The sequence below is a fragment of the Anolis carolinensis genome, chromosome 2, assembly GCF_035594765.1.
Source record: "Anolis carolinensis isolate JA03-04 chromosome 2, rAnoCar3.1.pri, whole genome shotgun sequence".
Lineage (NCBI taxonomy): Eukaryota > Metazoa > Chordata > Lepidosauria > Squamata > Dactyloidae > Anolis > Anolis carolinensis.
In genome coordinates, this window is record NC_085842.1 from 147,225,414 (window position 1) to 147,340,334 (window position 114,921).

The window sequence follows — 114,921 nt, forward strand, 5'->3', positions numbered from 1 at the left end:
ATACTTTTGCAGGTTTGTGATCCCACCAGTTCTTTGCTGCTGGGAGGTGGTACTTGAGGCATAAGTTCCAATGGATCATTTGGGCCACATGGTTGTGCCTCTGTTTGTAGTCTGTCTGTGCGATTTTCTTACAGCAGCTGAGGATGTGATCAATGGTTTCGTCAGTTTCCTTGCAGAGTCTGCATTTTGGGTCATCAGCTGATTTTTCGATCTTGGCCTTAATTGCATTTGTTCTGATGGCTTGATCCTGGGCTGCAAGGATCAGGCCTTCTGTCTCCTTCTTCAGTGTCCCATTTGTGAGCCAGAGCCAGGTCTTCTCCTTATCAGCTTTCCTTCAATTTTGTCAAGGAACTTTCCATGCAATGTTTTGTCGGTTTCCTTGCGGAGTCTGCATTTTGGGGCATCAGCTGATTTTTCGATCTTGGCCTTAATTGCATTTGTCCTGATATTATTATTATTATTATTATTATTATTATTATTATTATTATTATTATTATTACTACTCACACTTGCCTCCCAACAGACAGGAGTTCTTTCTCCCACCCTGGACTTTCCAGAGATATATAAACCTCCCTTGCTTAGTTTCCAATAAACCTCACAACTTCTGAGGATGCCTGCCATAGATGTGGGCGAAACGTTCAGAGGAACATGGCCATACAGCCCGGAAAACTAACAGCAACCCATTTGAGAAGTGCCTAAGTATCTGAAAGAAACAATTGTCATTTGGCTTGTATTTCCTTCCAGCCTTATGTATTAGCCTTAATAGATAGGGGAAAGGGAGCTGTACTCCAAATATTATTCAAGAGCAGCTTCATACAAAGTGTATTTCTGTAGTTTAATTGGGAGGTAATCAAGGCATGAACCTACCTGACAGGGCACAGTTGACTTACCAATTCAAACTAAACAAGGTTCTCCTGCTCACAGGAGCTACCTGGCCTTCAGGAGCTGGTCAGAACAGGTTATGTTGTCAATCTCAAGTCAGCTTTCTTGCTCATTGCCTTGTCTTGGTAAATTCATTCAAATACAATCCTTCTCTGTATCCACTGTGATTTGGGACTTCCACGGCCTCCTTAGCATCAGTAATAAAAGAGTTGGGTATCCCTAACACACTGGTGATTCACAACCATGGATGACCTCCCTCAGCAGCATTATGTCATTGTTGAAAAGCATAGGAGAAAGCATTGAGTGCTTTGGGACCCCACAGGTCAAATAGTCGGAAGAATTACCATCCTCCTCTTCTGGTCACATTCAGTCAAGAAGGGCCAGAACTAGAGCAGCCCAAAAGACTCACATTAGTCAAATAGCTCTGAATGAAGCACATCATGATTCATACTATGCTTCAGCAGGACAAACAGGTACAGGCTCCTCCTGTCCATTTCCCAGTATGGGTGATCAAGGCTTTCTCTGCCACAAAGCCAGGTTTCAACTTGTGAATGGAAAAGATCCAAGCAATCTGTTTCATCCAAGAAATCCTGGAATTGCCACCAGTCACTTTGTGACCTTATTTGAAAAAGGGATCAGTGAAGCTCTTTCACAAATGGTCTTACAATTGATTATTTCAGAGGGGTTAGAACTTAGCTGACTTCCCCAGAAGCACTGAAAACCTTCAGGATCCAATTAGTTAGCTCTCCTTTGGCAGCTGTCATAAACTAAGATGAACATGAAAGAAGCTGGTCTCACTTCTCCAAGCAAGCTGTCCACATCACCATATTGAATGTGCTGAAATCCATCAAAATCTGACAAGTATGTGCCCAGTGATCTCCTCAGACTACCTACAATGCCCAGGGCTGAATGAATCCAAATAATTTTCTCTGCAAAATACCCAACAAATTTGTCACATTATGTTTCTGACGGCTCCTCCTTGGCAGTTTGAAGTCTAGAATGCAATAGCCCATTTACTACACAAAACAACTGCACTACTCTATTAGGTAGTGATCTATCCATGAAAACAGAATTCTTCAGATTTCCCTATGCACTGATCACCCTAATCCTAAATGTAAAAACAGATCAAGAATGTGGCCTCCTAATTGGATGGTCAGATACTTAATTTCAGAGCATAGACTAATAGCCATGGCTTCACACTGATTGATGTCTGTCTTCAACTCATTTCTGACCCTACGGTGAACCTATCATGGGGGTTTCTGGACTAAGAGTGTGGGACGCGCCCATAGTCACCCAGTGGGTTTCCATGTCTGAGTGGGGAATCAAACCCTGGTCTTCAAAATCATAGTTCAATTGTCAAACCACTACCCCATACTGGTCTAAAATTACATCCCATTCTATTTCTGCAAGATGTTCCACACTGACTCATCCCAAACCAATGTACTCTGTCAGTCCATAAACCATCTTATGTCAGAGATGACTATTTGCAGCCCATCCTGCTATGCAATGGGTCAACTGCTGTCCTCACTTAACCCTCCCTGTCCCATTTCAGCATACAGAAATTGAGCTTTTTTCCCACCCTGCTTACTGAGCTCCACAGATAGAACTACTAGGGGAGAAATAATACAAGTCAGAAAACAATTATGACTGAGCTCAAGAGGAATTTTGTAGTAGTAGTAGTAGTAGTAGTAGTAGTAGTAGTATCTGGCAGTGAGGAAGCAAGGAAGCTTACCTTGCATCCTCTATTGCATCTTTGAAAACATTTTTGGCAGAGTTGTTTTAGGTGGTGAAGACCTCATTGTGGTTGAATGTGGCATGGAACCTACAGCCACAGATGAATCTTTGGGGGATTAAAGTCTCTCCCATCCACAACAAATGTGACTAAAATTGCTATTTCCACACCATTATCACCAGCGGAGAAATGAAGAATCTCAGATGCATCAAGATCAAATGTGCTCGAGTGGTCCCAAGCTTTCAGCTTAGTTACAGGTTAAACGGACATGCTTAGAACCTAAAGTTGTGCTTTCTTAATGAATATCAGACTAAAGTGCCCTCCCAGTCCCTATCACCAACATAGATGTCAAACTAACACTCTTCTAAATTTTCTACATGTCACTGCTAAGAGCAGTAGGGAGTAACCATACATACTAAAGCATATTTTGCAAAACTTTTGGATAGTAGTATTGAGTTTGTGTGCTTTCAAGTTGTTTCCAACTTATGACAACCCTAATGAGAACCTAGTATTGGGTTTTCTTGCCAAGATTTGTTCAAAGTGGTTAGCTTTTGATTTCCTCTGAGGCTGAGAGAGTGTGACTCATATAAGGTCACCAAGTGGGTTTCCATGACCAAGCAGGGATTTGAACCACAGGATTCAAAAGAAAAAGAGTTTGGCAAATCAGACTGATAATTACTTATAGACAAGATATCACTTTGTTAAAATTAGTTTTACTAAACCAAAGCTGTCACACTGCTACCATCTGCTGGCCATTAGTCAGGGCAGTACTGAAATTTAAAAGTTGGACCACATTTCTGAAGGAGTACCTCTTAAAGCAAAGTACAGCTCTCCAGATGTTTTTGGACTGCAACTCCCATAAACTCTAGCAAGCACAGCCAATGGTGAGAAATATTAAAAGTAGCAACACAATCCTGCTTTATGGTCCAATATTTAAACACCTAAGATTTCTAAAAAAAACTTACTTTTAGCTAACAGAATCCATTTATGCAGCAACAAAACTAGTTTAAAAGTTAGCTAGCAGCAAAGTTAGCCAACATCTCCCACCTCACCTGGCTGATGATTTTAATCAATAACTCAGATGTCCCTCTTCAATTTTGCTAATAGGCAATATACAATGAATGCAAGTCTCCTACATAGAGAATTAATTTCTGTAGAATAAGCAGGTAATTGTTTTGAGAAGACAATGCTAGTAGTTAATACTTACCTCCATCTAATGGTTTTCTTACTTTCTTTAAAACGAAACAAAGTTTCATTAAATTTGTTTTTAAGCAACCGGGGGTGGGGGAGGTGAAGGAAGATAATGAATGCGCCATAGCTTTTGTACCAGATCTTGAAACTCTAATATTTCACTTACAGACTTTAAAAAGGCACATTGTATTTTCAGCTTTTGCAGAGTGTAGGTAAATTTGGCAACTGATGTCATTAAAACAAACAAGCAAAGGTTTTTTGAAGACTGAACTGCCACAGTTTTCTCTTAAACCCTGCCACAAGAGTTAGAGCTTCCCAAATCAACATTCACATGATTTATTCTTCTCTGTGCATGTATGAGTTCAATAGAGAATTTTGACCTCCTCTACTCCTGATTCTCAACACAGGCTTTGGCTATCCAGGCTATTCCATCCTGTGCACATCTGAACTACATCTGGACTATATCAGACACATGGGAAATCTTCAGGCATAAACATTCTAACCAGACTCAACTCTGAATCCTTCTAAAAAGAGGCACATTTCTTGCTTTGACTTCTCAGTCTACAACACTATGGTGTGTACAGCTGGAAATTTAGAATAAAATGGTTGCCCATAAGCAGAACTAGTAATATTCTTATTTTGCTCAACTGGGCATTTATCTTACAATTATGTTTTCCCTTTTTTACTGAATGCCCATGCCATTTAGTTGTTGTAAAGCCTTAATAATTGCACTACTACTGATATAGGACAACAATGATGCCTATTTTTCAGTATTGGTCCAGAAAAAATGCTGAACAAAGAACAAGAGTATTGCAGCTGTCCCTTTGAAAATGAACAAAAAATGTGAGCTTTACAGGGAAAGGCCAGATAGAGGTAGAAAATGACTGGAATTCTGTTGGTGACAACAGGAATTATGAGTTTCATATATACTTACAGAAGGAGGGATCGAACTCCTTGGTGCTCTAAAAGCAGCCACATTGATTCTAGGCTCATTCCTATAGAGAGATTAAGCTGTCCCCAGTAGTTATTGTGGGCACTATAGGAAGCAGCTGGGCACAATGCCTACTGTTAAGTATACTGGCAGAAATTTGTACTTCATTAGCAGGAGGCTAGATTTCAACCACCAATTAATTAGATGATACACAACATCATGGCTAATAGTGAGAAGATATGAAGCAGTGTAAAGATGTTGACAGGTTACCATTTTTAAGGAAGATACATTATTTGCACTACAGAAAATCGATTTACTAAGTAATTATGGAGATATGCAAACCACTAAATGTGGACTCTAATCTATATCCCTCCTAATTTACCCTAAATCTAGCAACATTTTCTCCAAAGCTCAACCTAGATTTGCATTTGCTTTGCATCTAGTAACCACAATAGCTAATTATTTAATCCTCTAAATCTGGCTCAGTTTAGCTACAATAATAGGGTCCCTGCATCATGCCCCCAACTTGCAGATCCAAAGAACATGCCCAGGTTAAGTTGATATTAGCTAGTCACCAACCAGCAAGGTCACAAATGCACAATTCTTTGTTATTTCCAAACAGGTAATCTAAACATCGACAGTTTCTTCTAAAAAGTAATTAACTGAAATTCCAAGAACTCTGCACTCTGCATTGTTACTTAACATAACAGTTGCAATTTTAAAAGACAACTTTTAAAAATCAATTTCTTGAAACTAAGTAATTTTTTTTACCTTTTAGTTACTTTAAATACTGTACATACATCTGAATGCTACAAGTGTGATATAAAACACATACCTTTCTCCTGTCTATCTTATTGTCACCTCAGTTTCTACAAAAGGGTATGAAGCTGTCAGATGAGACTCCGGGATAAGTTAAGACATGTCTCAGGTGAAAGTCTTCCTCCATGGTTTAGTGAAGCCACAGAATAATGTAACAAAAATTTGTGCCAAAAATGGAGTGAAGCTATCCCCCAGCAAGTTATAGTCATAATCCTTAAATCTCTTTTATGTGGGTATATAGGGGGGGGGGGGCTGATTATAACTAAAAAAAATGTTTCTATCCAGCTTCTTCCATGTAGAAAATGCACAAATAACAGTAAACTAGAAGAAATGAGACAGTCAGAGGTGAGTTTCAAGCCAACCGTAAGATCAACTTTTATTTACTGCAATTGCTCTGTGCTAGAACACAAGGTTGTGGTGAAACAAAACAAAACAAAACCCAAAAAGGAAGAAGAAAGGATTCAAAACAAATTGTAACCCAACTGTCTGACCTGAAGAAACTTCTCCCCTCTTCCCACATGCCCCTTGTGTCTCAGCAATGTCTGAGAATCCTGTTAAGTTTCACAAAAACAATCTTCATATTTAAAACAAATACAAAATAATCTATGAGGAGAAAATATATACAGAGAGTATGTACACCTCAGATAAATAGGCTAATACTGAGATGGAGAATTGGAACTTGCCAAAAAGGTGCACAATGAGCTAACACGCCACAGGCTTTTACAAGGGAAGGAAGCTATCTTATGGTTCACCTCCCCATCCCCATTGCCTCCATGTTTCAAATAAAGGCCCACGTCTTCACCCGCCAAAACCTCTCTCCCTACCCCACCCCAGGTCTTTCAATAGTTCCCCAGCCAACAACCACCTGCTTGTGCTTCAGGACTATGATCTACTGACTCCCACTGTGGTCCAGGGCAGCCTCCATCTTAAGCCACCAAACCCATCCCTACTGAAAGTGCAACTGGAAGCAAATGCTATTAGAAAAACTAGAATCAGGCTTCTAACACTGCTTTCTGTAGTACATAGCATGTGATGCTATAGGTCTCTTCTTTACTGACTGTTCCTGCATCCACAGTTCCTCATGAGTTCAAGCACAAACAGGGCTGCAGTATGAGCTATTGCAGGAATAATATCACACCAAACTGCTGAGTGGGATGGGGAACCAGAAATTGTTGGCCAAAGCAACCTATAAAACACCAACAAGGGTATGTCACCAGCCCCACCCCAAACTGCATGCATGCCCACTGGCTCACACCAGCATGACCTTCTCGTGGCTTAAGTGAGCCCCCTGCTGACTTCACCCTGCTAAAGCAACAGAGGCAGACTAAACAGATGCCCTCTAGAACGAAGGCAGTGCAAATATGGGAGACTGGCAGCCTCACACTATTCACCCATGCCAGCTGTTTGGGGCTGACATTCCTGCTTGTGCATTACCCAATATGATTAATTTAAAAAATGTTAAAGAGAGTCGCCCTCCATAAAATGTGCATGACTCAATTGGTCTAGAGGAGGAAACCATCCAGCCTGCCTGACCAAAGAACAAAGAATCATAGCAGGACCAAGTGCCATAAGAAACTCTATGCTTTGAAGGCAGAGTCTTATCCTCCACTGGGCTGCAAACTAATCTATGCCTTTGGCAGTTCATGGTCCATTTCAGGTTCTGGTCTCAAAGAGTATCATCCTAAAGCCTGGCACAACTCACACTTCCCAATGGTAAATCAAAGAGGTTTGTGCCCCTTTGGGGTACACACAGCTTGAAGCTCTCTCTCTCCATCGGTTTGGGCAAATTAACTGCAGTGGGTAGGGAAGACCTCAACAACCTTCTCCTTCAGCCACTTGGGCTACCAAGGATGTAATTGGTACAAACTGCCCAGTTGAAGTTAGAGAGATTGTATTCTCAAAACTAAAGAAGTCCTTTAGGGTTGGTGGCTGCCATACCTCCCAACTCTTCCTGTGCCCAAACCAGAAAAGAATAGCAAAAGCTGAAGCTAGTCCCCCCTCAGGGTATCAATGCAGAGCAGGCAATTCAGTGTAGATCCTCACGTCCCTCAGTCAGGGGTCTGGGAGGCCTCCCTGTCAATGCTGCAGCTGATGGAGCAAGCCAGGGAACTAATGTCTCTTGGTGGAGGAGACCTTCTTCTTTCGTGCAGCCAACATCTCATAGAATGGGTCCCGGCTAATGGCGGCTCTGGAGGGAGCGGGGAGGAAGAAAGCAAGCAAACAAACAACATTAGAAAAAATCCCAAACTGAACAGAAATGCTCTGAAATTAATGCAGAGCAGGGAGTGATTTCACTAAAGGGAGCAGAGGAATTGGTTGGTTGTGTCATGTATTACACTAAAGTGCTGCCCCCCCCCCGCCCCATATTTTCCCTCTCAGTTCAAGCATATCTCCTAATCCCTCAACGTAACTGACAAAGATTAATTAGGGAGTTAGAAGTCGCTCCATTTTCTACTGTCATCTCTCCTTTTTCATTCAGCCAGGAGGCAGAGGAATACATTCTTTTCCTGCTTCCGCCAGCCATTTTTTCACTTTTTGTTATACTAAGCTCTTGCAAACTCCTCAGATTCCTTCATTTCATCCCTGAACCTAATTTTTCCCCTTTCTTGCCTCTCCCATACTCACTTGATGCACTTGATCCATTCTTCCTTCTCCTCTGGAGTGGGTGCTGAGATGCGGTACACAGTGTGGTTCCCTTCCACTACACGGCCATCTGCTTCAGTCTTACAGGCCTTGATCACCTGGTCTTTGTTATCAGGTATATACAGCTCAAAACAGTTCTGCAAAAAGTGAAGAGGATTGGTGAATACACTGCTTCAAAATGATGTGAATTACAGGGATTTCAAAGACATTGCTAGTGGTGGTCACAGGGATTCTGCTGCAATAATGCAATTCCTCATGACCCCCACATACATGCAGGTAAAACAAGTAAATGTCCAATTAATAATTGTTTCCTGTCTCATCCAAAATGGCGAAACCATTGTTAAACGGTCCCAAACAAGCCAAGATATCAAAATAAAGTTTGACGTTTTAATATCCTGGTTTGTTCTGGATTAGTAACTATAGTTCCTATTTTCATTCAAACCAGGAAACTATGTTTGTTTAGCAGCTTTGTAATTTGATCGTGCATAAACAAAAGGGTTGTTCATATGAGCAAAAAGCTCATTCATCTGCTGGCTTAATATTCCAAGATACAATCATCCAAATACGGTAACTGACAATGTGGCACTGCCACTTCTGTTCTGCATTTGCTCTGTGTAAACATAAACAATAGGTAAAGGTAAAGGTTTCCCCTGACGTTTAGTCCAGTCATGACCGACTCTGGGGGTTGGTGCTCATCTCCATTTCTAAGCCGAAGAGCCGGCGTTGTCCATAGACATCTCCAGGTCATGTGGCCAGCATAACTGCATGGAGCACCGCTACCTTCCTGCCAGAGCGGTACCTATTGATCTACTCACATTTGCATGTTTTCGAACTGCTAGGTTGGCAGGAGCTGGAGCTAACAGCGGGTGCTCATTTTGCTCCCGGGATTTGAACCTGGGACCTTTTGTGCAAAATGCATTGCTACCTATAGAAATCTAGCATCTATTTTGCAGTTCCAGGGGGTTGCCCATGCCTTTTGCTAAACTTAGGAAACTGCATTTCTCAAATATCCATTCTGTTTTTTTAAAAGAAAACATTAAAAATATAAAATGCTGTGGGGCATTTTGTCATGTTTTATGGATCCACCTTTTTTCTACATAGGAATTGTCATGAAGTCCAGAAATATCATCTCCAATTTTGGAAAAAGGTTACCCAAATAACAGGCAAAATTCCTCCACTACATCTAGGATGTATGACAATGAAGGCACTACATGCACTACATTATTTTTTAAATGGTAAGCAACAATTTGCCCTCTCCTACTTTTCACTAATTATATTGCCTTTAAGGTAATAAACATAAGAGAGAACGAAAGCATGGTAACTAAGAAAAGCTGAGTTGTGCAAATATGCTCATTTTATATGACTTCTGTCTATCATGGGAAAGAGGTATCTGAATGTTCCGAGCTTTGGCTAGTTTTCCCACACATGTTCCAAGTTTTACAAGCAAAAAGCACACAAAACAATGGTTTTTACTCAGCCCACCCACAAAGAATCCTCTGACCTTTATATTTACTCACCGGCTTCTTAGAATCCTCCACCTCGCGGATACTCAGATTTTCTAGTGGGATGATGCCTCTTGGTTCCTTGTCCTAAAAGACGATCACCCATAGATTCAGCAATAGCTTATCATATTAGTTCTAATAAATATCACTTACTTCTCCAACTCAAAGCTGAACAGTGAGAAGATATTCCCTTTCAGAAAGATTAATCACAGAAGTTTATTCTAGCAGGGTGGCCACATCAGTCTATTATGGTGAACACATCAAAGAAACTAGAGGCACCTTAAAAAGATTAACAGATTTATTATAGCATCCTTTGGCTCTGCAAAAAAAGCCCCATAGCAATCAATCACCTAAATCTGTTGTTTCATCCAGAGCCTCCCATTCCAGATATAAGAAGCCTTTCCAAATCATTCGACTGAGATTTCAAAAAAGTCAAAGTAGATTGAAAGCAACTTTGTTAAATTATTTGGGACACGAGCACAATTGCTAGAGCACCCTGTATCACTCACCGTGGTGTATTCAAAGTAGTAAAGGCAGTTGTCTGTCAAGATGAACCAGCGTCGTTTCCATGTCTTCACCCGGCCACCTACACAATGAAGAAGCGAGCTTGACAACACTTGCCCAGATCTAAACATTGGCCCTGGGTGCAAGAACAGCTAAGGCAAAGGCAGCGCTAGAGGCTATGGGCACAAACAGGCAGCATCAGAGTGAGTAGTGTCAAGAGCGCAAGCAGTGCCAGCCCCATACCACAGTAGCAGGTGGCTATATAGTAAGAACAACAGCTGGTGAGGGGTGCTAAGGCTGGCGGTCGTTGGGAAGGAGTGCCCTACTGCGTACCACTAAGGAATGGTCACTGCTTTCCTCACAGGCTTTGCAATATGCTTAGGCTCACCATGAGCAAAGCTGTCATCCTTGCCAGCACTGCAAAGAAATCAGACACCATCCCACCCCCACCCATAGAATTGTGCTTGGTTCTAAATTAGCTCAAAGATGATCTCTGCTGTTTCCTGCTTCTTGGCAGGGGGTTGGACTGGATGGCCCACGAGGTCTCTTCCAACTCTTTGATTCTATGATTCTAAGAGATATAAGAGAAAAAGGGATGTATTTCTCCAACAGATTGGCAGAAGATTTCAAACAGGTCCCTTTTTTCTCCCACTGACTTTTTGGTACTTGTTTGTGGTCACCGAGAGTGGCCTTTCCCAATGTGTGCTGTCCTAGGCCACAAAGACAGCTAACCAATATGCCAAGGATGAAAAGGTATTAATATTGTTCCCATCCTGTTTCAGTGTAGTTTTCAAGAAATGTGGCCTTCAGAAATGAGAAGAATTTGCTACATCCCAGGAAATGGGAGATAAGATATCAAGCAGGTATGCAGTTACAATCTGCAAGTTGGCCTCTTTCACACAACACAATTGTAGCACTTTGATAATACTTTGATTTGTATGGCTGCATCTTACCAAATCCTGGAATTAGTGGTTGGAGGATGCACTAGAACGATATTGTCTGAAAATTTAGAATTGCCCTTCATAAATAGCAAACTCCAGGATTTCCCATCATATTGTTAAAATGGAATTGTAGTGTTATAACTATGTCATGTGAAAGAGTCTATGTCCCATGCTTACTCCAACTTTGTGCCATCTGAATGTACTGGACTGTAGTTGAGAAAGGCTGCTGTGTCTAAACAAGATGGTTTCAGGCTAGCTTTCTCTAATCCAGCTCTTTTCTCTGTGGAAGGGGAAGCTGACTTGAAAGTGCCATCCATTAAGAAGAGATGCCTTTATCCTCTCATGTGTAGAAATGTAGGGTCTCTTGTCCCTTCCTGATGTGGACCCTGCTCTCGCTGCCCAGGGTCAACTAAGAATTTTAAGAAGACAGTCAAGAGACAGGCAAATGCAAATTTTGAGTATAAGAAAAAGGTAGAGTATGAGCTTCTGCAAAAAAAATGACAAACACAACATGATAGTCCAGATCTCAGGTACTGTCAGGTAAGAGATTCTGTGACTGCCAAGTCAATGCAGTGTGCTTTGTGTATATGTGTGTGAACAGCTAGTCTATAGAAAGTGTACCAGGTAACCAAAGCTGTCTAACCCATTAAAGTACAAAATATTGTGGTCCAAACAATTTGGCCTATAATGGTCTGAGGCTGTGCATTCTACAATCTACATCCAAAAAGCAAGGTGATAATTGGTGATAAAAGCAAAACCAGGAAGCAGTGGGGATAGGGGGACAGTTTTCAGTGCCCTCTATCAAGAATAGTTACTCTCTTAGTTCAGGGGAGTGGAAATGAACCAAGAAAATATTAAAAATGTAGAGGTCTGTAGACCCACCCTGGGAAACGTTGACAGCCAACATACAACCACAGGCAACACAAGAATGGAAATAAAGAAGCAAAAACCCAAGAACGAAAAAGAAAAAGCCAATGGCTCCAGAGCGCATGCCACAGTCCACAGGGAACATAGAAACCCGCACTTGTTCAAGGACCTGATGTCATGGAATGGCCCAATTTATGGCCGCTCAGCCAATCAAAAAGAGCCTTCTCTGAAGAGTCACTGCTGGGAACAGGAAATGTTACTGCTCAGCAGGAGAGCACAAGGCCCTCAAGCTTGATTCCTATGATGTCCAGCTAGAATGATCATGTAAGGAAGGGATGTAACAAGCCGTTGGAAAGCTGATGCTTCTCAGAGTAGACACAATACTAGTCTTGATGAACAGGCATTCTGATCTGGTCAGTGTGCCTGCTAGGATGCCACACAGTAGAATGGCTCCTGGGAACCATTTAGCTACCCTTCTTTTAATCCAAGGTTTATATAGACTATGTGAACCAAAAATATGATTCTGAAACCCAAATGGAATTTTACTCATTGAGCAGCTTTAACTGTAAAAACCATCAAATGACCCAGGATTCTTAATTTGTGTGTACAAGACAATTTTTGGTGGCCAAGAGACTCCTGGCAGAAGAAGAACACACAAGAACTTCTGTAAATCACACAGTATTTCTTTTAAGCTTTTCCAATTATTGAGATGTTTTTGAAAATACATAGCTCGAGTTTGTGCTTATACAACACAGAAGTAAGCAACTACCTTTAGGACACTGGAAGGTCATGGTCTCCAGGAAATTATTACAGAAAACTAGAACCTTGCCAATCATGGATTTACTGGATGACATTGGCAAGAACTTTATCTGCAAATTGGAAAGAGTGACCTACTTCACAGGGTTGGTGCAAAGATCATGGGGATAAGAAGTATAAGAGGATTTGCAGTGTTACATAAATGGACTGATAGGAACCATGACTGTAACACAATTGAGATTTTATCAGCTCACAACTGGTCCAGTTTTTTGACCTGATGATGTCACCTGTAGGATCTACCTCCTACATAAGCAGGGCCCTTCCCTTCACCAACCAGAACCAGAGCATTCAATGACAATTAGCATGGATCGCTTTAAACAGGATCAATATTGTATTAGTCTCTGATAAACATGCAGCACCTTTGACCAGGGCTTCTTCAGCTGAAGACTTTAGTTAATTACTGGGCTTCTCTATTTAATCTTGCACTTTTTGCATGTGACTTTGGCGTTTCATTATTTTAATTAAAAGTGGCACACAATACTATAATTATACAATAATTTACACTATATTTGATTCAATTATTTTAAAATTTAAAGAGCTTGTCTATCTGGTTTTAATGCTACATAAATCCACATATTTGATCACAGAATCTAGCAGCATCTATCTTAAACACAATAACTCTCTGGACCCAAACCCAAAAGTGCTAATGCAAGCTGAAAGCCAATCGGCAAACTTCGACTTTGATGGGGGAAGATTTTCTGAATTAGATCCATTTTATTTGATATGTTTTTATTTGATTTTGTTGTACCCCGTCTTGAGCTGTCAGGCGAGGCAGGTAATAAATACAAGTTGTTGTTGTTATTGTTTTTATTATTATTATTATTATTATTATTATTATTATTATTATTATTACTACTACTACAACGGAGTGGACAAAATTTAAGGATTGTAGGTACTATCAATCAAACATCAGTTTCATTTAAATCTTGACCAAAATCATCAGTATCAACAAAGAGAACACTGCTTCCTCTCTGCCTAGCTTTGCTTTTCTGCTATAATGATAGTGCAAGAGATAATTGCTACTGAAGGTGGGCACCTGAGTTTTTAAGCATTTTCTTAGAAACTAATCATCATTGCTACTTACAGTAGCAAGGTTAGTCTTTTGCAACCTCACTTTGTGTAAAGCACAAGGAACACAGCAGTACATAGCCTCTGAAGACACTATGTGCTGCTGAAAAATCTGGGGGAAAGTACTTGAAAACTGAAGGGGCATTCAAAATTCTGTATGCGCATTGCAAAGTGACGGGGGTAAGCCTAGAAAAGTTACCTTTTTGGAGCACCATTACCTAACATGATTACTGGCCATGCCAGCTAGGAGAATTTGGGAGCTATGTTCCCACAATGTAACTCTGGTCTCAAGCTCTGGAGACTAGAGGGTACCATGATTTGCCTAACAGTGATATAGTGAGCATTATTTGATCGTTACTGCTTCTCCTCCTAGCACAATTGCATGGTCTTTTGATAGCTGATAGTTTGCTGGGGAAGAGGATTGCTGTTAACTTAGGCCCTTTTTTCACACAGCCGTATAAAATCCCACATTATCTGCTTTGAACTGGGTTATATGGCAGCGTGGACTCATAACCCAGTTCAAAGCAGATATTGTGGATTATCTGCCTTGATATTCTGGGTTATATGGCTATGTGGAAGGGCTCTTAGTTGCTGGCTGCAGTGCTGGTGTAGGGCTGTTCTGTCTGAGAAAGAAAAAGCCACATCTTCTGGCTGGATCTGTGACAGCTGTGCAGTCACTGTGGCGAAAATACAGCATGGAAAAAGGGCCCTTTGGAGTAACAAAAAAAGACAATTAAAGCCTCAGCAGGAGCCTAAAGTAAGCGTTTTGTGGAGGCATTAAGAACAAAAATCCACAAATGTAGATGCTTTCTCTCCATTGGAACTTTATCAAATTATGCATTTACAAAAAAGGGGCAACATACCAATAGCAAGCTGTTTTGAGAGTAATCACCTAATTGTAATGGTGTTGCAGTCTACTTAACTCCTACTTCTCTAGCACAAATCACGATACAGATCTTGTTCTGGGAATATTCTAGTTCTAGAGCATGGATATTTCAATGAATAGTAAGTAAATGGCTAATTCCGTCACCAAGGGAAATGCTTTGGGTGGAACTGGGGAACTGTTTGCACCCTGCACAATATTTTGGCTGGAAACTCTTACAACCCATCACTATCAGCTATGCTGGTTGGGTTGATGGGAACTCCCACCACAAAAAATCTGGGGGTCCACTGCTTCTTGCTTTCGTTGGTTGTTGGTTGGTTCTTATGCCACACAGGCTACAGCTTATCCTATGTTGCCCCATCCCACAATCCACCAAACTACCCCACATCTTTCCCCGTTCCCCAGGGACTGTGCAGCCAAATAGCAACAGTAGCAAGAGCAGCAATGACTAATGTATCACCAGCAATTCAAAATAAAGAGAGAACGGAAACATAAAGAAGCACTGCAGCACGCCCCTGGCCCCCGGCAAAGCTAGCAAGGGGATATGGGGAGTACGTACCTCCTGAAGTTTGGGGGGCAGGGAAAGGCAGAGCCAAAATCATGGAAACATACAAAATGAGGGAGAAAAGAAAATTAAAAACAAAGGACTTCAAAATTTGCTCACAGCGCACATCTCCAGTTGCTTTCAACAGGGGGTGCTGCCCAAGCTAAAAAGTTATTGAGCAATGGTAGAAGGGTTGGAGGGTGGCCACAACTTGAGAGGAGGCCAACATCTCTCCTGTTACTAATGCAGGCCATTCTTTCCACCAGAATACTAAAAAGAACCGGTTTGCCCTACAGCTTTTGGGGTTACCAGCGTGCCATGGTCAAGAATGGAGCAACCTCTGGCATAAAGGTTCACCACCAGCACCACCCCCATTTCTAACTACGAGGAATTTTTGGCAGCACCATGAATTTGCTGGCCACAGAAAACTCTGTCTCAATAGTTAGTCATTTCTCTGTCTCAACAGTTAGCCATTACAGTGGAAAGGAAAGTGATGGGTGTTAAAATGGCCTGCAACCAGGATACCTCCATGGGGGTTGAGTCAGGGGGGCATGCATCATCAAGTACAAAAGGATTCAGCCAGGGGTCAGCCAAGAACCATGTCTCCAAGATCCTGACCACAAAAGGAATTACCTCTGGTGGTTACCACCTCATTTGGGTGCATTCATAAACACAGTGAACTTAATGTCTTAGCTATGCCTTTACTTATTTGACACTTTCTCAATTACGACTACTCAGAATTACATACTGGGAGATCCCAGACACTGAGAGAGCAGGTAAAGTTACAGAAAGCTGTCTAAGCAATTGGCCTTTTCACAAATCATTAAGCCAGCAATGTTGGAAAATATCTTATATAGTGATCAAATAAATTTTTTGCAAGTGGTGTCCATTATGATCTTGGCCAGAGGACACCCCTGCAAACCAAGGGACCAAGTTTACACAAAGTTCCAGTCTAAAAGGATCCCAGTCTAAAACAACTTCAGTCAGATAGCAGGGTCCTAGACATTTCCCGAGGGATATGTCTTGGAGCTCTTTGTGTCACTCCCAACTGCCCTCAAGAAATGGTAGCCACAAGAGGAATGCCCAAGTGGGAGGTCATGTGGGAATGGATTTCCAATGCAATGTTTCAACTCTTTGCATTAATACATCTGAAGGATCCGAGTCACATTTTTTAAAAATCACTTCAAAATCTGAAATCCAAACAACCACATTTTGATGCAAGATACACACACACTGAGATTCTCCAGAGGAATGTTTTCTGAACTGGGACACAAAGGTGTTGAAAGTCTGAATCTCACTGAGAAATGCTCATTCCTATTTGTTATAGTCAAGGCTTGTTTTACTAAAAGTCAAGGATCTACACCGGGGCCCCTTCCTCTATCAAGAATTTAAAAAATACTGCCAACTTTGATATATATTATCCTATGAATCTATTCTGATAACCATCTTGGCTATAGATCAGTCATGTTCTCTCCATTATCTCTCTTTGGTTAGCCAGATATAAATACTATGTGTTTTGAAGGACTAAGCTAACCACAGAATTTAAATATGTGTCACTCTAAGGTTAAGTCTGAATGTAAGCAGCATGTTGGATCAACCGGATTAGCCACCTCTGGTTTTATGGTATTACCCAATAAGGTTTAAATACACATCAAGATTACAGATTGTACAAATCAGTTCATATAATTGACATTTGCATTTGTTCTATAATTCCTGAAGATGCTTGCTGGGGAAATATACGTACTAAAAAGAGCCCAGAGAGCCAGTATGGTGTAGAGCAGTGGTTCTCAACCTGTGGGTCACCAGTTGTTTTGGCCATTAACTCCCAGAAATCCTAACAGCTGGTAAACTGGCTGGGATTTCTGGGAGTTGTAGGCCAAGACACAACAGGCTGAGAACCACTAGCGCAGTGCTTTGAGTGTTAGGCTATGTCTCTTGAGTCCAGGGTTCAAATCCCACCACAGCCATGACCTTGGGCAAGTTACTCTGTCTCAACCTCAGAGGAAGGCAAAAGGACCCCCTCCCCCCAAACAAATCTTGCCAAGAAAACCGTGTGGCAGATTTTCCTTAGCCATCATAAGTCAAAACACGACTTGAAGGTCCTGAATCTCTTAATTGTCTGTTTTAACCAAAAGGGGATTTTAAAGGGGAAAGAAGAGGAAGAAATTGGACTCATTTTTTTCTCATGCCTTGGCTGAAAACAACAGAAAGCAAGCAGTATAAAATGTGAGGATTCAAACTCAGTCTTAGCTCAGACAGCATTTGTCAAACTGCACAGGGTGTGCATCTTTCTGCTTAGAATTGTAACTTCTGCTTTGATTTTTGTTCATAATAGTCTCGAAGCAAAATCAGAAAGGTTACATTCACAGATGAATAATTCAATTAACTACATTTGATTAGAGATTCAGACACAGCAAATTTGAATATTCAGAGGATTTGGGTTTTCAGTTTTGATTTACAGATTCTAAGAGATTTGAGAACCCTAAAGGGGGGAAACACAAACCAACCAGCCAGGGAACTCACTCATGCCAAATCCTGGGAAAATGCCTAAAAACATCTTGAGTGAAAGGGAAAAGGGTGGCCAAGTGCTGCACAAGGAGGGCCGGTGAAAGCCTCGCAGGTACCATGCATGCACTGCCAGTGTGTGGGATGCGTGAGGTGATGCCAGAGGCTAGCCTGCAATGTGAAGGTGAAAAGCATGGCACCATAGCCAAAATCAAGCTTCTGCTCAGTTGTGACTCATGATCTTGGAGCCAATGGAAAGCTGATGCTGCTTCTTGTTCCTAGAGCACATACAACCAAGGTATCTTTCCCATTCCACCCACTCCCACAAAAGACTGGTTTGACCATACACAGGTTAAAGAGAGCCACAGGATACTAGCCAGAACCACAACCAAGATCATTCTTGCTGGATAAGCTTTCCAAACCAGAAGTTTCCTGGTTCTGTAACAGGTACTTCGTTCTGGACTGTATGTGACCACAAAACCCATGCAATGAAAAATCACCAGACTCCTACAGAGCTCCATGCTTCCCTGCAGCCCATGCCACAGCAACAGCAGCCCTGCTCCCTGTGGCCCAGGCTTTGCTTTGTGCAGATGTACCCACCGAGCTTCAGAAGCCAGCCCTCACGGTCCGGATTGAAGAAGGTGTGAGTCAAGTCATTACCATCATCCTCGGGAATTTTGAAGGGCTCATTTTTTATGCTCTCATAGAGATTCTGGCAGGAGCAAGAAAAACACAGGTGGGTTTATTCCCACAGCACAGATTATTTCCACTTGCATAGGTTCCTATGTTTCTGCAAGCCCAGCTCCTAATTCTAGGTTAGGATGAGAAGAGACTATGGTTGCATATAGTAGGAACAGATGGCCAACATACAGAAGGTTCAGTTCCTGACTTCTCCAGTTAGATGGAGCCTGAAGGAGCAGCAGGCAGAGCTCTTTCCTTGATACTCTGGCAGTTAGACAGACAAACAGCTGGCTTGGCAGACAAACAGTCTATCCTGTAATAAACTAGCATCCTATGAGCTCATCCCCACTTTCCCCCAGCCAGCATCCAAGCTCTGTTTTCAGAATGTATTCCCAGTCCCTTTCCACAAAGCTTACCCTGAGCAGCTCCTCAGGCAAGTCACCACCATCATTGATGCCACGGTTCATGGCAATGAAGCGCTCCACGCCTGGCTTGTCCTTGACATTGGGGTTATGCAGGCTGGTGTTCAACATAATGATGGCAAAGGAGAGCACATAACAGGTATCTGGGGGGTAAAAAGGTAAGGTAAGAGGGATTAAATATGGTATAGGATATCATTTCAATTCCATTATAAAGCAGTAAGTCCAAACACATGGCCTTTTTCAGATATAATTAAAAGTGATGAATTGAAGCTTGAATCTCACAAAAGGCTTGGAAATAAGCTATTAGAAATACTGTTTTCTCCTACATATGCATGCTCACACTTTATTATCTGGTCTAAGTTCCCCTGCCAAATAAAGTGAGGCAGGGAAATCATTAGGAAGAAAGCTTTTTTCCGTTAGCAGTAAACTCCTAGTAGAAAAGGCTGCATGGGCTCTCCATCTCAGTGGCTTCTTTGGTTCTAAGTTGCATTGTTTTTATACTTATCTACTCAAAGCTGCTTTAAATCATAAGGAAGCACAATAATCATATAAATAAGAAATATTTAATAACAATATAATAAGAATATATGGAAGCTCTGGCGTGGGCTGGTACATAAGGTCACAAAGAGTCAGAAGTGACTGAATGAATAAAAAACAACAAAGAAATATTCTAAATAGCATAACCAAACCAGTATTTCTTGGGTTTTTCCTTACTTTTTAAGGACAAGGTAGGCTCCCCAGCTATCCTACTTGGGACAGAAAGGGAATCTTGCAAAAGAAGCCAACAAAAAGCTCCCCACTCAGATGTTCTCTACTCCTCAGCAACAAGCCTGTGTATTTGGTAGTTAAGGCCAAAAGACAACTCTTCTATAAACCCTATAGAAAAGCCTGCACCTTAAGGAAAATTGTGTCTGATATTACCATAGCCTGCACAATGTCAGATGCCAAGTCACAAACCTGTTGACTGGAAAACACCAGGATTACATTGACAGTATCGTTGTGCAAATGCTTCCATCATCCGGTCAATCTTCTGCGCTTCACCAGGCAACCGGAAGCTCCAAAGGAACTGCCTATAAAAGCCACCAAAAAACAAAAACATGTCTTGGTAAGGCTGTGAACAAGGATGTCACAGAAATAAACCCCTTAGTATTCAGGCTATAAGAAACAGTAGAACCCCCTGCTCTACGCCCAAAACACAATTGGTCATCTTTTCAGAGCAGCCTCATTGCCAGAGTTCTACTCCACTCATTGCCACCACTCACCGCAATGCCTGTACAAGGTTGAGGTCCGTAAACTCATGCAGCTCTACAAATGAATGCAGCACCTGGATATTGAAGTCATCTCTACAGGAAAGGAAAAGAACAGAGTGAAATACAGAAGTAAGCAATTCACCCATTACATATAGTTACTTAATATGTAAGGCTCTTGGACATTGTCTATTTATTTATTTATTTATTTATTCATGACACTTCTACCTCGCCTTTCTCAACCCCGAAGGAGACTCAAGGCAGCTTTACAACATAGGCAACTATTCAATGCCTTTTAAAACAGTGTACAATAAAATAAACATTTAAAATGGCAATATAAAATACAATTAAAACAATTAAAAAACATTTAGGACAATACCATCACAATTAATCACGTGATCCACAAACGTAAACGTCTACCGCAACCAAGTGCTATTCTCTCTTTCCTTGATCACAGGAAGCTGCTTATACCATACTGGACTATGAATATGCTTAGATCAGTACTACTACAGTGACCACAGGGCTGTGCATAGTTGCAGCTCTTAATTGGTCCAATCTCCTGTTCCTTTCAGTTAGAATGACAAGGGAGTGAAGAAAGGACTTTCTGTGAACAAAACTTGTGGCTCACCACTAAGCTACAATCTCTTCCCTTTATGCTATGAGCATTACAAGAATAAGAACTAAGGTTCAGACTCAATATATATATTTAAAAGTGCCCTAGAACCCAAAAAGCTTCCAGGAGTACATTACATGGCTAAGAGCATAGGTTGGCTGGTGCAAAGCTCTAGATGTTAAACAGTGCCAAGGCAGCTTCAAAAGAGCATTGCCAAACACTGCCCAGCTGCAGAAAGAACAAAACAGCAGCCACAAACAGTAAAGAAAAATTAGTCAGATTTGCCATTTTTCATAGTCCTTCTCCCAACCAGAATGAGCAAGAAATAAGTCAGCCACAGAAAATCTCTAGGTTCACTCAGGATACTAGAAGCTCCAGCTGATCTAAATGCCTGCAGTCACAAAGCAGAGCAAGTGAAACTTGTATGTCTTCTCTAGATATGCCTCATGTGGTGATCTCTTGTTGAATGTTTTTGAGGCACAGGAATCAAGATGCAGCGACACAGCTGCTGTGAGAGAAGGCTGAGTGCCTCATATCAAACACAGTGTTCCCATTCAATTACCTTTCACCTAGGTAGTCACCGATGGCAGTCTTGTTGAGTCCTTCACCCTTGTAGAGGAACTGGGCAATGTCATCACGTGTGTTCTTCAAGAGGTCATTCTCTATTAGGAATTGGATCCCCTGTAGCACATCAGAAAAAAGAGGATATCCCTTTAGATTCCCCTGACACTTGGCTACAGGTATGGGATTAAAGACTTTTGTAATACTATGTAACACAATAGAAGGGAATTCAAACAGTTGGGTATGTTATATACATTATTTTAGCAGTCCCTAAAATAACACTGAAGGAAAGTCATATTACAAACAATGCGAGGAAGGTGATCTGGGGTCAAAAGAGTAATGACCAGCCTCTGATCACTGGAGGAGTATTTTGATTGAGAGAAGATTTGAACCAGAGACTTTCTAGTTCACAGATCAAATCAGAGCCACTATGCTACTCTTGCTGTAGGAGTATATCTGCCATCTTGGCATGTTTGCTTCCCCTGAGTCAGGAAGAAAATGCTGGAATAGGGAAGAAGACGGCAAACACTTTGAGGAAAGAGGGAGGGGGCATACTAAAAATGCCAGTTTTGATCAGACCCTTTAACCTTGTCTGCAGTGGAGGGCCTTGCAGTGATTCCTAGGACTTAATTGCTGCCAACAGCTCAGCAAAGCCCATATGAATTACCTTCTTGGGATCCATGTTGAACTTCTTTCTTCCCATTGCCACTTGCTTGTTTCTCTGCATGGTTTTCCTAGATGACATAAAATTTTGGTTAAATTTCTCACCAATTTCATCACTAAGAACAGTTTGTAGAGCAGTGGCTTTCAACCTGTGGGTTCACAGATATTTTGGCCTTCAACTCCCAGAAATCCTAACAGCTGGTAAACTGGCTGGGATTTCTGGGAGTTGTAGGCCAAAATATCTGAGGACCCACAGGTTGAGAACCACTGTTGTAGAATAAGATGAGCAACTGTAGGAGACCAAGTGTGTGTGTGCGCGCGCGCACACGCATTACCCACCCAGGAGACCTTGGAGAACTACACCATCACTACATATACCATAGACTCAACAAAAATATATAAAAATGTTTTACCCCAAAATTCCTTCTATTGGATATTGGGAGAGGACATTTCAGTATTTTCTTTGGCCTCCCATTCAGTTATAGGCCCTCCGGGTTTAAAATGGTACAAGGGCCAAAACTGTGCCTGCAATCCCTAGAAGACATTTTGAAGCAAAAGAGCACCTGAGAAGGCACACTTTGCCCATACCTACTGTAGACTCTACTTAAGCATGTTTCAGAGTACTATAATTTATGATTATCCTATCTCATTCACAGAAATGTTCATTGGGGCCTAGATTTTTTTTAAAAAACTTCATAAATCCCCCTTTATTCCCTTGCTTCCTTCTGTCTTTCTTATTTCTAAAAATCCGAGAAGGTAAAGATGGAAGAATTGCACAATACTTCTTGACTGATAGGATTAGCAACCCTCTGGTTGGGACAAGCAAGGAGTTCAACCACTTGCGTTTCCATCTCTGACTGAATACACCATCCCTACTGCTCTCACACACATATGCATCTTCCATTCTTACTTTCAAGCTTAAATTCTGAAACACAAATAATTATATTCCCTATCCCAAAATATACATTCTCTTAGCTCCAACTGAATGGTTTGATACTTGAATGCCTCCTATCACTAACATGGAGACTGGGACAGGGAACTGGCACAATTTAGCAGGTAGGTCTCTAAGTAATACTGCAGGTGCCTTGACTAAGTAAGATATAGGAAGAAGGAAAAGCCCTTTAGGTTGCCCTACATTGCAAAGACTGGTCTCGATGGGAAGGAGCAAGAGAAACTATACTGAGTAATTGAAAGAGACGTCACAGTTCAGATTCCATTGACAATTTAGGCCACCTAATCTGCTGGTGATTCCATCTGTCCTCATTCAGCATAACCGCTCAAGACTGAGAATCTGGTGCCAGATGGGAAACAAGACCAGAATCAGAAGAATTGGGGAGAGAGGATAAAGTGGGGGAGAGGTATGCCCTAGAGTCATTTGGGGAACAGATCAGAATCTAATAATCTTTGATGATATTAAGGTTAATGAGAAGTCTGAGAGCTTTTGGGTCCATGTTGCTACATACACCATCAAGCACTACAGCTAACCAGCACTCAGACATATGGTCACACCATTCATCTTAACACTTTACATTTTTGTTAACTTCTTAATAGGTCAAAGGCACAATCTATCAATACTAAACATAAGATTAACATTTCAATTCTGAACACAACTGAAAGAAATCCTGATCAAAGGTGTCCAATTCCATAAGATAAATAAGAGTAAACTGAAGAGGTCAAAATATTTTACTGTGTAACTGCATGACAGCACTTGTTTTTTATGGTATAAATGCTTATGCATTTTTGAGCATTGCTTCAGGCACAGTGCGGGCTAAGTGCAATCTGCAATTGGCACAAAGGTTTGGTACTGACCTCCTTGAAGAAGTGGACACTTCCATTTCAGTGAATATATTTGACCCTCAATATCTATTCATGCCACTGTTTTTTCCAGTTCTTTTGTAAAGGTTTTGGCAGCCTGTATGCTTTATTCTTTCCAGTATCCAATCTCATAAAACAGTCAAAACAGGAACCCCGATTTTCACTCTCCCCATCTGTTCCAAAGAAGGAAATCTCACCTCTCTTCTGTGGAACCCAGGTTCTCGATTTCATTAGTCACCTCTGCTATCTCATCTTTCAGGCGCTGGATGAGAAGGGAGAGAAAAATAAACAAAACAAAACAACATGAATGATAAAGTTAGCCGGAAGGAAGGAAGGAATATGTTTTTTAATTTAAAAAAAATAGGTTCTCAATTACCCCCAGCCTCATCTAACCCCTGCGCCTTTCCCCAACCTCATTAATCCAGTCTGGATAGTAATAAGTGATTGGAGGAGACAGAAAAGGAGAGATGAGAGAAAACACATATTTCTCTCACTGCCATCTACAGATCACAAGACAGTCTTGCCAGGACAGCACTGCTAAGGCCCAAAGTCCGACTGAAGGGATGCATGGAAAAGGGAGTGCAGGGTTGCATCCACACTCTAACAAACATATCTCCCCATCCTACTTAAGTGGCTAAAGCCTGTCCCATAGGCCAGGTGCTTTACTAGTAGTCATCAGTGACAGCCTAAGCCTGCTGCAGGCACCCACTGCCCTGGGACAGTAATAGATCTAAGACAAACTGGGCTGTAGATGCAAGTTTGAGGCATACTGAGCTCCTCTAGAACGGAAGGAATGCAGAAGGAAGAGTGAGCCCCTGGGGCTAACACAATTACTGGGTTAATCTCATTAGGAAGCGGCCAGCATATGGCAATGATTAGCTGCTGCTCCTGCCTTACTTATTGTTGATAGGATTGAAGACCATCCCTGTCAAGCACAGGACCCGTAAGAAAACCAATGCAAGGAAAAAGAAGCCATACCCACGTGCAGTGGTTCTCAACCTGGGGTCCCCAGATGTTTTTGGCCTACAACTTCCAGAAATCCCAGCCAGTTTACCAGCTGTTGGGATTTCTGGGAGTTGAAGGCCAAAAACATTTGGGGACCCTAGGTTGAAAACCACTGCCCTAGTGCATGGATATCACTGGCCAATGAAGAATGCAATGAGTGGGATACAAATAGGAGGCATTATTCAGCATTATTCTGGAAGGCACACCCTTCATGAAGAACACACACTTTTAGTGGTTACCTGGTACCTTAAAGGGATGGAAGAGGTAGATGGCAGGTGCTGAGTTGCACTGCAAGAGCAGCTGTATTGTCATATCCTCTACTGTGTCAGGTCCATACAGTGCACCAATCTGACAGGTTAAGGCTAGAAGTGCAAAAGGGGGGTCCCTCCCCACCAGCTTAATGTTTAGACCCAGGCATCCCATTGGCTAATCAGTGCCTCTGGCCATTTTGTCACCCCTCCTTTCCCTTGCCGGAATGGCCTGAATCATGGATCCTTATTGATCTGTAGTGACATGTGCCCAAGACCCTGCTGTGTCAACCCTCCAGGCTGTCATACACAGAATCTTTTAGGAGAAGTGCTTCTTTTCCAAATAGAGGAACACAGAGAATAATTGTTTGCTGATAATTCAAGATGCTGAGGAGCTGATTGCTATCACTTGGGGCAAGAAAAAGGAATTTTACTCAAGCTCAAAAACATTCCTGTATTTTTATTTCACTTTTTTTAGGCAATGTAAATTGTTACACCTCAAAATCAAATACTTTGGAGCAACCATAATGAACTGGTGCTAGGTCGCCTAGAAGTAGCAGAGAAGCCATTACCCTTTCTTTGACCAGAGGAATTAAGAAAGACTCAAAGATGGCACAAAGTATTTGCCATGCCAATAAGACACACAAAAATCCCAGTAATGTGGTCATTACATGGTTTCTTGTGCAAGCAGCTGCCTTATAGCTTTATACTGAATCTAGCGCCTTATCCACATTGACTGGCAATAACTCTTCAGGGATTTGGGAGAAGATGCTTTTCACTTTTCCCAATACTACCTGGAGATGTCAGGGAATGGAGAGGCTGGGACCTTCTATATGTACATATAACATGTGCTCTGTCACCATGCTCCAACCTTTTCTGCTGCCAGTTATCTCTACCTTGACCCTACTCACCTGTATGTCTGCCAGCAGTTCCTGCTTTCGTCGACGGATGTTCTCAAGTTCCTGGCACTCCTCAGGAGTCAGGTCGCTGGGCACTGTGAGGGAATGAAAGAAAAGAGAAAGAGAGAGGATTACTTACAATGAGTGCCTCTGTATGATTACACAGTCTGCCATTTGCAGGAAAAGGACCATTACAGACAATATCATTTTAATGTACAGTATTTTTTAGCATATAACTACCTAGAGAACACATTTGATACACCTCTCTTTTATTTCACTCTTGAGTTTTCATACGTCCATATAGAATGCATTGTGGTAATACATGAAATATCACCACAATGCAATGTTTCTGAGAAACACTCAGTTCTCTACTGCCAATGGAGACTGGAACAAAGGGAATTTGAACAACACAACAACAAAATGGTCTCTTGATACCTGAATGGCCATTATACAGGCATGATCAATCTAGATTTAAAAATCAAGCAGGACGCAAAGTTTAAAAATTTTATTTTTATTAAATTGTATTAGAACTCCTAGAATCTCCCAGATGGCATGGCTATCTGCTCCATATAAGAACAGAAATGCTATACTGACGTTTTTACGATGAGACTACAGGGGTCTGCATTAGATTACAAACCATGGGAAGCATCACTGTCTCTTGCTGGACAGTTGCTTGCTTTTGTATCAGACCATGAGCCTAAACTTAGGAACATGTTTTTGAAAATATCACACCAGGAGAGATGAGGAAGCAATGGCAAATTCAGACAAGTTTGTTGGAAGTGGGCTATCCACTGGAAAAAGTCTACTTTTTAAAGCATCAGAAATATTACCATATGATCAACTTCTGTAGGACCTCATCAACGAAGTCACTCCAAGAATTTTTAATATAGTATTGCTTTTTTATCACTGTTTTTATTAACACTGCTGTATTTTATGGGTTTGACCACTGCAATATTGTGAAATGATTTAGGAGAGAAAAAACAGCAATAAATGAATACCTAAATAAGGTAAAGGTAAAGGTTTTCCCTTGACGTTAAGTCCAGTCGTGACCGACTCTGGGGGTTGGTGCTCATCTCCATTTCTGAGCTGAAGAGCCGGCGTTGTCCGTAGACACCTCCAAGGTCATGTGGCTAGAATGACTGCATGGAGCGCTGCTACCTTCCCACCGACCTATTGATCTACTCACATTTGCATGTTTTCGAACTGCTAGGTTGGCAGGAACTGGAGCTAAACAGCGAGTGCTCATTCCACTCCCGGGATTTGAACCTGGTCCGCGAGTTCAGCAGCTCAGCGCTTTAACACACTGTGCCACCAAGGGCCCCTTAATACCTAAATAAGACTCCTAAAACAGTTCCCTAGTATTAGGTTTTAAAAACTATAGGCCTGTGCACACATTTTCAGAAGGTAAATGTGTGGGGCTGAATGTAGGCTATGCTGCCCTATGAAAGGCATTCAAAGCCCTTTTGAAAATAGAAACACAAGCAAAATTGAATTACTTACAGCAGAAGTGAACAATCCTATATGCTAGCTAGCAGAGCCAATGAGGAATCATGATGGGAATGTAAGTTCAGCAACACTGAGAGGGCCTCATTTTGCTCCCACCTATCCTAGAGAGACCAAAGCAGCCAGAACTTTTTAGGAAGAAGCAAAATGCATAATGAGTGACTAGCAGGTCCACATAGCACATCGATATGGCTACCAGGGAATAGACAGCAGTAGTGAATCCAGAATGCTAGCCTATACCTGCATGATTGCTTAGTGTTCAGCAGGTAGCAGCCTGAGATAGACATTTTCCAAATGGCAATGGAGGAATCTAAGCAACGCTGCCTTCCATCACATACTGGTCCTTGCATAGAGACAGGATTTTTACTGATTCAGTTGGCTTCAGATGGGACAGAATCTAGAGGCCAGTATAGAATAGGGACAGATACACAGTTCTCATATATACATACAACTGAAGCCATAATGGGAGAACCATCATCCTGACCAGCCAGTTGATCGGAATTGGAAGTAGGCACCTTTGCCCTTTAAAAGTTTTCCTGACATGTGAATGGAGAGGGGAAAGTGGCCCTTAATGGAAATGCATAACCAGAGTTGGGGTGTGAAGCTTAGCCCCAGCCTTGAGCCTACTCAAGAGAGATCAGATCTCCTGACACAACAAGGCTCCATTGTGTGGTTGCTGGAACAGAGAAACCAAACAAGGGAAGCGCCTTTTCGTTTGCTTTCCAGTTGGACACGAGGGCAGGAGCCCAGAGCCAAGCTTACTGCAGCTACAGCATACAAAGGAGGCTGCTCTTAAAGAGGCAGAAAGATACCCTGCTCCCAACAGGCAGGGCAAGTGGGCCAACACAGAGCCCTTTAAGGCATACCTCCATTTGGCATTTGACCTGACAATTACAAGGCTTTATTTAACCTGTATAGTTTTTGTGCAAGTCCTAATTTTGGCTAATGCTGTCTTTTATCAGACACATAGTGTCCAATTACAGGAAGGGCTCTTTTCCACACAGCAAACTCTTTGGCAGAACTAACTCTGGACCACTTCTGATAGAATCATAGAGTTGGAAGAGACCACAAGGGCCATCCAGTTATTCTTCTTCAAAAATAAAATAAAAATGTGAGCATCTTTACATAAGTGCAGAATTCCTTTTCCAATGGAAAACATCTTTCCTGGGAAGTCATGTTACCCCTTCCATTCTGCCTTGGTAAGGCCACAACTGGAATACTGTGTCCAATTCTGGGCACCGTAGTTGAAGGGAGATGTTGACAAGCTGGAAAGTGTCCAGAGGAGGGCGACTAAAATGATCAAGAGTCTGGAGAACAAACCCTATGAGGAATGGCTTAAAGAGCTAGGCATATTTAGCCTGCAGAAGAGAAGGCTGAGAGGAGACATGATAGCCACATATAAGTATGTGAGGGAAAGTCATAGGGGGAGTGAGCAAGCTTGTTTTCTGCTGCCCTGGAGGCTAGGACACGGAACAATGGCTTCAAATTACAGGAAAGAAGATTCCACCTGAACATCAGGAAAAACTTCCTCACTGTGAGAGCTGTTCGGTAGTGGAACTCTCTGCCCCGGACTGTGGCGGAGGCTCCTTCTTTGGAGGCTTTTAAGCAGAGGCTGGATGGCTATCTGTTGGGGGTGCTTTGAATGCGATTTCCTGCTTCTTGGCAGGGGATTGGACTGGATGGCCCACGAGGTCTCTTCCAACTCTATGATTCTATGATTCATCCTACATAAAAGAGGATGAAGTGTCTCCTGAGCATGGTACAAGTGAAGCTATCAAGATGGAGCTGTACAATTTCTGTCATGTTTCTTACACATATATCTGCTGAAAGATGACAGCAGTTAAACAAGTGGGACAAGCTTTGCCTTTTGGCTTACACAGATAACAATAAGCCAGAAGGTGCCTTCCATCCTGTTATCAGACTACAATAAAACAATAGCCCATCACATATAGTAGATTGCTTTGCTATGCCCAAGGGGCAGCTGAGCTGCCAATATTTGATTGGCCAATTGACCAACATCCCTGACTCTTGCAATGCCAGTACTACAGATAAGTGTTTGGTTCTATGAGACAACATTGTGCAGGAGAAGGATGTTTGTATATCTAATTCCATATGTTTAGAGAAACAATAAATTTGACAAGGCACAATGGATAGTTTGGATCCAATATATTTCAGGCAACACCTTCTAATCATTTGGGACTGGGGTGTGGCATTCTCCAGCACAAAATCCCACTCTTCTAGTGATGGAAAGTCTGTGGTCCTCCAAAACCCTTTTGCTTTAACCAGGCTATCCAATAATGAAGAAGAATGGAAGGGGTGATCACCTTCTGAAGAGCCCTGCTCTAAATGTCACTCTCTTCTCACAAGATCAAGCAAACACTGATCCAGTATCTTCTGCTATTAAAATTCAGGAAGTGGGATGGACAAGGCTTCTGATATTAACATTTTCTGCTTCCTTCACAGGCCAGTAGATTTTGCTGAATGGGTACTAGCCCCCTTCTCAAGCCTGTCTGCCTGAGCTTCTATGTGAGGAAAATGCAGTTTGAAACAATGAATTTTCCTATCAGAGAAAAGCTATATCAGCTGAAACAGGAATCCTATCTCACTCCCAAAGGAGGTTTGGTCTTCTGCACTTGTCTTCATTAAGGGAGAGAATAATGTTTTTAGACTACAATTCCAGTCAGAACCAGTTAGTATGGTCAGTTAGATATGATAGGAGTTATAGTCCAACACAGCTACACAGTGCAAGGATAGTGAATGCAGGCATACGGGAAGACTTGTAGAAACAGGAAAAAACAAAATAAATCAATTATCTGTCATTCCATTTACTGTTAATCAAAATGTTCTCCAGCCCTCCTGGAGATTGATCTAATAGACAAGATTAAATTATACTCAGGCATCCTAGAAAGAAGTAAAATTAAAAAGGCCCTAAGACTTTAATTATTTGTTCACTTCAAATCCCTGTAGTTTTTGCTCAGATACTTGTAACTCTGCTTTTTTTCCCTTGAAACTCATCTGTTGGCCCCAACCTTTGAACCACAAGATAAGTTCCCTTGCTCATATTGTTTTTATATCCCTGCTATTCAAAAACTCACATTTTCAGCAAGCTACAGAAAACCATTGATGGGAGGTGTAATGAGGGTAACAGTCTCTGGTCCCAATACCTATATTTACCTAGAGTACATTCCAGGAAGCACTAGTTCTGTCTTAATTTGGGAACGTTACACATCCACACAGAAGAACATTATAAGCCTCATAAGTCTGTTATTTCTGTCACAACCATGCTTGGTGCCACTGTTGTCCACCCTGTTTAGAAGGATGTTGTCTCTTCCTCTGATGGGGGGGGGGGGGGGGTAGTTCCATAGTAGATTTGACAGCAGGGGGAAGGGGAATTTCTGGGATGAGCTGAACAGAGATTTCTGTACAAAAGCCAGCCAATTCCTAAAATCATACTAATATTCACTGCATCTGCCCTTTACCTCTTCATCCTTTTCTTTGGGGAAGCTCTATGCCACACATCTACCAAAGATGGGCTTAAAGGAGAGCAGCATCCACACAGCACCCTCCATCTCTTTAGTAAGCAATGGGGGGAACATGAAATAGGTAAGCAGGCAAAGGAAAGAATAGCAATGACAGAACTGAAAGGCGTGTGGAACCAAGCATGGCTATGACAGCAATGACAGACTTATGCAGCTTTGCATGAAGAAGGCACAGGCACACGCTGCTCAGAAATGCAGTTGTGCAAGGTGACCAACAGCACAGAGAGGGGTCAAATAAAAGTGCTTCAGATCCATGAAGCAAAAACAGAATCCTCATTTGCAGCACACACAACACACAGACACAGTGCCTTACCAAAGGCTGCCGCCCTGCTTTTTCCGCCCGCTGCCAATGCAAACCCTGTGATGCACCATCAGTGCGCCAGGAGCCCATGTGCTGGGGAGCTCAGCCCTGTCAGGGAAAGGGGCTGTGTCTTGGCCTTCCTCTCCTTCTCCTCAGCGGAGCTTCTCTGCTGCCTTCCACAGAGGAGGCTGGTCGCCTTAGAACCGCCCACCTGCCACGGCACAGAGCCCAGGCATTAACCCCCACCTGGCCAGGCTGCTGCTCAGAGAGGGGACTGAACATGTGCACACACATAACCGAAACAGAAGTGAATGAAACTGTTCACTCAGCAGCAGGCAGCTCTTGTTCTTTCAGGAGCAGCCTCAGTCCTCCCCCCCCCCCGCCCGCAAAACAGAGCCTGACATCTGGGCTTCCTAGTAGAACTATGTGCCCAAGTAGCAAATTCTTTTCTGCTGCTTAAGAGGATGCCTCTTCCTCCACTACAAGGAATCCTGCATTAAATGTGGAAACATCAGTTTGATTCCCTACTTAGTTCACTACTTAGCATCAAGTACTTATTTCTCTCTGTGTGAAAACTTTAGCACAGTTCTGAGATAGATTTATTTCCCATGACATTATAATGCAGGCCAGACTTCCCCAATCCAGCATCCTTCATATATGATAAGCTATAACTCCCATCATCCACATTTAGCATGTCTGTTGCCTGAGGTCATTCTTCTAGAGGAATGGGCAACATGCCATCTTGTACCATAACAACTAGCATATCATAGCAGGTCAAGATGCATTACTTGTTCCCCCTGCTGAGAGTGGAGACAAACCCCTTCTTGCCCTTTTACCTGGGCTAGAAGGAGACAAATGGGGCACCCAAGACTCAGAACTGCTGCTCTATGCACATCTAGGATGTAACAGGTTCTTTCTTGATCAGTCATGGACAGGAGGATGGGAGAATCACTTTTTGCACCCTATGGAACACGAGGTCACTTTGGGATGATAGTCACATCCAGACAGAGCACTATAGAGCTGGGCCTGATAATGCCTTGTGTTTCTAGAGCGCCAATTCTAACACCCTTCATGCTGATATGATGGTGAAGTTTCTGGGCAGGTGTCTCAGAGAGGCTCAAATGAGAGTAGCATGCCTTTAGTCTTTAGCAAGCATAACTATTGACTGGAGGATCTATGATAAAAAAAAATGGTGCAGTGTGAGCACGGTGAGTAATGAGAGCTCTTTCAGGAATCTGTGTGTGAAGGTGAGCTTTGTGTGACATGATGGCAGCAATCGGTTTTCACTATGTTGGGCTTCAGACATTGGACTATGCCTTCCTACAGAACAATGAACAGGTTGGATATGTAGAACTTCAAGAGGTCCATGTTCTTACATGTGCGCAGTCTCCAAAATGTTCTGAAAGTGCTTCCATCGTTTGCGTTGGTCAATGGCCTTCTGGATGCCAGAATGGTCTTGATCACCTTGCTGGGGTATCTGTAATCTGTCAGGATGCTCTGCTTAATCACCAAGCATGAAGCTGTAGTGATTCTGCATTGGGATGACAAATGTGACCCCACATGAGCAGAAGGATGGAGTCCTTCGATGTGTGTCAGTACAGAAAACTAGGCCTTCCTATTCATATCACCTCACCCTTCTCCCTGCAGATCTTTGCTATCACTCAAGATAGCAGTGTGACTGGTGGAAAGGCCTTCTGGCCACAGCTATTATTCCTATATTCCCATCCCTTTCTGCTTGATATCTTATGATGACTCTCTTCAGTTTGAAGCTGGCTAGCAATGTGAACAAGTCTACTTCTAGCTAGCAGTATGAACATTTCAGCTCAGGTAGAATAGCCAGTGATTTGCTCATCTGACCTTGTGATCCTTGTCTTACTTGCACTGGCTCTGATCATTCAATAATCCTGGGGAAGGGTGGGAGGGGGGAAGAAGTAGCAGTGAAAGAGATCAGGAAAAGACCTTTTGGGCAGCAGCCAGTTAGGAATAAGATAAAATATCAGTAGGTAGGTAGGAGTGATGGCTGAAGTAATGAGAAAAACCAAACATATTCTAATGGGGTGTGAAGAGGACTGAGGTGACAGGGATGGAATCCTTTTCTATCCCACCGCTGCCACCACTTGAAGAGGACTGAGGTGACAGGGATGGAATCCTTTTTTATCCCACCGCTGCCACCAATTGAGGAGAGCTGTGCACGTGTGAGAGGGAGGGATGGAGGATGTGTGAATGTATGACAGGGATGATTTAGTGGATAAGGAAGGATAACGGAACTGATTGGGTTTAAATGAGTAAAGATGGTAACTTATATAGGAAAGTACGGTAACTTATATAGATAGGTACGGTAACTGCCACCAACGTGAGGTAACAGGCTTACAGAGAGGCAAGGAGACTTATCTTTATGAACAATAACAAAATTCAAGTTTATTTTTGGTACATAAGCGTATGGTTTCAATCAGTAAACGTTCCGGATCTTAAGTTACAATGTAGTCTTTCTTGAATGGATATTTCTTAAATAACTTCTCTTCAACACAGTATACTAAACTCCCCTGGTCAGCTTATATTCCCAGCCTTTCCCCTGAGTGACCATAAGCTGCCGTCCTTAGCTGATTTCCCCAGCTCCTAATCTTTCCAAAACCTAACCGCAACTCTTCTTCTCAAACCCCTAACAGCCACTCCTTTTTAAAACCCTCACAGCAACTCAACTTTTAAAAGGGAATATGCTCCAACTGTCATCTTAGCCACGCCCCCTTTTTCCTCCAGAGAGAGGTTACGTTGCCATGGCAACCCGCTGAACACAGCTGGCTTCCATGTGAGACCTGTCTTCATCAATACATAACTCCCCTTTTTCCTTTTAATAAACAAATAAAATCATATCAATAATTCCCATTAACTCATAACATCCTTACACCTCCCCCTAAGAAAGATTATTTTTGCCTTTTCTATGCCTAGAATGGGCAAAAATAATTAATAAATACATATATACATACACAACAGTATTCCTGAAATAAAACACAAAGTTAGATACAATACATAAATCATAAAATACAAACCTTCACTGTTGCATATACACATAACATGTCCATATCTTACCATACAGTCATGGCATTGTCACCATTCAACATACAAACCATAAACGTATTGGTCATCTTTCCCATTGTTAAGATTCACAACCTCAAATCAAAAGACATTTTAAAAATACATTTTCCATAAATCATATTTGTAACAGTTTAATTTTCATTCAGGGTTATTCCCCAAGTCTTTATTTATACACTGGACTAAACATCTTCCGATACTCAGTACATTTCATAGGGATCTTCTTCATGCCACCTGGCACAGTTCATCGATGTTTCCTTCTGCGGAGCATTCCAGAGGTTAACATGTTGTTGGGGATAATTACACTCGTCCTTCCCAGCAACACAATGAACTCTCTCTGTCCCAAAATGTTTTTTTGCGAAACTTCCAAGAGTCATTTAAGAAGTCCTGCGAAACATTGTCCAAACATTTTTGTAGAATCTTGAAAGTAAACTGCTGATAGTTAAAACTACCAATCCCCATCACGTCAGGGTCTTTACCACTCTCTCCATCGAAAAATAACCTCCGCTTGCTTCTTGGTTTGGCTGACCTGTCATAGTAGCTCTTCTGTCTCTGCTGGGCTACAGCTAGATGTTCTTGTGCGATGTCTCTTGCCACTCTCATTGTTGACTGAAGATCGGTCAAATATTCAGCCACTGGAACTGTATCAGCTTCCCGTCCAAAGAACATATCAGATGAGATGACTTTGGCCCCTGCAAACTTCTGCTGAGCTTCATTGGACTCCACTACTGATATCTTGCTCTCTGTCTCTCTTCTGTTAATGGGTCTGTCACCAATAGGCCGGATGCTGGAGATGGCAATGTCTGCCTCCTCTTCCCCTTTGTCCATTTCCCAAGAGGAGTTGTCTGTCTCCCACTGTGAGCTGAAGGCATCGCCTAATGAAAAAGGATTATCTTTGTACTTTGGTGGTCCAGATGTGAAGCTTCCGATGTCTTCAAAGAGATCTAGCTGGGACCGTGTGGACTTTGTAGTCACTGGCGTTTCTTGTTCTATCACTTGCATCTCAGAGAGGACAGAGTGAGAAATAGAGCTCCTGGACACCAAGCCCATGCCCAGCCGCTCTGCCTGTTCCCACTTCTTCCCTTCCAGGTTTTGAAGTTTTTTCTCCTCCTTTTTCCGATCAACGTGTAGCTCTTGATACGTCAGTCTCATGGAGGCCACTAAGGCTTCATCTGCTTGCTTCTTGTACTCCGCAGCCTGTTGCTCCTTCAGTTTCTCAGCCACCTGCGCTTGCCTTTCAATTTCAGTGAAACTCTGACTATGTATTTCTGACCTTTCTTCTGATTCCACACTTTTGCTTTCTCTGTAAAACACACCATCTTTTGTGACAAATTTATTGGGTAGTTCTCCTGCTGATTCTAGTAAACTTTCAGCTTGCTTAAACAAAGGCTTCAGGGATTCATCTTCCTCCTGAGCTTGTTTAATTTCTTGCACTCCCCCTGTTTTACTAACAATTTCAATAATGGCGGAACTGGATTCTGGACCCTGTTCAGATTCTGGCTGAATAGGTAAGCACACTGCTTCCTGAATAGGGCTTCTGTTGTAATTTTCCTTCTCCTCACACAACTTTTTCCAGTTCTTAACTTGTCTAGCTAGGTCATTGCCGATTAAACATTCATGAGGGATATCTGAGCTAATTGCAAAGTCCCAGATCCCTTTCCATCCACTGTATTCAATTGGGAGAGATACTACCTCAGCTGGTACAGCTGGTCCCAAACCCTTTAGATTTATCTCAGAGGTGGGCTTTTGATATTTCTGAGGTACCGATTTTGGGTGGATAACACACACCTGGGATCCTGTATCCCTCCAACCTTGTTTTTGTTGGTTCACAATAGTGATAGGCTCAAAATAATCTTCAGAAAAATCATCGGATAAAATAAATAAACATTGTTTCTCCCTAGGAACTGTTTCAGTACTGCTTAGCAACTTAATATCCCTATTAAGAGTATTTTCTTTGGGCTCTTTATTCATAAAGAAGGATGTTTTATCTCTTCTTAAAAGAGGACATTGGTATTTTAGATGATCAGACTTCCCACACTGATAGCACCTTGCTTTTACCTCAGGTTTGGTCTGATTAATTACCTCAGGCCTCCTGTAGGCGGTGTTTTCTACTGCAGGCGTCTTTTTGTATTGTGTGTGTGTTTGATAATTGTAAAATGGCGGTTTATTCTGCCTTCTCTCACTTACTCCCTCATCCTTCCTAAATCCTTCCCTCAGAGTGATTAATTGGTCTGTCATTGAAGCCGCTTCATTGGCAGTTGATGGCTTTCTGTCTTGAACTAACCACCGATAATCTGAGGGCACTAATTGAAACAGTTGTTCCAACTTAATTAATTCCCTCAGCTGTTGAAAATTTTCCACTTCTGAGGTTCTGAGCCAACTATCAAATAATTGGGCTTGTTTTGAGGCTACTTCTGAGAAGCTCTGGGCCTTTTCTTTCCTCAGGGATCTGAATTTTAAACGATAAAATTCAGGTGTGAGTTGCAATTTCTGTTGTACCTGTTTTTTAAAGAAGTTATAATCTCGGTGTAACTCTTCAGGTACATCACCATATATTTCTAACAATTTACCACAAATCTGGGGTCTTAAATAAAGCATCCATTTTCCCTCATCAATTTCAAAATCTCTGCAGCACCTCTCAAAAGAAATCAAAAACTTTTCCACATCATCATCTTTATTAAACTTTGGGAATCTCTTCAGAAGTAGATCAGACGCTTCAGTCCTACCATTCCCTTCTTGGTTAATAATGTGTGGTTGAGACAGTGCCAATTTCTCTTTTTCCAATTCCAATCGTCTCAGTTCTATTTCCTTATCCTTCTCTAGCTGCATTATTTTCAATTCCTTCTCTTGTTCCCATCGTTTTTCCTCCCATTCTCTCTCTCTTTGCTTATCCTCCCTTTCTCTTTGCTTATCCTCCCTTTCTATTTCTCTTTGCTTATCCTCCCTTTCTCTTTCTCTTTGCTTATCCTCCAATTCTAATTTTCTCAATTCAATTTTATATTTAAGGGTTTCCCTTGTCTCAGGGGTTTGCTCAGAGTCCGAACTATCTCCTTGGTATTCACTAGCCTCTCCTGCTAATTTCTTTTGTAGTCTAGTAGCCATTTTCCTTAAATTTTACCTCACGATTTCTTACTATGCGGTCTCAAGGCACTTAGTTTGAGATGTTAAACGTATCCCGCCGCTTGGCACCAATTGAAGAGAACTGAGGTGACAGGGATGGAATCCTTTTCTATCCCACCGCTGCCACCACTTGAAGAGGACTGAGGTGACAGGGATGGAATCCTTTTTTATCCCACCGCTGCCACCAATTGAGGAGAGCTGTGCACGTGTGAGAGGGAGGGATGGAGGATGTGTGAATGTATGACAGGGATGATTTAGTGGATAAGGAAGGATAACGGAACTGATTGGGTTTAAATGAGTAAAGATGGTAACTTATATAGGAAAGTACGGTAACTTATATAGATAGGTACGGTAACTGCCACCAACGTGAGGTAACAGGCTTACAGAGAGGCAAGGAGACTTATCTTTATGAACAATAACAAAATTCAAGTTTATTTTTGGTACATAAGCGTATGGTTTCAATCAGTAAACGTTCCGGATCTTAAGTTACAATGTAGTCTTTCTTGAATGGATATTTCTTAAATAACTTCTCTTCAACACAGTATACTAAACTCCCCTGGTCAGCTTATATTCCCAGCCTTTCCCCTGAGTGACCATAAGCTGCCGTCCTTAGCTGATTTCCCCAGCTCCTAATCTTTCCAAAACCTAACCGCAACTCTTCTTCTCAAACCCCTAACAGCCACTCCTTTTTAAAACCCTCACAGCAACTCAACTTTTAAAAGGGAATATGCTCCAACTGTCATCTTAGCCACGCCCCCTTTTTCCTCCAGAGAGAGGTTACGTTGCCATGGCAACCCGCTGAACACAGCTGGCTTCCATGTGAGACCTGTCTTCATCAATACATAACTCCCCTTTTTCCTTTTAATAAACAAATAAAATCATATCAATAATTCCCATTAACTCATAACATCCTTACAGGGTGGTAGTCAGGAAAAGACTGACCCCTATGCATTCATTGCTCCCCCGTGTGGGGATACCATTTTATCTTCCTATAGAAACAAGTGAGAAGAACAATCCAATAAAAGGATGTTTTGCTCTTTTCTGCTGGGGAAGCCAGCTTTCACTCACAGAGTATAGTGACATTTGATCATGGTTACAAAACACAGGAATCCACTTTTTTAAAAAACAACATTTCTGTCTTGTGATTCTTGCTGGCATAAATTCCATTTGCATCACTTTCCATTTTGGTATGTGCATAAATGCCCCAATGTTAACCCCTACCCCACCCTGTGTGTCATTAATATACACCCTCTTTATTCCTGTGGTTTGCTTTCAAACTGTTTATTTTCATAAAAGCAACAGATTGTCCTGCACACCCTCTCTTGAGAAATGGTCCTCTGTTAGGTTTTGGGGGTGTTTTCTATTGATCTGATTTAAAAGGAGTCACACTGAGCAGAAACACTATGGCCTACTAAAATTTGCTACACAAGTTGGGCACTTGATCAGTCCCATATTTCAATAATTGAGTCAATCATGTAATGAGCATGTGTGTTTGTGTGTAGATATGCTTTTCTTGTTTGCAGTGTGTGTGTGTGCGTGCGTGCGCGCGTGCATGCACATGTGTGATGGGCCCGACTTGAAATCACTATATCTCTGCAACCACAAACTGCCTATGAATGAGACTCTAATAAACTTGATAACTCATTAACTGTAAAATTGTGTGTATTTGTAACACATTGCTATTGTGAAATATACTGCTTTGAAATTGGGTCCGTCATTTTGAAACACCCTATATATCTGCAAGATACTTAAGAGTTTGTTATTTAATAAGGGGGAAAGCATCCAGGAAACAGAAATCACATTTTTTCCTCCTGGGAAGGAAATATATTCCTGCACAATACATTTCTCTCCCCAAATTCCTACCAGGCCACTGAAATTTCAAATTTCTCTTTAATCCACCTTACTTCTGATAATGATTGCATAGAGGTATAGATATTGTTTGTCCAGCAGTGGAAAACGCAGTCTCGAGTATGGTGAAGTCTCCTTTGCTGGAGGTTTTTTCAGCAGAGGCTGGATGGCCATCTTTTGGGGGTGCTTTAATTGTGTATTTCTCCTTAACAGAACAGGGTTGGACCGGATGGCCCTTGTGGTCTCTTCCAACTCTATGATTCTATAACCCTAGGGACTTCAGAAGGGGTGTATTCAACTCTTGTTTATCTCCCCAAACTGTACAGAATTCCCTGCAAAGACCTAAAAGTACTACCTTGTGATTTTCATGCCCTTTGATACATGCCCACATGTTTTCAGATTTGGTACTGCTACCCTGCAGCATTATGCTTTAAAAAGCTCTTCCAGCTCTTGTTTACAGTCCTCACTAGCAATGGATACCTATTATGGGAAAATACATTAGAATTCAACATCCTATAGTCAACAGGCTGTCACTTTAGCACTGATTGATGTGTCCACTTCCTCTTCTGTTTCAGAACATTTCTCTCTATAGTTATGTTACTTCAAGTCAATCCGGACTCATGGGGACACTTGTCACAAGGTTTTCTTGCCAGGATTTATTTTGAGAAGTTCTGCCATTGCTCTCTTAGGCTGAGAGAATGTGACTTGTCACAAAAAATCCTCATGGTTGTTTGGGAAGTTTGGGAGAGAGTCCTTGCTCTCTCTGCATATAAACTACAGCATGAGAATGAAATATGGAGAAACAGAATGGTTTCTATGTGTTGTTGAAGGCTTTAATGGCCAGAATCACAGGGTTGCTGTGAGTTTTCTGGGCTGCATGGCCATGTTCCAGAAGTATTCTCTCCTGACGCTTCGCCCACATCTATGGCAGGCATCCTCAGAGATTGTGAGAATTGTTTCTAATTAGCAAGGAAGTCAGGCATGGCTGCATTTTATCATCCTATCTGTTTAACTTGCATGCTGAAAATATTATGTACAGCAAGATTAGACTTGGAGGAAGGAGGTGTGAAAACTGGAGGAAGTAACATCAACAATCTAAGATATAAGGATGTTACCATACTTCCAGCAGGAAATAGAACAGACTTGGAACCATAATTGAAGGAAGTCAAGGAAGAAAGTGCAAAGGCCGGTTTACAGTTGAACATTAAGGAAACAAAAATAATGACCACAGATGATTTACATAATTTCAAGATAGACGACGAAGACATTGAAACAGTCCAAAATTTACCATATTGTGGTTCAATCATTAATTGGAATGGAGACTGCAGTCAAAAATCAGAAGAAGGGCAGCTCTGAAGGAACTAGACAAGATCCTGAACTGTAAAAATGTGAATACTAAAGTTAGGATGGTGTATGCCACTGCATTTCTCATTTCCATGTGTGGTTGTGAAAGCGGAACAAGTAAGAAAATTGATAGGAAGAAAATCATGTGGTGCTGACCAAGAGTTCTGAAGATACCATGGACTACTACAAAGTCAAATAAATGGGTCCTAGAGAAAATCAGACCTGAACTTCCCTAAAATCCAAGATGGCTCAACTGAGAATGTCATGCTTTGGCCATACCATGAGATAACTCACTAGAAACGACAATAATGCTAAGTAAGGTTGAGGGTAGTTGGAGGAAAAAGGAAGATTGCATTTCACATTGATATTAAATCTAGGAAGTCACAACCCTACATTTCCAAGGCCTAGGACGGCTGGTGAGCATAAGGTGACTTGGAGATCTCTCATTCATAGGGATGCCATAAGTCAAAACTGATTTGAAGGCAGCTAATAACCAAGTAATATTCACACATAGCTTATGATTTTTCCACATCTTCTTGTGTAATAACATAGAAGTTACATCCATTTCAGTTCCATGTTATTACACCTTCAGATTGTTAAGTAACTTATGCATATCAAGTAGAAACAATATCAAATCTATTTAAATTCCAGATGAATATATAACAAAATGTGGAAGGCTAACAGCAGAGGAGTGAATATTTCTGCAAAACACTGCAGATTTATTTCACAAATGTCTTTCCTGTTTGTTCCATTAACTAGGAAGCACTCTTAAATGTTGGTGAATTACATGATTGGCTGGCATGCCTCGGATAATGCGTATTAGAGTTCAAAAATATCCAGAGGAACAAAGGATCCTATCCCTGCCCTAATTACAATGTCTCGAAATGCAATACATTCATCACTACACTCCTCTAAGGCCAGTTTCAATTTACCTGATGACATTCATTTCTCACTTCCATCATACTAGAAGAGAAGCGAAAGAACAGAATCCTACTGGTCAAACCGCTTATTCTTGTGTGCATTCAAGTCCTTTCTAACTTATGGCAACTCTATTATGCGGTTTTCTTGGCAGTATTTGTTTGATAGAGGGAGGGGTTGCCTTGGTCTTCTGAGATTGAGAGAAAGTGACTTGCCCAGTAGGTCTCCATGGCCAAGAAGCCATTTGAACCCTAGTCTCCACAGTCTGCTCAAACTGCTCTACCATGCTGGTTGCCTAATTAGTTAAGCTACTTAAAGAACTAGTATCCTTGTCAGTGACACTACCACTGCTCCACTAACACACATCCATACATAAGGCAACCAAAGTGGTAGCAATAGTGAAGAAAAAACAGGAAAAATCCAAAAGTTCAAGATACTGAACTTTGACTCCTTCCATGGGTTACAGAGTAAGATACCTTAAATACATTCCATTTATTGGTGTTTACAACATGTCAACATATGCTGTGACTCTCCACATAGGAGGAGTTTGCTTTTTAACTCAGGCAACATAAAAAAGCTTACAAAAGATGTAACTCTGTTGTTGAACTACGTTGAACTGCTGCATACAAACAATTCATCAAAAGGAAGAGCTGCCACTGGAGAGCTATTTAATGTAGCCTCCAGGTGGCAGAAATACAACATGCAAGCCAGTGTTTCAGACAGAAGGAAGGGAAAGACATTTACTAGATTGTAATTTATGTACAGAAATATCAATTTTGCCCTTCTCAAGGTAGCATGTGAAAAACTTGCAATATATGGGGTGGGGAAAGTATGTGCACACAACCCATATCTCAAAAATGCTCAAAACTTTAAAAGTACACAGTTTAAAAAAGAAATGCGAATATGCTTTTTTGTCAATGCAAAAAAATGATACAAATACATTAAAAGTGTGTACAGAAAATATATATTTTAAAAATGCATACAATATACAAACATTTGATACGAAGAGGAAATTGTGTTATTGCATCAATGATTTCTCTTGTTGTCTATAGGAAATTGAGAAACTCAGTGAGTGACAAATTTTCACATCCCTAGATGTAAGTAAAGGATCATTAATTACTTGCTAAATATTCTGCCCTTCACTGTGATAAATTCCCACATGCATTTTTGATCTCTTAAACTCCTCAGGAGGTAGTATTCATCATCTTCTCTTCTTCCATTAATATGCTGGCATACTCACTTGGAATATTTTCATTTTATATCTTTCTTTCTTTTTCATGACATGCAATTTTACCATTTGGGGGAATAATCAGTGTGAAAATTCATCATACAAGAAAATTCATGAGATGTTTATGCAGACAAAATTTAACATGAGCATTGTCCTTGGCATCTGAACAGTTAGTGAGGGAAATAATTATTTTTCACCCTAAGTAGATTCACTCTTCTTGGAACAGATAGGGACTGTCAGAAAAACGGTGTAAGAAAAGGGTTGGGTGTATTTATAGTTAGCTAAAATACTTCTTAGGAAGTGCCATTTAGCACAAGCAAATGCCTTTAAAATTTCCTAGAGACACAACTTTTATATATTTCTTTGCATGAATCCAATAATAACCAGGAATACTGGAAGCTATAGTCTAAAACCTATAAAGAAGAAATCCTACTGCAATTAAACCTTGTATCCATGTCTACATATGTTCAACTAAATCCACTGCATATTTTTTCCACCTCTCATTTTTTCTCTCCTTCCTTTATTTTCTTTTATTTTAAGCTCATTAGGGCAGAAACTGGTCTTCTTGCACTTTTTTAAAGCATTATGTAGATTGACAGAACCAACAACAGCAGCAGCAGCAGGAGCAATTGAATTGCATGATTACCTTTCCCAACCAATGCATTCAATCTGGTGTTGAAAAGATTGAGTTACTCTTTTGATTCAGGGCTGGGGCAGCTATAAAACTGTAGTTCTACAAAACTTATAAATATATGTTGTTATAGAACATGATGTATGAATATCAACCATGAAACACCAAGCATCCTACAGTGTATTAAAAGAACCAAACTAATGCAAACATTAAGAGTAAAGAGAGAACAAAATTCCAAATAGGTTCAGCTTCTTGGGTACACAGTTTACTCAACTTCACAACATCTTGCTCCCAGTATGCAAAGAAACTATCTCTAGCTCTCAAGACTGAAATCTCCCTAAAAGCCAAGGTGACACAACTGAATCTAGAACTTTTCAAGAAAAGACATTAGTCACTAGAAAAAACCATGATGCTTTTAAAAGTAGAAGGTGGTAGGTAAATAGGAAGAACCTGTTCCAAATTGATACAGTCAGTCAAGGGAGCCATGGCCCTAGGTTTGCAAGACCTGAGCAGGGCTGTTGATAACAAGTTGACTTAGAGCAGTGGTTCTCAATTTGTGGATCCCCAGGTGTTTTAGCCTACAACTCCCAGAAATCCCAGCCAGTTTACCAACTATTAGAATGTCTGGGAGTTGAAGACCAAAACATCTGGGGACCCACAGGAGAACCACTGACTTAGAAGTTTATCATTCATAGGATCACCATAATTCAAAACTGACATTACAGGAGTTAGCAACAACTGATAAGAGGGGTCCTCGTGACAGATGGCAATGTGGACAGAAATGAGAAACAGGCCATTTGCTAGATGGACACAAAGGGTGTTCCAGCACCTCAGGAAACAGAACCATGTTTTGACAGAGGAGGACCATACCCTTTGTTGCATATGGCCAGTCTGTAGTCTACATGTGGTCCTTGGAGGCCACACAAGTTCCTAAGATGGCACCAAATTCACCTGCAAAATATCATTTCCAATATCCTATTGCTCTGATGGAGGGAGAAGAAAGCATTCTTTTCTTGGAAAAACCTGTAAGAGTGTAGCCCATTGATCAATCACTGCATACAGCCCTTGGGGCGAAAAGGTTACTCACCCCTGCCCTATGTGGATGGTCAACAAAGCAACAATAACCCCCGAAATTACCAAATGTGCCCCCTAGGAGTGGCAACAGGAACCACTACCATATCAATTTTACCCAGGTGGAAATACAAGCTCAGAGAAGGCAAGAGACAGGTGCAACAGAAAGAGCTCACTTCTAAAATTACATACCATAGAAACTTTGCACATTGTTTTGTAATGAGGATTGTACAAGAGCTGGGAAAGAGTATGCAGCTGGCATCTCTCAATACATTCCAGGTTGCATTAAATACCTTTACAAATCTCTCTCCTACACATACCCATGTGGCTTTAAAATGTGCCACACCTGTGGGTTTAAAGTAAGAACTTTAGCAACACTAAGCCATAGATAGCTGTAGCATCCCGCCAAGACTGGCTCAATAAAAAGAATATACAGGATTAACTGAACCAGAACTACTACAGAATATTTGTAAAACAAATGAAATGCAAATATTTTTTTCTGAATTAACACCCCATAAACACACTTTGTTATTGATAGCAAGAGTTAGAATTACCAAATGTAAAAGGCTGAGATTAGAGAGTTACATCAGGATCTTAGTTGGGCATATTGTGGTTCTTTTCAAGTGCCTTAAATGAACAGAATCACAATTCCCAATGCATCTTGGGTATATTCTCCAGCAACTAGGGATCAAAGTGCACCCTTTCTGATATGTGAAAACAATAGTAGTAACGTAAGACCTGCTATGTTTTACACAATTAGGCCTTGAATATACCAGTTTCAGGGGAATAGGTGCTCACAGTACAGAGAGGGAGAATAGCTACAATATGCGATGGTTTGCTCAGTACATCATTCAGGACAAAACCCATACTGTGCATGCAGACAGAAACAGAGCTCATGTTCATTAGCAAGCCAATACACAAGAAGATGATAATGTAAGCAGATGCTATGGATTCATCACTTTGGCACAGTAAGACAGAATCCTGGTTTTCCCAATTACATCTCCAAACTAGGTGGCAGTTGAAACAACATGGATAAATAGCCATGTACTTAGATCCCAGCAGAATGAGCCATGACTACATTATATGCTACCTTTGTCAAAATGGTCCTCCCTTCGAGAAATCAAAGGCTGTCTTTTCAAATTAACTTAGATCCTTCACAGAAAAACCCTTACATGGGTGATGTCAAGATTCAGAGTAAATTATTCAAGGCTGGAACAGGAAGGAAATCACAAGACCAAGGCTGCAGAACACTGATAGTGTTGCAATAATAGCCATGAAAAACACTTAAGACAAGGCTAGCAAGGAGTCAGGTCCTTTTTAAAAAAAATCAGAAGTGGATAGGACAGCATGTGATGGACTCGCAAAGAGATGAGAATTGGAGTCCAGGCTCTGTGAAGTTGTCTACCTCCTACTTTAGGTTTAACATGCTGGTCATCTGGCCAGGCAAATGCTCTGAAGTGATCCATCAATTTGAAAGGTTAACTCTTGATGGGTTTAGCACATTGGGTGGCTTTTTTTCAAGTCCAGACTGAAATGTACAATGTGTTCATTTTCCCAGTGACACAGATACCATCAGCCACTACTTCTTAGTGGAGGTCAGAACACTAGTTCAGCATTGCATAAGTCACAGAATGCAGAAAAATCTTTGAAATCGCCTAGTGGAACATGGGAGTTATTTGCAATAGATTAGCAAAGCTCTGTGTTCTTAGATATGTGCAGGCCAAGAAAAGAAATGGAATTCAGAGGAAATCCTTCTCCCCCACCCCCGCCCTTCCAGTTTTTCTGCCAAAAAAATTAGAATTTTTTAAGAAAAAGGTGTGGGGGGATGGGGGGAATGAACTCCTATTAAATATTTATACTTTTGGAATTAGTGAAGTGCCTCACAACATGGTTTTAATCTTCAATCTATACAGATGTAAGGCACTTCTGCTTTTGACACTGCAATCCTATGCACACTAAAAAAATAGTTGCCTGCATTAAAAAAGTAGGTCCTCAGTAAAAATATGCTTATGTTGTACAAAAAATTATAATTTTATCTGCTAAGTAATGAATGGTAAATTTATATTTTTCAAACATTAATATAAATTCATATTTGACAAGACATCCAGTACTGCATATATTTCCAGTTTTACCAAAATGTTTGGTACTTTTCCCAGGGTAGAAAACTGTTTTTTTCCCCTATGGCTTCAAAATTTCCAAAACCTGATTCCTCCTAACAAAGCAAGTGTTCTTCCATCATAGAGCAGACAGATATGATGAAACAAACAAACAAAAAAGGTCCTGGCTCAAATATTACAACCAGAAAACTTCAAAAATCAGGAAAATATCAGAAAAAGGAAAAGCATAAAAGAGAACAAAAGCAAGACATACGTGCACAATGTAAGGAAAGAAACAACCAGTTCACAAATAGGTCATACATGACTCAGTATAATGAAGCAGCATCGACACACTGCCAGTAAGTGAAAGGTTTGCTTCAGAAGCTGTTTTTCCTGCTTTTAGAAGAGAATTTTTTTCTGTTAGAATGAACATAGATCTTCAGCTAGATTTTAATTTTTCATGAAAGTGGGAAGACTTCATGTAGCAAAGAGATTTATCCTGGTCATTGAATAAATAGAAGAAACAGAAATTTGCCTTGACTCGTTTATAGTTAATGATTCTTGGTTTCTGCTATCGCTATGATTTATGTCTAGCTACCTTTCATGTACAAATATCTATATGCTTCTTTGTCATTTATTCAGTCATGTATTTGTGGTAAATTATATGAAGTCTCTTTTTGCGTTGTTGTTTCCTTATGTGTCACTGGGTAAAATCACTGCGGAAAAGGAGTTAAAAAGGACATAGCTACATGACATTTTTTAAATTTTGTACCTGTGGTTGCCATTTAATTACACCCTGAATAAAATCATTATATTTAGCCACATAGTATTATTTTAAACAATATAATTCATTGGTTTTTTTTAATGAACAGTTATGAAACATAAACATTAATCGCATTGGATTAATTGATATTGTTAAAAGTTTATGGATATTGTTAAAGTTAATACTTTTTTCAAAATCTTGACCATTGTCAAGCAACATGCGTAATCTGTAAAGGGAGATTTTGACTAATCAAACATCTGGCACGCCCCATGTTTCTCCCCACCTGCTATTAGGACTGAGAAATACTGACTGTTGTGCTACCTTCCTGCAGTGTCTGTTCCAGCTCACGTGGATAGCCACGTGCTCAGGGGAAGTAACATCAAAACCTTTTGCACTCACAACTTCAGGCAGATATACCAGAACTCCTGCCCCAAATGCACATTGCCTAACCAAATCCCTACGGTCTCTTCCAAAAAGCCCTGCGGCTGTCTGAGGGCGGCTGTGGACGAGACCAGGCAGGAGGTATCTTGCACCACAGACACGCCAAAGCATGTAGCTTGAAAGCTGCCAACAGAAACTCCTGCTTTACGAGCCCAGTGAGTCTCCCTCTGTCCTTCAAGAGACAATAAGAGCAAGGGACTTCCATCCATGGAATATCCTTTCAAAGCTCTAAACTACAACAATTTCACAGGAAACCATCTATTTCCCCATAATCTCATGTACTTTCCAAGGACAGGATATGTTTGAAAGACATGCCTCTCTTGGGCTAGTCTCAAATTCCTTTTCTGAGCAACAGTAATGATAACATCACAGCTGTGGAAGCTCACAATATCCATCCTCCAAAGGACTTGTCTGTTATCCCCCAGTACAGTACCAGATTCAACCCATCTTATCCACGCCCCCCCCCCACAAACAAAACCATCCTGCTGATCAGCTTAACCAGCCACCCAGTGAGGAAAATGGGGGGCTGCCCCCTGACTCATGCTCACCACTCTCCATTCTGAGCACCATCCTGCCAGCCGCAGGGAGATGCAGCAGACCACTGTTGGTGTCTGTTCCCAGGTGGATGTGCCTCGACTGGGCAGACACCTGACTCTGACTTGCTGTCTGGCTGCTGCTTCCTGGAATGAGTCAGGTCTTGTCCCAGCCAATGGGCGGTTCTTGCCTGGGATGGATGAGCGTCATTCATTACAGTCCTGGCTGGCTGCAAGTGAGATAACCAGTGACGCCCTGTTCCTGTACCGTGCCTCAAGCTTTGGAAGGCTATTAACACTGCTTAAGAGGAAAATGTGGTATAGCATTTGGAGGGTCAGAGCAAAGTTTCTAGGGCCATATACTTACTTAGGCCAGTCACTATCTCTCAGTATATTCCCACAATGACGCAGTGAGGTAGATTAATCAGGAGGATAAAATCTATACATGCTGGCCAATTGCACTGAACCAGCAACTGCTGAACACGGCATTTGATAAACTCAAGGAGTGATACATTCTTGATCTGCAAATGACAACTTGGGAAGGAAAGTGACTCTGAAATGTTGCAATTTTAGCAAGTGAGGTTGGCATTGTTTTTACAGATGGCTCTGGCAGTGGAAAGCACCAACCGGATGTCTGAGTCAGTCCAACCAATGGCCATCCAGCTGCTCCCAGTCATGGGCCGGGAGTGCTACAAAGTGATAGTAAACAGCCATGCTGACAATCTCAGTACCTACCCAGGTTTTCATACTTTATAGCCTTTCCCTGAGGTTCAGGAAAGCAAGAAAACAGTCCCACTTTCATATCACTAGTCAGTCTCCTTTTCTATGCCCTTCCTATTAGGCTGGGGGCAGGTAACGTTTAGCAGATGGGGCATAATACCCTTCCCTGAATCCATTCAGGGCTGCATTCAACTTTCAGTAGTAGAGCAGCAAGAGGGAACCATTCTTGTTTTGTAACCAAACACACAGGGAGCATGCACTTTGTTTTAACCATGGCTAAGTTAAAATCAAGGACTATTTTCAGTTTCTTTGAGACTCTGGAGGGCTACACAACACTGCCTCAGCTGTCATTCTGGATAACTGGAAAATACATTTGGATCACTCCACAATACTTTCAGAAACTTTTTGGGGTGATCTTTTTTTTGGGGGGGGGGGAGATCTGTAACAGTAGAGTTATCTATTTGTAACTGGTAGTTTAGCAAACAAAAAAAGAGGAGTTGTAGAGTTCAAAGTCCCCAGATAAGTCTCCTCCATTAGCTTAACAATTTCCACCCCATTTTAAATAGACAAATTTCACCAAGAACAGTTGAATGCAACCTGCTGACCATACACTGCTCTAGATACTTGCTTGGATTTCAGGGACTGCCCTAGGACACCCTCTCAACAATCATGGGACTACAGAGGGAACTCACTGTACATGCACCTCATTCAACTGCCATCAAAGGTCTGGCTGGAGCTATCTTTCCAACTCTGCCAGCTATTCAGTTTGCTTTATCCATTTCAGGCCAGCATGGCAAATCATCACATTGTCGCTTGTGCCCTGCTTTGCCCTTTCCACCCAAATGAATATTGGCCACCCTTGTTTCATCAAATCACTTGTTTGTCCCAGACAAGAATGGGAGAGTGATGACAATTCAACCTGTAGAACTCCTTGCCATGTTTCTAGATCTGCTAGGAGGGGGCGGGGGGGGGGGGGGCGGCGAGACAGATTCTAAGGTATCAGGGATAAAGGAGGGCAAAGTTCCTCTGTAGTTCACCAGAGAGAATATCAACATGCACCTTTTTCCTGGCCAGTCCCAGCTGTTGCAATAATACTTTCCCCCAGCAAACCTGTAACACCATGTCACCACAAGCAAAAGTGGGGGCTGTTCCATCACTACACAAGTGCAAATATACTCATAGCAGAAAGAGAAGAATAAACTCAACCCAAGTCACAAAGGAGCACTGCGGAGCCTAGGGTTCAAATTCCCACTCGGTCATAGAAACCCACTGGGTGACCTTGGGTGAGTCACACTCTCTCAGTTTCTGAACAATCTTGCCAATAAACCCACATTATAGGTTTACTTTAGGGTCACCATAAAATGGAAATGATTGGAAGGCATACAACAACCCCCCACTGACTGGAAGGCACAAAACAACCCCCCACTGTTGTGTGCATTCCAGTCATTTCTAACTTATAGTGAGCTTAAAGCAAACTTGTAATGATAGTAGAGTATTTTGATGTATGCAGAAAATGCTACATCACATACTTTGGTATTTGTTCACCTTTGAGCACTGATTTCTTTACCAGATGGATAGAAAGAAACCTGCAATCACAACCAAAACATACCTAAAGTTATACAGGTAAATTGAACCAGCACTGTCCTCTACTGGTTATAGAAAGAAACTGAACAAAGATAGTCCCTTTTTTGTTTATGACCCATCAAGCCAGTAGAGGACACCACAGAGAAGAAACAACATTTCTAGATGTATTCAAGGAAAAAGCCCAATTTGATTCAACATAAGAAGAGGATATACGTGAAGGAGGAGGGGTCTTCTACTATCAAAGGTGCTTTTACATTCCCTCACCTTACTTCATAGGATACTGGAACAGACCTAAACTGGTATGAATAACCACCCTACCACCTCCACTACTGAGGTTGAACATGCACAAAGTGGGAAAATAGACTGCACAACTGCACATCTGCCAGCTGTATAAACCTTCCCCAACTTAGTTTATTTATTTCATGTCAAAAGCATTGCATAATAAATAAGTTTAAAAATGATGAAATAAAGGAATCACAAGCAGCTAAATAGTTTTAGACCAAAAGCGGGCAACAGCGACAGCATTGTCTGTAGCTTTCAAAGCTAAAGCCCAACTTAGTGACCTCTAGTCACATATGATCCCCCAGTCAACATGATCAACGTCTATGTTGGCTAAAACTGACATGGGTTGTGGGTAATTTGGAGGACACTAGTCTGGAAGATGTGTGTTATAGGACATTATCATTACAAGTTTTCTTTTGTCCTGTAGGACTTCTGGAAATGATACCTCAGCACATATCAATTACTCTACAGACACCCTACAATACCGCCTCACCCCTTACAAACCCCAGAGATCCCTCCGTTCTGAGGACCAAGACCTGCTGGAAGTCCCCAGTTTTAAGACCTTGCGTCTAACTGCAACTAGACGCAGAGCCTTTTCAGTAGTGGCGCCATCTCTGTGGAACACCTTGCCACCTGAAGTTCGTGCCTTGCGGGACTTGTTGGCCTTCCGCAGGGCATGTAAGACACACCTGTTTCGGCAGGCTTTTGAGTTCTGTTGCTGATGTTTTAAAAGGTGCTTTTAGGATGTTTTAAAGATTTTTTTTTTAATGATGTTTTTAAAATGTTTTTAAATTGTTGATTTTAGCCGGTTCTTGTAAGCCGCTCCGAGCCCTAGGGGAGTGGCGGCATATAAGTTTGAAAAATAAATAAATAAATAAATAAATATTCAGACATCTAGCACTGGATCCCACCTTCCCTATAAGCATGATAACCAGTTTGAGAGAAGTGTGCTATAGGGCATTACGATTACAAGTTTCCCTTTGCCCTTTAGGACTTTTGGAGGTGAGATCAGAGAACATAAACATTACTTTAGAGCCGTATTGTAATTTTGAACGTCTAGCTCTGGATCCTACTTTCCCTATAAATGTGACAGTTTGGCAAAAGGGAAAAGCAGTGGAACAACAGCATGGAACAGTTTAAAAATGAGCAAAGGCAGCTCTGTTATCATCCTGGCACAGCAGCATAACCCTTCCTCTTGTGGGTATTAGAAAGGAAGGAACACTGCGAGAGCATTTCTGCTCCTTCCCCGTCACTGCTCATTTACTGGCTGGCATCAGTTAGCACACAATTGCTTCTTTTCTGCACATAGGTCTATCCAATTCCTTTGAGGGAAGGTTTGTAGGAAATTACCCCTCCAGAACTCAGACACAAAACCAGTAGTTATTGGAGTGTTTTTGTCTACTGAACCAATAAAATATCTGCTCCCAGGCAGCTGAGGAAACAAAAAAAGTTAATGAATAAACCTTTTAACACAACTACATGCTAGAACTACCCCTAAATTCTGCATTTTCTAAGCAAGACTGCAGCTGAAGGAAAACAGGTGGAAAAGAAAATCAATGCACTCTAGAACAGTGCTTTGTATGCTATCTGATATGGAAGACCAGCAGGGTTGTTTTTTTCACCCATGTGCCAGAAACTGGCACCATATTTGTCACTGACTACAACTATTTCTTTTTTCCATAGACACCTGTTGCTGAGTAGGACTGCTCTAGAAAGGCTCTTAGGTGAGAGAAGCTTGAGGACCACGATCTAAAAACTGCAGGAACCTCTAACAAAGAAGAGAGGTAAATTAGAGAAGGAACTGCTTTGGAAACCTGCTCTAAAAACAATGAATCCGGTTCAGACGCCTGCTGGGGACATAGCTGTAAACAGGCATGTGTGTGCCCCACAAAATTGCCAGGAAGCACAGGGTTCGAGGCAACTCAAGAACTTCCTGCTCTTAGCTGCAGTTGCTACCACATCCTGTTTTCTTGATGGCAGCTGCCTATCACACTGCAGCATGAGACAGCAGCACGCTTTAATACTCCCAAAGAAAAGGCCACCGATTCCAAGTCTGCTCAGCCTATCATTTCAGCAGCAGTGCCATCCGCTTCCTATAGAGCAGTGGTTCTCAACCTGTGGGTCCAGATGTTTTGGCCTTCAACTGCCAGAAATCCTAACATCTGGTAAACTGGCTGGGATTTCTGGGAGATGTGGGCCAAAACACCTGAGGACCCACAAGTTGAGAACCACTGCTATAGAAACACACACAAACAGAAAGGACATATGTGTGTGTGCCTGCATTCCTTTTCACTCACACTTAAGATAACACAAACCTAATAGTGATTTGTCTGGTGTTTCCTGGCTGTGGAGAGCAGGAGGCCCAGTTTTCATGGAAACCATCTGGCTTCCACCCTTCTTCAAAAGTCTGAATCCTCTGTCTGACTGCTGGGATGGGCTGGCCATCTGGGACATGTCTGCCCTGCACATAACCAGGCTTGTTCATGAATTCCCCTTCAACTCTTCATGACAAACTCCAGTTGTGCCATCTTTATGAAAGTCATGTTGGTGAAGGAAGTCCTTTCTTAATCTGGCTCAAAACTACTCTTGTGTCATAGTGCAAGACTGTAAGATGCACTCAGGCACTTGTTGCTCATGCTACAGAAGAAAATGTATGCTATGCATTCTTTTAGGTTGCCAGTCCCAATCTATAGAACACTGATCTACCTCTACTATCACTAGAATTACACTTTTCCATTTTATATTTCAAGATATTGTTAATTATATAATCAGTTCCCGTTCTGTACACCAAACAAGGGTCCCTTTTATTCAGAAGACCTGAACTTGGAGGTTCTTAAAAGTCAACCACAAATCTTTTGAACAGAGAACCTAAATTCTAAGACCAGAAAAAAAAGTTTTGAGCCCTTGGCATGTGCTGAGACTTGGCACCAGTGACCCTCTGGGGATTCCAAACTCTGTGCTCAAGTCTCATTATACAGTGGCATAATATAATAGTGCCTCTTATATAAAATTGCAGAATCACGGTTTTCTTTTTCAGACTCTATTAAAAATATTTCATGTCATGGATGCTGGACTCATAGATACAGATGGCTGACTGCATTTTCATTCTTCACTTAGGAGGCAGCATTTCTGTGTGATTACACTGAGAATTTAAGATTGTCAGAACAGGGATCAGCATTTGACTTGACCCACACACAGAGACAACAAACTGAGTTACCCAATTTATTAAATGATTAACATTATTAGAAAAATCTGGGTATTTTATATTAAAACATGTTATCTAACTTTTACAGTGAAAGTAAAGACTTGCTTATATTATAGCAAACAAACTACATTAGGAAAGGTTTCTGTAAAAGTGAATGATTCATTGAACAGTTATTCTTTTACTATTTAACTATGAAATATGTGGATCATACTACATTAAGTACTTTTTAAAAAGAAAAATTAAGGTAAATATGAAACTTATTTCTCTAAAGATCGTTTGTGCCCTTTTTTTAGATATACAGTAACTACAGTTGTGGCAGGTGGCCAGCAGTGTGGTCTTTACTATGCTGATTGGGTTCCCCTGAAATTAGAAAAATGCAACTGACTAAAAGATAAAATCAAAATAAAAATGAAAGATAAGCTGGCATTTTTGGTTTCAATGAATACCTCTATACATTTTACTGAAGTTGAATAGACAATCATTAACTAGCATATCAGCTCTTTGACGGTTGATTAAGAGAAGTGGAAACATTGTTTTGTTGACATGGAGTAATAGGGAATGTTCCTTCTACATTCCTTGGAGACTCAGGACCCTTCCACACAACCATATAACCCAGAATATCAAGGCAGAAACTCCCACAATATCTGCTTTGAACGCCGTTTTGAGTTCCATTCATGGGAGAAAGGTGGGATAAAATTAAATAATAATAATAATAATCATCATCATCATCTGAGTCCACACTGCCATATATTCCAGTTCAAAGCAGATAATGTGGGATTTTATTCAGCTGTGTGAAAGGGGCCTCTGACAAATTCTGATTCCTCAAATTCATGCAGAAATAATCTATACATTTGCTCCACAATGATTTGGAGCCACAAACTTGGGAGGGTGAGAGAAGAGGGAAATCAGGTCCTGGAGATTTTGGGAGAAACTACCAGCTTCTTTATTAGTTGCCCTATTCAATTGTAATGATTCTGGTCCACAGAAATCAATGTCTCTCTCAAATGATGATAAAGACAAACAAGTCAGCCAGACCTCCTGGACTGCATTAGCAGGCAGAACACAACGGAACCTGCAGCTTTGCCCCTGAACCAGGAAGCACAAATTTACAAGATCAGCTTTAGCACGCAAGACTGCACCTGCACTTGAAATGACAGCCTCTAATTTTTAAGTAGCTATAAGAGTAGATCAGTCTATCTCCGCTATGAACGCTCTTTGTTCAAAAAGCCACAAACTTATCAGAGCAAGCAGTATCTCCGCCCATCTGTTTTTCATACAGCAAAGGAGCAGACGCAGAAAACAAGCTAGTCAGAAAGCCGTATCAGGATTGCCATCTTTTCTTCCCCTCCAGTAGTGGTTCTGTTAAACAGGCAGACATTAAGCAGGTTAAGTTTTACCTTTTCCCCAAGCTGGGGAAAATCCAGGACCAATTCAGATGTCATGAACAAATACCTGGCGGGCCTTTCTGAAATAGATAGAGTTACCTTGTTTTCTGTTTTGTCAAACCTTTTTTTTTTTGGTGCTTTACAATTTCCCATGTTTGTCACAGGATATCTTAGCCACAATATTCCAACATGACAGGAAATAAAAATAAATGAAAAATGAAAACATTGAGTTCAGAATGGAGAAGACCCCAAAGCCTCAGGAGCAAGTTTTGTTTAAACACAACCTGCATTCATATCCCCCCAAGGTAAAATCCCAAACTGGTCCACAGAAGTTTAAGATCCATTATATTACAAACTCATAATACTCTGGGGAAGTCAGGAAAGTGGCCACAGTCGCAATTCCACTGCTATGCAGCCAGCCTTCTGAGTGAGAAGATGATCTTTTGTAAGGGCTATTTCAAATACATTTCCTTTCTTTCATGTGGAGATGCAAACCCACCATCATCCACATGTATAACATCTGTCAAGACAAAGCATAAACAACTCTTTTACAAAAGGTAAGATACTGCAAGGTAAGGCAACTTGTCATGTATAATGTGACATACATCCGATCTGAATTTATGTGTGTGAAGAAATGTATTCAGAGATCAAAAACAGAGATGTCCTCTCCTCTCTTCTAAACCAACACAAGGCCATGAACTCAGTTGTGCTTTTACCAGCAGCCTAAAGGCTAGGGGGCACATGACTAATATCAGTCCTTTTTACCAAAATATTGTTCTATTTCCAGTTTGCCAATTAAGGTTTAGCTTTGGTAATAGCTTTGTACCAGTAACGGCGCTCCATGCAGTCATGCCGGCCACATGACCTTGGAGGTGTCTACGGACAACGCCAGCTCTTCGGCTTAGAAATGGAGATGAGCACCAACCCCCAGAGTCAGTCACGACTGGACTTAACATCAGGGGAAAACATTTACCTTTTACCTTGTACCAGTGATAAAAGTTTGACAGCCAACTTGTCATTTCTCCAGTGAAATCATTTGGTGAATGGGTGGGTTGATGAAATCAAAGCCTAAGCACTTTGGCGGGAAGCTATGGGTGGGTGAATTGCAAACTAACTAAGTGATCTTTGAATTCTACAAGCTGAAGCAGACAAGGTCATAGTTAGGTCAAACACTAGTGCATGAACATTGCCTTTTGGAAGAGAGAAGTCACAGTGCAGGTAAAGGTATTGAAGGCATGCCTCAGATCCCATCTAACTAGCAGCCTGTAGCCAGAAGATGATAGCCTATATGCCTGTCATGACTCATCTTGCACGAGAGGGCATAGGAGTGCACGAGTAACGCAGACACGTACACAATCCTCATATACCTCACTTCTATCACTGGCTACATACTTCTGGAGACAAAACAGGGAGTGAGGGTATGTTACTTACCTGATTTGTTTGCTGCCAAAGCGGAAGGGAAAAGGAAGGCTTGGAAACTGGAGGCACAGAGCTCACTCACAGTGCCCATGATGATACTTTAACAAGGTGCCCTCAAGCCCGAGTGGGGTTGGGAAGAACAATCTTGCAAGGCAGAGGCAGCCAAAAGGAAGGCAAGGAAGAGTGCCTGGAGTCCAAGCACCAAATGGTTCTCTCCAGCAGAAGCAGCAGCAGCTGCTGCCACCACCTCCTCCTCCAGACTTTTTTTTTTGGGGGGGGGGGGGGGGAGAGAGAGAGAGAGAGAGAGAGAGAGAGAGAGACTGAGCGAGGGATCCCTGGTCCAGCTGAAGCAGAAGGAACAGCAGAGGCTCCCACGCACTGAGGCCAGCCAATCCCAGCTACCTGCCAGGAAAGTCTTACTGTAACCGTATGGTACAGTCAACAAGATGGGACACACACAAAGCCACTTAGAGGGCAGTCCAGTTTGGGAACTTTTCCCTCTGTGCCCGCCCCAGCCACTCCTCCCAGTTTCCCAGGAGGAGGTTTGGGCAAAGGGTATTTTTAGGTCAGTTTTATCCGGCTTCATTCTTAGGGCTTTAAGCATCTAGTGAGCTGGGCTGTTGCATGGCAACAATGGCTGTGTAAAGAGAAGGTGAACAAAATATAGTGTGTACAGGCGCCAAGGAGTGTGATGTGTGTGTGTACATGTTTATGAGTATGGACGAGTCTAATAACATGGCACAATGAGAGAGGTGGAACCAGCAGTAGAAAAAGAAGAACCCGGAGCAGCAGCGTGCGGCTCTTTCTGGCAGGTACAGTTCAAAGGAAGAACATTTCTCTAGCTCAGGGGTCCTCAAACTTTTTAAACAGGGGGCCAGTTCACGATCCTTCGGACCATTGGAGGGCCGGACTATAGTTGGCCACCAAGCAATAATAATAATAAAGAGGGTTGGAAGAGACCCTTTGGGCCATTGAGTCCAACCCCCTTCTGCCTTTGTGCACCAAAAGCACAAGCAAAGCACCCCTGACAGATGGTCTCCCCGCCTCAATGTTAATACAGTAACAACAACAACAACAAAGAGGGTTGGAAGAGACCCCATGGGCCATTTAGTCCAACCCTCTTCTGCCTTTGTGCATCAAAAGCACAAGCAAAGCACCCCTGACAGAAGGCCTCCCAGCCTCAATGTTAATAATAATAATAACAACAACAGTAATAAAGAGGTTTGGAAGAGACCCCTTGGGCTATTTAGTCCAACCCTCTTCTGCCTTTGTGCATCAAAAGCACAAGCAAAGCACCCCTGACAGATGGCCTCCCAGCCTCAATGTTAATAATAATAGAAGAGGAGAACCCTTGGGTCATTTAGCCCAACCCCCTTTTGTCTTTGTGCCGTGGGGGCCGGATAAATGGCTTCGATGGGTTGCATGTGGCCCCCGGGCCTTAGTTTGGGGACCCCTGCTCTAGCTAGACAAAGAGCTCATACTTCAGGAAGCTGCTTCTATCTAAGCAACCTGAGATAAAGATGACTGACCAAATATGTAAAAGGTTCAAAAATTAAAAGTGCTACAATTGTATAGTGTGTGGCAAATATGGTAACTACTGGACGAGTCTCAAGGGTTTAAAAAGAGATTTGGGATATTTTAGTTCTCATGAAAACAGAAAGCTCATGTAAGTATTTGGACAAGGAAAGGAGTCTGGGTATTTCACAACTTGCTGGGGATCTTTCAAAACATGGTTGGCAGATCATGAGTTTCTTCTACCAGCTAATGTCTGCTTTAAAAACAATCAGTGTTACAAAACCAATACCATACAGACTAACTGTACAATGTCATGAATTTCTCTATTCAGCATATCAGCCCCAACCACCTCAATGAGATTGGATTTCCAGGCAAATGCATATAGGATTGTCACCTATATAATATGTCTAGTCTAACTGGAAAGAATTAATTACCATATGAAAAGTTGGACTGAGACTCAGAATACCATGTTCAAATTCCTACTTGACCTTGGGAAAGGTGTGTCTTATAGTCAACTAAGGCACACAACAAAAACAACTATCACAAATTCTGGCATTTGTTAGCTAAGAAAGGATGAGCAAAGAAACAAAGAATTGGAGAACATTTCCTGCTTTTCACCAAACCCTATAGGCAACCTACTAACTCAGATGAGCAAAAGGCACTGACTGAATTGCTGTGATACACACAAAGATGCCCCCCACCCCTTGATGATTCCACACCTGCTCAACTTTCAAGCCTATTTGAATGTCTCCACACATTTTTGTTGCCTATGTCTCAGGAAGGCAAAAGCCTTACAGACAAACACAACACTAAGAAATGTGTGCTTCCAATCCAGTATACTGTAGGGGCAACTGAACTCCCAATGGCCAAATTGGTACTGTTACTGCATTAACAAAGAAGCAAAGAAGCAACCTTTGTTAGAGCATGTAAAATCAGTTGGTGAATGTGTTAACTGAAAATGCAAAGCATGAAGCTAATTGGTTGGGCTACACCCAGGGAGCTAACTGAGCCTGGGAGTTTTGGCAACAGTTACATATAGTTTTCTGTGCAAGAGCTCACCAAGAGAAGTTTTCTTCTGGGCTGCTGGAAGAAGACCTTTTACATGGACATCTAAGGACTATTTGAATCTCTCTCAAAGGACATTGTGTGAGTCAATACAACTAGAGTAGAGTCTCACTTATCCAACACTCGGATTATCCAACGCATTTTTGTAGTCAATGTTTTCAATATATCATGATATTTTGGTGCTAAAATCGTAAATACAGTAATTGCTACATAGCGTTGCTGCATATTGAACTACTTTTTCTGTCAAATTGCTGTATAGCATGATGTTTTGGTGCTTAATTTGTAAAATCATAACCTAATTTGATGTTTAATAGGCTTTTCCTTAATCCCTCCTTATTATCCAACATATTCGCTTATCCAAGGTTCTGCCGGCCCGTTTATGTTGGATAAGTGAGACTGTATTCGTATGATTGTATATATGTTGCTCTGCATTTTAAAGAGTAAACTTCTTGTCCTTTACTGATCATATGCATCGTATATCTTTTCTCTGGCAAGACAGTGTGTGGACTGTCATTCCACCACAACCTTTGCCTGAGTCATGAGCACCATAGGAAGAGCTCCACTTAAAACATGCCAACTGTGACCTTACTCCTGGAAGATTTATACGGGATAGACTAATATGGGTATTGCTGTATTCTGAGGTTAAAGAGACAAGAAGAAGAGTGTGAAGAAACCGACAAGTAAATATTTTTACTGGGTAAAAAGAAGTGGCCCAATAGTAGACAGTAGCATGGGGTTGCTACTGCGGAGAATTCTTAAAGAATAACTTGCTTTCAGGATAGAAGCCCCAATAAACAGGACTCATGTCTTCTTTTTAGTCTGCACTTGACTTCTTCCCATGAGGCTTGTAAATAGCTGTTACCTTCACTATAGCACATGTTAGAATAGCAACTGCAAAAGACACAAGGGGAAACAAGGGAGTGTTTATCTACAGTCACAGGTGCACAGCTCAGCTGCAGAAAATGCAGGGCAGGAGAGAGGGAAAAGAAGGTTCACGGCTGTTGGGGTGTCTGCCAAATGCTTGAAGGCTGCATGGGGCAGGCATCAATATGCGACCCTTGCCATAAAGGCAGCCCTACAAACACTCCTGTGGCCTTCGAAGGATTGTGTACAATTGGATTGCTATTAGGATAAAAGGGAATGAAACAAAAACTCTCTCACATACACCACCTTGCACAAAGATTATATATTATATATCTTCTGGGGTTTGGTTCCATGACACACACACACATACACAATACAAAAAATCTAGAGATTCCCGAGTCCCTTTATATACAATAGCGTAGTAAAATGGCACCCTGTACACCAAATGACAAAACCAAGGTGGGGTTTTTTTTTGGGGGGGGGGATATTTTAAAGCAATGGATAGTTTAATCTCATGGCTGCAGAATTCATGGATACAATTGGCCAACTGTATTGATCTCTTCTTCTTCAGCTTCAGTAAGGATCCTGTCCAAATATGATTCAGTTTCACTATTCACTCTGTTTGGCTAATGGAACTGCTGGTCTAAAAATTAGATGAAGTCTCTGGGCTAATTCTATTCTGATGAAGTACTTTTAATACAACTTCTGGAAGCTCCATGAATCGAAAGGGTGAAAAAAAATCTTAATTTCATAATCATTTTATATGCTTTGAGATGTGTTAATCATGGAGACAATACTTCCTAAATAAGATTATCCCAGGAGCAAGCCAAATCAAATAATTTCCACTTAACTTCAATCTCCTTGCTCTTCAGACAGAGAACAAAACAATTGTTTCCATAAATTTGTTCAGACCCCATCTATGAATATCCCCAATAAATAAGCACTTGGCCTCTTTCCCCCTTCAACATGAAACGGGCAATAATTTCTCATTAGCAGAAGGAGCATCAACTATAATTGTGTGTTCTTTTATAGTATACAATTTATATGCCATTGAGTAGAAATAAAATGGTTTAAGAAATTGGCAAAAAAAACTGTGTCGTTCAATGAAATGTTGTGGAAAATAAAGCACTGTGTCCAGACAAGATGTTTCTTTTTAGGGTGGAGAACAGGATAGACAGGAATGAGGAAGATATGTTTGGAACAGTATAAGCAAGAAAAACCAGAGAGCTGGAAAAAATAACAAGAAGATAGGAGCCTTTCTCCCCTAAAGGCTTGCACTCTGTTATAGTTTCTTTAATTTTTCTGTAAATTTGGCAAGACAATATTAATACATACATTTAACGAAGAATCTATGGCTTAGTAACACTAACAGAAAGAGACACACATATGCTGACTACATAGATGCCCAGAGAAAACAGATAGTGGAACCCCAGATCATCCTTATACAAGGATCAATAGATTTATCAGCATAGGTCACATTGAAAAGAAATTCTAGCCCTAAGAGTCAAGGCCAGGGGACATATTTTCCATCCTAAATATAAAAAGGAAATGAAGCTATTTAAAAAACTATCCTTAATGCACAGCATAGAAACCTGGACAAGACAGTGTAACTGACTGATGTCAGAATTTGGAAATCTAGACGTTTGAGAAGAGTTTAGCCAAAATCAGTTGAAGTACTGCTGACATGGCATCTTTATTACTCAAAACACAGTTAAAACCACATTAGCATTAGGGCTAAACGTTGGTATGGTTGCAACACGCCCATATATGGTCAGAAGATGTAAGTAGAAAACAAATTCAGAATTAGGTCTTTACACTGTTATGGACACCTTTCTTATAGCAGCAGGCAGGAGGATCACAGCTAAATAGAGAAGAGGACAAGGAACTAAACATTAAAAGCTAATGTTTCAAAATTTGGCAATCTGCATTAATGGACTGAGTGATGCGGTCAATAATGTACACAAGGTAAGTGCAATAGGATAATTTCTAAGAAACTTACTAGTTTGGTTTTCTCACTAATGTCAAGAGTCAGAATCACTGATCTCTACGAATGTCACATATTGATCTATACCAGAACACCTCATCTTCCCTGAAATAGATATGAATAGAAAATATTCCTTAATTGTATTTAGTTATTTATTGTTATTCTGTCTTTCTCTTAGGGTAAATTCTGAGGTGGCCATTTTCTCTACCTTGCATTTTCTCTGAAATATCATGTCTAATTTTTTACATTTTGCTTATTTGAACTAGTATTGTAATCTTTTAAAACAAGGAAACCAATGGTAAAGCTCCTTATGGATTAACTGTGAATGCAAGTTTCACCATATTATAAAAGCAACGCGTTGAGCTTTCAACAGAAACAAATATGTATTGTAGCTAATGTTCCAAGCAATCACATTTGCAAAGCAGGGCACTGCAGCCTCAGAAATGCCTTGGGAAAAACAGAACCACAACTGGTTCCAAAACACTTCTGTGATTTGTTTCACACAACTCCACTATGAAGAGCCTGTTCCTTAACATCAGGTACAAGCAACCTGGTGCCATTCAGATGTCTTTGTTCTGCAACTTTAAAGGTAAAATGCCGTGGTTGAACTGATCCCGGTTCTCTAGCTGGTGTTCTATGTACTCTAAAATTGGTACTGATTGGAGACAATACAGAAGGCTCCAAAACATGGTTCAGTTGGTTATTTTTTATGAAAGAAGGAATTGATGAAGAATTTTGAGTGTTTTTGGCAGCATCTGATGAACATCTGTAACACATCTATTTCCAGGTAAATTTTGCTTTCTTCAACAGCATTTTGTTTTTTCTGTTAAAATGCTGACATATTTTAAAATAAATGCCCAAACTATTTGCAAGTTCAAAATTTAATAATGTTTGTTCCAACACTGTACGTAAGCATTTGATAATATGGATTTGCATGAATTTAGTTGTCTAATATTCTCCAGGAATTGTATATCTACAATTTTTGTAACAGAAAGGTGATTTTGCAATACAGTGTTTTGTATACCTAACAGAATCCTGTGGTTGAATCATATCAGTTATGTGCCATTTACTGCCTTTAAAACCTTTTGCTTAGAATAATTGTCCTCCTCCTGTTTTACCAGACAACAGACTCTGCCATCACAACCAATGCTCTTGGATTTTAATAGTCAAATACTTAAAATTGCTCAGAACAAACCGACAATCACCCAATATTTTAAACAGCTGAAGCGAAAGAAATGTACAGACAAGGTAATACCCAACAGGAGAATATTTTAGAAATTTCTATAGCAAATTCTTAAGAGGGTGCTGGAACCTAAGAATTCTAGCAGCCTCCTTTAAGAGGGAGGTTTGAGAGACTACAGATTAAAAAGGTGATAGCTATTTGCCTTTAAAAAAAACCACATGGCAGACTAAACGAACAGGAAAGTCTGCTTATGAACAATAAGTCAAAGGGTTAGATTTTATCATAGACCCAGTCTAGGCCAATTTAGTCACACACCTGAGCAGAAGTTACAAACTCAGATTTTTCGGCAGTTCAAAAAACTCAAATTAGATACCTGAGCCCAGCTGAAAGTAACACAGTCCCTTGAGGAGGATGTATTCTCCATATATATTCTCCTCCCCTATTTATTGGTTTTCTCCTCACATAAAGATCTTTCAGCAGGAACTCAAGGGCAATAAAAGTTACTTCCTTGATGATGTGGAAGAAAGGCATTCAAATTCAATTAGCAGCAGCTAGGGTGGGATGGGAAATTGCAGAGGGGAGGAAGAGAGGACTACGTTCTGCCTGCCATATGCATGGGTTCTGCATCCACAGATTCAACCACCATGGCTTAAAAATATTCCAGAGGGGGGAATCCAAAGAGCAAACCTTGTTTTCCTCATAAGAGATGGCATTTAACTCCAACACTGAACACTTGAACATCCATAAATGTTGGTATCCAAGGAGGTCCTAGAACAAAACCACAGCAGATATCAAGGGCCTGCTGCACATAAGTAAGATAGTTTTGCCGCACAACCAGACCCCTGCTTTTTCTCCCAGAATGGGACCCAAGGTGAACCCCAGTGATGAAATGGAAGCCTTTGTACAGTTCAGTAACAGAAAAGATGACTCGACTTTTCAAGCAACCAAACAATTGTACATGTACAATGTATGTTTAAAATATAATTAAAACGACTATGAGGCCTCAACGCCAGCAGGAATGTGACAATTATGCTGCTCACTGGACATTGCTGGTTGGGCAGAGGTTATGACTATGTGCTAAAATGAGCTCTTGGCCCTAAAGGAGCTAGTTGACCTAGAACAGCGGAGAGAAGCAGCACAATTAATGGGCAAGGCCTTGAGGGATGCTGCAGTGCCATCCCACTCCATGTGATGGTTATTCTGTAATTACAAAAGAGGAGGTGACCATGTGTCCCCAAAAAGAAAGGATTCTTTGGTTGAAGTAGATAGCTCAATGAAATGGCTAGTCAGTGGATACTGTGAAAAGTGCAGTTAAACTGTGAAACTCATTGCCACTAGATATAGTTAGTGTCAGCATGGATGGCTTTAAAAGGAGTTTGAACACTCACGGAGGATGTAGCTACTAGTGCCCACTAGCTGGGATGACAACGCGTCACTGGGTTTTTGGTGGCCAAGAAATGTGGGGTGAGGGTGTAGATGTACTCATGTCTTGCAGGCAGGCTGGCTGACTAGCCATTTTGTAAGCAGAAAGTTGGCCCAGACAGATCTCTTATGTAAGTTGAACACTAGCCACCTAGTTGCTTATTACTGCTTTGTACATCTGCACTCCAAGGTCAGATCTCCATGACATTGTGCTGCAATAACAAGACGGTTCCTTATGCTAGCGTCCTTCATGTTTTGCAGGTGTTTAGAAGACCAGGACAGGTGACTTACCTGGTTCAGAACTGAGGTCTGAAATGACAGCAACTTCTCTATCTTAATGTACATAAACTAGATGGGAAACAGGAAACATTCCATTATCCCACTAACATATATGTAATGCACTGGATTACTTTGGATAATACCTCCTCAGTGCAAGTGACTGCCTTCAGTGGCCAAGGTTCACGACTTCCAGATGTTACAAAGTTATGTTCAGCAGCATACAGAAGTGCTAGTTCTGTAATGACAAAGACTTACTGGCAAAGATTTGGACATGGCAGCTGCATGATGGAAGCTAATATCAGTCGTTGTAGCCCAAATGCTTTCTAGTTTTGCCTGCCTGCCTGCGTGCGAATATGAGGAGTAAGTTATTATCATTTCATTGGTTCAGATCAGGAGCTAAAGATCAACAGGCTTCTCTGATCAACTGTATACACACATCTAAGGCTATACCATCAATCCCACAGGCAAAAGACTTGACTCAAACTTTCTAGTGCCAAAAACTTTGTTACCAAAACACAACAATGTAACAAATGTAAAGTATGAGTTGATGACTTATTAGTTTACTAGCCAAAGGACACTGAGAATGTGCAAGCAATGATATATTGAAAAACCAACCCATATAACAGAGCTACAATTCCAAGAGCTGCCTGAGGGAATGGGGTGGGGTCCATAATTTCCTGGAGTACAGTATTATCTTTGTCCATTCCCAAAGCTACATTTGGTAAGATAGCGTGAATGCAAGGGTGGGGACCTGCCAGAGAGAACTGGCAAGGGCAGGATGGTATTTAAACCCCACTCCACCCTTCAAATCTAGCTGGGTAGAAAACATTTAAGAACGGCTTCAGTTAAGTATCTGCAGGAGAGAACTGGGGGACAGCTGAAACAATGGTCCTCAAGCTATCCAATGTTGAACAGACAATTCCCCCCTTGCACCTGGGGGTAGCATGATGTTTGTGCCACATTATCAGCTTGGAAACTCATAGGGACTGGCAGCCAGTGACTAACAAGCCAATGTCAGCCCATTTTGAGTAGTGGGGAGACAAAACACCCTTCCATTAATTTATTCTCTCCGGTGATTCTTTTCTCAGTCCCTCAAACAAACATACAAGTGTGCTTGTATATCTAAATATGCTATGATGAAAGTATTAAGCTGTTTTGTTCTGTGTAAGGGATAGTGTCCTACCGACTGTAAAGGTTACTCTTGATTAAAGTGGGCCTTAGCTCTGTTGCTTTACTGCCTCCAGAAAGGAAGAGCACTGTGTTTCCTATGGCCAACAAGAACCTCTTCCCATGATCAGAGGGGGTTAGAAGCCCCTCTGGCTTCTCTCGGTCATGCATGCACCCTCCCCAGCTCCAATGCCAGCCCATCCCCCTTTCTCTCCTCAGCACTTTTTACAAAAATCCTTTAATCCTGGTGGTTGATAATCCTCCGGGCAGCCGGATTAGTGCCACGGCCAATCTGCTCCAGGCAGGGACAGGAAGCGAATGTCCCCAAACTGATATACCTGGGGCGCAGACAAAGAGCCATATTATAGGAATCCAGACAGTAAAATTGAAATAAGAAACACTCCAAGCATCAGGGTCTTGTCCTATGCCAGGTAAGATCCAAAAATCTATTCTGGCTTCTAATATACTGAGTTTTAAGAGAGTGCAGATGGGGGAAAAGATCAAATCCTTATTTTTGTCTGGCTTAAGTAGTAGAAAGGACTTCTTAAATACAGGTCAATGTCTGAGCACAAACAGAATGGGCTGAATGCAGAACCCATACAAAAAGCAAGAAATGTGATGTAAAAATCTCACTTCAGCCTCTTCCAAACTTGTATACTCCAGATGTCTTGGACTATAACTCTGGCACTAACCAGCCTGATTAATCATTAGGCATTGAACAACATAGTTCAAAACACTTGGAGGGCTCTAGCTTGGGTGAGGCTGCCCTACTCTCTATATAAGAACACCCTTCACTACTTCTCACCTACCTACCTACCTACCTACCTAGTAGTAAAGCAACATGGATTCTACCAAATATCAGTCCATTAAATTATTCATATTTTTCCCACAACCATGAGATCTAGAGACTTTTTTCAAAAAACAACCTTTGCTATGTCATGCTTTTTCTGGTAAAGGAGACTAGACATTATCTATGATGCTTTAAGAGATTTCTTATCTTTGCCTTTGGTATCTTTCCCAATATCACTGCTGTGCAATTAAGATATGGCTAAAAGGCTTATGGAATGTTGGCACCTCAAAAGCAAGCAACACAGGAGATGAAGAAAACTGTAGTGGTACAGCAGGCATTATCAAGACGTTAATGAAACCTTGCCGATTCCTAAAGTATTTTCAGGCGAAAGTAAGAGAGAAAAGACTGCAGCCATCCAAGTTGAGCTGTAGTCTGAAACTCTCTCTCCCACCTCCATCTTACACATTTTTGGCGAAACTGCAGCTTGTTGCACAGATAACTCAAGTCATTTCAGCTTTTACCCACAGTGATCAGAACCAAGAGATAGAAGTTGCATCCTCAGCAACATTCCACCCCTTTCTGTTTTCCCACATCAGAGCATCCGCACATCTAGGGAGGGCCCTTTGAATGTGCTGACCAAGCAACCCATAATGATTGTGAAGAGACTTCTACTCATAAGCCATCACTTCAGTGTAACTAACTCCAAATAAAACAGGGTTTCTATATGCTTGCTAAAGAATCCATAGCAAGCCTTTTCTACAAACCAAGGAAGATGAGGATAGAATATACCAAAACATCTGTCTGAAGGATGGAAATTTAACACAAAATCCTGAAATCCTCAACCATTTCTTTCTCTTTTTCTATCCCTTGGTAGCATCAGAGTTATTTGGTATCCACAATAAGAGATAGTCACAGAACTGCTTCTGTTGACCACTGTTGATGCGAAAAACAGAAGCTTCAAAATCTAAATCACTATGAATGCCTTGTGACTCTTCATGATGGAACATTCAAGTGCTGAAACCTTTGTCCACCCATCAATCAATTTAAATCAGATGAAATGCAGATACATTCACCTGATTGAAACATGCAACGTTTTTACCTGCACAGTGCAGACAACACACATACAAGCAGTAGAAAGTAATACATTTCTACCACCCATTTTGTGTAGTTTTTATCTACTGGTACTACTAAACCCAGCAAGAATTCTCAGGCCCAGCACAGCAAGCACTTCCTTGAGATTCCCACATCTGTTCAAAGCATTCCCCTGGAGGACCAATTCACCCCATGAGTTCAGAACAGATGGATACCCAACCTTTCTACTTAGTGAAAAGTAGAGAACAAACACTCACTGATGTCTGCAGTGTTCCTGATTAATCACATAGCATCATCATGAAAGGAAAATCCCCTGGAGTTAAAAGCACAGAGGATTAGCGGAAATCACCCAATGATGGAATTTAATTGGGAAACACCATCAGCAGAAGTAGCAGACTTTGGGGAAACAGCACCACCTGCCGGCTGTACAGCATTATTAGCGATCATTAGGTAAAGGTAAAGGTTTCCCCTGACGTTAAGTCTAGTCGTGTCCGACTCTGGGGGTTGGTGCTCATCTCCATTTCTAAGGTTGTCCATAGACACCTCCAAGGTCATGTGGCTGGCATGACTGCATGGAGCGCTGTTACCTTCCCGCTGGAGCATTACCTATTGATCTCACATTTGCATGTTTTCAAACTGCCAGGTTGGCAGAAGCTGGAGCTAACAGCGGGCGCTCATTCCACTCCCTGGATTCAAACCTGGGACCTTTCGGTCTGCAAGTTCAGCAGCTCAGCACTTTAACACACTGTGCCACCGGAGGCTCCCCTAGAGATCATTAGACATTCCTTAAGTGAGCAATTTCAAAGTGGATTTCACTCTCAAAAGCATAACGTATGTCTTGTGTAAATTACTTTTTGTTACTAAAACACCTTTAATCCCTTGATAGTATAGATAGTAAGTCTTGGAAGCTGCAATCCAAAGTAGTAACTTTCCCAAGATCTGCATGCAACTGTGCAGATATACTCCTTGTTGAAAGGGGTAACATGTAAGATCAACATTAGGCTTCCTACTCACATAGCTCCATAGGATATTCGTGTGAGAATTTAAGTGCAACCCAGTAACATTGGATAAACCAACAGAAATACACCCATTGCAATTCTATAGCGCTATGCATTTAATTATTAGCCTAGACTAGATGTGGCACTGGAGGCCTAGACTTAATATTTTTTGCAGGCAGCTGCTCTGTGTCAGGGGACACAACAGCTGCCCACAAAGTGCATAGGCAATTGCTGGGGGGATTTCTACAACAACTGAATGAAACATGAAACCATCTCCTGCTCTGCTCTAAGAACTAGAGATTTTATTACCAAACGAGCAGACAAGAAATGCTCACTGAATGCAAACTACAATAAGCAGAAGGGAAAGATTTGCAAGCTACTGAAAAGCTAGAGTGCAAGACATTGTAGTGCTAGGGCCAAACTGCAAACTTTAAGAAACTGTGTAATATAAATGAGATGTTTCAAAAGATACACCTGGTAGGTATACCTGGATAAAAGCTGCAGTTGCCTTGCCCTCCCCAACCCCCCCCCCCCCCAAAAAAAAAGACTTCATCTATGAGGCATACTATGGGAGGAAGGAATCCTGTAAGCCCACACAGGGGGAAGGGCAAAGCAGGGAGGAGCAATGTCATGAGCTTGCATGACACCCAAGAAGAGGAACCAAAAGATGGGGCAACCATACTGCAAAGAGGGAAGATGCTGAGGATGTGACATTCATTTCACGAGTGCACACACAGCAGTTTCTCTCCCGTTTCTTTCAAACTGCTTAGGTTACAAGAGAGGAGTGAACCACTAACAGTTTCAGAGTTTGCTCTCTGCATTGAAATCTTCAGACTGAGACAGACTTTCACAATGCCTCCTGTGCCCCATTTCACAACATGTTAGTTTAGTGAACTCAATTAGAATGTTCAAGTGAGAATGCCACAGTCCGCAATGTTTTCCTGGAAATATTGTTACCATCACACCCATTTGCAAAAGTGGCCTTGCTTCCTCTTTTGTTGGAGAAACTTTATAACCCCCATGCAAATCAGTATAAATTTAGTCATTCCTTTAAACAAATAGGCTAGCCAAGCAGAGTCAATTTCAGAAACGACAGCGCTCAAAGTTGTCCTACAAAGAATAAAGCGAAGACATGGTGGGTTTGTTCTGAATCTCCAAAAGGGCAGCCCACTGCAAGTCTTACAGAAGTACATGGGACACCCTTGCATAAAAATAATCTGGGGAGTTAGTAGGGGAGAACGCCCCATCCCCCCAGTAAGAAATCTAAGTGAAATCCTAAATTGACTCTTCTACATCATACTCTGCTTCCAGTAGATTAAGGGTAGAGAGCTTCTTGAAGCCCCAAGAAAGCTTGATCCATTTCAGATCGGTTCTTGAAGATCACAGTCCAGTGGTAGGTGAGAGCAAAGGGATAAGTGATTACCTGTAGATTTTTATTGCCAATAAGAAAGCCTCACAAGAGGGATTTCAGCCCTCTGAATAAGAAAGAACTCATGCAAGGCTCATATGATGCTGTTCTGGAGAAGGGATCACAACCTTCTGCTGAAGCTCAGAGGACTAGGACTAACATTCAGAGAGTGTGGATTTCCGTCCAGGGCCTCACATTTGCTACTCCTGAAAGTGAACCAGGATTCTGAGGCCCCTGCTGAGCTCACTTGGCAGGAAATTATTAAACTTTTCCTGCTGCACTGACTTACATTGCACATAGCCTCCACTCCTTTTTCTCCCCAACTTAACAATGTCATCTAGATGAAAATATATTAAAGGAGACTGAAGTCATAGGCTAAAAGAATTCTTCTCATCTTGATGACTAGGTAATGTGGGAAGGCAGAAGCTTGCATACAAGACTTGGAAATACTTCCTGGCCCCTGTCAATGCCATTGTGGAGAAATTATCTGAAACATACCCAGCTGTCAGTTGCAAGCAGGCCAGAAGTAGCTCACCCCAGGGATAGGTAGCCTGACCAGAAGTGGGAGGACCACAGAGAGCATCTGTCCCTAGAGATACTGCTGTCCCTAAGTTACCTCTGCTGATGAAAATGCAGGATTGCTCCATGTGACTGGGCAGCACTACCAGGTTGAGAACATACACAGGGCTAAATAACAATTGTATGAGCAGACCTGGGCAATCTGCCACTTGCCTGAATGGGGGATTATCACTATATATCCAATCCAGTAGTCCCAGGATGCACTAGATATGAAGGCAGCTGCACAGAGAGTGTTAGCAGTGCACTGCATCCCCAAACATGGTCTCTGGGATCACCGCTGGAATACCTAGGTATCCGATAAATCAAGGACAAGCTTGCTGGGGTCATGACTGAGAACATATGTATTTCTGTGCAAGTCAAGTGCTGCTGAAAGAGAGTACAGTTTGCCTTTCAGGTCTCCTCTCTATGGCAATGGAGGCTCTTGTCCTCAGCCTGCATCTGTGTGATTAAATGAAAACATATCCATGCTGCCCTCTGCTCAAGAGCCACCCAAGATTCAAAACCAATTTGTGTAAGAGCAACACACCAGCCCAGTAAAAACACACCAAAAGGACATCTGGCTCTAGACGCCACAATGTTAATAGACTGGATAAAGCAGGCCCAGGGGGTGATCCTCATGCACCACACAAGAGAAGGAGAGCACACTGAATAAGTGTCTCCCCTACATTCCAGTGCATGTGTCACACAGCTAGTGTGCAGATAGGATCTGAACTCCAAAACTCCACTGGGAAAGCTTCCCAGCCAGCCACTTGCCCATAACTGGGTCATACATATTAATTCATTCCCTTGGTGCGATGATACTGTAGAGTTGCTCTCAACATTAAAGAATTCAAGTGGATTCAGGGGAGACATGAATGAGATTAATGAAGCACACATACATACAAACATGCACACATCTCTGGGAATCTCCCTCCATTGCAAAGCTGCACATGCAAAGCTGAGGAGGCAACACATCAGTGACTTGTTGTTAAACCAACTTCATTTGTGAATCACTAAGTCACAATTATCTTCAGCACAATGTTTGTGTCACGCTTCCACAGCTCAATTTTCTGTGTTCAAAAGTTTAGTCACTGCTTTGTTCAATGAGGTGCTGCTGAAATCTGTTGGATTAAAATACCCCCAAACCCCAACTAGTACAGCAAAGCTGATTACAGGTGGCCAGAGCTGAGGTGTAACACATTGAGAGGATTTTTTTGTGTGTGTCAGGAGCGATTTGAGAAACTGCAAGTCGCTTCTGGTGTGAGAGAATTGGCCGTCTCTAAGGAGGTTGCCCAGGGGACGCTCACATGTTTTGATGTTTTACCATCCTTGTGGGAGGCTTCTCTCATGTCCCTGCATGGGAAGCTGGAGCTGACAGAAGGGAGCTCACCCCGCTCCCCAGATTCAAACCACCGACATTTTGATTAGCAGTCCTGCTGGCACAAGGGTTTAACCCATTGCACTACTGTATCTTGAGAGGACGCCAAGAATCTGAGTGGCAGTCATTGTCAGTACTTGGACAACATATGCCCTGGATCTGTGTGTAGATGGTACATCTTTTTCCCCTTTCCAAGGCCAGGCACATTTCCTCCATTAAGAAAGAGAAAGGCTACTGCATTAACAGAGGTAGGCTGGATAGCAGCTGAAGCAAACATTTGGGGCCAGAAATACTGGCGAGTGTCTTAGTTTCTTTGGAGGAAGCTTCTCCGAAGTTACCTGCTTTGAAGTTTCACATTATCTGTCACAACTTTTGTGATGGTGTTCTAGTTCCTTACTCATGACGGTTTAGTCAGGAAGTGGCTCCATTTCATCTCTTGTGCAAGAGGTGCAAAAACGGGTGTGTTCTGCAAAAGCCTTCTATCCTTCAGGCCCGGCTGTGCTCCCTCTTGCTCATGGAAAATCCACCTCAGAGCCTCTGGAGTTAAGAGTACCCTACTGCACACCCTCTCCGAGTGTGGCCATTTGGTGAGCAGTGCACTGCACAGCTGAAGAATGCAAGGCTTATTCAGCTGTAATTTTGGGTTTGGGTTAAAGACAGGGCTTGGCTGAGGGCTTGCCATCACTCACACAAGGCAGGGCCACTCACCTGCAAGCCCATCACTGAGCCAGTGGTAAGGCACCCTGTGCCACGTTGGCAGAAGGCACCCTGCAAGGGTAGGATAGGGCAGGCGAGTCACAATGTGCTATCAGCCCCAGCGAACAGCCTCCCTTCCGCAGGAGACACCAGTGTGACAGCTGGGCTTGAGCTTGGCCTCAAGAAGAGCCTCAGGGAATGAGCGCCAGGGAGGGAGGGAGGGAGCGGGGAAGCAAGCAGAAAGGGGAAGCATCTGCTCCCCATGCAGCTGTTGCCAGCCTCCAGTCATCTCCAGAACTCTCCCCTCAAAAAAATCCCTTTCTCTCAGAGCCAGGGTACACTTCTCTGCCCAGCTCATGTCTCTACGTGCTGCCCAGTGGATAAACGCCTGCATAAGGCGGGTGCCTCAGTGCTGTGTGCAAGGGCAGGCACCCATCGCTCTCTCTCTCTCTCTCTCTCTCTCTCTCTCTCTCTCTCTCTGAGCCCTTCCACACAGCCATATAACCCAGAATATCAAGGCACAAAATCCCACAATATCTGCTTTGAATTGAGTCCACACTGCCATGCCATATATTCCAGTTCAAAGCAGATAATGTGGGATTTTACTCAGCTGTGTAGAAGGGGCCTCTCTTTCGTTGTCTAAGGCTTTCATGGCCAGAATCACTAGGTTGTTGTGCAGTTTCCGGGCTGTATGGCCATGTTCCAGAAGCATTCTCTCCTGACATTTCACCCACATCTATGGCAGGCATCCTCAGAGGTTGTAAGGTATATTGGAAAAACTAAGCAAGGGAGGTTTATAGAACTGTGGAAGGTACAGGGTGGGAGAAAGAACTCATGTATGTTGGAGGCCAGTGTGAATGGTGTAATTAATCGCCTTGATTAGCATTAATGGCCTTGCAAGCTTCATTCCCGCCTGGGGGAATCTTTTGTTCTGAGGTGTTAGCTGCCCCTGATTGATTCGTATAATGCCTGTTTTCAGGATTTCCCCTGGCAGGAATGAAGCTTGCAAGGCCATTAATGCTAATCAAGGTGATTAATTACAACATTCACACTGGCCTCCAACAGACAAGGAGTTATTTCTCCCACCCTGGACCTTCAACAGAAATATAAACCCCGCTTGCATAGTTTCCAACACCTCACAACCTCTGAGGATGCCTGCCATAGAGGTGGGCGAAACGTCAGGAGAGAATGCTTCTGGAACAGGGCCGTACAGCCCGGAAAATGCACAAAAACCCGGCCTCTCTTTCCTTTAAGGGCAACCCATCACTCGGAAGGCAGCAAGCTCACTGCTGAAAGAGCCCCGCGCCCTCCCTGCCCAGTGCTTAACAGCTTAACAGATGCCTGCGGATACCCCGCCCTCCTTGCCAGGACTGAAGGGTCTTTAACGGGGGGAAGAGGAATAGGATCCTCACCCATCCCAGATCAGAGGGGAAAAGGGAGGGAGAGCGCAAGGAGGAGGTTGTCGAGCCAGGCATCCACCCTTCGCCAAGGGCACCCGGGACCCCACCGTTGCCGTCTCTCCTCCCGGCCGGATCCCCACGCTGCCCTTTGCCTCCACCCGCGGGCGCCTGAGTGCTCACCGTATCCGCTCTCCTCTTCCTCCTCCTCCTCCATGTCGCCAACCCCGGCGGCGGTTCAAGCCCAAATGCGGGGCTCCGGCCCGCGACTCCGCGAGCGCCTTCCCTCCGCGGTCACGTGGCGGCGAGGCGGGGGCGGAGGCGGGGCCCGGAACACGCTGAGAGGCGCTTCTGCTCCGGGGGCGCCACCCTGACTGCCCGCCTGCCAGCAAAGGCTTTCCTGGAAAGCCGGCAAAAGGTTTACATTGCATAGGAGGGCTGTGGGATCCCATCTTGCTCCTTCCAGGATCCGAGATTCTGTCAGGTTCATCTACAGCCAGGCGTGGGCAAACTTGGGCCCTTCAGGTGTTTTGGACTTCAACTCCCAGAATTCCTGGCCTCAGGCCCCTTCCTTTTCCCCCTCAGCCGCTTAAGCGGCTGAGGGGGAAAAGGAAGGGCCCTGAGGCCAGGAATTCTGGGAGTTGAAGTCCAAAACACCTGAAGGGCCCAAGTTTGCCCATGCCTGATCTACACTGTATAATGTGTAGCTTTACAAGGTCTTCAGCATTCTCGGTCACCACACACACTGCAACTTCCACGATTCCATAGCATCGAACCATGGGAATTAAAGTGGCGCCAAAGTGCATTCATGCTGCAGTGTACATCCACCCCCTATAAACTGCCCAGATCCTTAATGAGTCCCCATAACTTCACTTTTTTTTCCTGAACGCCGCCTAGTGGTTGTTTAAACACTTACTTGACTGGGTTGCTTTGAGTTTTCTGGGCTGTATGTCCATGTTCCAAAAGCATTCTTTCCCGACGTTTCGCCCACATCTACGGCAAGCATCCTCAGAGGTTGTGAGGTCTGTTGAAAACTAGGCAAGTGGTGTTTATATACCTGTGGAATGTCCAGGGTGGGAGAAAGAACTGTCCGTTTGAGGCAAGTGTGAAAGTTTCAATTGGCCACCTTGATTAGCATTGAATGGCCTTGCTGCTTCAAGGTCTGGCTGCTCACCGCCTGGGGAGATCCTTTCTTGGGAGGTGTTAGCTGGCCCTGATTGTTTCATGTCTGAAAGTCCTGTTTTCTGAGTATTGTTTGGACTTCAGTTCCTACAATTCCTGGCAGCTGGGATTTCTGGGAGTCGAAGTCCAAAAGCTCATGGAGGACCAAAGGTTGAGAACCACTGTTCTAGGTTCAAAATGTGTTTCAGGGTTGTTTTACTTATGAAGCCCACCTTACTTGGTTGTTTAATTTTAAATGTGCATATTCATATTAGTTTTGAATAAAAGGTTTGATGAAACATGAACTGCTCTCATTTGTGCAGGAAATTCTCCGTGTTGCTTATGGTACCAGGTTTTCTATTCAGAAATGAGATGTATCTGTAATTATGGTTGCACTGTCTTGTAGACATTTTGTACTTTTCATGGAAATCAGCACATACATAATATGCTGGTCTTTATTCTTTAAAATACACACAAGACCACACTGGGGAGACAAGATTTTTTGCCACTGAAATAAAGAGGGTGGATGAGGAATACTGAAATCATTATGGTAGGGCAATACAGTCAGTCCCCCAGTGGAAGGCCAGATATATCTGTTATCCTTCCAAGGCCCAATAAATCTCGTGTAATGATGTAGGAAGTTGTTGCCAGAGCTTGCCAAAAGCACTTTGCCAAACCTTTCCTGCTATCTCAGATCAGCAGGCAAAATGTCAACTCTCCATTTCGCAGAGCACAGGAGGCTGCAATGCTTGTTCATATAATGCCACTGTTCATTAACACAAACCTCTACTGGGCTTTTTGCTTTCCTAATAGCAATCCGTTAAACCTTTTACACACTCCCCTTCTGTGTTCCCAACCCTCAGCTCTGAATAACAGTATTTCAGATGTTGGCATGGATTATATTTTCACTTTTCTTTCTTACTGGAATCCGCAAAGGAAATACCTCCCCTGCTGAAGTAGGGAGTGGCAGTTTGCTGCTGTTATTCAACCATCAATTGTATTTTAGACACCTTTGGCTAGGCTAGCAGCAGTGCTTAGCATTGTAAAGATATACCTCAGTTAACAAAACAGATGTGTTCCTCTACCATACTTCTTTAAGTGAAATCTTGGTAGCAAAGATAGAAATAATATGGAAAGAAAGAGGATAGGTTCCTACACCATCAAACAAGTTTCAGCAAGCTTTTTCTCCAAAAACTAGCAATATACACATGTAAAATGGAACAACTAGGTCAAATAAGACTGGCATTAAATAAAACATATTAAATCTTCACAGACCACTTGAAAGGTTTTTCCAAAATGCATCCTGGGATTTTTTTTTTCTTTGCACAGCCTCCAAATTTTATTTCCATTAATCCCTGCTTTTTCAGGGTAACTGATGAGGCAAGTTAATCTGTTCTTCCCTTTTCTTTGTTTTGCTCTTCACACACGATCAGATTCTAGAGTCATGTTTACTTGCCTGTTGTATATAAGCACACAGAGCTATAGGCAGATCGCCAAGAATAAGAACTCACAATTTCCCAGGTCAAACCGTATTGCATTGTTTACTGCAAATATGTAAATGCAACCCAACACTAGAAGTCAGTCTTTTCCTAGCCTTCCTTCACCACCTTCTTAATGCTGCCTAGAAACCTCCCAAAAGACAAGAAAAGGGAATGTCTGGCTGTGCTCCCATAAAAAGGAGTCTCTTTATCAGCTTTTTAAATTGAGAATAATTATTAAGGACAATTATTACCCTCTACCACAGGCAAAGAGATTGCTCGGTATACATTCCCACTCAATAGTTGCATCTTCCCTGCATCAAAACCCTCTATTGTCACACTGACTCAAAATAATCTTTAATATTAATGGGATAAAATCATTATTGATTTAAAAAATTGTGATACGGTTTAACATTCCCTCCGCTCTTGTCTGTGCCCTGCCTTAGATGCTGTTGATATGAGCTGACAGTCATCTGGGGAAGTCATAGGGAGGATGGAGAAAGCTTGTTTTCTGCTGCCCTGAAGACTAGGACGCATGGCTTTAAACTACAGAAAGGAGATTCCACCTGAACATTAGGAAGAACTTCCTCACTGTGAGAGGTGTTCAGCAGCGGAACTCTTCCCTGGAGTATGGTGGAGGCTCCTTTGGAGGCAGAGCCTGGATAGCCATCTGTCGGGGGTGCTTTGAATGCTATTTCCTGCTTCTTGGCAAGGGGTTGGACTGGATGGCCCATGAGGCCTCTCCCAACCCTATGATTCTATATATTTAATAAGGAAATTAAAATTGAATATAAGTACATTGGGGGTGGGAAGAGAAAGAACTCACTTTAGGGAAGCACCACAAAGCAGCATTGTACATTATGTACATGCTTGAGGGAAAACCAAGGGAAAACCATTTGATCTGTACACATGAAACTGACAGCAAGAGGGGGTGTATGAAGAATTGCATGGGTGTAAATGTGAGAGAGGCACTTGAAGCCATCAGAGTAATAACACTTGGGCTAAAACTATTTAAGCACATCCATGTATTGCACATGGGTCCAAGACTCAGCTACAACATAAGAGGTAGTAAATGACCTAAATCTGATTTAATTGCTGAATTGTTTCATAAGTTTTGAGCTGATTAAATTCAACCCTTCTTAAATGCCCATATTTTAGTCTGGCCCCAAATTATCTTTTTCTTCCCGAGTGTTGAGTTTATATATATGGCAAGTAGGAGGTGGGACTCATAGTTCTTCAGATGATGCTGGAATACAACTCTCAGCAGTCACAAGCAGCAGATTTATCATGGAGAAAAACATTCACCCTATTACAGATGAAGATCTTCATGCAGTTGTTAGGCCCAGCTAGGCAAAACTGAATGATGGGAGTGTTCATAAAGCATTGACCAGGTTTCCATTGCAGTCCCAACATCGCAGGGGTGGGGGCATTTTCTCTCTTCCTGTATTGCACTGCATTCACACCCTATGCAACACCCACACATTTATTTTTATGTGCCTTCCAGTTGGTTTAGACTTTTGATAACCATGTGATCAGGTTTTCTTGAATAGATTTATTCAGAGATTTGCCATTGCCTTCCTCTAAATATAGTACCTGCAACCATAGTCATACACACCACAAGGTAAATGCATGTTGGTGCCGAGATAAAGTGAAATTTAGATAGCATAAAAAGGGAGAAGGGTGTAAGGGACTAGGCAAGATATGTTACCAACTAGAATGGAGGTGAGTGGGAGATGATCTTAGAAAGGGCCTCACAGGCTAAAGACAAGAGCAGGAAGTGCAACAGAAATTCTATTAAAATGTCAGAGGCTATCTCCATCTCATATAAGAATACAGCAATAACCATCATAGGTAAATCCTGGCTGAGAACTCTTACCTTTTTCAGTGTAACAAACAATAATTTCAGCAAAGTATTGTGATCTTTCATTATAGGTGGGCAGGGTGCCATTCAGAATTGAGCACCCCCCCCCTTCTTTCTTACTCACCCACAAATGACTGCAATTGAGAGCCTGAATAAACAGGAGACATAGACAAAGCATTCCTTTATTGCACCATGATTCGTTGCTACAGCGAGGCCTACTGCAGAAAGCCCCAGCATGAGGTGCAAAGTGTACCCATGTTCAGGGTCTCTACATGTTGGCAGGAAACTGAAGAACGGGCACTACCAGAGGGAGAGAAAATGCTCTCCGATGAGAGTGAAGAGTCTTACGTGCCCCCTCCCCAAGGGGGGAAATGCAATGGCCATAGCTGTGTTACACAGCAGAAGGAATTAAGCAGGTTTTCAACCTTTGCACCCACTGTGTACAGCAAAAAATGGGTGCCAATGTTGAAATAAGCAACGCGAATGAAATGCAGCTGTTTCAAGAATAAGTGGGATGTACATAGATACCCCTCAAATTGATCATGCACATTTGGGAAGTTACAGGTAAAGGATAGCCTGCCCAGGAGACAGCCACCTAAGTAACTCAAAGCCCAACTTTTCCCAAGTTGGGGCCCTCCAGATGTGTTGGATTTATAAGACCCATTGTTCAGAGGAAAATGGGCACTGTGGTCCAACAGACCTGGAAGGTGCCAGGTTAGAAAAAGGTGGTAGACTTCAGCACATACAAAGGAATTAAAACACATTTTAGGCCAGCCGTACTAAAACAGTTTTTCCACCCCACTTTTGGCTTGACAGGTATTAGGGAAAAGGATGGCACAATCTGGATAATCTTAGCTGTGATGTCAGATCCTCTAAGAGTCATGACTTCAAACAAATTGTGCCACGTGTCCAGTAAGCACAGCAGCACAATGAGCATGATAGCAGACCCAAGTAAGAAAGGTTCAGTTTGCAAATGTGGGAACTCCTAGATTAACATGTATCAGGATCTTTTTCTCCCTTCAAAATGTGGTGGGAACATTCAAATATTCAATTCCTCACCTGACAAGTCTAAAGTGATAAAGACTCCAGCAATAGAAACATCACCACCGCCGTGTACTGTGGCTTAGTGGATGCTACTGAGAATGCATGGCTAAGCTTCACCTTTTGAGGGCCCAATTATTATCTTTGATTTTTTTAAAAATGGACTCCCAATTGTACAAAGCAGACTAGCACCACTACCAGTTCTTCTTTTGCTGTACAGAATGTGTAGAAATGGGGCAAGGAGGATTATTTGGAATAATATTCTCTGTTGAGGAGTATTCTATGCTCACTGGACAGGTAGAAATTACAGTTAGGACACAAGTGGCTGAAGAAAAGCCACAAAAGTTACCCTGTCATTATGACATATCTGGACAGCAGGGAAAGGGGCATATGTCACTTCATGCAATACAGCTCCACCTCTCAGAAGTTAAGACACAGATCTTGGCTTTCTTCATCTTCTGGAAGGAACGGCAGCAGGGGGCAGGGTAGCTCATCAAGCCTAGGCCTTGTGCGGAGGTGAAGGCCTTGTGGAGGTCAAGGTGGCTTTGATCCCAGGAGGCTACTCACTCCTGTCCCCACTCTTGCTCTCTATACCAAGTCCCCACTGCCTTGCTGGGATGATGCCTTCCCCAGGCAAAGGCTTCTTGCAATGCTCCTGTTTTCCCCTAGAAGATGCACAGAAGACCCAATGAGAGCCCTCTGAAATGGCAGTGTCCCATTTGGGTCAAGAGGAGGACTTTCCCTGCTAATTCCATAAATAGTTGGCAGCCTGCAATAATTGGCATTCCAGTGCTGGTCAGTAGCAGTGCCAAATACAGGAACTACCACGGCACGGCTGCAGGCACGGACTCATCTGTGGGGTTGAGATCTGCAACAGATAAATACCATAGGATTCAGATTAAAAGCAACCATTGAAGTCAATTTTGAGAAACAAGAAAGCAACAAGTTACCATTACAGCTGCAGTTTTTAAAAGCAACCAACTATTGGAACGCACAATGCAAAATTAATGTAGTTAATGACTTTAAAAATAACTTTCCAGGTTCTGGCTACAATTAAGCAAGCACACACTTTTTAAAACAGAGTGGGATTTCCGAGTCCCTTCCTATGTTGTTGGACATCAACTCTCAGGATTTTTTTTTACCAGTAATGATACCATTTCAGTGGGAATTGCAGTACAACAACATTTGGAAAAACAGAAGATTCTCACCCCTATTCTAAAGCAGTCCTTATCCATCTGCCTGCTCCCAGAACACAATGTTGCAATTCCCACTCTCTCTCTTGATGTGATTATCTTCTAGTTCCTCACCATCTCAGAGCCGGTAGCTCAGGCTAGCCAATTTAGCTGGATGTGTCTCAGCCCAGAAGTTACGCCGGCTTTGCAATTTCTGGAAGGCATTGAAGTTTTTTCTCCGCTCACGTTTGAGCTTCTTAATTTTCTTTACCTGTCATAAAGATAAAAATAGGCATTTGTCCAATTTCTAATCCTGAAGACACCATCCCATCACAAAAAGCAACTCAAAATGGAAAGTAGCTGGTAAGGCAGATATGCAATTTGGGGGGGGGGGGGGGCGCGCAGGGGGCGAATCAATTTCTATATCTGTCTATTCCAAGGAAACATGAGGTTTTGCACAACTGGTTCTTGGGTTTTGCCACTAGATGTTTGCTCTGCATTTACTCATTCCATTTTTGAGGAGCAATTTATAGGACCTTCCTGAATTTGACTACAGCCATGCTGCACATTTTTCTTTCAAGGTAGGCTATAGAGATCGAGGTGCCTCTATGATTTTAATGGCAAGTTTTTTTCACATATGTATTTTTCTACATTTTTTAAAGCTATTCTGCAAAAGTGCAATTTCATTGATGCACTTTACATTTCTTGGACAGGAAATGCCAAGAAATAGTCTGGAATAACGTAAGTCATGTGACTATTTTACAAAAAACCTACCAAAAGCTATAGTAACAACTGCAACAAACACTCAATACACTTTTTCTGTCTGGAGGAGCCCTTAGTCAAAGTTTCTTACTGAAGCTTCTACATTGCCCCATGAATTGAAAAAAAAAGGAGGCTGGAGAGAGTAAAGTTGTTTTTAAGAAAATAAAAAAGCAAATGGGTGCTACAAAACTAGAATAACGGAGTAAAAGGTAGAAGAGGAGCAATATAGATAGATAGATAGATAGATAGATAGATAGATAGATAGATAGATAAAATGGATAAAGAGTTTGCAGTGACCAATAACCTATCCTTTGGACATCATGTGACTTTCTTGCCTCACCTTTTGGAGGCAACGGGCATAACTCACTTTGTGTAGATAATTATTTTCCCTGCCCCAGAGAATAAATGCTCCAATTAATGCAATCATGGGTTTTCTGGCTATGGAATTCTCATATGGTCAGGATATGTCTACTATTGCAATACCCAATAGAAGGCTATTAATTTGTCTGGTTAAGGATTTAAATCAATCAAAAGATGCATCTGAAAAGAATGGCCAGGCTTGTCACTAATATCTCCATACCTTCCCACTGTCAAACTCTTCATCCCAGTCGTCCATGACTGTCTGGCTCCTGGACCATGCAGTATCTTGCATAGCATCCTGGCTAACAGCAGACACTTCACCTTCCCACGTCAGCACTGTGGAGGAAATGTAACAGTATCAAATTATTAGGGATTGTGGAATCCCTCTTCACTATGTCTCATTTATTTCATGGACAGTAGATGTAAACAAGGAAACAGCATATCCACATATCTTCAAGCTCTTTTGCGTACAACTGAAAAAGCATTTATAGAAAGATCTCTGTTTTTTGGGGGGGGTTTTTGCTGCCTTTGAGCTTCATATCTCAGGAGAGGAGAGGGAAAACAACAAACCTCCAAAACATGTTTACTTCTAGCAACTTATGGAATCTGCATGAAATTTTGTTCTCCTAGATCAGGGGTGGGCAAGAGTGCCTCTTCAGATGTCACTGAGCTTCAAGAAACAGGAGCCAACTCAGCAGTTCACAAGTGTTTTGCACTCCCCAAAAAACATGGTAGGGCATATGCTCCTGACCCTTGTTCTAGCCATTATTCTGTTCTCCTTCATCTTTGCTGAGCTCCCTACCTGCCCCCGCCTCCCATAAATACATCTCCAGCAGAGAGGTTAGGAAGCTGAAGTCATAGACAGGCAGCACCTAAGGTTTTTCCAGTCTTTCTTGTGAAATTCCATGTTGTCTGCCTAATGCAGTGGTTCTCAACCTGGGGTCCCCAAGATGTTTTTGGCCTACAACTCCCAGAAATCCCAGCCAGTTTGGATTTCTGTTAGGATTTCTGGGAGTTGAAAGCCAAAAACATCTGGGGGTCTAAGGGGTCTCACAAGAGGAGACACTCTGGATTCCAAGGGAGTTACTTTCTGGAGTTTACATTTTACTGGGCTTTCTCTCAGTACTTGCATAGCCAAAATGGACTGATTTCTGCTTGCACTGAGATCCCTCCAGACCAAATGAACTACAACAGAGACAACATCTGACACATCTGGCTTATGACTCCAGCATTGTCACATTTCCCCCCTTTTTCATTTCTCTCGTTTTTAAAACATCTTTTACTTGAGGAAGTCAGTGGAGCTTTCAAAACTTGCATATATTTCATATGTTTTGTTTGGCATCACTTCTTTGTGGGTTTTGCTTTATTTTTACACATTTAATTCATATTCTTCCCACAGTATGTTGTTGCTGTTGCAATCTGCTCACAAAACTCTGAATTTACTGACATGTTGGAAGACATGCTTAACAAACAATGGAAAGCTTTTTTGAAATCACATTATTCCCACAGGTTGGGAAGACCCTGCTTGTCGATCATTCCCTCTTTCTTTCTCCCAAAGTACCTCGCTTTCCATACGCCTTATCCAAAGAATCCTTCAGCAGCTCCTGGAGTACATCAGACTGCCCATGCTTGTGTTGAATCACCTCCTTCTTTGGACTCAGGATGTTCAAGGAGCAGTTGTCCTCATGTCTAAGCTGGCTGCTACAAGCCAAGGCTACTGTGGAAAGAGGAGAGTTCATGGGATTGTTGCATATGCAAGCCTAACCTTTTCTCTTTCTGGATCTGTTTGGGACAATCTTGATTGGGACAAACAAGGACATGCTGCTGGGTAGCAGAAAGAAGGAAAAAGTAATGCATGTATTACTCTCCAGGGAAAGGTGCATACAACTGATGCCTTCAAAACAAACAGAAGGCATCGATGTATTCCTTAAAGCATTTCCATTTCTCCCACTAACACAAAATCCACCAAAAACAAAGGCTGCATGTAACTAGAAAGGCTGCACTTCCAAATTAACCACAAAGATCTGTTTAAACTGAGTATTGCCCTTCCATTGCAGATCCTTGTTTGGTTAACTACATAAGCCACGATGAATGAGAAATGGGTGTCCAGTTTGCCCAAATCCAATAGGGAGAGATTATGAAGCATAGGCATAAAAACAGAGGTCTTGGAGATATATCACATTTATGCATTGACGTAATGTTGACTTGGAGCCCCTGATGGTGCAGCGAGTTAAACCACTGAGCTGCTGAACTTGCTGACTGAAAGGTTGGCGGTTCAAATCCGGGGAGCGGGATGAGCTCCAGCTGTTAGGCCCAGCTTCTGCCAACCTAGCAGTTTGAAAACATGCAAATGTGAGTAGATCAATAGGTATTGCTCTGGCGGGAAGGTAACAGCGCTCCATGCAGTCATGACAACGCCGACTCTTTGGCTTAGGAATGGAGATGAGCACCAATCCCCAGAGTTGGACACAACTAGACTTAATGTCAGGGGAAAAACTTTACCTTTATCTAATGTTGACTTGATTAGTTTGCATGAATATATGAAAGCTACTTGATTTCTTTTGAAAATAAAGTAACTATAAACAGACAGTGGTTCTGGTGATTCTCAAGAGATCAGTGTGATTACTTATGGAATGAAGGACAGTTTGATACAGTGATGTTCATTTACAGTTCAATGCAGCCTGGGAGTCAAGAGCCAGGGAATATTCATTTATGCTCGTTCTAAGTACCAGCAGAGCTGATCGGGACTGCGGCAGGTATTTATTTGGGTGTGATTGATGAATGCACACTAACATTATCATTACACAGATTGCTGGATCCCCCTTCCTGCTTAATGACAACACTGAGGTGGCCACATCTCCAACCTGAAGGGCTGAGTCTTGCTGAAGGGATGCCGTTCCCGTGTCGTTTTTCTTGGGGGCTGCTCATCACAGGCACCGGATCCCCCTGGCTCTCCCTCTTCTTGTGCTTCCGATGCTCGCTCTCTTCAGCATAGCTGCCTTTGTCTGAGTCTGTTGACAAGTTCTGCTTCTTTTTCTTTTTCTTCTTTTTCTTCTTCTTGACACAGGACTCTTCTCCCGATACTTCTCCCTCACGCTGTGAAGAGCAGCTATAGACAGTAGATTTTTAAAAAATGATTTTTTAAACGGAAAAATAGTGTTATTCAAGATGCTAAATCTATTTGGAAGCATTTGTAATTCAGCATCTTGGGGAGCTCCTTCAAAGTAAAACATTTGCACAAAATCATCCCTGACATAGAAGCCCAAGCCAATACTGCCTCTCCAACCCCAGAATGGGGTAAAAACAAACTCAGCCCTGAAAGGAAGTCTTCATGCCTTTCTGCTTTACTGGGAATGATAGTGCTACATCATCCCAGCAAGAAGAAAACGCTCTGAGAACTCAAGGCACTGATAGGCATTCTCATATCTAGTTACTGGGCAACACTTCAGCACTAAAAACAGCAAAATGCCTACCTGTTCACAGGGGACAGTAGTGGCATGCAGTCTTCCTCCTTCTGGTGAAGCCTTTTCTTCTTCTTCCGAACAGAATTTGGTGTCCTGGCATCCAAATATGTTTCCCCCTCTTTTTCCTTCTTGGCTGCTGCCACGTCACTCTTCCTAACGGAAGAGGACAAAACACTGCCATTTTCCTTCAGCTGCCTCTTTTTCCTGGGAGGACTGAGCAGCTGGGTACCCTCTGCATTGAAGTTTGTCACATTTGAGCTGAAATGGTTATCTTGTTCTTCCCCTGGGGCACTATGCTTCCTTTTCATCTTCCTTGACCTGTCAAGGAAAGGTCCCTTGTCTGGGTGGGAGTGGCTCGGGGCCTGTGTGGGCACAGCAGGTGGTGACAAAGGGGCAGCAGCAGAGAGGCAGCGTGGCTTGAAGCTGGATGAGGGTGCGACGTCAACAGAGGTGCTGTCAGCTAGTTGCAGAGGTGTTGAAGATTTGGAAGTAGGTGAGAGCACCCTACAAAATCATACAGAGATAAAGCTAAGATGCAACAGTTTCTGAAGCTGTGAAAGTCTATACTGAATATCAAGGCAGTTTCAGTTTTACAGAAGAGTCAGTACCAGCATCCCCACCAAGATAAAAGACAAGCGTCTCTTATGTCACAGAGAAGGGGAAGAAGTAATAGCCATGCACTGACTGGCAGATATTTGAAATCTTCCAGGCTCAGTTGTGCATGACATAAGATTGGACAAATACCATTTTTGCTTTTTCAATTGCCCAGGTATAGTCTGTGCCATCATTCCAAGACCCAGTGTTATCACCACAGCCACACACCACATCCAGACTTAGTTTCATGGCTAGGAAATAGGACAAACATGCAGGAGAGGAATAATAACAAGCATACTTTCCTAGAACTTCTGGGCTGCAGAATTTCTGTGTCCTTGTTATGGAGTTTGTTCAGTACCGAGTTCAGTTATTGGTACTCATGCTGATAGATACATAACTGAAGAATTTAACCAGTTCCTAAGAATCTCTGTTTGAGGATGCAGGGTAGTGAGCTTCTGAAAAATGCACTTCTTGTTTATATCCTATATGCCTGCAAGCTACCTCAGCTACATATTTGTAATCTTGAATATACACCCTGGCACACTATCTCTTGCCAAAAAAAAAACAAAAACATATTTGATTCTACCAGGCCTTCCCTGCTTATTTGACAGATGAGACTCTCAAAAAATAGTAGTTAAAATACAGAACCTAAGTGCTCCAGTCCCTAATCTGTTGGCAATGGGCAATGCCTTATTTAGCCACATCTGGAAGTTGTAGCAAAAGTTTGGAAACAGTTTTAAAGGAGCACACACAGCATCCTGGCTCACTCTGCTGATGAGAACATTGAAAGTGGGGGGGGGGGGGGGGGCACTGAGTTTCATGCAGAAGGCTATTTGGCCCTCCTTCATAGTAAGGAGCTTTTGCCAAGTTAGCAAAAAGGGTTCTTGGACTTCCCTGTCTCCCAGAGAGGGAGATCAGGGTTAAGGATGCAAAGGGCACCTGTACATTGTGCACCCCTCAAAAACAACTTCACAAAAAACTGTCCAAATCAGGCAGTATATTCTTCTGCAAATGCAGCATGCTGTTTTAAGCAGGAATTGCCTGGAATGCACCAGGAATGCACCCAGTTTACCTACTTACACCACTTACCTGGGACAGCCAAGCGCAGCGGCACAAACAGGGTGGATGGTATTTGTGGCAGCTGGTGGGGAGTGGGGCGGCGCTCGATGCTCACTGCCGCTCACTTTCTGCAGTGTGTTGCTGCCCTGTAGTTATCGACATAAATAAAAACTTGGTGGTCTAAAAAGGAGGTTTCCGTGACCCCAGGGGCAGAGGGTAGAATAAGAAGAGAGGGGTGGGGGGAAAATAAAAAGAGGTAGGGTGGGACAGGGAAGGGAAGAAGAATCAGAAAAGTGTTTGTTGTTAGAAACAAAGGGAAAATAAGGAAGGACATGTAAAAGAGACAGAAGTGTTAGAATAAACAATGGGCACTGGTACCTCCCAACTCTCAAAGGCATGCCAAGTCATCTATCCCCAAAGGGTACCACCCCATTTTTCTTTATCCTGGCCTTATACATTGGAGTGTTTCCCTTTATGTTAGAGCCTAACCAGCCAAGAAGCCTTGGGAGGGACAAGGGAAGATCAGCTCTTCACCAATTTCCCACGCAGTGTATGAGAAAGCAGACCTCTCTGTCAAGAACCTTACCACAAAACAAGTCCTGCCTTTCTGTGGATGCAAGCCTGGGGTACTAGAGAAAGATGGCTCAGGGCTTGGCAGGTGAGAACACCTCTTACATTTCCCCTTGTGTGATACATGCCACTGAGCATAGAACAATGCTATAAGCAATGTTCCTCTGCTCCTTCCCCATTCTGAAGGATGAACAAGGCAAAGCCCACCAAACCAAACGCACCTTTCTGGCAGAAAGTGCCAATTTCTTTGCAGGTGGAGGTGACATGGTACTTCCCAGCTCCAGATTGTTCACATTAGCCAGCAACGGTGACTTTAGCTTGGCAAACTTGGAGTCCTCAGAACCATGTTTCCCAGAGGCACAGTCTGTTTCCTGAGAAGAACAGTAGCCATTGATGCCTACTGTTGACTGTGGAAGTCCCTTGAGGGAGTTATGTGCAGGGCTAGACGAAGAGGAGCTGCTAGAAGAAGATGGTGATGGCGACAAAGAAGAGGTCAAAGACGACGAGTCCTTACTTGGTAGCTCTGTGCTTCCATCACGCATTTTGGCCTCAGGATCTCCTCTCGGAGGACCTGCCAGATGTGAAGATGATGATGACAACCTCTTGTCTCCCCAAGAGTTCTGCTTGCCCATATCGACCCTAGCACTGCCATTCTCATTAAAGTCCTGAGATGTTTTGAGGGGCAGCACGGACTGCTTCTTGGATCTCTTGCTTAAGTCCTCCAAGAAGGCTGGCTTGCTGGGGAGCTTAGGAGATGAGAATCCAATGCTAGGTATGAACTTGGGAAGAGGAGAATGAGAAGGAGAAGAAAAGGTCCCATTCTGAAGTTTGGAGTGAGTAGTAAAAGAACTGCGGGAAATAGGGACACCAGCTTCCTCGGTATCTGAAGATACCTTCTTGACCTGAGCTGCATCTTGTTTCTGTGTAGAAGAGAGACACAAGAATTAGAAGGCAGAGCTAAGCCTACTATAATGTTGCATCTGTATAATAATATAGCTACACACACATATATGCGCACACATACACTTTGCAAAACTAGAAAATTCATTCACCTGGTTATGTTAAAGTAATTTAGTTGCTGTTCATATTATTTTTCCTGTGTTATATTTCTGAATGCTACCATTAAAGTGTATAATCTCTGGCCTAGTTTTTAGACAGGAGAAATGGGGAACTCTATTGCATCACAATTCACACTGAAGACGCATCTGATGGAATACTCCAACATGCCTGGTACTGAAAAAAATGATCCATACCAAAATTTAGCATATTAGGAAAAAACCTAAGCTGAAACCTCTCTTTGTCATCTGCTATTCCACTTGGGAGAGACATTAAATCATGTTAACTGTAGTTTGCAGTAGTGTAACCTTAACCCTAATGCATAGTAACAATGGTATTGGGTTGCCACAACTACACAAATAGCCAATAACCCACAACATTTAACTGTTAACACAGTTGTCTATAACTACACTGGGATGTGGGTGTTGGGAGGTTCTTCCCCAAATCAGCTCCGATATTCACAATTTTGCCAGAAGTTTTATTCTTAGAAGAGCACAACTATTCAATAAGGCAGAAACTCCCAGTCACTTCTCACAGCTTTACAAAACTAGACAAAGCTACACTAAACACAACTGGCTTTGCAGAAGCAGTTGGTATGCTTGAAGAGTGTGGAGGCAACACTCCAAGGTCTCACAGGCCAAGGAGATGGTGGAGTCAAACTTTCAGTGTTTGGCCACACAGCTGTAATATCTTTTCTCAATTTACTTAAAATATAGCCCACAGGTGTCAACTTTTCTTGGCTCACAATTTAAAGTGTTTGTGTGCAATTGATTATTTCCTTCCTGTTTAACATCTGATGGGCATGCAAACCCAGGACTGACTATCTCTGGAGGGCAGGTGGGTTGGGACAGTGCTCACTTTGTTCATCTGTGGTGAAGATAAGGAACCATTGGTCATGCTTTTCTTCATATGGTCAGAGACTATATTTGTTCGATTGGAAACAGAGCTTTTGGAGATAGGCCCTTCAGGATTCTTCCTTGTACTTGGGATCCTTGAAGAAAGAGCAGGAGAGAGAGCAAAAGAACCAGTAATTAGATAAATGTTGTTTGTTTTTCAACCCTGTCCTGTAGATAAAGAACAATTACTGCAGCCAACATTTAACCATATGAAATCCAAATTTAAAAACAATAGCGGGGGAAGATGGAAATAAAAAGCCAGATAAGAAGTCTAAGACTGATTCTAGAAAGCCTTTAAGAGACCTCTGGCAAGCTTCCTTGGAAAGGGTGCTGCAAAGCTCAGTACTAAAATTGAGAAGGTCACATCACTTGCCTACCACCACCTCAAAACAAAGGGACTCAAAGAAGAATCTTAGGTAGATCCATGGGGGATAAGGCAGCCTTTAAAGTATCCTGGTTCAAACTATTCAAGGTCTGAAAGGTTAACTCAGACACCTGGAGGCAAAACCAGAAAAAAGAGCCAAGTGCAGCCATTGTAAGAAGACTGGCCAGATGAGCAAACTAGCTGCCATACTGGCAGATGAGAACTACTAAACCCACATTACACAGGACTATCTAGGCTCCTTGTCAACAAAGTCAAAAGCAATCTTTTCAGCTATACTTTCTGTAAGATTGGTATTGGCAGAAACCATGTTACTATCCTCAACAACTCTTACAACCAGCTCCATCATCCATATTCTATAAACTCCACTAAACCAACAGAAAATTAGGGTCAGACAGCAAAAGAAGAGTCACATTGGCTAGAAAGAGAGTGACTTGTACTGAGTATCATGGGCATCCAACTTACCTTAGGTAGAAAAGCACATAAGCTTGTTGGTTGAGAACAACTTTGATGTTGCTTGAATGTACTAGGGAGTCATTCATCTGGTACCACTGCCCATTACTTGCCTAAAACATGAGAAGGATTTGTAATGGTGTCCTAGTACAGATGGGCAAAGGGAGGAGAAAAAGCAGCCTAGTTCTACTAGGTTATGATCATTATTGCCTTAAAATTGATTTAATCTGGATGGGGGAAGTACATCTATAATCCTCCAGAAGTTGTAGAGCTACAGTTTATTTCATGTTTGCTAGGACAAACGGGGGAATGAATTCATCCTTGGTTGGAAGGTCACTGATTCTCCATCTCTGGATTACAACAGTTTATATAATCACTTCAAAAAATGAGTGATAACCACAATGGGAGACTAACTCTAGAAGTCTTCCTACTCAAATTATTCTAGTAGGACTGCTATCTCTGGGCACTACCAGGCAGGGCAGACATGCGCACCAAAGCGGGTTTTTAAAACCCGCTTTGGCGCGCATTTCTATCCCCACCACATTCCAAAAACCAGGCTTTCCGGGGGATGGATGATGGCTACATGGAATCCTGATAGCAATCAGAATGCAGCCCACTGAAGCCTCCCCAAAAACTAAAGAAAACTGACCTGGTCACCATTAAGTTCTTCCTCGGGACCTTCTGGACTCCCCCCCCTCCCCCCCCCCCCCCCCCCGGTCTCCTGGTGTGTCATTTCCTCATGCCAGAAGGCCAGGTAAGTTTTCTTTAGTTTTTAGGGGTACATTGGGTTTTAATCATTTTAGTTTATTGTATATCAGTGTAACGGCATCAATTGCCACTTGTAAGCCGCCCTGAATCCCCTCGGGTGAGAAGGGCGGGGTATAAATAATTGAAATAAATAATAAATAAATACATTGGGGGTTAGGGGGAGGGGTTGGGTCCCATCCCGGACCTTTGGGCTCCAAGAACCCAAAAGATGTGGGATAGCAAATGGGGATTCACCCACAGATAGTCCCAGGACTACCCGGAAGTGATTCCCCACAGGCCCAATACCCCATTAGACCAGGGCTTTTCAGGAAGGCCTGGATCTAATGGAGTATTTAATTAACCTGGATTAATCCAAATGAATTTGTTTTTACCAGGGGCGTAGTTTGGATGCCTCTGGTAAAAACCAGACAGGTCCCACATTTTGGGTTTGTCTGGATGGGCCCTCACTCTGCTTGTTAATTATTTGTGTCATCTAGCGGCCTATTGCAAACCTTTCATGTAATACTAAGTCATTTAATTGCTGACACTGCAAGACTAGAAATGTGAAGGCCCAAGGTGTAGGGGACTCTTTACAGCAAAGAATAACATTTTTCTACTGTTAGGTTTTTGTGGGCCTTCATATTTGCAAACATGACAACAGAATACAGCACTCCTTACAATATTTCATTACTTTCAGGGAACTCCTAGCTTTGAGCAATGTAACAGATTCAGAAATCTACATATTACACTGTAACTGAATTATACTGTTGCAAAAACATAACACCGAAATCCCAGAGCTTTACATGCAAACTACCCCTCCAAGTGGAAGAGATACTATCCTTCTGGCAAAGTTGCCCCTCTCTCAGTATCAAGAGGACAAAGGGTTCTTACCTTGACATAGCAGTAGTAATGCCCAGCATGGCAGCTATATCCTGAATGCACAAGCACAGCATAGAGGCCATACATGACAGGGTCACCACTGCTCTGTGACATATAAGGACGGATGTTCAGGAATTCAGGGTAGCCTACGTCCTACAAAAGGAAAGGTCTGTAAGAATTTGTCTCACTCATGCAAAGCCCGTCTCTTAGGTATACAGACCTATATAATCGGGAAGAGAAAAGCCATGCAGGACAATGTAAACACAGGGAAATCAAGGGCAGGTTACTTTTTAAAAAAACTACAAAGGAAATATGTCACCATTGGCTTCGGTGGCTATAAGTACTGGGTCCAACAATATTTATAAGGCTGACATGACTGGCTGACACAAATTGATTAGCTTTTCCAAATGTTCTCTTTAGAGAGAAGGAATATTGCCAAAACATTTTCCCAGTTTCCAGATCTCCTCACCTTGGTGATCTTGCCTCCACTGAAGTTGGCAAAGCGTTTGAGAGAGATTGTGAGGACGTTGGATGCTCGGTGGATAGTAAAGCGCTTGCTGGCTGGCACTTTCTTCTTGCACCTGCAGGAAGGAGAGACAATGTCAATATGGAACACGTGCAGCACGGGGTTGTTGGTGCAAGGCTTTTTTTGGAGAGAGAGAAGAGGTGTACAAGAGATATTTAGCATGTCCATTTATAGGAGCCATGCAGTTGCTCAGCTGCACCTCACACATGAGACCTTGAAAGACCTTGTGAAGAGGCTGCTTTGCTACAGAGCATCCTCCATGTGATTTCCTACAAATCCCTCTGGATTGCATGCTGCGGTCTCCAAATATTTAGAGAAATTGCTTCAGGCAGAAGAATGCTTTAGCAAAACTAAGACCCTTTTCTGCTCCGCTATTCCATTCACCCAATCTAAAAAGTGTCCACGGTATTAATCTGTCACTGACTAAATGAAGTTACCCTTTCCCTGCCGCAATTTTCAAAAGCTCAAATTTATGTTTTAAGAGTGAGTCAGCAATTACTGGAGCAGCGGAGTAGAACAAATGTGCTTCATCTCGTAATAACCTTTCCATTCTAGAAAAATGCTTCTTGAGTTGTTTTCCCTTTCCTCCAAGGCATATTTAGTAAGGCTCATGGGTAAGTAAGATTGAACAGGTAATTCAAAGCAAAAGGCCAAAGCAGAAGACAACTCACTTGGCACACATGTAGGCATTCTCCCCACTCAGCACATCTGCCTTTACAAATAATTCAAGTGCCCGGACAATGTTGGCAGCCTGCTGTAATAACAAACAGAAGAAATTCAGACAAGAGAAGAATACGAGCATAAAAATCAGCTGAAGAATAGTGTCACCCAGGTTGTCCCACACAGAAGACTACAAGCCTGGCTTTTCCTGCCCAACTGCCCTTCAAATGGCCTAAACTGATTAACAAGTTCCAAAATATATGGAAGATAGCAAGTTGAGGGACATTGGGCTAGCCAATCGACAAGTCCTTGAAAAACTAGCATTAAGAGAGGACCAGATCACAACTCTTTAGATATTGTTCCATCCATCTATTCCTCCAGGATGTTGCTATATTAGCTGAAATTGAGTAGTTTTCCCCCTTTGTACACATACAACATGGCAACCCTTCTTGCCCAGTAATGAGAGGTGGGGGGCATGCATCTTGGGTAAGCAGTAAATTTGGCACAGCTAAGTGTCATTGCTAAAGCCTTCATGGTTGCTAAAGGCCATGAGAATATATGTCCACAGTGTGTCAGCACTTTTCCATGGCTTCCTCTTAGATGTTCATAACAAACTCGAAGAATGAAGCAAATGTGTACACGTTAGCTAGTGTGACATTTCCTTTATACTTCAGTGATCTAATCGTCTATCACAATCAACACAAGTTGCAGAAATCAATACTATAACACCTTGATATTTACTTTCGAGAACTAAAATGCTTAGATTGCTATCTTCCACATCTTTCAATTATACTGCTGTTTCTATTACATCTTCCAATGTATGCCCTGAAAGCTAGATGATAAATTCTTTAAAGAAAAATCTTTGAGATTCTTTGTTTTCTAAGAAAAGTCCACAAAGAGTTATATATGGATGTAAGTTCTTCTCCTTTGAATACAGACATCCCTAGAAGATGCAACCCAGATAATTAACAGGAGAACCACAACACCATGAATGAAAAATAGCATTTCTGAAGGTACACATGCCTGAATGAATGACTGTAGATGTGGACTGTCCATACACCTCAACACCCATTTCTCAGTAAACCCCATTCCAATTTTTCTCGTTCTCTTTCATTTTCTATGTATTGGTACTCTACTAATAAGTGAATTGTTATACATCACCTATTCGTTACACATTTGTGCACTTCTCAGAAAGCTAGAGGTGGTAACCATGTGGCCTTTCAAATGTTGTTCAACTGGAAATCCCTGCTTCCCGTCACAATGGGAAATGCTCACTATGGCTAATGGGAGGTGTAGTGCAACAGAAATTGGGAATTGACTATTGCACTTTTAATTGTATTGTGGTTTTATAACACTGTTCACTACCTTGGCTCCCATGTTGGGACAAATGAAGGGTATAAATTAAACTAACAAACAACATCTGGAGAACTGTACAATTCTCTTCCCAGGAAACTGTGCCAGTCACTACTTCCCTACAGTCCCAGGGAGGTCAAAAATGTTTCCAGTATTTTTGCCAAGTGCACTTAAAGGGACATGGGAGAAATGTTCCTCAAGCTTTTGTCCCTCTTCTGTGCAAATTTAGACCCAATTTTTTTTTGAAACCGGAACTGAATTAGAAGCAATCCCTACCTCCTGTTGGGTAAAGAAGGGCTTCTTTTAGGCTTAAAATGGCGGAGGGTGCCCAAAACACAGCAAGATGCCACCATGTCCCACAGATGCTGTTTGGGGGCCAAAAACGTTTTGCTTGTTTTGTAAGAAAAGTGCAACTTTCAAGGTCTTCTGGGTTCTAGTGTGGCTTCCTAGGCTTTAACAGTTGTCCACCCTGATCTAGAGAATGAATGTCTTGTATGTTGTAGTATATCTTTATTTAATTCTAAGATTAAGCGATTGAACAACTCTGGCATACCCTGATCTCCAAAGCCACGTCCAGGAAGGGGTCATAGGTGTCTGAAACACTTTTACACATGGAGCACTTCACTGCAAAGAAAGCAGAAGAGTTGTTAGCATTCACAGGCACAGCTGCCTGCCATAATCACATCCCACAATTTGAAGGACAGGGCAGCAAGACTTCTTTCTCTAATCCAGAAAAACTCTCAGTGGGGGGCATGAAATCTCAGGATACTCAATACCGCCCACCTTCCCAGCCTAGACTGAGGCCAAAGGAAGCCAGCAGTAAACTGGCCCAGAGCCACTGGGCAAAGGAAGACAGTCTGGAGTCGTGATGTTATCACCAGACTAAGTCAAAGCTTAAAATACCAGTGAGGTAGCAAAGAGACCTCCTAGGTAAGCCTCAACAGGAAATCAAAAGGATTGGTTCTATGATGCTTAATGCTCACCACGAGATCGGAGGTAGCCACCAAAGATCTGATGAACCAATGTGGTAGCCTGAGTCTGGCGATCCAACCTGGAAAAACAAGCACCAGAGTCCAGAGCAAAATTCAGAGAAATTCAACATAACAGCTAAGACACAAGAGCAGCCAAAGAGCATAGGGAAACCCTTTTCCTTATACGACCACTGAATTATTATAGACTTCCCTTGTTTATTGTTGGTTAGAGAGAAGGACTCTAAATTAAAAATAAAAATGGTTGAAAAGTGAAATCCAGTGGGTTTTTTTAGCTTGCAAATCCAAGAATAGAGGGTTCAAAGTAGACTGAGTGTGGTGAAAAAAGCAGAGTGTTGTCAAAGGTTCTGTATGTGATTATTATTTACATCTCTTCAAAAAAGAGAACCTCAAAAAACAAGTCATTAAAATGTGTGTTTTGGGGGGGGGGGGTGCCTGTAGTGAATATTTTTCCTCTCTTTCCCTAGGTCAGTGGTTCCCAACCTTTTTAATTTGCGAGGTGTTTTTCAGAATCAGTTTCTATGGTAGAGCCTCTTAGATCTATCCTAAATCTTACAACTTAATGATGTTTAGGATTAGTGTTATGGAGGAAGGAAGAAGGGATAGATAAGTAAAGGAATGTAAAGTAAAGAGATATTCAAACAACTGTGTAATGTCCATGCAATGAAATATTAAAAACTACAGAAACAAGGAGCTGTCCATACTTGGTATAGCCATTGAGGCAGGCCTTCTGCATGGCATCAATGGTGTAGCGCAAGAACTCATGAGCATCCTCCTGACTGCCAAAACGGAAATGACGAGCAATCTCTGCCAAGAAAAAAGCAAAACAGTTTAAATTGTGTCTCTCAAGCCCCTCAACATAGGTACTGCTGCTGTTTCTCCAGCCCCAGTAAGAGACATCAAATGAGATTCATAAATTGCTCCATCTCAATTTTACATCATAAATCAAAAATCCAGATTCGCAACAAGGAAATTCAAATTTTACACTCAGTGGAAATTAGTAAGATACTAGCAAGTGAAATGTATTATATGAAATGTAGGTGGCTGCCCCTTGACTCTGGAACTCCCTTCTGCCCAGGAAAGCCAGAATGGCCTCCTTCCTGCTATCTTTCCAATGGCAGGCTAAAGTTGGCCAACATCTGCCACTATCACCACAGTACATCACTTCAAGATAGAATTTCAGAAGTTTCTGGCCACAACAAAGGCTTTGGGAAGGCAAAATACCACATCTACATGCAGTTTAAATGAAAATCATGTGGATTTTTCAAATTGAGAGTGGACAGCTTGGGGGCTGTAATATGTGTGAACTGCAGGTCACACTTTTGTCATTGTAAGGAAGCACCCAAATACCCCTAGTTTCATGACTTACACACACATGGATCACATGATATCATATTGAAACTGGCAAATGACCTACATACATCTACAATATTTCCTTTTTTAACAAAAATTCAGCCTTTCGGCATTCTATGTCCTGCACAGTGCTGTGTGTGGTGAACATATATGCACACAAGCTCTCTTACACACAAACACATATAGAATCTTTTGCCCCTCCTGTTGGGCTCAGCAGAATTCTGGGGATTCTAATTCTGAGGATGAGATTTTCACTGAGTCTGTGTCTGTTCCTCAAGTTGAAACACAGACAGAAATGCAGGCCACAGATCACAGAGACAGGCCAGGGCCAACAGCTGCAGAATAGATGTTTCTCTTGCAAATCAATCTGTCTGGTCTTCTCAGCCTTCAGAAAATGGGGAGTTGTCCCGTGATATGACCGTGAGAAATAGTTCTTGAAACACAGGTGAAGAAAAGATGATCTTACATTTGGGGGTCAGGTTTGAGCTTAAATTAGATGTGGTTTCATGTACAGAAAGAAAATGCATAGATGTATGTTTGAAGAGCAGACAACTTCATTTTGAAATCACGTTCATGACTAGCTTTCAAGTTTGCCTAGGTTCCTGTATGGATTTTTGCCTTGTTTAGGTTCTTGTTTTCATGCTATGGATTTTTGACTATGCGATGATTTCTTGGATTTTCATGTACCTTAATATTTTGGATTTCATGTTTCTTGCTACCTTGGATTTCATGGACACTGCAATCTCGGATTATTGATCTTTTTATATTTTGAACAATTGCTATTTTATAGAACCTTTTCTACTGCCTTTTGGGAAATGCCCTTTTTCCCTTTTGTATTTGCCTTTTGTAAATAAACTTCTGTCATTAGCAGCTACTAGACTCTTGTTTGATGCTGGGTGGAAAGGTGTCCTGACCTAGTGTGCAACAGCTCCACCCTATATGAACTATGGTATAAGTAATACAGCTTTTTTCAAAAGGTTTCTCCATTGCTTACTTTTAAGATCCCTGATGAAGGACACTGGCTTGATGGCATTGCCACTGTTAGCGAATGCCTGTATCATGTGATTCTGCATAATACACATCATGCAAAAGCCTCCCTGGTGGCCTGAAAGAGAAGAAATCAGGAATTAATTCACACTCATCAGAGCAACATCCTGCATCTAAAGAACAAGCATCTATTTGGCAGAGCCAGATAGCCCAGGAGGGCAGCATACCGATCCTGGGCAGTCTAATAACGCTTCCGTGTTGGAATCTACTTTGAGATTCTCTCGGGGTGAGATAGAGCAGGGTAGAAATAAAGTCAACAAACAAAAGATGTTTGTCCAGTCAATATTATGTATCTTGCCTGCAAATTATGGCAGAAGAAATGCAAAGAGAAAGATGTGTCATGATACAAGTGCTGCTTTCGCTTTACAGTTACATACCTCTAACAGTAATTGCATGCCCACCATGAACTAAAAATATGGGAATTTATCTCTCATGGAGACATCACAGAAACAGAATCACAGACACGCATGCTGTTGTATAGCTTCCCAATCCTATCATAGTTACATGAGAGAAGTTTCCTTCCTTACACATCTGAAGAGGCCACAAATCCTACACTTTCTGCTGAACAGCTGTAGTGACCATAACAAAAAACAGAGAAACAGGTTAAATTTCTTAACCCAGCCCACAATTAAGCACCATCTAAAGGAGCAAAACAGCCAATGCTAAACTACAAACAGCTCCTACCCACCACTTGTCTCAGACACATGCACCACCCTCCAAACCAGAAAGAGTTGGGATGGTGGCGTGGTGCAACAGTACTCATGCAGCTAAATGCTGGCTCTCCTCCTTTGCAGCTGTTAACACAACCTGACAGAACATTTCTACAAGGATGAATGCACTGGCCTGTAAAGCAGCTTCCTGCTGCAAAGCACTCCTTGTAGTAGGGTGAGATGCACTGCGTGCTAATTTGCCCTTGGACCTTCTGAATACAAGACATTCTGTTAAAGAACTTGCAATATTTGGGAGGGTTGATGGGGAGATTTCTGTTTCAAAGAATATTATAAGAATAGCGCAATACACAAAACCTTGGGGTTTTTAAATTATCCCATGGATGTAGAAAAGTTGTTATCCACTCAAAACACATTGAACCATACTGTAATAGAACAGGAGTCTTCTGAGTATTGAGAACATGAGGTATCTGAAAGATTCTTATGCCAGATTTTGATTTGACTTCACAGAAGGATTATGTTGATATTTCACATTTGCATAGCATTTTAAAGTGATAAAATTCACTTGCAGTTTTTTGCAGTTTTTGCAGTTTTTAAGACAACCGTGTACGGGTTGGGCCACTTTTCAAGAAATAAAGCAGGACTGAATAAAATAAAAAATATTTTAAAATAAAAATCATAAATATGCTATTATCCTGCATGTTTTAGGTGGGAGGACTAAGGCCGAAAGGGATTGACTTGCCTTGGCCTACCTGAGTAACACAGGGTAGAAGCTACATATGAATGAGAAATTCTGAAATTCATGGATCATTCTCTTAAGGTGCCTCTTTCCACCCAAACAAGAGGTTCATGAACAGAGCAAGATCTGTTCTTTGAAGACCACTGGTTGCAACTGTAGAAACCTCTACAATGTATGCTCCTCTCATTGCTGTTACAGCAACAATTATGGCTGTGGGAAAGAAGCAGGTGACTTGGGCAGATCCACAAACTTTTTATTCTCCTTGGAATGCACCACGAGTCAAAGAAACCTCTGCATGCAACAACACCCCAAAGCCCCAACACTACACTCACAGCTGCGGCTGTGCTCCTTGGAAAGCAGATAATTGGCGAGAGGGGGAGTGTAGGTCAGACACTGCAAAGTGGAGTTCAGGAAGCAAGTATTGCCCAGGTTGTGGAGACCAGCTCCGACACGATATACCCGCTCCCATTTCAGGGAGAGACGCTCCACGGGGAAGAGGACTTTCTGTGGGGCTGGCACTCCATCGCCTCCCAGGACATGCTCAATGCCTGCAAGAGAGAAAGGAGAAAACTCACCAACACCAGACATAACAACAACCAGTCCAACAGCACCTTATATAGGTAGAACACAGGACAAACCTTGCTTTCGGTTGGATCCCTCTTCAGAGCCCTTGTGCCGACTGGGGTTTTCTGTCTTCGGGTTCAGTAGAATGTACTTGCTTTTCAGACTCTCTAGCTGGTAGGAGAAGCTTTTTGAGGCTGGTTCAAACTCAATCCTTTGCAGCAAAATCTTCTTGGCCGAAGCCGCCAACAGCTTGCCCAGCTCCACATCATCAGCAGAGTCCTTTCGCCCAGGCTTTAGGGCTTCCTTCAGTTTGTCCACTATAGGCATGGTGCATCACTCTGTTGCAGGACAAGTTGCCCAGTCAGCAAAGGATCCTTACCCTGCAAGGTAAAGCTGCAAGATAAATAATCTGGCATCAAAACCAAATGTCTCCACAATGATTTACGGAATACCCTTGTCCCAATACACATTGGAAACAGAACCTAAGTAAATATTTAAAAAATAACTTTATAGTCCTTGTTTATGGTTCCTCGTCCTCTTCACTTCCTTAAGATGAATTTCAGACTATGAGTTTGCCCTTTCTTACTTTGAGAAATGCTATAAACATTACTCTTTGTGTGTACATGTGCCTTCAAATCGCCTGTTGACTTATAGCAATTCACAATGTTCACAGGGTTTTCTTAGGCAAGAAATACTTAGAGGTGATTTGCCAGTTCCTTTTTCTGAATTTTCTACCTATAGCATCTGGTATTTGTTGGCAGTCTCCCATTCAAGTACTAATCAAGGCTTACCTTGCTTAGCTTCCAAGATCAAACAGGATTTGGCACCTTTAGGGTATTTAGGCCCATCAAATCATTACACCACCAATTTAATATTAAAAACGGTGAGTTCAAATTGAAGTCTAGAACTCTGAAACACAGTTTTGAATATTGCATTTCCCACAAGGAAACATAGCCATGAATTTAGTTTTCACAACAGGATATTCCTCTGAGCCCCAAGTTGTTTCATGGTAACCATTGATACATGTTGCCTCTTAACGACTGAGAAAAACTTACAGAAATCTAAGAGAAACTGTTTTTCACAAGAGACACTGTGCCTATACTTGAAGACTTTATTCACTGACATAAAAGTATAGTTCCTTGAAAGCCAGAATACAATGTTTTCACATCAGAGATTTTTTAAAAAAGCAAACTGCATAAAAATACCAAGAGTCTACTGCACGTTGTGGCGAACAGATTCATCAATATTTTGCTGCTGTCAATTTTTTGTGACTCCAACATTGAGCTAAAGGGACCCATGTTTAAAGAAGCCTTGCTTTAAGCAACATTCTCTTGTGATGCCTTTAAATAATATAAAGGAAACTTTCATCAGGAAGGCCACAAAGGTTGAGTCTGGACATATGCATATATGGAATGACTACTGTAAAAAAACATATAGTATTCCCACCTGGAGTAGATGGGGCACAATGACATGGGTAAACAGCTCACTAGAGACGATCCTGCATTTCAATGAAGGCTGGTGACAAGGAGATTTCAATGCTATGGAGGTACTTTATTTCCTCAATTCTGAAATGCATTTTTCTCATATGAATCTCTCTAAAATGGGGCTCATCTTAGAATCATGGATGGTACTGTTCTGCTGGTGGTACTGAAATTAGTGTGTGTCTTATAACTGTCTTAGAACGGAACAAATATGGTATTTACCTGGCAAGCACTTCTAAATCTTGCTGTCCTTGCCATCTTTACAAAAAGGAATCAGTTTTCAGGAGCAAGCACAATAACAGCATCACAGGCAGGACCTACACTACCATATAACCCAGATTATCTGCTTTGAAGTGGATCATATGAATCTACATTACCATGTAATCCAGTTCAAAGTAAATAATATGGTTTCAGAAACTGGATTATATGTCAGTGTAGATCCAGCCACAGACTCCCACAGCTGCATCTCTACATTAGGGGCTTCTTGATGGGTATTAGGATATGGGAAATGAGTTTTTTTTAGCAAGGATATCTCAATTTTCAGCAACAGCCTGGGCTTAGGCATGCACTTCAAAAGGCTAGTCCTTGACAAAATCCAGCTCCTGGAAGCACTCCCCGGGCTTCACTTATATGTATTACCACATTTGCTCACTCCCACCTTTTTGTTTCCAAGAGGGACACAGAAGACCTTGCACACTAGGGACTCATCCAGCAGAAAAACTGCTCTGTATGTACGGCAAATTCCGTCATCACCGCGTGCGTCAGGCAACGGGACTCAGCTGATTCTTGCTGGAGCTGTCAAGGACATGAAGGCTGCCCAAATGGCACAGGGGCATCACAGAGGGGTTGGTGCTGCCCTTTGCGCCCGGGGGGAACAATGAGACTAGCCTAGGAGATGCCTTCTGCAGGGACTTGTGGGTCACACACCAAGGTACCAAAAAGGCCACAGAGTGTGTGTGTGTGTGTGTATGTGTGTCTAAGAGCTTATATGCCAAAGGAAGGGGATGTTGGAGAGCGGGCATGAAGAGGGTCAAGGAAACCAGCAGGAGGGAGGTCTTCCTATTCTGCTTGCTTCTGCCTATCCCCATCCTTCATCTACCAAGGAGAAAGAGACCACCTTCCTGACTCCCCTTATTTTCTCTCCTCAAGGAGCCAGGACCCTTCACAGCATGGATCCAACACCATCATGTCCTCATCCCAAAGCACTTCTGCCCATATGGTTTGTTTTGACTACTCTGTGGAATTGATACCACTTGAACTGCCCTGGCTCAATGTATGGAATCCTAAGAGCTGGGTTGCTGTGAGTTTTCTGGGCTGTATGGCCATGTTGCAGAAGCATTTTCTCCTGACATTTCTCCCACATTTTTGGCAGGCATCCTCTGAGGTTGTGAGGTCTGCTGGCAACTAGGCCAGTGGGATTTATACAGTTGTGTGTGTATGTATAGAAGTAAAGGTTTTCCCCTGGCATTAGGTCCAGTCGTGTCTGACTCTGGGGGCTGGTGCTCATCTCCATTGCAAAGCTGAAGAGCCGGCGTTGTCTGTAGACGCCTCCTAGGTCATGTGGCTGGCATGACTGCATGGAGCGCCCTTGCCTTCCTGCAGAAGCAGTACCTATTGATCTACTCACATTTGAATGTTTTAGAACTGCTAGGTTGGCAGAAGCTGGGGCTAACTGTGGGAACTCACTCGGCTCCCTGGATTCAAGCCGGACCTTTCAGTGAGCAAGTTCAGCAGCTCAGCGGTTTAATCCTTTGCGCCGCTAGGGGCTCCATGTATGTGTGTGTGTGTATATATATAGATATAGAGGGATATGGGTAGGTATATAGAGACAGGTTCATATGTATGTACATGTATATGTATGTGTATAGGAGCCCGGGTGACAAAATGTGTTAAAGCACTGAGCTGCAGACCGAAAGGTCCCAGGTTCAAGCCCCGGGAGCGGCCGCTGTTAGCTCCAGCTCCTGCCAACCTAGCAATTCGAAAACATGCCAATGTGAGTAGATCAATAGGTACCGCTCTGGCGGGAAGGTAACGGCACTCCATGCAGTCATGCCGGCCACATGACCTTGGAGGTGTCTACGGACAGCGCCGGCTCTTCGGCTTAGAAATGGAGATGAACACTACACCCCAGAGTCAGACATGATTAGACTTAATGTCAGGGGAAAACCTTTACCTTTACCTTATGTATGTGTATATATATATTTGACAACATCCTTGGAGCTGAGAGGCACCAGCACTCTGTGGCAGAGAAGGCGAAAGGCCCCTAGGTTTCCATAGCGTTAAGCCGTGGGACTTTATAGTGGTGTCAACCTGCATTCTTTCCACATTGTAGATGCACCCTAGGGAGGGCTCCCCCACTGCAAGGAAGCGAGGTGCAAAGGGCGCCCGGGTGCCGCCTGCTTCCTTCCTTCCTTCGGACCCAAGGCCCAAACCAGGGCAGCAACGGCGGGCACACAGGCCGCATCTACACCGAGCATTTCACGCAGTTCGGAGCCAGCTTAAAACACAAACCCTCCATGAAAGCATGGGCGCGAAAGAAAGCCCAGAGTCAATGGTTCGGTGGGATCCTCACCCAGGCCCCCATCGGGAATGCCTAGGGAATCACCCCCTGGAAAGCGAAACCAAGGCCGAAAAGGGAAGGGGGAGGCACCCTGCCCAAAAGACCCCCCCCCCTCTCTGTTTACCGCACTTGACGCAGGGAGGAGGAGGACTGGGGGTGGAGGAGAGGGGGTGGGGGATTTTGGTCCTTTCCCCCCACACCCACCCGCGGTCAGGTCCCGCGCGGCCTCCCTCACTCACCGTCGGGAGTCCTGCAGGCCCGCTCCCGCTGCGCGCGCCCACGTGGCCGGCCTCCCTGTCCTCGGACCCGGAGGGGAGAAGAAGCGGCGCAACGCGGGCTCCGCTAGGCCCAAGGCGCGCCTGGCGAAAGAGGCGGGGGAACAGCAGCGCCCCGCCCCGCTCGCCTCTGACGCAGGGGAAGGAAGGAAGGCAAGGCAGCGCAGCGCCGCCTGCTGCTTATCCTCGCGCAGGCGCTCGCGCTCGCTCACCCCCAAAGCCCTCGCCGAGGAGCCCCTTGCCGCCGTTTAAAGCGGGGAGGACAAGGAGGGTCTGGCTGCCACCAAGGAAAGCTGGTGCTTCCTCCTCTCCTGCCTTCGCCTGTGGCCCCTGCGTGGGCGCCCGCGGGTCCTGAGCGGGGGAGGAGCCTGGCGCGTGATAAGGAGGAGGAGGAGGAGGAAGCGGATTAAGGAGCCCGAAAACCGCAGTGTCCCGCAGAGAAGGGAAAGCGCTTCCTGCCACGTGCCTCTCTCTCGCCAAGAAGCAGGGAAAACAGAGCCTCTTTGGCCTGGAGCCCCCGGTGGCGCAGCGGGTTAAACCGCTGAGCTGCTGAACTTTCTGACCCAATGGTCGGTGGGGAGCGAAGTGAGCGCCCGTTGTTAGCCCCAGCTTCTGCCAACCTAGCTGTTCGAAAACATGCCAATGTGAGTAGATCAATAGGTACCGCCCAGGCGGGAAGCAAACAGCGCCCCATGCAGTCACGTCGGCCACATGACCTTGGAAGTGTCTACGGACAACGCCGGCTCTTCGGCTTCGAAATGGAGATGAGCACCAACCCCCAGAGTCGGTCACGATTGGACTTAATGTCAGGGGAGAACCTTTACACTTACCTTGGCCTCTTAGGCCCCTATCTACACTGCCAGGAGCTCCCGGTGGCGCAATTGTGGTTCTCAACCTGGGGTTCCCAGATGTTTTTGGCCTACAACTCCCACAAATCCCAACCAGTTTACCAGCTGTTAGGATTTCTGGGAGTTGAAGGCCAAAACATCTGGGGGGCCCAGGTTGAGAACCACTGGATTAATCTCTTGTACCAGCATCACTGTGAACCGAAAGAAAGGTGGGCAGTTCGAGTGAGGGCAGAGGTTTTTTTTTTTCTTTTTTCGTGTCAGGAGCAACCTGAGTCGCTTCTGGTATGAGAGAATTGGCCATCTGCAAGGATGTTGCCCAGGGGACGCCTAGATGTTTGATGTTTTTACCATCCTTGGTAACTGGAGCTGATAGAGGGAGTTCACCGTGTTCTCCCCGGGTGAGCTCCTGTATGTCAGCTCCAGCTTTCCATGCAGGGACATGAGAGAAGCTTCCCACAGGATGGTAAAACATCTGGGCATCCCTGGGCAACATCCCTGTAAAGGCCAATTCTCTCACACCAGAAGCGACTTGCAGTTTGTTAAGTCGCTCCTGACATGAAAAAAAAAAATCTACGCTGACATATAATGCAGTTCAAAACTGTATTATACAGTCAGTGTAGACCCCTAGACTTAAACTGCATAATATGGTTGATGTATTGTCAAGGACAGAACGCCACAAGATTCAAAGTAACAGAGTTTATTAGATTACAGAACTCAAAAATGCCCGTAAAACACAAGGGCCAGGCAGTTTTTGCCTTTAGGAGCAAAAAGGGGCAAAAGTAAATGTTCAAAAGATAAACCGGATTAAACCGGAGTTTAATCCGGGTAAAAACAAACTGCTTGCTTCAGCCTGGGTATAAACGAAACGAAAGCCAAGGAACAAAAGATACAAAGAATGCAACTAATTGGCAGCAGATTCCTCTCTGCTGCCAACACTGTGCTTAGAGTAACTTGCGTCGCTCCCACACACACACAGCAGACAGGATCTCCAACACGAGTAAATCAGCCAAGGATTGTAGCAGTTGAGTAGACCAGTTCCGTTCCGTAGATCAAAGCCAGAAGCAGACGTTTGTAGTTTTTCCAAGTCCAAGAAGGGGGGAAGACAAGCCGTGGTCAGTTCAGTCCGAGTTCTCAAAGCAGGAGATGGCGTCCGTCAAGAAGACGACGGAAGGTCAAGCTAATAAGAGTAAGCACAGGTTTGCACAAACAAATGCCCACACAATCCCTCCCGCCGTCTGACCCTGGATTCCAAACAACTTACGTCACAGCACAGGAAAGCACACAAGTCTTCAGGGAAGCGTCCCACACACACACGGATCCCAAGCGTTTGCCCAGATTACCTTGCCCAACGCAATTTGCAATTGCTCTCAAGCCCCATTTTATGCCAGTTACAAATCTTCATCACTGTCAGCTGTCCTCCTTAACCCGGGCGTTTCCTCATCACTTTCCTCGTCAGAGCTGGAACACCTCTGACTACGCCCAACAGCATCTCCAGCTGTGGATCCCGTCCCATCCCTCCAGCTAAACCATGGGTCTAATCCTGAAGGTCCCCATTCATCTTCTGTCCCATCATGGCCAGTGGCACCCACTTCCTCCCTTACCCGAGTCCAATCCATCTCATCCTCCTCTGAGCTAACCAGCCCCTCCTCCATTCTCTCCGTAAACCCTTCGAAAGACTCCTCGTCAGATGGTGCTGCAAATATGTCTCGCAGTCTTTTTCTCTCTCGCTCCTCGAGAGTATCTGACTCTCGAGGAGTCTTACGCCCACGTCTGTCAGTAACAGAGCCATGAGGCTCAATCATAACACTATCCCCTCTCACAAAGGCCTCCTCCCCCGATGGCGGAGAAGTGGCAGTGATACCCTCCGCTATAGCACCACGACGACTAGAGGTATCAAGTTTCAACAGCGAACGATGAAAGACTGGATGGACCTTTAAACTAGACGGTAAACGCAAACGAAACGCAACAGAAGAAATCTTTTTAACGATAGGAAAGGGACCCAAATACCGAGGCGCAAACTTTCCCCCAGCCTGTTTAATATGTTTGGAAGATAACCACACCAAATCCCCTTCTTCCAACTCCTCCCCTGCCTGCCTGTGGCGGTCAGCCTGAGTCTTCTGCGTTGCCTTAGCTTCCAACAGTAAGCGACGGGCAACATCATGCAATGCAGCCATTTCCGAAGAGCGGTACACAGGGTCCGAAGAGACCACATTGGTCGACGGCGCCACACCTCCCCGTGGGTGAAAACCATAAGTTAGCTCAAATGGCGTATGCTGACTAGACGTGTGCACCGCATTGTTGTAAGCAAATTCCGCCACCGGTAACCACTTTACCCAAGCCGTGGGTTGATCTAAACAAAAACAACGCAGATACTGCTCTAAGAGCCCATTAACCCGTTCCGACTGTCCATCCGTTTGCGGATGGAAAGCTGAAGACACGTTTAACTTAGTCCCCAAACACTCATGGAAGTGTTTCCAAAAGCGTGACACAAATTGCGGAGCCCTATCTGAAATAATCACCTCGGGTGCTCCGTGCAAACGATAGATGTGCTTTGTAAATAGTAAGGCCAACGTAGGGGCCGCCGGAATGGTTGAACAAGGAATAAAATGAGCCAGTTTACTAAATAAATCCACCACCACCCAAATACAAGTATAACCCCCAGACTTAGGCAAATCTGAAATAAAATCCATGGAAATGATTTGCCATGGCCTCTCCGGAACAGGTAAAGACGATAACAACCCTCTAGGGCGCCCAACAGGCGTCTTACTCTGCTGACAAACGGCGCAGCTGTCACAAAAGCGCAGAATGTCTTGCCGCATCTTTGGCCACCAGTAGCTCCTGGTGATAAGCTGTACGGTCTTGAACCTGCCAAAGTGCCCAGCCATGGGTTCGTCATGGTGGGCTCTAATCACCTCCAACCTGAGGGTCCCTACTGGTACGTAAACCTGCCCCCTACGCACCAATACCCCGTCTTGATCCTGGAGATGCGGCAGTATGGTACGGTTACCTGCAGAGAGCAGCATCAGTTGCTCCTGAGTCCACACATCATCCTTCTGAGCCTCAAGGATCTGGTCATGTAACCCAAGCTCATTATCTACAACACACAGAGAGGCAGTAGGCAAGATGGTCTGACATACTACCTGCTCATTGGTCTTAAATTCCGGCTTGCGGGATAAAGCATCGGCCCGCAAGTTTGCCTTCCCTTCCACGAACTGCACCTTGAAGTTAAACCTGGAGAAAAACAAAGCCCAGCGGATTTGACGCTGGTTTAACTTCTTTGCTGTTTGCAAGTGCTCTAAGTTCTTGTGATCAGATCTGACCACGATCTGGTGCCGTGCCCCTTCAAGCCAGTGCCGCCACACCTCAAACGCCACCTTAATCGCCAACAACTCCTTCTCCCATATGGTATAGTTCTGCTCGAAGGGTGTTAGTTGCCGCGAGTAAAATCCACAGGGACGCAAGGTCCCTGAGGAATCCTTCTGAGACAATACAGCCCCCAACGCGTAGCTAGAAGCGTCCGCTTCTACCACGAACGGTCTGTCAACATCAGGATGGGTTAGTATGTTGTCCGATTGAAAACTAGACTTTAGTTGTAGAAACGCCTCGTGAGCTTCCCGCCCCCACACAAATGGCTGTTTCTTGCGCAGAAGCTGCGTCAAAGGTACCGTGAGCTTTGCAAAATTCGGAATAAACTCCCGGTAGTAATTAGCGAAACCCAAGAACCTTTGTACATCCTTCTTAGTCTTCAGCTCCTGCCATGAGTTGACGGCGTCAACCTTATGTGGGTCCATTTTAAGTTCCCTACCTGACACTACATGACCTAGGAACTCCACTTCAGGCACATGAAAGACGCACTTGGAAGCCTTGGCGAAAAGCCCATTAGCCCGCAGTCGGTGCAGAACCTGCTTGACATGTTGACGATGTTCTTTCTCGTCCTTAGAAAAAATCAAGATATCATCCAAATAAATCACTAAAAATTGGTCAATTAGGTCCCTGAACACATCGTTCATGAACCTCTGGAATACCGCAGGAGCATTACAAAGCCCAAAAGGCATGACTCGGAACTCGTGGCATCCGAAACACGTGTTAAATGCCGTCTTCCATTCATCCCCTTCCCGTATACGGATTAAGTTATAGGCCCCCCGCAGGTCAAGCTTGGTAAAGACCTTAGCCCCTTGCACCCTTGATAACAGTTCCGAGATTAAAGGCAGCGGGTACCTATCCCGAATGGTGTATTTGTTTAGGATCCGATAATCGCAGACCAACCTAAGTTCCCCAGTCTTTTTGGCTACAAAGAATACCGGTGCCGCAGTTGGAGAACTAGATGGGCGAATAAACCCCTTGGCTAAATTTTCATCTAGAAACTCCCGCAAAGCTTGCCTTTCCGGTACAGTCAAGGCATACAGCCTCCCTGCTGGCAGTTTCGCACCTTCTGCCAACTTGATGGCGCAATCATATGGCCTGTGCGGTGGTAATTTGTCCGCTTCTCTTTTACAAAATACATCAGAGAACTCCCCATACTCAGCAGGCACTCCCTCCATATCAGAATGAGTAACATTTAGAGTGCAACAATCCTGCCTCTTTAAGATCACTTTACGTGTTGCCCAATCTACTTGTGGGTTTACTACAGCTAGCCAATCCATCCCCAGGATCACATCATATCTAGGCAAGCTCGTAATATCCCACACAAACGTTCCCGTTACTCCCTGCACCTCCCACGTTACTGCTGAGGTTTCATGGTTAACCACCCCAGTCTCCAGCAGTCTCCCATCTGCTCCTTCCACCCACACGTCGCATGCCTTGCGCACTCTAGGAATGCCATGCTTCTTAGCAAACTCAATATCTACATAGGAGACCGTAGCCCCTGAGTCCAGCAGTGCCAAAGTAGAAACAAGTTCCCTTCCCCCAACAGATAATGTAATGGGTACGAAAACATGCTTCCTCCCCTCAGTTGACTGCTTGAGGAGCCCTAGTGCGTTGGACTCACGTCGCACTAGGGCTGGCCTTTTCCCGAAAGCTGGGAAGGTTTCACATTACAATTTTTGGCAAAATGCCCAGCATTCCCACAGTACAAACACAAGCCCAGCTGCCTCCTACGGCTCTTTTCCTCTGTAGACAGCTTTTTAAAGACCCCAAGCTCCATGGGCTCTTCCCCCATCACCACAGGTGCCCTGGTTACATGCATGGGTGGCGCACACATTGCTTTTGAGTGTTTACGAGCCTCGAACCTTGCGTCTAAACGCAGCACCTTAGCTACTAAGGCGTCCCAGCTTTCAGCCGGCTCCAAGCGTGCTAATTCATCCTGGAGTATATCACTTAACCCGGCAGTAAATAAAAGCATGAATGCATTTTCCCCCCAATCCAGCTGGTGGCGATACAGGTTAAACTTATTTAAGTAATCCAAAACAGTCCCCTTTCCCTGTTTCAACCGATACAAAGCCCACCCAGCGTTCTCCGTGCGGAGAGGATCCCCAAAAGTATCAGTTAACAACTTTTTGAAATTATTCAAATTGTCCTTGACTGGGTCATTTCCCAAAATTAAATTAGTGGCCCATTGTCCTGCGGGACCGGTCAACAAACTCAAAATAAAGGCCACCTTGCTAGTGTCTGTAGGAAAAGCATGAGCACTGAGCTGAGAAAAATAAAGCTCCACTTGTGCCAAAAAGGTTGGCAACTTGCACCTGGTTCCGTCAAAGCGTTCAGGAGTCAAAACATGTCCTTTCACAGCCTGAGCTGTTTGGATAACGGTAAAAGCCGTTTGCAATTGGTCTACTTTGGCCCTTAACTCATCCATCGTCTTCCTGACGGGTTTATTGCTGCAATAAACTTTTTATGGGCGTTGGGCAATCTGTCAAGGACAGAACGCCACAAGATTCAAAGTAACAGAGTTTATTAGATTACAGAACTCAAAAATGCCCGTAAAACACAAGGGCCAGGCAGTTTTTGCCTTTAGGAGCAAAAAGGGGCAAAAGTAAATGTTCAAAAGATAAACCGGATTAAACCGGAGTTTAATCCGGGTAAAAACAAACTGCTTGCTTCAGCCTGGGTATAAACGAAACGAAAGCCAAGGAACAAAAGATACAAAGAATGCAACTAATTGGCAGCAGATTCCTCTCTGCTGCCAACACTGTGCTTAGAGTAACTTGCGTCGCTCCCACACACACACAGCAGACAGGATCTCCAACACGAGTAAATCAGCCAAGGATTGTAGCAGTTGAGTAGACCAGTTCCGTTCCGTAGATCAAAGCCAGAAGCAGACGTTTGTAGTTTTTCCAAGTCCAAGAAGGGGGGAAGACAAGCCGTGGTCAGTTCAGTCCGAGTTCTCAAAGCAGGAGATGGCGTCCGTCAAGAAGACGACGGAAGGTCAAGCTAATAAGAGTAAGCACAGGTTTGCACAAACAAATGCCCACACAATCCCTCCCGCCGTCTGACCCTGGATTCCAAACAACTTACGTCACAGCACAGGAAAGCACACAAGTCTTCAGGGAAGCGTCCCACACACACACGGATCCCAAGCGTTTGCCCAGATTACCTTGCCCAACGCAATTTGCAATTGCTCTCAAGCCCCATTTTATGCCAGTTACAAATCTTCATCACTGTCAGCTGTCCTCCTTAACCCGGGCGTTTCCTCATCACTTTCCTCGTCAGAGCTGGAACACCTCTGACTACGCCCAACAGCATCTCCAGCTGTGGATCCCGTCCCATCCCTCCAGCTAAACCATGGGTCTAATCCTGAAGGTCCCCATTCATCTTCTGTCCCATCATGGCCAGTGGCACCCACTTCCTCCCTTACCCGAGTCCAATCCATCTCATCCTCCTCTGAGCTAACCAGCCCCTCCTCCATTCTCTCCGTAAACCCTTCGAAAGACTCCTCGTCAGATGGTGCTGCAAATATGTCTCGCAGTCTTTTTCTCTCTCGCTCCTCGAGAGTATCTGACTCTCGAGGAGTCTTACGCCCACGTCTGTCAGTAACAGAGCCATGAGGCTCAATCATAACATGTATGCTCAAATAATGCACTCTAACTGCAATATATGCTGTAATGCAGTTTAGCTATGTACCCTCATATCATATAATAACTGCATTATAGGAGTCTTTTCTATCGGCCCTATAATGCAGTCTGAAATTGTTATATATGGCAGTGCAGATGAGATGGGGCCTTAATTCCCCCTACACTGTAGAGTGACTGAAGACATGGTTGTTTCGACAAGCCTTCGACCATATTTAGATGCCTTTAATAAATACGTGAATACCCATAGATGTCACCAAGCACTTACCATTACTAGATTGACTATAATTTTATATCTGCAGCTATTGCTGTTTTTTATTTATTTCAACCAAGGCGTTTTATGAAGTGAGATATTTATGTTGGCTGTTTTTGTTTTATGTTGTTTCTGCAATTTTTGTATTTTGTATGTTGCACCTTTGAGTGCTTTGTAAGCCGCCCCGAGTCCCTCTGGGAAATGGTGGCAGGGTATAAATAAAGTATTATTATTATTATTAGGAAGACTGCAGTTTGACATCACTGTAAATCCGGCCATTTACACCAGCTTTGGCTCAATGCTATGGAATTCTGGGAATTGTAGTTTTATGAGGCACCAGCACTCTTTGGAAGAGAAGGCTCAAGAGCTTATGAAACTACAATTCCCAGGATTCCATAACACTGAGCCTTGGCAGCCCAAGTGGTGTCCAACAGCATTCATTCTCCTCTAGTTCGGCTGGCCATTGACTGGGAGAGAGGCAGCCAGGCAGAGACACAGCTCCACCCTTACTTATGTATTGCATAGAATCATAGAATAGTAGAGTTGGAAGAGACCTCATGGGCCATCCAGTCCAACCCCCTGCTAAGAAGCAGGAAATCGCATTCAAAGCACCCCTGACAGAGGGCCATCTAGCCTCTGCTTAAAAGCCTCCAAAGGAGCCTCCACCACGGCCCCGGGGAGAGAGTTCCACTGTCGAACAGCTCTCACAGTGAGGAAGTTCTTCCTGATGTTCAGGTGGAATCTCCTTTCCTGTAGTTTGAAGCCATTGTTCCGTGTCCTAGTCTGCAGGGCAGCAGAAAACAAGCTTGCTCCCTCCTCCCTATGACTTCCCTTCACGTATTTGTACATGGCTATCATGTCTCCTCTCAGCCTTCTCTTCTGCAGGCTAAACATGCCCAGCTCTTTAAGCCGCTCCTCATAGGGCTTGTTCATCTTATTACATCTTATTTGTCTTTTGTGTATTGTAAGCCTGAGGGCAAATTTACATTTTGTAAGCAGCTCTAAATGCTTTTGTAGCTTAAGAGCAGGATAAAAGTTTTCTAAATACAGTAGAGTCTCGCTTATCCAACGTTCTGGATTATCCAACGCATTTTTTGTAGTCAATGTTTTCAATACATGATATTTTGGTGCTAAATTCATAAATACAGTAATTACTGCATAGCATTACTGCATATTGAACAACTTTTTCTGTCAAATTTGTTGTTAAACATGATGTTTTGGTGCTTAATTTGTAAAATCATAACCTAATTTGATGTGTAATAGGCTTTTCCTTAATCCCTCCTTATTATCCAACATATTCGCTTATCCAACGTTCTGCCGGCCCGTTTATGTTGGATAAGTGAGACTCTACTGTACATACATACACAAAATTCTGCAATGTAGATGCACCCAAAACTGCAACTGAAAAGAGCATAAGTGAAGAAGGATTTTCTTAAACATAGCTTCAGTTTCAATTCCCAAATCTGGCTTCCCTTTTCTGTTGCAAAACAGCCATTTGAGGAGGATGTGGGGTTCAAAACTGGTGTAAATGGCCAGATTTTGGTGGTTGTTTGGTCAATTTTGAGACAATTGTGTCCGCCCTAGAATTTGAGAACCTGGGGACTTCGGGGCAATCCCAAAAAGGATTGAATCCACATATGGATCACTGTCCACACTTTCTCTTTAGCCATCCAGTCAGTCCCCCTCCCAAATCATTTTCATGTGGCAAGAATATAAACCTAGCATACATTTGGTGGCTCTCACCTTTCCAAATATCCTGTCAATCCTCTTGAGCTGCTCAATCCAGTGTTGAGCTGTATGCATAAGAAAATGTGCATCACAACTTCACAACTGGGGCCAAGTAACATTGACCAGGCCTTTATTA

At 42.8% G+C, this 114,921-nt stretch overlaps 3 protein-coding genes across 9 annotated transcripts; all 3 read right to left on the reverse strand.

Moving 5' to 3' along the window:
• Positions 1–5,901: 5,901 nt before the first annotated feature.
• cyth1 (cytohesin 1) lies at positions 5,902–75,139 on the reverse strand. Of its 4 annotated transcripts, none has more exons than XM_008104191.2 (13): positions 74,983–75,139; positions 25,995–26,077; positions 24,028–24,092; positions 22,020–22,086; positions 21,354–21,472; positions 20,194–20,274; positions 19,889–20,001; positions 18,926–19,074; positions 18,428–18,540; positions 10,210–10,288; positions 9,716–9,787; positions 8,181–8,335; positions 5,902–7,743 (listed from the first exon to the last, which is right to left on the reverse strand). In XM_008104191.2, exons 1-13 carry the CDS (start codon positions 75,014–75,016, stop codon positions 7,665–7,667), a joined length of 1,209 nt encoding a protein of 402 aa, XP_008102398.1. In that variant the 5' UTR covers positions 75,017–75,139; the 3' UTR covers positions 5,902–7,664. The 4 variants fall into 4 exon arrangements, with proteins under 4 accessions (XP_008102398.1, XP_008102397.1, XP_008102399.1 ...); XM_008104190.3 differs by lacking the exon at positions 74,983–75,139 and adding an exon at positions 57,016–57,181 and having other exon boundaries at positions 10,210–10,286; positions 18,429–18,540; XM_008104192.2 differs by lacking the exon at positions 74,983–75,139 and adding an exon at positions 48,424–48,566.
• LOC100554791 (trichohyalin) lies at positions 32,107–38,750 on the reverse strand. The gene has a single exon (XM_062970775.1). It carries the CDS (start codon positions 37,515–37,517, stop codon positions 34,716–34,718), a length of 2,802 nt encoding a protein of 933 aa, XP_062826845.1. The 5' UTR covers positions 37,518–38,750; the 3' UTR covers positions 32,107–34,715.
• A 4,324-nt stretch (positions 75,140–79,463) lies between the features above and the next one.
• Positions 79,464–105,280, reverse strand: usp36 (ubiquitin specific peptidase 36). 4 transcript variants are annotated; one of them, XR_010002965.1, is made up of 20 exons: positions 104,914–105,279; positions 100,708–101,026; positions 100,402–100,617; positions 98,610–98,720; positions 96,967–97,069; positions 96,257–96,324; positions 95,827–95,897; positions 93,932–94,014; positions 93,204–93,315; positions 92,747–92,887; positions 91,121–91,221; positions 90,236–90,368; positions 88,543–89,241; positions 87,782–87,897; positions 86,108–86,602; positions 85,499–85,743; positions 84,196–84,351; positions 82,855–82,970; positions 81,549–81,783; positions 79,464–81,208 (listed from the first exon to the last, which is right to left on the reverse strand). XR_010002965.1 is itself a non-coding variant. In XM_062970776.1 (20 exons), exons 2-19 carry the CDS (start codon positions 100,958–100,960, stop codon positions 81,652–81,654), a joined length of 3,348 nt encoding a protein of 1,115 aa, XP_062826846.1. In that variant the 5' UTR covers positions 100,961–101,026; positions 104,914–105,280; the 3' UTR covers positions 79,464–81,208; positions 81,648–81,651. The 4 variants fall into 4 exon arrangements, 3 of the variants coding, with proteins under 3 accessions (XP_062826846.1, XP_008102394.2, XP_008102395.2); XM_062970776.1 differs by having other exon boundaries at positions 81,648–81,783; positions 84,196–84,348; positions 104,914–105,280; XM_008104187.3 differs by having other exon boundaries at positions 81,648–81,783; positions 100,708–101,013.
• Between the last annotated feature and the right edge of the window lie 9,641 nt (positions 105,281–114,921).

Bases quoted from the DNA above. Each gene is read 5' to 3' on its own strand.
- LOC100554791 (XM_062970775.1), bottom strand. From the start codon at position 37,517: ATGGCTACTAGACTACAAAAGAAATTAGCAGGAGAGGCTAGTGAATAC.
- cyth1 (XM_008104190.3), bottom strand. From the start codon at position 57,094: ATGGGCACTGTGAGTGAGCTCTGTGCCTCCAGTTTCCAAGCCTTCCTT. The intron at 20,275-21,353 runs GTAATTGAATGG...CCTTTCCTGTAG, and splicing joins GGTGACTACCTAGGTGAAAG to AGATGACTTCAATATCCAGG. The intron at 8,336-9,715 runs GTGAGTAAATAT...CACTTTTTGCAG, and splicing joins TGGAGGATTCTAAGAAGCCG to AACTGTTTTGAGCTGTATAT.
- usp36 (XM_008104187.3), bottom strand. From the start codon at position 100,960: ATGCCTATAGTGGACAAACTGAAGGAAGCCCTAAAGCCTGGGCGAAAG. The intron at 89,242-90,235 runs GTGAGCACTGTC...TCTTCTACACAG, and splicing joins CTTCACCACAGATGAACAAA to AAACAAGATGCAGCTCAGGT. The intron at 85,744-86,107 runs GTAGGCATTTTG...TACTGTCTATAG, and splicing joins CTACTGTCCCCTGTGAACAG to CTGCTCTTCACAGCGTGAGG.